At 48.5% G+C, this 123,755-nt stretch overlaps 6 protein-coding genes across 14 annotated transcripts in view; 4 read left to right on the top strand and 2 right to left on the bottom strand.

Annotated features, from left to right (window-relative positions):
* Nucleotides 1-27,122: 27,122 nt before the first annotated feature.
* Nucleotides 27,123-43,563, bottom strand: MFSD11 (major facilitator superfamily domain containing 11). Of its 2 annotated transcripts, none has more exons than XM_083874369.1 (14): nt 43,341-43,563; nt 42,963-43,139; nt 41,429-41,484; nt 40,355-40,462; nt 39,851-39,930; nt 39,657-39,753; nt 37,859-37,917; nt 35,676-35,817; nt 34,821-34,861; nt 33,984-34,049; nt 31,896-32,021; nt 30,849-31,023; nt 29,715-29,850; nt 27,123-29,199 (listed from the first exon to the last, which is right to left on the bottom strand). In XM_083874369.1, exons 2-14 carry the CDS (start codon nt 43,056-43,058, stop codon nt 29,032-29,034), a joined length of 1,350 nt encoding a protein of 449 aa, XP_083730495.1. In that variant the 5' UTR covers nt 43,059-43,139; nt 43,341-43,563; the 3' UTR covers nt 27,123-29,031. The 2 variants fall into 2 exon arrangements, with proteins under 2 accessions (XP_083730495.1, XP_083730496.1); XM_083874370.1 differs by having other exon boundaries at nt 42,963-43,136.
* Nucleotides 43,564-45,390: 1,827 nt separating this feature from the next.
* SRSF2 (serine and arginine rich splicing factor 2) lies at nt 45,391-50,931 on the top strand. 5 transcript variants are annotated; one of them, XM_083874624.1, is made up of 4 exons: nt 45,391-47,382; nt 47,518-47,926; nt 48,451-48,761; nt 49,116-50,931. In XM_083874624.1, the coding sequence occupies exons 2-3, from the start codon at nt 47,565-47,567 to the stop codon at nt 48,752-48,754; spliced, it is 666 nt and encodes a 221-aa protein (XP_083730750.1). In that variant the 5' UTR covers nt 45,391-47,382; nt 47,518-47,564; the 3' UTR covers nt 48,755-48,761; nt 49,116-50,931. The 5 variants fall into 5 exon arrangements, 3 of the variants coding, with proteins under 3 accessions (XP_083730750.1, XP_083730751.1, XP_083730749.1); XR_014591355.1 differs by having other exon boundaries at nt 45,396-47,382; nt 48,451-49,219; nt 49,875-50,931; XR_014591356.1 differs by having other exon boundaries at nt 45,396-47,382; nt 48,451-49,984; nt 50,505-50,931.
* Nucleotides 48,869-53,735, bottom strand: METTL23 (methyltransferase 23, arginine). Of its 4 annotated transcripts, none has more exons than XM_083874620.1 (5): nt 53,276-53,735; nt 53,092-53,196; nt 52,779-53,016; nt 52,359-52,509; nt 48,869-52,062 (listed from the first exon to the last, which is right to left on the bottom strand). In XM_083874620.1, the coding sequence occupies exons 1-5, from the start codon at nt 53,354-53,356 to the stop codon at nt 51,909-51,911; spliced, it is 729 nt and encodes a 242-aa protein (XP_083730746.1). In that variant the 5' UTR covers nt 53,357-53,735; the 3' UTR covers nt 48,869-51,908. The 4 variants fall into 4 exon arrangements, with proteins under 4 accessions (XP_083730746.1, XP_083730748.1, XP_083730747.1 ...); XM_083874622.1 differs by having other exon boundaries at nt 52,359-52,443; XM_083874621.1 differs by having other exon boundaries at nt 53,174-53,735.
* A 144-nt stretch (nt 53,736-53,879) lies between these two features.
* On the top strand, nt 53,880-68,090 carry JMJD6 (jumonji domain containing 6, arginine demethylase and lysine hydroxylase). The gene is made up of 7 exons (XM_083874905.1): nt 53,880-54,141; nt 54,889-55,277; nt 58,124-58,410; nt 59,673-59,808; nt 59,923-60,061; nt 60,697-60,824; nt 62,437-68,090. Exons 1-7 carry the CDS (start codon nt 54,013-54,015, stop codon nt 62,471-62,473), a joined length of 1,245 nt encoding a protein of 414 aa, XP_083731031.1. The 5' UTR covers nt 53,880-54,012; the 3' UTR covers nt 62,474-68,090.
* A 6,244-nt stretch (nt 68,091-74,334) lies between these two features.
* On the top strand, nt 74,335-102,333 carry MXRA7 (matrix remodeling associated 7). Its single transcript, XM_083874368.1, has 6 exons — nt 74,335-74,836; nt 74,921-74,950; nt 81,750-81,845; nt 83,630-83,690; nt 87,489-87,588; nt 101,269-102,333. The coding sequence occupies exons 1-6, from the start codon at nt 74,357-74,359 to the stop codon at nt 101,381-101,383; spliced, it is 882 nt and encodes a 293-aa protein (XP_083730494.1). The 5' UTR covers nt 74,335-74,356; the 3' UTR covers nt 101,384-102,333.
* Nucleotides 102,334-119,568: 17,235 nt separating this feature from the next.
* ST6GALNAC1 (ST6 N-acetylgalactosaminide alpha-2,6-sialyltransferase 1) overlaps nt 119,569-123,755 on the top strand; it is an 11,343-nt gene continuing 7,156 nt past the window's right edge. Inside the window, exons 1-2 of the mRNA XM_083874880.1 lie at nt 119,569-119,852; nt 123,413-123,755. The exon at nt 123,413-123,755 is cut by the window's right edge and continues 243 nt beyond it. Coding sequence (XP_083731006.1) covers nt 119,722-119,852; nt 123,413-123,755 — 474 coding nt within the window. The 5' untranslated portion in view covers nt 119,569-119,721. The remainder of the gene's footprint in view (nt 119,853-123,412) is intronic.

Genomic DNA, 123,755 nt, shown 5'->3' with positions numbered 1-123,755 from the left:
ATTCGGGCACGGGGGTAGGGCAGACAGGGCTGCGGCAGCCCCCCGAGCGGAGGGGAGGGCGGGTTTGGGGGGAGGATGGCCGCGTTGGGGCCGCATCGCCGCGCGGGTGACACAGCAGGTGACAGCAGGTGACAGCAGTGACAGACAGACCCCGGCGTGGGGAGCTCGGGAGGCAGGGATGGCCCCACTCACACCAGAAATGACACCGTGCCCGGGTGCTGTTTGAATTTTGGGGGGATTAGGAGCAGGGCAATCCTCCGTTCTGGGGAAAGGCGGGTCCGGAGTCTCTGGCAGCCCCAGCTGCAGCTCCGCGGCCCCGTCAGTGTTTTCTCTCTGGGGGAACAGTCACGGCCCATGATGTGGCTCCCCGGGTATTCCAGGGAGCTGCCAAAAGGAGCAGGGCAGTGTCCTTGGGAAGACAAAGAAAGGCCGTGAGAGCTGAGGCGGGAGAAGCAGTGCTGAGCTCAGCAGAGGTGGTTCCTGGCTCTCCTGTGAAAGGTGACAAGCACAAAAAGCCTCCCAAAAGTTGGGGCTTGAAGGAGCCAAGTGTGCACAGAGCCCAGAGATGCCCCATTTCCAGCCCCAGGCAGGATGGGTGCACCCCACTGGGGTGAGGGAAGGGGTGCAGCACCCGGGGTGAGCACAGAGTGGCTGGAAGGACAGTGCTGTCCCCCGTGTGCACTCCTGGCCAGGCTACAGGACAGGGCCAGGCTGTGGTTTGGGGACTGTGGTGCCACCAGGGCCCCCTCATGCCACTCTGGCCCTGTGGCTGGCACTGGATACCACCAGGGGTGCCACAAAGCACAGGGTGACACTGGGGGACAGCTTTGCCTTCCCCACAGTGGGATGCTCTCCCCTCATGGTCTCCCCCAGCCTTTCTCCATCCCATTTTCCTCCAGAGAGAGAAACCTCCCTCCAGCCCTTCCTGCCTGGCCTGGCTCAGTGATCTGCTGAGCACTAGATCTGCTAGAGCTGATCCTAGATCTGCTCCTTGAGCAATTCCAGCCCTCTCCCAGCACCAGGCACTCGCTCCTCTACACACTGACCTTGGCTGTGCACAATCCCAGGGTTTTCCTGTGGGGCTGATGAGGAGGAAATGCTGCTGGGATAGTGCATTTCCACAGGCATCCCAGGTGCTCACACTGCTTCCTTCTCCCCAGAGGAGACCAGTGATGCTGTTTTACACTGCAACAACATAGACTTTGAGATTTAGAAGGTTGAAAATTACTTTTTTATTTTTGGGATGTGTCTCCCTTTTATACTATTTTACACAGACCAATTTGATTGGTGAAACAAAGGCAAGCTTTTTCAATCACATTGGTCAGAGCAGAGGGACATCAAGAAAAAGTCCCTCGTAGGAAAAGAAATGAATAACAAAGGTACAGTTACAAAAATACTTCTCTTGTTTACAGAAAATTCTCTGGAAAAAGAATTTCAGAAAACTAAAACACCTCAGGCACAGAATTAAAACTACAGACCAGGGGTGGCCTTGGTCAGCAAAGTTCCAGGGAGCACAAGCTGCAACAGCACCAGTGAGCTCAGGGACAGCAGCTGGAAATTTACCCTAAACCAGAATTTTTCCTCATCAAACCCAAGCAGAAGTGAGAAAGCAAAACCGTATTCTCCATTACTTCTTAAATGCAGAAGTATTTTTGTGTTCATCCACACTTTTCATGGGCAGGGGACAGGGAAGGGGTTCCACCCCAGGTCGGGGGAGGATCACAGCAGGATGTAGATGGATGAGGATTTGCAGGAAGCGTGGCTCAGTCAAGCCAAACTCTCAGGTCACCTTGGCAAGGACACCCTTCTCTGAATCCCATCCTGGTGGGGACCTTATGGACACAACCAGGCAGCCACAGTGTGTGGACCGACCCCAGACACCAGCTGGGTGCCCAGTCCATGGTATTTTAGGTGCATCTGGCCTCCTCTGGAAAAACCACCTGGTGTTCTTCACCTGGGCAAGGAGGGGAGCAGCAGCTGAGTGAAGGTGCTGTGGGGATCCTGCTACCCCTGATTTCCTGCCTGCTCACTCCATTCCAGCTCCTGCTGCTCCAACAGGAATCCTGAGTTTTCACCTGAGCTATAAAACCACCTCAAAATCTGGTGCTGCCCTCCAGAGCCCGGCCCCAGCCGGCAGCAGGAGGCAGAGCCCTTCATTCCAAGGACTTCTTTCCAAGATCAGCTCAGCTCCATGGGGCTGGAAACCTTCCTAATGCACATAAACACTGCATGGGGTGGGTGGTGGAGCAGCCAAGCCACTGTCTGGTGTGTGCCAGGATCCAGCTGTGCCTTCCTGAGAGCCTGGCAGGGACAGGGAACATCTCACCCAGAGCAGGAGGGAGCAGAGCTCCAGTGAGGGGTCAGTTCTGTGGGATGAGACCCTCTGACCTCCATAAAGACAATACCAAGGTCCTCCTGTGCATCCCACAAGCTCTGGATCATCCCAGTCCAGCTCTTCCCTGAGGCCACTGGCAGCAGGAAAACTCTGGGCTGTGGTGAGGCACCACACATTAATTATTTAAGAATTAGGGGTAACATTGAGGGGAGAAAGAACCTCTCCGAGGAGGAGATGGTGTCCTCCCATTCCTCCTTCCAGAGCTGATCCTGGGCTGGAAAACACCCTCAAAGGGTTTGGCTTTTTCTTGGGCAGGCAGAAGGCAGCTCAGCCACCTTGGCTTCCTCCAGGTGCCTCCTGCAGCACTGACCAGGAAATTAAAATAAAAATAAAATTTAAAAAACTGAAATGAAGTTAAGTGAATAAAATAAAATAAAATAAAATAAAATAAAAATAGAAATCTGCACTTGCCAATATCCATGCATGTCCTGGGTGCTGGGGTCAGCAGGGAGCAACAGTAAGAGTTACTTCTGCTGCTCTCAATTCTCCTCAGGATCAGCTGTGCAGGATCCATCCCCCCAGGGATGGGAATGAGGCATTGCCCACCCCCCCAGGGCCCTCATCCCTGAGGAGAAGTGCTGCAGCAGCCAGTCCTTTCCCTGTGCTGCTGCTTGAAACAAAAGCTTAATTAACTACCAGCTCACTGTCTGTTTAGAGGGATAAATCTAAAATCCAAGGATGGTAATAAAGCAGTGAATTATCTTCTTCGGCAGCTGAGAAGCAATAGCCCCAAAAATCAATATGCTGGAGTTGTACTGCACACACACCACACACACACACGTTTGTTTGTTATTCTGAATTCAGCAGCAGCAGGGAATGGGGAGGATGAACTCAGCAGGCAGCTGGACCAAAAGAAACCAGTTTGGCACCAGTTAGAGCCCCTGCCCACCCAGAGGGAGACATGGAGCATCTCCAGTGCAGGCTCCAGGCTGCCCCTCCACAGCTCTGCCTGTAACTGGGGCAGGGCCAGAGTCCAGCTCTAACACCAGAGTATCCCCTGGGAGATGGGCTCACCCTGCACTGCTGGTCCAGGGTCCTGGTTTAGGCCAAATTTGGGAGGAGACTCTGAATGGGGTCCTTCTAGAAAGGAAATTCAAGTGGCCTCTCCCTCCACCTGTTCAGGAGACATGAACCTTCTTTGAGAGAAGTGTAAAAAACCTGTTTATTTAATAAGCAAAGTACTCACAACCATAGAAAATGAATAATATGAAACAAGAAAACCTCTCGCTGTTCTGAAGAGATGGCAAATTCAGAGAGTCCTTGCTGTGGGTGTAGCTGGGCTCACTCAGTCTCTTATCAGCCCCTCCTATGCTGGGAAATGCTGCCCTGGTGGGCCACAGGTGTGAGCTCCTGGTGCTCCTCTGGGGTTTCAGTCCAGAGCAGGGACAATCAGTTCCAAGAAAAAGAAAAGCCACAGTCCAGGGAACTTCTCTGCCTCAGCCAGCTAAAACCAACTAAAGTCACAGGAGATCTCTGTCCCACTGTCTGTCTGTCTGTCCATGCTGCAGACAGCACAGTCCAGGAGCAGAATGTGGAGGAGTGAGTGCAGCTTCTGCAAACAAACCCTGCACTTCTTTCCACCCCCTTGCTCTCAGAACCAGTCTTAGACCTGCAGAACTTAATATCCAGCATAAACAGAGCAGACAGTAGGGGATATGAGCATCATAAAGTCACCCCAGGACACCCAGCAAAAGACCTTGGGAATTGTCAACTGATCCCTGGTAACTGTGCAACCCAAGTCCCAGAGCTCCCTAACCAGCCATGCCTGCACAGAACATCATGGTTTGGGTCACCACAGCTGCAGGAAAGGGGTTATAAATGCAGAGGGGCTGTAACCCATGAGAAATGAAGCTTAAAATACTTTCCTGCAAAGGTCACTGACCTCATACACTCATCACTGCTCAGCTGGAGGCACCTCCAGACAAGCCACAGTGACAGGATTTATCTGGGCCTTTGGTGAGCAGTGCCCAAAGGATCTGCTGGGGATCCAAAAGCACCCCAGGACCCTCCAGAGACTCCCCACTCCAGCCCAGGACTCTCCTTCAGTGCTTTCCAAAGCCTGGGGGTTGGATCTGCCCATGTTTCATCCTGGAGCCTCCTCTCAAGCCTCAAGCTACTGGGTCTTCATGGAAAAATAATGATCCCAGAGGGGGAGAATCCCAGCACACAGTGGAGCTGTAATGTGCTATGACAAGCCACTTCCTTAAGTTCTCCCTTAGCACAGTCTTGCCCTTGAGATAAGAGAGATAATTTGATTGCAGGAGCTGCAATGTCCAAATGCTTTGGGCATTAGGATCACTTAGTCACCGTCACTTCTCTGTCCCCCCCCCCCACCCCAGGCGACATTGCTGGGGACAGGGAGCTCTTTTATTGACATGAAACAACTCTGCTCCACCACTGGCTCAGCCTCAATTGCTGCATTCACAGCTCTGCCTATCTCTGTAGCAACGAGGCAGAAAGGCTCCTGTGCCACTGAGCGTCACCAGCCAGGGGCAGCTAAAAAACCTGAATTTGCTCCTCTGTTGGTGTTTGGAGAGAGCACTGGGCAAAGAGCAGGGAGGGGGTGGCAGTGTCCTAAAGCCACCTTGGCATCCCCACACACGGGATGCTCAGGAGCTCCCTGAGGCTGCTGAAAGGGACCAAGAGGAGCCAGCAAAGATCCAGGGCAAGGGTGGCCTTGCTGCTGCCAGAGCAGTAAATGTTGGTGCTGGATTCATCCACCAGCTTAAAGGCCCTGTGACTGCAGCCTGCAGAAGATGCAACATTTCCCTTCAACCCTTGAAATCCAGAAACACTGCTCGGCCAACAGACAGCGATGAGAGGGCACCTGGCACTGCCCTGGGGGATTTACCAATCATGAGGGTCCCAGAATTTGTTCTCTGGCCCATGAGGCTGCTCTCTGTTCCCCAGGGCTGTTCTCTGGGGGGAGTTCTTCAGTTCACAGGGCTGTTCTCTGACCCCTGGAGCTGTTCTGTGGTCCCTGGAGCTGTTCTCGATGTTTTCTGGTCCCTGAGGATGTTCTCTGGTCCCCAGAGCTGTTCTCTGGAGCTGTTCTCTGGTCCCTGGAGCTGTTCTTGATGTTTTCTGGTCCCTGAGGATGTTCTCTGGTCCCCAGAGCTGTTCTCTGGAGCTGTTATCTGGTCCCTGGAGCTGTTTTCTGAAGCTGTTCTCTGGTTCCTGGAGCTGTTCTCTGTTCCCTGGAGCTGTTTTCTGGAGCTGTTCCCTGGATCTATCTGCATGGCTGAGGTCTCAGTGGGGTGCAAGGTCCCACCAGGCAGACACTGATCTCTGTCCCCTCCCACCCTGGGGCAGCAGCTGGGAGCCCAGTGGTGACGTTCAGCACTTCTGAAGTGCCTGGAGGCAGAGCCAGCAGCACCCCCGGGGGCAGACCCGGCAGGGTTGGAGCTGCTGGAGCCCTCAGCAGTCAGGACAGGCTCTGTCAGCCCCCTGGGGAGCAGGAGGAGCATTCCAGCCCTTGGATCCCCAGATATGCTGCAGCCCTGAGCAGTCAGGACAGGCTCTCTCTCCCACTGGGGAGCAGGAGGACCATTCCAGCCCCTGGATTGCAGGGATGCTGCAGCCCTGAGCACTCAGGACAGGCTCTGTCAGCCCACTGGGGAGCAGGAGCACCATTCCAGCCCCCGGATCCCCAGGGATGCTGCAGCCCTGAGCACTCAGGACAGGCTCTCTCAGCCCACTGGGGAGCAGGAGGAGCATTCCAGCCCCTGGATGGATCCCCAGGGATGCTGCAGCCCCCAGCGCTGGCAGCACAGCCCAGGACATGTCCTGTGCTCAGGCACTGCTGGAGGTGCACAGCCGGGTAAAACAAGGGATTCTCCAGCTCTCGCCAGCACAGGGCTGGCAGCGCTGCCTTGCAGGGGGAATCTGGGAAGCTCCTGCTCTTCCAGCCTGTCAGCACTGCGAATCCTTCACTTCCATTTGCTGCTAATTCACTAATTCAGCACAGGAAAATAATCGACGTACGGATCACTCCTCAGCTCCCAATAGGATTATCTGTTCTGAGAGCAGCGGGGAGGCTGAATTTCCCTTTCTCTCCCTGCTTAAATAAACTCATGCATTTTCCTTACTATGTTAATTAAACCCAGCAACGACCCCGGCTTCACCGAGAAGCAAACACAAAAGGTGAAAGGAAAACCCGCAGCAGCTTTATCGGTCAGGAAAGGCTCCCGGCTCCCGGGCTGCAAAGAGAGATGCTCAGAGGAAACACGAGCAGCAATTAAAAATTAAAGAGGGAGGAGAAGATGTGTGCAGCAGAGAAGGGAGGTGCATTCGGATGGCTGCAGTGCATTAAGGGGCAGCTCCTGAGCCCCTCAGGGAGCACTAATCCCTCCCTGGGCAGCTCTGCCCAGCTCCATCCAGGCAGGGAAGAGGCAACAAAGAAAGGACCGAGCCCAGGGTAAAGAAGAGCAGCAGGGCAGGGTGGGAAATGCTGAACCGCTGCTCCTTCCTCCCTCTGGGTGAGGTTATTTGAGGCTAAACGCCCCAGAGAGCCCTCACCGGGAAAGGGAGCAGGAAAAAAGTCAAGGAGAGAGTCAGGCCCGAGGGCTGGATGTGTCCCTTTGCCGGGCAGAGTTCTCAGAGCTGCCAGCTCAGGTTTGCCTTCCCCCGTGCCTGTCACACTCAGCTGAGCACATTTCCCAGCCCGGCGCGGTCCCGGGAGGACAATACATTGCTCAGCCATTGGATCAGCATCGAAAGGACAAGGAACATCCTCTGGAGGAGCCTCCCAGGCTTGTTAGCAGGTTATCCTGAGCTCCTGTGCTGCCTCCCCGGCCCGGGAGGGTCCAGGAGCTCCCCTGGCCATCCCAGAGGATGAGGATGGATTTTATCCCTGTGGAACAAGCCCATTGACCTGGTGGCACCACCATGCACAGGGTGGAGATGAGTCTGAGCTCAAGGTGAAAAGTGCTTCACACAGGGCTGGGAAGAACAGAGAGCTTAAACCACCCCAACCAGGCTCCTGCATCCCCCAGGGCTGACCCAGTGACCCCATCAACACCCCAAAACGAGCCCAGCAGGACACCCACACCCCCTGCAAGGGGCTGGGCAGTGCCAGAGCTGGGAGTCACTGCAGTGAGCAGCGGGGTGCTGGAGCAGGAGGAAGGTTTAGCCAAATTAAGAAAGACAAGATGTATCAAGCTTCAGCTGTAATTAAAGAAAATCAAGTCAGGGGTGAGAAGAGCGAGAGCTCTCCAGCCTTTTAATGACTGTGGGAGAGTCAATGGCTCTGCACAGCGCTCACAGCCCTTCCTGGCAGGGTTTGTGAGGAGTTTGTGTCTCTGCCCCACGGGCAGGGTGTCCCTGAGCCCCCAAAGGGGAGATGAGGGTCGCCCACCTCATCCCTTGGGGCCATCAGAGGGGACAGAAGTGCTGTTGTTGCAGTTCCCCCCAAGTGCTGGTGCCCCCCAGGCAAAGCTCTGCTCCTGTGGTGCCCAAGTCCAGCCCTGCAGGTGGGTGGGGGAATCCCCCTGAGATGGGAACCGTGCCTTTCCATCTCCCCTCTGTGAAAAACAGAGTTCACTCTCTTGGTAAATTTTAAGAAATAGGTTTAATAATAAAAAATAAGACAATTAGGAAACAAAAAGGCCAAGTATGGCCAAGCTGGGTGAGTTGGCATTGAGCCAAGTTCACAACCTGCTATTTCAGAGGCCTCTTTAAACACCCTTTCTATTGTATCAGTCTTGTTGAATATTCCCATTTTTCCACAAACTAGTTTCCATATTCCAGGAACTGTTTACCACAGCCTCTCCATGGGTCTGCCTTTTTAGAGCCTGTGTGTTTCTGGGCTGTGTCTTCATTATCACCTCCAGCTCGGGCCTTGGTCCAGACTTTCTTCAGATGGGAGATGCTGATAGTTGGTGTATCAATAGCAGGGTCTTCTTTACATGTTCACTGGGTATTATCCTGACCAAACACACAGTTTAAACATACTATATTAATGCAACATAATTTTCTGATATAACATATATACAGTGTTATATTGTGTTATATTGTAACACTGTAATATACAGTATTTATTTTAATATTTGCGAAAAGCCAACCATAGAATATATTTATAATACCTCCCACAAACCAAATCCTCTCCTCACTTACTGCACTTCTAACAAAGCTCCAGCCCTCCACCAGCTGCCCCAGCTGCCACATCCCAGGCAGGCAGAGGGGATGCAGCACTGGGACCTCCCAAGGTTCTGCTTGTCCCCCAGTGGGAGGGTTTAGAGCCAGGGCCACCACAGCTGGGGAGGGGATGTGGCCCCAGGATCTGCTCATTGCCTTGGGTCATGCTCTGGACACTGCCCAGCCCAGCTGCTGGAGCAGACACAGGACCTGGACACAGGAGGCTTTTGTTGCCAAGATCCTGGGAACCTCCAGCACCTCCCTCACCCTGTCAGCCCCTTTCAGAAGGTGATGGCAGCTCCAGGCACAGCCCCAGCTGGTGGTGCTGGGCTTTAGTTGAGGATGGAGCTCCTGGGGGCTGAGGAGGCACCAACACACAGAGCTCTCCAGCTCAAGGCAATTCCCTTGGGTACCTGCCAGCCCCATCTCTGCCAAAAGACTTCAAAATTAATCCAGGAAATCCTAAACTGTCCTGAATTATTCAAATTCATGATGAAACAAATGGAAAGCCCTCAGCTATGGGCTGGGACTGTGCAATTAGGCTGTTAGAAAATAAACCTTTGAAACCCTCAGACATTCAAACCTGAGAGACTACATGAAGAAAAATGTTCGCTTTTCACATACAACGAGTGGAAATAATTTTAGATTTTTATTATTATTATTACTATTATTTTAGAAAGGAAATAAGCATATTTCAATCCAGTCAAGAGTGAAATTGACTTTAACAACAAAGCAATTTCTATTAGTGGAGACAGAGGGGGGAAAATATGGATGAATAAGAAACTCACAAAAAATGTGCCAGACAATGGTGGAATTAGGAATTAAGAGACTTTGCTTTACTGCTGATAATATAAGCACATAATGATCTACCTCATCCCTAATGTGCTCCCTTCCTGTAACAGCACTGTAAAATCACCACGGTGGAAAAGATTGGGGTTTAATTCTGCCTTCCATCCAGCAGGGGAGGGAAAGGGGGGCTGTGCTTTGTGACCCCCATCAGGGCTGGTCCCTTTCTCCTAAAAAGCACCTCCTTTTCCCATCCCATTCCTCCTCACCTTCTCCACTCACTGCTGATGCCTTTGGGGACAGGCATCATCCAGCTGTCCCCTGTCCCTCCTGAAGGTCCCATCCCACAGGTTCCCTCCCAAGGTGTCACTGCTCCTCATCTTGAATCATCTCCATTGCCAAAGATCCAGGCCCTTTGGTTAAAAATTTAAAGTTTGAATAGTCTTAAGCATCAAATCTTAAAGCAATTACACTGCCCTAAATCTTTATTGGCTTTAAAGATTAACTTCTCATCTCCAGCAAGGCAGCTCCACTTGTTTCTGCTCAGCAGGATCACAATTTGAATATGGAGACAAAGGAATATTGATCACGCTCTATTATTGCTAAATGGAATTTTTTTGTACCTCTTTCCTTCATTTTTCTTTCTGTTCCATAGTTCTTCTCCCCCAGACAAGCCAGTGGAGGTGAACTGCTGCAGGAGCTGAGGCTGGAGCTGCCAGGTGCTCTGTCACAGAGGCAGGGAGGAATGCAAAACTCAATTTCCAGCAGGTCCTGTTCCCTTTGAAATCAATTAGGCGGCTCCCGAAGCCTGGGTTGAAAAGAGACGGACGGAGGCAATCAAGGGGAGCAGCACTTGAGTAAAAGATCAGTAAAAGCGCAGAGCAGTTCCCTAAAATGCTGCTGATCCATCAGCTAAGAGGGTCTGTGAAGGATTGGAGCAGCTGGTTTGGTACCAAGGCTCCTGCCCAGGGCATGGCTGGGACACAGCCCCTGCTGGGTTTTCCCTGGGCTTGGACCCAGAGGTGTCCATTAGGGACAAGATCTCAGTCCCCAAGGGCATTTGGCCCCATCATGGGGGGTTCCACTCCTTCAGGCCCAGCATCCAGAAAGTGGCACCACAAGCAGCACAAGGTGGCATTTGTGTGACCCAGAGGGGCCCTGGCAGGGGGAAAAGCTAACAGAGGACAGCCAGTTCCTCAGGGAAGAGTGGTTTGAGGTTTTCCTTCTCCATTTCCTTGCTCAGGAGAGAAGAGCACACCGCTGGCAGAGCTTGTTCCCACATTCACCCACAGCAAAGCTCTCTCAGAGCCTCTATCGTCTGAATTTCCAAAAGGAAGAGGAGAAAATCGAGATCAGGGCTATTGGAGCTGCACTTGGTCTTAAAGAGGATTGATAAGTCTCCTCCACAGCAGTAAATAACCAGACTTTCCTCCTTGCCCAGAGGTGGGAGCAGCCCCTCTCCAAACACCTGCAATAAGACACTTGCAATTACTGCTTTGTCTCCTGGAAACTAGTAAATAATTCAAACAACCCTGCTTTTTTCTTTTTCTCCCTTTTGTTTTTCATTTTAATTAATCCACATAGAATTTTGTCCTCCAAACACAATCACAGCAGCCCAGGAACAGCCAGCAGAGGATCTCATTACGCAGCTTCCCAGCCAGATCCTGCAGCCATTATTAATAGAGACTTCACCGAGCCAGGAATTAATAAACCCTGATGGCAAGGGGGGAGGGAAACACTCCTAAAGCACATCAGCTTCTCCACCTCGTCCCTGGGATGGCTGGTTAGAGGTGCCAGGGGGCTGCCATGCCTTAGGGACAGCCAAATCCTGCCTCCTGCAGCCCAGTGCCACCGGCCCAGCAGGAGATGCCGGGTTCAAACCAAGTCAGGGAGTCAGGAAAGCTGGCTCAGCACACACAGGTCACTGCACAGCCTGGTGTGCAGCCACTGGCAGAGCCCAAGGGTGTGTTTTCACAGAGCTGTGCTGATCCTGCCTCTCTCTGCTCGCACCAGGAGCAGCCGCGTGCCCGGAGCGCTGCCGCACACCAGGAACTGCTCTCACCCGGGGGTGGCTTTGTGGGGTGCAGACACACAGGCCCCTCCAAGTCCCTCCCTGTGAGGAGGGAGCAGGGTTGTGCCCCCCAGCACCCCAATGTGGGGTAAAACCCTGTGTGCAGCTGATTTGGGGGGTTTGGATCCTGCCTAAATGCTCCAATCCACAGGGTTCCTGTGCTCATGAGTGTCCTGTGGTCAGCATCCATCCATCCATCCATCCATCCACCCGTCCGTCCAGGATCTGCTCTGGTTGACCCCTCAGGAAGAAGAAAACCCCTCCTCCTTGGAGAACCCCCTGTTCCAATGGAGTTTTCCTGACACAAGGCGGTCTGGATGGGAGAACACTGACTGCAGGCAGGGACACAAGGGACACCCTTCTCCTCTAGGAAAACGCCACCATTACCTGGAGTACCTTGCACAGGGACCAGGCGCAGCCACAGCAGGCTGGCCCCACACCCTCGTTGTGCCCTGCCTTTCCCTGTCTGGGTTTTTCTCTCCTTGTCCCCCAGCCCCGGGCAGCAGCTGCTGGCTGTGCAGGCTGCAGGAGGGTGTGATTGGCTTCAGCTCCACAGCTCCTCTGCCTTCATCAGCTGCACTTAGATAAACAGCAGTACATCAATAAGCAGCTCTAATTAGAGGTGTTAATAGCGCTGGGAGCTGGGGGAAAGCACAGGGAGGCAGGAGAGAAAGCAGTTGGCAATCTGAGGAGAGCAAGGGGAGGGGCTGGGATGCTCAGGACTTTCCCTTTCTGCCCTGGGGGGAGCTTGGTACACACCCTGCAGGTGGGACAATCAAGCTCCAGGAGCCCCCATGAAATTGTCAGGGAAATATCCCCCATCCTGATTATCTTGAATAATTAATGCAGATGCTTTCATGCATTCATATTTTATGGAAGTCTTGCAAAGCCGTGGATATTGGCAACAATTCACTCCCTTCTAGAAAACTCTGTCAGTGAGGGGTGCTGGGAGCTGGGGTGGAAATGACCCCTCAGGGACCTCAGCTCCCCATGGCACTGGGGACAGGGCACGGAGCTGATCAGGGCAGCTGCATTCCCAAGGTTGGGAATGTGCCCCTCCATCCCAGCATCCATCCCCCAGTTCCTCCTGGGGACAGCCACCCCAGGGCAGAGGGGACAGGGGACACTGGCACAGCAGCACTGCTCCCACCACCACAGCACAGCCCTCCCCAGCCCTGATTCCCCAGAGCAAAGAGGCTCTGTGGCCCCATGGAGGGACTTTGGAAAGTGCCAGTTCCCACAGCACCATCCCCGTGCCCAGGAAACTGCCCCACAGTGATGCTGAGCAGGACAAATGGGCAGGAGCTGCTCCCAGGGGTCCCTCTGTCCCCTGCTGGGTGGGATACAGACCCCAGTTTCCTTTGGGCTGCCAGCACCTGATGTTGGGCTGGGCATTCCTGGCAGCTCCAGCACTTCCAGTGCTTTCCCAGCAGCTGTCTCCCTGGAAACTGGAAGCAGGAAAGGGCATCACTTCCCTCTAGGAAAGGTGGGTGGACAAGCTGTGCAGAAATTCCTTCCAAGAAGAGGGATGGATGGAAGGCTGTGGCTCCTCTGCTGCCCAGCTCCAGGTGTGTCAGGCAGGATCTTTCCTTCCCAAGGATCCTCCAGGCTGTGGAGGGGCACAAGCCATTCCCACATCCCCCAGTGCTCCACATCTCCATCAGGAGATCAGGATCAGTGCCTGGAGTCAAGGCATGAAGGGCTGACAGACACTGCAGGAAAAGCAAAGGACTTTTGGAGAGCCAACAGAGCAGGAGGAAGAAGGAGCAGGTGGTGGATAGGGAGGAGGAGAGCAGATGGGAATAAGGGGAAAATTTGAGGAAACCAAGACAAAATGCTCAGAGCATGCTGGAGGAGGATGTGGCCTCAGGGGAGCCTGCCAGGACCCAGCAGAGCAGAAAGTCAATGATACTAAAGCAAAGACTCTGGATATTTTCATTCCCTGCAGCTCCTGCTCCTCAGAGGAGAGTGAGGATGTCTGAAACACAGGCAGAAAATCAACCAGAGGCACTTCAGTCTGCTTGTTCAGCCTGTAAAACATTGGGGAGCAGAGCAGGGACATGGCTCAGAGGGGGCAGAAAGGACTGGCACATGTCCCCAGCCAGCCCCTGTGTCACACACACCCCCACACTCTGGTTCTGCTCTTTGCTTTCCCTTCAGGGACACCCCAGGAATCCTTTGCTCAAGCCCAGCTGCCTCTGCCTGCAGCAACTCCCATCTATCTCAATTAGTGAACCCTCTCAAAAACGGAGCAGAGGCCTCAGCTCCTGTGGGCAGAGCAGGGGGACACAGACAAACAGCCCCTGCCAGGCTCAGGGCAGCTCTGAGCCTCATCCATCACACTCTGACCACGGGCACGTCCAGCTCCCCACACTGCAGGGCACCAGCAGCACCCCAGCACCAACAGCTGGACCAGGTTTGAATTTACCAGCAGCAGCTCCCAGGCCAGGGAAGGAGCAGGCTCTGGATCCAAAGGCAGGCAGGACCCTGGGGCTCACCCTGAGCCCAGTTTCCTCCAGGAGCTCACATCAAGCTCAGTTAGGGCACTGGTGATTTATTAGGAGAGCTACTCCTGGGAGCAGCTGTGAGGCTGCAGAACAGGCATCTGCTGCACCAGGGAGATTCTGGGGGCGAAAGCTGCTGGTTTAGCTCTGGGTGTTCAGCACAGGGTCACCCTCAGGATTTGTAGCAGGAGGCTACAAGCCCTGCTGGCAGCAAGTTGAGAAACAGGAGGTGAGGAGACCACAGCTCAGCTCCAAAGCCACAAATGAGCCTCTCTTTTTAATCTTTTCCAGGGAAATGGTTCCTCCTGTTTTTGTCTGGAACAGCCAATCAAACCCAAGGAGTTGCATCCAACTGTGAGGGGAAAAAAGAAATTCAGGTCTATTAAAAATTATGAAAGACACCTTGACGGTGTCCCTTTAATGTAATTAAAAACCTATTTAAAGGCATGCCAAATGTTTACTAATTAAACAACCACTTCATTCTGTAGCCATAATGAAAAAAGTAATTGGGATACTATGAACAAATCCCAGGTTTTTAAAGAAATAATTACTTTATAGAAAATTAGTTACTAAATTAAACCATGCTATACCTGCTGTTACTTTGGCTCTTTCTCTCATTTTTGTGCAGTTGAATCCTGAAATTACCTGGGACAGATTTTTATCCTGGATAATGAACATTTCAAAAGACACAGAAAAAAAAAGAGGAAAAGTAGGAAATGCTAGCAGGTGCCCAAATGTTAACATGGGGCTGGTGGACAAAGCACAGCTCAGTTGGCACAGACTGAAATGTGCCCTCATGGCTGCCCTGGTGCTCTGCTGGCAGATCTCCATCCACCTCCCCTCTGCTGCCCTAGCACTGCCACAAGGGCAAACCAGGGCCACCAGCTCAGGTACAAACGTGGGCCAAACCCCTGAGCCCGACTGCTGTGCTGTGCAGGGAGTGAACTCATCCCCTGAGGGGACACAGGGGGTGTTTGCCATCCTTGGGGATGTCTAAAATCCAACTGGAACGTCCTGGGGCACCTGTGGGTGGTGGCCTGGCTTGAGCAGGGGGTTGGACCAGGCAGCACCCAGAGGTCCTTCCCAACCTCAGCCCCTCTGGGGTTCTGTGATGTTGTCTTGGGTTCAATACAAGACGTATTCTATTCCCATTTGCTGAAACCAGTTGGGGAGGTGTTGTTTTTTTTTTTTTTTCTTTATCTCTTCTATGACCCATTTCTCATTACTCTGGTGTTGCACTATTGGACACACAAAGGATGAGGAAGACAGTAGAAGGTCAGGTGGGAAAATTCTATTTTAATTTTTTTTACTCCATTTATATACAATTTTACAGAAGGCAGAAGATTGGCTACACAGGTTTCCACCTCTTTGACTTTATAGGTGAACATCATCATCAATCACATTTCTCCTCCCAGAGGAGAAATATATAAACAAAGTAGATAATTCTAAATACATACGTAGCTTACATGAAGCTGCATGAGAATCCTTACTATAAAATTGCAAACACTCACAAGGCAAGAAAATTTAGGGCGACACTCTGGGGGCAGGTGTCTTCTGTCAATGGGCAGCTGTTCAAACCAGCTGGGGCAGTGTTTCTTATCCCTTCCAGGCCCCATCCTCCCTCCAGGGGATCTCTGCTGTCCATGGGCCATCCAGGCTCACTGCAGGGCTGAGACAATTCCATCAGCCCATGGGGAGATGCTCCACCCAGGGGGAGGAGCCCAGCATTCCCACCTGGATCAAACCTGGCATTGAGAACAGCAGCACAGCCTGTTTGCACTGGATTCCCAGAGGGAGACCAGACCCATCTCAGCACCACTGGACCCTTCTACAGGATCATCTCTGCTCCAACAGAACCGCATCTGTCACTGCAGGAGGATTTAATTTCACTGCACCCAACACCCTGAACCAACAGGGTGTCAGGTCATGTTCTGACTCTGTCAGTGTTGGGGTGTTTTTTTTGTTGTTTGTTTGTTTGTGTTTTTGTTGTTGTTGTTGTTCATTTCCTTTTCTGTACCACTACATTTTTAATATTCCTAGTAAAGAACTGTTATTCCTATTCCCACATCTTTGTCTGAGAGCCCCTCAATTTCAAAATTACAATAATTCAGAGGGAGGGGGGTTACATTCTCCATTCCAAGGGAAGCTCTGTTTTTTTCCCTGGCAGACACCTGTCTTTCCAAGCTAACAGATATCCAGCCTGAGGAGCAGGAGAAATGTTGTAGGACCACACCACATCCCTGCCTGCAAACCTGGGCTCCACACTCAGGTGCCATCAGGTCACATCTTTGTGCCCTCCCTGCACAGAAGGGTCCCCAGCTTAGATCACAGATCCCTCCAAGGCAGGACTGTCCCCTTGATGACCACCTACAGACCTGACACACATCCTGACGCTTCCCAGGGCTCCACTGTGAACAGGCCTGAGGTTAATCAGCGTCCAAGGACAGATTGGATGGGGCCCTGCACAGCCTGGACTGGTGGAATTGCCCCTGCCCACGGCAGGAATGAGGTGATCTTTAAGGTGCCTTCCAACCCAAATCATTCTGTGATTCAGAGGCAGGGGGAGGAAAACTAAGCACTCCCACCTGTGTCCTGAATAAACCTCCATCACAAGAGGTTCTTTCTGTCTCCTCCTCCTCCTGCAGACTCTCTCCAATGCTAATCCTGGCCAAGACAAGGCCCCCATTTGCACACTGGAACACACAGCACTAAATTTAGCGTGGCTCCATGAACCACCCAGCTCCTGTTTTCCAGCCAAGGTGTGCTGGCCTCAGCCTGTCAGCTTTACCTGGCTCCTCCTGAGGGCAGGCACAGGCTCTGAGCACCAGCCCACTAATCTGAGGTGACACCAGGCTGAATCCAGAGAGAGGCACACAGTGACCAAACATCTGTGCAGGAGGCAGCAGGGGCTGGCTCCCAGTTGTGGGGCTGCAGGAGCCTGGGATAGCAGATGGAGAGTCTGATTGCATTTGCTGATTATGGATTAGGAGGCTTTTCTTGGATCTCCACTTTCTCCTGGTTAGCCAGTTCCTTGAGGGGCTCTGCAGGGAGGTGTTACAAGAGATTTATTAACAAGATGAAGTGCAATGCCAGGAAAAGCTACTCCTGCAAAATGCACTTTCCCTCTTGTGTAAACCCACCCCATGTGAAAGCACTCAGCATCCTTCTTCTTCCAGCAGATCCTCTCCTTCCCTCTCAGCTGTTGTTTCACCCAGGCAATGGGAAAATGCTGCTGTCCTTCCTCAGCCACCCAACAGCCTCCAAAATGTCCTTTTGTGCCAACAACAGCAAATATAAGCATCTTAAAAGGAAGGAAAAAGAACCTGTGGGGAGGTGCAGCTCCTCCCCGGCATCCCCAGCACTGTCACAGCCTTTCCCCAGGGCCAAACTCCCCTTGGCTGCTCTGGCAACAGTGCACAGGCTCCCAGCCCTTCACGGGGCTGGAGAAGAGACAGCAGCTCCCAAGGTGTCTGTGTAAGGGGAAAATATTGGGTTTAACACCCCCAGGGACGTGTTGGGGAGATGGCTCTGATGGCAGGCCAGCCTTTGGCACAGCTGGAGAGGAACTGGATGCTCCTCACTAACCTGACAGCCCCCAAAAGTAACTGAGAGCTTCCAGCAGCATCTCCTGCTCCCAGCTGTCCTTCAGGGCACAGACACACAGTCCCCTCCTGGGTGCAAAGCAGATTATTTGGGCTGCCTGAAGCCAGGGGTCACATCTGGAAGCCCTGCCTGGCCCTCAGTGTATCCATCTGCAGCCTAAAGCTGGGCTGTTCCTGCAGGGATTGCTCCTAGCCCAGGGAAGGTGCTGAAACTGAAGGTACACGTTGCTGGCCAGCAAGTCTGACTAATCCATTTTTACCTGTTTTTCCTTGAACCTTTTTACCTGTTTTCCCTTGAACCTTTTTACCTGTTTTCCCTTGAACCCTCCAAGCACTGATCCACCCCATGCTGCCCCAGACATAGGCTGTTTTACCAACAATCCCACCCTGCAGGCGAGGAAGCCAAAACTTGTCCTAAGGCATATAAGGCCAGCAAAGGAACCAGGATTAGAAACCCAAAGCTCAGCTCACCAGACTGACTCACCTGGACCACACATGGACACAGCCACGACAAGGTGACACTGCTGAGCCTTTGAGACAGAGGTGACCACAGCTCCCTGCAAAGCAGGAGCTACAGGGTGAGGAAAAAAGAGATAAAATGTATGGGGAGGCAGACAAGAAGCAAGGAAAATAAAGGGGAGAGAGAGAGAGAACAAAGCAGGTGAGCACAGGGGTACAGGAACAGAAGCCTCCTGGTGCATGGTGAAATAAATTAGCTTTTTCTGAGAGGAAGGATACAGAGCACACCATCACCATGAGTGGGAGCCTGACAGCACCTCAGAAATCATGTTCAGGGAGAGCTGAGAGATTCACCAAGTGCTAGGTCAGATCAGAGCTGCTGTGCTGCCTTTTAGCAGCTCCCTGAGAATTAACCCCCTGTCTTGTAACCTTATCTCCCTGAGGAGTGGTGTCAGGTCCCAGAATGCCACTGCAGAACCCCGGCACAGGTGAATCCCCAGGGACAGAGCCCAACAAGCCCTGGATCTCCATCAGCTCGTGGGGTATCTGAACAAATGATGCTGCAGATGGAGGAGTCTCACCAGGCTGCACAGGAGCTCTTCCTGTGTCTGCTGTCAGACACAAGGATGAAAAATGAATTCAACAACTAAGCCACAATTCATCTGAGCTGGCTGAGAGATGCCTCTGCAGCCCAGATCCAGGCACAGGCACCACGGAGCCTGGCCAATTTCCTGTGCTGATGCTTCACCCCAGACCCCGGCAGGACAGAGCCATTAATTACAGAGGCTGGAATTGTCTTTCCTGTAGATAAGGGGGAACCAAATGCAGGTCAGGAGCTGCATGTGCCCAACAGGGGAATGAGCTCTGCCAGCAAGTGCTGCTGAAGCCAGCACTGCTGTGTGCTCAGCCAGCCCAGCCACGGGCCTGGCTTGGGTGGAACACAATGCCTTGGGGAGCAGAGATGCTGCCATGCTCAGGATTTAATTGCCAGGAGCAGCCAGGGAGAAGAGGCTTCCCTGCTCTCCCCAGGCTCTTTGGAGCTGCTGATCCCCACCCACTCAGCTGCAGGTGCTTTGCTAAGGAGGTCAGGAGCTCCCAGGAGCTCTGTGCCCACGGTCGGACAGCAGCCACAGGGACAGGACAGACTGCCACAGGGACAGGACAGACTGCCACCGTGCAGCTGTGACATCCCCAAGCAGGGCAGGGAGCTGGGACCTCACCTCCTGCATCCAAGGCCCAGCAGGGCCCCTGGAACTCCCCTGCTCCTGGGCTGGCTGTGCCATCACACTGGGAGGGTTGAAGAGATACAGAGGTCACACACATAACCCCAGCCAGGCTTCTGATGATTCACTTAAATACAAAAATAGCACAAAGTGCCTCCTGTTCCACCCAATAGCCTCAGAGGTTAATGCTTAAGAGACTCACCTTCCTGAACCAGCAGCATGAAGCTGCCACACCACAAAGAGAGGAATTTTCCAGGATGAGCCTCATCCTCAAATGCCCAATCAGACCAGTATCGTGCCCACCAAGCCCCTTCCAGCAAAGCCACAACATCTCCCCATCCTTTTCTGTGTTTTCCTTTCACTTTCCCTCCACAGCTGGGAGGATTTGCTCCAAAATCCAGTCCTTCCCAGAAGAGAGCAGGTCAGTCCCACAGCTCTTCCAGCTCCTCCCTTGGTTTTCCACCCAAGCTGACCCCAAGCCCAGGACCTGCAGTCTCCAGCACCACTCAGACAGGGACAGCAGCTCCTGCTGGCTCTGAGCTGGAGAAAGGAGTTCCCTTCACACACCTGGGTGCTGCTGCAGCTGCATTTGCTGCTCACAGGGGCTCCAGCTTCTCTCCCAGCCCAGCAGCAATTCCTGGTCTGTGCCCAGAATGGGACTGCTCACACTCAGTGCCTAAAGCAAACAACATCACTTGGTTCCTTTCCTTCTACAAAACACCCCACAGAGGACTCAATTATAAACCAAACCCATCTTCCATCTCTGCTGTGCCACACCAAACAACTTATAATGAAAAACAATTATAATTATTGACACAGAGGTAACTTCAGAAACACCACCAGAGCAGCTCCAATTTGGGAGCCACAAATCATCCCATTCTGGGCATTTCAGGAGGGTGCAAGACACCCTTTGCACACACACACAGGACCTGCCTTCACTCAAGCCTCTTCCTGGTTTCCAGGACTGAGGAATTGGCTCACATCCCTCAGCACAAGGTCTAAGAGCCCTTCTGCTATTTCTGTGGTCATTAATTATGACAACTGGGTCTCTATCAGGGTTTTACAAGCTGGAAGGTACAACAGGTAATTAACATTGTGCTCTTGGTCCCCACAACCTCTCAGCTGAGCCACAGCTCTGCTGAAAAGACTTGCTGGAGAGAGGGAAGGAGGAGACAGGAAAAAATATTAAGAAAGATAGAAAATCATGTTGGCTCCCAGCCCAAACGTTTCTCTTTTTAAGATGCATTTCAAGAATCTGCTGGCTGGTAACCTCCCCGAGTTACAAGGGAGGCGGCTTGTCAAGAGCTGACCTGAGCTGGATTTAATTGGGAGCCAGTTGGAACGAGATCCAAAGGGCACCTTGGGAAGGCAGAGGATGGGAACAGCCACCACACGAGCACAGAGCACCCTCTGCAGCCACAGCCCGAGCCTGGACCTGCACTGGGCTCTGGGTTTGGGCTGGAGAGCCCCGGGCTGTTCACAGCTCCAGGCAGCTCCCAGGACAGGCAGCTGCTGACTGGGGATTTACAAACTGCATTAGCTGGGAGCAACCAGCTGCTAATCCCAGCTCCTTCTCTGTCTGTTGCCTTAGGCACAACCACTGCCTTTCTGCTTCAAAATTCTCCTGTTCTGCAATATTTATTTCCTGCATGAAGTTTTGGTTGTTTTTTTTTTTTTTTTTTGGGGGGGGAAGGAATGTATTAATAGAGGAAAAACAAATCAAATATTCTCCAGCAGTACTTTCCAGTAGAAAATATTGACCAGTTTCCACGTCTAAGTATTATCAATATCCCAAGCCTTTAATTCCACCAGAAACAAAACAAGTCTATTTGAGAGTTTCAGTCAATGACTTGGGAACATTATCATTCCTGCTAAATGTAGCCCCTCAGGAAAATATTGACCATCAAACTGCACTTTCAGCTGTTTAAAACTACCCAGGGCATTCTCACTCCTTTATTCCACAGCCTGAGCACCTGCCACCTCACGGCTTCATCACCAGCTGAAAAGGAGTTTAATTTTTAATGGAGCAACAAGACCTTTCTTTCCCCTCCAAACGAAGTGACACATGTTCACACAGAGGAAAACCAAACCACACCACGACACGCTGTGAGTTCAAAAAGCAGTGAAGACACAGAGAGCTCATTCTGTGCTCTGCACAGGGCTGGCTCACAGGCTCATCCTCACAGACAAGCTTTGCTGATCCCTCAGTGTTGCCACCTATCAACACATCATCATTTCAGAACTCCTGGTTGCCTGAATATGAAAAATAATCCTCTTGTTTTCCTCCTACATATTTTAGCACTCCCCTCTGTGTCCTGCCTGGCTCATTACCAACCTCTCCTGACCACATGTTGTTACAGCCTTTGGCTCCCTCACAAACTGAAATCTCTGGCTTTGATCCTGCACTGAATCCAGACCCACAGTGGGGGTGAGCTGGTGTTGGAAAGCCAAGTCAGACCATGTATATATTTTTCCCCCCACAGTTCAGACTGGGGTGTGTAAAAGTGCCCAGTTTATGCCCTCAGAACCCTTTCACCAGCCCAGTCACTAATGCCAAGCAAAACTTCCCCTGCCTGGTTAAAGTAAAAACTCATAGCGGGTAAAAAAAAGGATCTGGTTGTCCATTGCCTTGTGTCAGCCCCAGGAATGCATCCATCAGCCTGGAGTTCCACCCACAGCAGACCCACTGGGCTCCCCGAGCACTCCTGGTCACCAAGGCAGGTTGAGCTGCCCAACAGCTGAGGCTGTGCCACCCCCAGCCAGGGCGCAGGCCCAGGGGACCCAAACCCAAACAAGCCCCTTCACCAACAGCATCACAAACTCACCAGGATGTCCCTCAGCACAAAGGTGTTTTATCCAGGAAAGAAGTCTTGACCATGAACTTTTCAGCTTTGATGCGTTTCAAGCCATCCTCCCCTGTCAATCCCCGCCACCGGTGGTTTATTTGTTTGCTGCACCATATCACAAACATCTCTACCAGCCAGCAAACTTAAAATTCAATTGCTTTCTGCACGAAGTGAAGCCCAGTGTGCACAATGCCCTCTCCTTCCCCTGGAGTCACTTTCCCTGCCGTGTCTGTGGGGTTGGGAGCGTGGGCAGGCGCCGACCCCGCTGAACACCCGCAGGTGCTCAGCCCCGGGGCCGAGGGCAGCGCTTCGTGTCTCACTGACACGCCTGAGAACCTGCAGAATTAAGCTCTTGTGAAGTGAAATTATTATAATTATCCATAAATGCCATCAAGATGTTCCTGTGATCGCTGCTCTCTCTCACTTTGCAGCGGGGTGAGGGTGGCAGATGAACACAAGTGCTGGAACACTCATTTTTCAGGCTCAGTCGTGTCCTATTTTCTCCAGAACTCCCAATTACAGCACAGGTGTCTGTTGAATCCCAGCCCTGCAGGGAGGAAGAGAAGTCACTTCCATGGCTGGGTCACCTACACACAGAGGGACCATTGAAATGGCAGCACCAGCTGAACGTGGTGGGTTTGCCCCGTGTGGAGCTGAGCACAGGAACACACCACAGCAGTCACTTGTATCCTTTACAGATATTTCATAGGAAAAGGTATAATGGGAAGAAAGGCAGTTTAAGAAGTTTAGCCTGCAAATTTTGGATGAGCATTTGGAGAAATTCCAGTGGAGGAAAAGGCTGAGCACTCCCTGCTGTCCTCCAGCTGGGCTTTCCTCCATCAGTCACACACTGGGAACAGAGCAGGGACACTCCAGCAGCTTCTGATTCTCTCCACTCCTCTGCTTTCAGCCCCCCAACACACAGCTCAGAGGTATTTCCAACTGAGGAAATACCTCCTCAGCTCTGGAGCTGTGAAGCAAATGCTCTGCCATTCACAATTCTGTGAGCACAAAACAAATAATGATATATGGTGGCAAAGCTCCTTTCAGCAGATTACACAGATAATAACCTGTTTGGTTTAGATGTTTTAGGGTTTTTTTACACAGATTAAGAATCATAAACTCAGCAGGTCAGACATTATCATAAGATGAGTGGCTCTGACAAAAAGCACTGCACTTAGAAAGGATGCTTAATTGAAGCTAATTTCACTAAGTGACCTTAAATAGCAATTTCCTTTTCATATGACAGAATGACTAATTTTTTTTTTTTTTTCATTTAAGGCACAAACCTTCTATTTTTTTTCCTCCCTTCATGATTAACTTTGAAGTGCAAACTCCTGAATGTCCTTTTATCCAAGACTCAAAGGACTGTGCACAGCAAAAGTTAACCTGGAAGGTTCTTTTCTGTTTGTTCACATAAAGGATTGTACAGTCACACATTGAAGACGGATTCTTTCCCTCAAAAATCAGAATGCCAAGGGCCATCCAAAGATCACACTGGTGAAACCACAGTGGATTTTAGCCCATCTGCAAATTACTGAATCTCGAGGGAAAACTGCAGCAGGCAGAATTCATCTGTACTGGCCCCCTCCTTGTTACCCTGAGCATCTTCACCTCTGCAATTGAATTATTTCATGTATTATCCAGCCAAATGAGAGGCAGCAGAGCTGTTCCCTGCTGCTCCCTCCATTCCCCTCAGTTGCAGATGGAGCCTGCACTGAATCCTGACTTTGAGCCTGGACAAAGCCCTCCACATTTAAATTTAGATAAAGAGGACACAAGCACTCTGCGATTCTGATTGATTTTCTGGAGTCTTTCAGACAAGACCACTTGAGTTAAAAGGAAAGTAACTGAAATCATGGAGAAGGCTACTGGAAAAGGAAACAAATAAACAAACAAAAAAGCCCCAAACCAACATTAGACACTTCTCCCAACAGCAGCATCCATTTCCTTAAGAAGGGCTCTCAAACAGGACAAGGGAACAGGCTAAGGCTGAGGCAGCCAGAGACACTTCACTGGTGTGTGTCTAAAGACACACAGAATGAAGCATTTCCAAAGGACTACTCAGCCCTAAACCAAACACTTCCATTTCCCCAAGGCTCTTACACAGCACTTCCGAGTCCCATCGGTTCTGACTGTGTCTCCCTCTCCTCAAACAGTGACAAGAGCAATCCCGACAGCTTAACGAGCCTAATTAACAAAAACCGATGTCTGTAATTCGCTTTTATTTGCATGGCTGTGACCACGACAGGAAGAGTCGGTACAGTCACTTGAAATCAGCGTTTTCATTAGGGATAATCATTGTGTGAACCTGCTCTCAATTATCACCAGTTCCAAACCAAGAACACCTTTTAAAGGTAAAATATTTCCATCCTTTGGACTTCTCCAGAGTGCCAAAATGTAAATAAAAGAGAAAGGAGAGCTTGGAGGAAGATTCTCAACAGCTGAGATAACCAACTTAACAGAGGCAGTATGAACTAAACAGAAACCTCAATTTCCAATGCACAAACTCAACTGAACAAACCACTCCCTTCATGTGCCCACCAAGACTAATTCTCACTCCCAGATTTGCTCTTTATTGCATTTGAAGGATGTTTTCCCCACTCTTATTGGTGCTTCCCTGTGGTACCAACATAACCTCTGAAAATAAATTTATCAAGGCACAATTCTGAATTTATCCATGAAAATCACAACAGTCTCAATCTTGCTTTTGAACCAACATGGTCATATCAGAAGGGCAAGGTCCTTGTAAAGCAGAAAACTTCCAGCTCAGCTCCATCTCTAAATTATCCCATCTTTTATTTTTTCTGCCTGCATGTTAGACAGGGATCAAGGAAAACATGGTATTAACTGCTGCTGCCATTCAATTAACATTTGTGGGTCTACAAGGAAAATAGAGGTGTGGATAAAGCCTTCAAAGACACATTTCACCAGGAAAATGAATGGTTGTGATTGTAAGGTGGTGCCTTGACTAAACCACTTGCACAGTTTGGGTCCAAGGTGGGTGTTGTGGCTCCTGGCACGACGCTGAACATTGCATTTCCTATTTATACTGACAGCAAACAACTCATGTTTGCCCTAAAATACAGAATTGAGTGCTCTGTTTGCACACCCCTCTGTGCATTAATTACTGGCACTCAGGTTGGAGTCCAGAGAACCACATTCCTCAGCTGATGAAAACTTGTGGAATTCCAAGAAAGTCCAGAGGAACTTTGTCTGCTTAACTGACACGTGACCCTGAACTTATGGCCTTGTACACTGAAATGACTTTTCCATAAAGTCACAGCGAACCCCACTAGGAAGTTCTCTCCCCAGTGTATTTTAAAATGCTCACAAACATTCTAAGAACTTACCAGCACAAGATTTCTTGTTTTTCCTAACACTGCCACAGGAGGGTTTCTGCTAAGACAGGGACCTTGGTTAAGGATTTTTGGGGGTTCTGGTTGTTTGGATTTATTTCTTTTTTAATATCCCTTAAGAGTTTAGAGGTACCTGCAGAAAATTTGAATTATTTTTAAAAAATGGTTTTATAAATGGTTCTCTTCCTTATCCCAACTTGCCAACATAGATCGTACTTAATTAAACTAATAAACAGAAGTAAAACCAACCACATAATTAATTAGGAAGGAAGTCCACAGTTGTAGAAATTCTCAGTCCATGCATCCATGTATCAAAATGAAAACCAACTGGCAAGACAAAATACAGATATGTTTATATGAGATTCATTAAAGACTAATTTGTAGCAGCTTATTTGGCACTCAGTTGACAAGAAAAGCAGTTTTCATTTCCTGTTTAGCATTTCTTTGAAAAACTTGAGGATGTGATATGTCAAGATATCAAACTTCAGTAACCTCCTGAAAGAGTGAGAGGAAAAAAAATGAAAGAGGACTTTTTAATAAACCAAAGCAACTTCACGTATAATTTTGCTTATAAAGATGAAATCTCTAATATAAACCAAACCCAAAGATAAAGCAAAAGCCTTTTTTTTTTTTCCAAATCCCTCTTAATTTAACAGTGAGCTCCCAATTCAGATTACATGAAATTGTTCAAAGGTCACTGAGATGGAATGAAGGGGATGCAGCCGCATGGTTGGGAAATGTTGATTAACAGATTAAGAGATGGAACCATAAATGAATATAAGTGTTACTGTTCTTTATATTGCTACACCAAAAATTTCAACCAAATGAACAACTGTGTACACTGGAGAGGATTTTTCACCTCTTGGCAAATCAAAGAAATATGAATAAGTGAAAAGCAATCATATGTCATCAGCAGCCTGAATAACTCAGGCCTCTCTCTTCAGATCAAATGTCAAAAGCAATACTTACATAGTTAATAGTAAAAAAGAATAGCTATCCATGATGCAGCCTGGAGAATGTCATAATCTCTTGCAAAATTTGTCACAGCACAGTAATACTTCCCTTTAATGACCCTATAAATAGTTCTGAGCACCCTTCTAAGATTATCTGACACTGAGTCAGACCAGAACAGAAAAAAAGAAAAACAAGAGTAAAGTATCAGATTCACAGAGGTATTGAAAACCCACAAGTCCTTGTTCATTAGTATCCCTTTGAGTTGGTTTCAAAATGCTTTTTGAAGCTACATGAACTTAGCACTTTTAATTTCTAATAAAATAGTTCATATAATTCTTACATGGCAAATGTACATCACAAAAGTGCATCATTAAAAGGGATCAATTTAAAAAGCTACCTCATGAGAGCCATAACCTACTTACAATTAAATTACATTGTTTAAGAAGCACTTACAAGTTATTCATCACCACAAGACCCAAGAATCATTTTTTCCCCCAAATACACTGTAAGAAAAAAACTGCTTCTTGTGAACTTTCAAGTCTTTCTGCTCTCATTAATGTGATGGGGAAAAACAGAGCCCCAAAAGGGTTTGGAAGGAAAAAAAATCAGTAATTCCCTATCTGGAAAAAAAAAAAAAAAAAGAGCTTTTTATCCCTTTTGGTACTCTGGAGAAAATGTAGCAACAAGAGAATTTTAATCACTGGCAACGTCCTTTAATCCACACCTTTGTAGTGCTCAGTATATAAAAATCATATGCTTCAAATTGCAGGATAACAGGAGTGGGTGAGAGAGGCTTTGCAGCACTGCTGGTCCCATTAATCACATATTGATTGAACACTGAATGCTTTTTCAGGCTGCCTGACAAATTGGAATGGCTCTGGTAACCCCTCACTCAAATACATGTTCTGCCTCATTCTCTTTTACATCATTCATTAAATCTCCTGGGAATACACACAAGCCTCTCTCTCCTGGTTGTCCTCACAGATTTTTTTCAGCTTGCTGGATGTTCAGGTGCCCTCTAATCCCCCCTATTAACACCTTGCTGATCTCCCAGCAAAAACCTGCCTTGAATTTAAAAATCCCTTTCTCTATCCCTGTAAAAAGATCCCCCTCGGGCTCTTTGGCTGTGCACAATGAGGGATGTGCTCCAGGGGAGTTGTGACAGTGCTGCTGGAGAGCAAAAGTGACAGCAAATGTCACAGGAGATGCCACCCTCGCTCCCCAGGGCAAACCTCGGGAGTTCCTACACGGTTACAACAGGTGGGAGCTACTGACACACAACCAGTCAAGTCTTTTTAAACTTGTCTTTAAAGACAAGACATTAACATTCTGACTGGTTGGTGAACAGTAGTTTTCTAAAAACAGCTCCACAGAGTATCTAAAAACACCTTATCAGTGTTCCCTGCCTGCTCTCTGCCCACCAGACAAACACAACTGCAAGTGCTTCAGAGTTTTATGTAGGCAGATAAAGGTGAGCTGCAATCAGTGCCTGTTACATCATCTGTAACAGTTCTGGATTAAAATTTAGTTACTGTGCCAGTAATAGTAACTAAATATGCTTTCCTATTTGGTGAAGTAAAATTACAGTTAATTTTTTCCCAAAACAGACTGAGTAAAACAACTTAGGACAAGTGTTTCAGATTACGCAGTAGAATAAACTCTGCAATATTATTCTAACAGTTCACATTCTGAGACTATTTGTATTTTTAAAAGTTGTCTTAGTGCTCCCATCACAGATTTTCATCATTTTATGACGAAAATCCCGTTGAATTCAGAAGAACTATTTGGGATTCTGGGAGGGAAGCCATGGATTATGGTCCTTCATAAAGCACTACCCTGAGGAAGGGTCAGCACCTTTCCCAACACACACTCCAGCTCTGAGATGCTGAGCCAGAAGCTGTTTTGCACCATCAATATTTCACAGGCCTTGGGATCCCATCTTTAAGATGGCCAAGGGTGATTTCTTCAAATTCTTGTAAAATCTATCATGTCACACAATAACCTGACTTCCTTACAAAAAAGATTAAAAACTCCAAACCCAAAAAAGCCCAAAAACAGAAAAAAAACCCGAACCAAACAAAAAAACCGCATGGATCTGACAACTCAAGCACATGAAATAGATTAAAAAACAAAGAGTTGGGAAACAAGGAGCTGAGGGATACAGAATAAGGCAACATTTCTCCCAGAAGTACTTCCTCACTTCTCATTGTTGAAAAATTCAATGCCAAATTGATTTCTCAGCTGTGCAGACACGATCTGCAATATAATCTACCTTATAAAAATATCACTCATTCAATACAGGAATTCAAATGTCTGCAGAACTAGAATATAGGAAAAATAATTTAAGGGACAAAAACCCCAAAGTAATTCTGTAGTGCATGGTAGAGTGAAATTAGGCAATTACATTCTGAAAGGGACATCTCAGAAGAGAATTGTTCAATACATGGGTCCCTACATTTCCTTCCATTTCCAATACCAGATTTTTAACAACACAACACCACGCTCAGATGACTAAAGCAAGGAAAAAAAGCCTCTAAAAGTGGCTCTTTTTTTTCCTCTTGTTTCACATTCAGTCGGACTGAAGTAGCAGCTTCCTCCACCTCAACCTCTGCAGTGACTCGACCTCTTTCACCTTTTCACACTTCCAAAAGCAGTGTCTGTGCTGTTCCTCCTGGCAGAGCAGGGCTGGCACGGGGATCAGATGCTGCTGTAGTCTGAGCCACGGGCAGCAAGGGCTGCTGCTGCTCCCCACTCCACAGTGAAGAAGGTGATTGTCCCAAAGAAGCCCACGAGCACCATGATCAGCAGCTGCCACTGCAGCAGGAAGTAGTTGCTGTAGAAATAGGCGACTGCAGCACAGATGGACTGGCAGGAAAAACAAAGTGAGAAGATTATCAGTGGAGATTTCCAGGCTGGTGCTGCTGCTGCTACAGAAGGATTATCAAACTGACATAGGCACAGTTTAATATGAAGCTCTCAGAATGCTTTTGTAGTAGACAGAGAATCTTGAGGCTTCATTATACCTCAACATATGTCCTGGCGTGTCCCACAACAGATTTAGTTTTTACTTGTTATTTACACAGTGTTCAACTGTAGAAAATGAACACCAAACTCCAAAGTGTTTGTAGCACTGCAAGCTGTGTATTTCAAACTGGTAAAATCACTACAAAATCTCTGATATTTCAACCCACTTTGTCTAGAAACAAAGCTTTAAGATCATAGCCTAGGAAACCGTGTCCAGCTTCACAAAACTACTTTACAGCAAAATCCAGGATAAAATAATTTGCAAGAATATTTTTCTCAGCTCATTAAAAAGAGCAACCCAGTATTTCAGTAATATCCCAACAATCCTACTTCCAAAAGGCTGTGTTAGGCAATACCTGAACAAACTTAAAGATGGCAAAGGCAGGAGCACTGTCCTCTGAATACAGAAATCCCAGAATACTGAGGAGCTGGGTGTTGAAGCAGCTGTCCCCCAGCCCCAGCAGGAAGCTGCAGAGCATGGCCACCTCTTTGCTGAAGGAGAAAGCAATTCCAGTTTAAAAGCCATTCATTCAAACAGCTCACACATCTATAAACTGTTTCTGGCAGACTTATTTGGAAACTGCGAGTGGAGGAAAGCTATCACACTTTTAATTTCCCTAGAACAGAACTGGGAATGCCTGACTTGGCAAAAGGAGTCATTTCATCAGCTTAAATTTCTTGAATGCCAAGACTTCTGTTCCTGTTACCTGCAGTCAATTCTACACTGAATTAGAATCACTAAAATAACTCATTTTAGTGCTTGGAGCCACGAAACCCACACAGCAGTGATTAAAAGCTGAGACACATGGTGAGTTCACAAAATCTGCAGGAATGTTAGAGAAATACCAACTCATTTGACAGAAAAAAATACTCCAGCTAAGACCAGTCACCTGCACAGGCACAAATGCTTAGAATTGCAAGTTAGCAGCTGGGTCTGCAAAACTGACAGTACAAGATTTTCACACAAATTGGTAAAAATACAGCCCAAAAGGAAGTTGCAATGATGAGATAAGAAAGCTTTCAATGTTCTTCCCCCAAACACTGAGTGCTGGAAGGGACAGGCTGCAGTCAGACCAAGTGGAATTTGACAAATAGCACTGGAAAACCAGTGCAACAGGGCAAGGTGTAAAAACTGATGTAAAACTGAGCCCAAGACTGTTTTAAAATAAACTGAATTCTTAACACCTACCACAATAGGTGCTGGTCTTGCTATTGTGCTACACGTCAGAAACATCACTTGTCAAGTGACACAACTGCTATTATTCATCCCCAGGCTTTTTATTCTTATGCCATTCAAGTTCCTAAATTGGGTGCACACTGGTGGAATATCTACCTCTAACAAAAACAGAATGCCTGAAAGCTTTTTCTAGGGAGTTAGTCACTACACAGAAAAAAAAAAACTTCAAGAATTTTTCTGTAGAGAAACAAGCTGTTTATGCACACCCTGAGTTACAGCAGCCAAAGGCAAAAAAAAAAAAAATCCCACATACCTTGGAACCATATAAGCAACTTGATCTGTTCCTTCCATAGGAGCAATGGGGGCATCATTTGGCATGTTGAAAAAAATCAAATAAAAGGCTATGAAGTGGACAAGGATGCCCAGCATCACCACTGGGTTCCTGCCAGAACGACTCTTCTTGCTCAGCAAGCCAAAGACTCCCCCTCCTGCAGGAGCAGAAAAAGAGGAGAGAATTGAAGATTTAAATACTGACAATTTAAATTATAAATGTTCCCACGTTGGATAACAAAGACTGACTGAAAGCCCCAAGGAGTTTGCCAGGGAAATGGGGCAGGAGATTGATCAGATGGTTGCTGATGAACATATTTCACCTTTTGGCAAGTATTTAACGAGCAGCCAGTTTCCTTCAGTATTGCAACAGCACTAAGTGAAAATAGACAGGCTTGTGCTCAGCTTTTAATTGCCAAAACTTGCAACTCAATGGATCTGAGCTGCTAATGAACAGTGGTATTTTGTTAAACACCTCGGTACTTGAGTCTACAGAAAAAAAAAAAATATTTACCTAATGAATATTACGTGTATCCAAATTAATTCAAGTATCACATCTCATTTAACACAAGCAAACTTTTTAAAGAAAGAAATCCTTAGTGTAAGCATTTATTCAAAAAATTTAAAATTATATCACTCAAGAAGTAATAAAAATGCAAACATAATACTATTTCAAAAGAGCATTTAAAACAGCAAAATGGTGTAAATTCCCTAATAATACTGCAGCCCACTGCTTCTCACATTTAAAATCTGTGTATTCCTCCACATTAATCCACATATTAATCCAAAGAGAATGCAGAGTATTAGAATTGCTCTACATCCACTCCACACAGTGTAAGGTATAATTCACAGTGTAGAAAGGAACAATAGTGCCAATTACATTGCTATTTCATTTTGTGTTCACATAATTATTGCTGGAAGCTCAAACCACACTATTGGGCTAAGCACAGAAAAAAAAACCCAAAACATTTTGAATTACTCCATCACCCTAATCCTTTTTGTTGTCAAAAGGCAGCGAATTTAGACTCACCCAAGATTTCTCCAACACCAATAAAAATACCAGAGAGACCAATCAGGCTTTTCTCTTCACTGCCAAACCTATTCACGGCACCGATGCACGTTCCATACACTCCAGAAAAGAATGTTAACACCAAACCTTGGAAGGAAACCAAAACAGAACTGATAGATGCACTCTCATAAAAGTCATGAGAAAAATCTGTATGTCTAAAGATTCTTTTCCCCTCAGGTATGTTTCAAATCATAAATTTAAATGAGATATGGGTAATAAAAGCAAAGAGGGATTTTTCAACTATGTAATTATTATATTCTTCTATACCAGTTCCCAAAAACCACATTAGAAAAGTGTTACTAATTGGTGTCACAGGCACTCAGGCTCAGTGCTGCTACTCTTGACCCAACACCTATATACAGTTTATATTTCTACTTCTCAAGAACTCTGGAATTTTATCAAATGAAAAATGCCACGTGAAATAACACGAAGTAACTGAAGAAATAAAGCACAATTTCATTTAAGGATTCCCCCCTGCTTCAAGTTATGGCATTCCTAAAAGTCCCTGCAGCCCCAAATACCAATAAGGGGCTAAGAATACTAAAATGAACTTTTTTAGTTCATACATTCATACATTTAGTCCATACATTCATTTTAATTCACACATTAAATTCATTATGAATTTAAACTGAGAAAGAACAATGGCTATTTGTTTTAAATCCTCTTTCTTCCTATTGCCATTAGTGTGAGGAAAGGAGACACCACTGACTCAGATAATGTGACCATTTAGTATAAAAATACCAACTCAATAAAAAAGTGTATTTAAAAAAAACACAAAAAGTTATCCCTAAGCAGAGAAAAACAGCTTAAAATAAAACTTTCTAATTTATGTCTTTTGCTTTTTAGCTACAGCCAAACGCTGGAACAGCACACCCTGCCCTGTCTGGGTGAACTGCATGGCTTCAGAAACAGGGGTGCACTTGGAGTATCTTAACCTGACCAGTAATTTTGGAATAAAAACCCTTCTTGGCCTCAGGGAATTTTCTGTTTTCCTTCAGAAAGCAGCAACACCACCCACATCCAGAAGATGGCAGCAGATATTTTTTCCTAGTCTGGACTGATTTTTTTTTTTTTAATGCCACCTGTAAACCCATATTTCAGGATATTCAGGCAAAACCTGACTGACTCCCTTTCCTTGTTATCTCCACATTCCCATCCCCAGAGGAATTCATGTGAGTTAATCTGAGTTAACAAAACACTGGAGATGCTGTGAAGGCATTTGTAACTCAGATTAGTGGCTGGAGCAACCCAACTCCACAGTTACTCCTGCTATTTATTTCTCCTCCAGGAGCTGCTGTAAACTGCAATGTTTATATTTTGTTCACATCTAAGTTTTTCTTTTCACAGAACAATAATTTTTCCTAACAGTGACTCAGACCTTAGGTTCTGAAAGTGCATCTGCTTTATAAAAAACCTAATTTGATCATCAACAAAACTATATCTGAAGGCAAATAAGGAGCAAGAAACCCACCAAAAACAACTCAGGGATTTTATAACTTTTTTTGGTGGAAGAATCACTTATACGGCAAAAAAAAATTATTTTACAACTCATACATTGGTTCAAGGATGGCAGACCAAGTTTAACTAAAAGTTGCTAAAAAGAGTGAGAACTGTTGCCACAGCAAACCCTATTGATAAAAGCAATTGAAAATTACTGAGCTGGTTCCCAATAGAACTAAGACTAAAATAAAGAGCATCAGGAATCTCCCATGCCTTACTGAAGGTGTGATGCACAAACATTCTTTTAATTCAAATGCAATACAACTGCATTAAACAATCTCCAAACTATTGATGGTGCAATATCAAATCCCATAAAAGCCACCTCTGTAAATTTTGCCTCTCACTTTGGGACCCAGAACTCTACTGAACCAGCACCTGCAGATTTGGATGCACCCCTCCTCCTGTACAGAAACACTCCCCAGGACACAGAAACATCACAAGTAACCCAAAATTAATTAAAATAGCCAAATAATGTTTGCAGGGATATGGGTTAAAATTCCCAACAATGCACTGCCACTGCTCAATGGTGGAACTCTGCTGGCTTCATACCTGTGTAGGCTGTGGTAACACTGAGGAGCAGCATCTCTTTGGTGAAGCTCAGTGTAATAGATTTCTCTGTAAAGAAATAATAGAGAAAATTAATAAAACTTTTGAGAGTACTAAGGTAATCTACACTTACTTTCGTTCCTTGCTTAAAGCAAAAATTGGTTATTATACAAACTGTGGATTAAAGTTTCATTCATTGTTTATTACAGCATAGTGCTAAATAAACCAAGCCCGACCTGCCCCCTAGAAGAAATGTGCCATCCAAAAATTATATTTTGTAAGAAATGCAGTGGGGGAAATAGAAAAGAGGAGATACACAGTTTTCAATTATCAGACAATTTTCTGCTCGTTGTATTTTTGTAGTCTTAATTCATGGCAACTGTCTCCTGAAAGGATAAATAGATTTTTAAAGGATAAATAGTGAAGATCCCCACATCCTCACAACAAACTTAACAGGCTCAGGCAGAACATATCAAGCTTCAAAGGGAACTGCAGATGCTTCAGTTCTAAATTGTTAACTGGTATCAACTGGTGACAGAATCAAACAACCTGTGACTTCTTTTTATCTTCTTTATGTTTGTTGTTTTTTATTTCTCTCACTGCCTTTCCCAAGGAGTAACCTGCTCCTTTTGTGCTCATCTGTACAAGGACAGATGCTGTTGTAAAGCAGTTTGGATCTGAAATCACATCAAAGGAGGAACACACCAACTCTCTCCTGGACTGCTCAACGATGTGATTGAAGTGGTTTGTACATGATCACATCATCAGCACAAAACACAGAGAGGTGGCAAGGAGATGCCAGGTTTTGCTGAAGCAACTCTTATGAGAAATTGTACTTACTGAAGGCAGCCACTGCTCTCATCATTTTGTTTCGTGCAGACCTGGGTAAACAAATGACTTGGTCAAAATGGAAGAGAATAACCACACTTATTGCTGTGCTGGAAGGCATCTTCATTATTTAAACCTTCTGTACATTTTTGAGCCCTGTACTATATACTGAAATATGCCAATGCCTTTTTTAAAGTTTCTGAGATCTAAAGTAACCACAAAATCTATTTGCTGCCTGCACTACTGAATGCTTGCTTAACAGAATCTTTCTTTTGAACATTTTTAGCTTTCAGTATCTTTCCACAGGCATGCTCACTGATGTTTTTCTAATATTTTCATTGTTCTTTAAATAAAGCAAAAACATTCAAGCTGATGCCTCAGGCAAAACTTCACTGAATCTGTGTAACTGTGCATTTCTAATGTATTTATCAGGGTGGCATATATATTTAGAGAAGATAGGAAAAACATGTTCCAGTTTGTAAAGCAGCCTATAAAAAAGGAGTATTTTCTGTTTATTCCAGAGTTTCAAATGGGCTGTTGAGGGCAAGATAAAACATAAAAGTGTTTCATAATAATCAGGGGAGAAGAGGAGAAGGGTATCTTTTGCAAGGCACTTGCTTTCCAAAGGGAAAGCTTCACATGCAGTACTGAACTTCACCCTTGAGAATATGCCATATCAGGAACATTATTTCTCATATATTTTCATTGTCAAAATACAGACACTTCTCTGTTAAATCTGTGAATCCTCCAGGTTGTTGATAACATTGATGTTTTAGCACTGAGGAGAAGTGAATGTGCAATGTTCCTCTGCGGAGCAGGAGCACAAACAAGGAGATGTGACAATATCTTATTGCCACCAACACTTACGAGCTCTCCCCCAGGATTTCATTAGTGGAATCATCATCCCCTGGAGCTTTCGTGTCCTCTTGTTTCCTAATCAGAAAGAACAGAACTGTGCCCACAAGACTGATAACAGTCAGAGCAATGAAGACAGTTCTGCGATCGCTCTCTGTGGAAAAACAAACAAGAGCCGTAACCAGATGTGCAGAAGATATTCAAACCAATCCAGCTACCTTCAAACAACTAACACAGACATGCTACAGTGGTTAACACACACTAATTTTCTAGCTTACCTTCCACATGGAGCTGCTGGCAAACTCCTGTCTCAGTTTTATGGTGCTAACAAAATATCGGCAAATTAAAGAGGTCCCTCGCATTCTCTGCCATGCAAAGGCTATGACCAAGGAGCAGCCAATTAAAGGAAGTGCATAAATTATTAGCAGGAGAAATTACAACCTTGAAGACTTACATAATTCAGAGTGGACATAAACTGCCCCAAACCCCTTTAGATTTCTAAGAGAATCTCTTGACCAGCATCAGAAGCACAAGCACCATGACATCATAAACTGTAGGCTGGGAAACTACAGAGGCATTGAAGCCACCAAAACCTCAGTAAGTGCTACAGCAGCCGGAAACTCTGCTAAACAATTTGGTTACTACAGCAGAGCACAGACACATCTAATAAAAAGCCACTCCCATTTACCACTATCAAGCAGGGGAAAAAGCCAGTAACAGCAAACACTTGTGACTGAACTAATGCATGACACTGAAGATACTACCTATGCTTGTATTTACTTCCCCCTCAGCTCAACAGCAAATGCAAACTTGTCCTAAAAATAACTTGTGTATGATCACAGAACCAAAAAGAGGAGGTGTGCTTTACAGCTTGAAATGCCTCTGCTATTTTTATATAGGTAGTAAAATAAGATTTGATTTTTAAATGCTGTTAGGGTTTGATATAAAATTTTCTAATAAAGAGGAATTTCAAGACATTTAAAATGGAGGCAAATGTAAGAGCAGAACTGCCTCATAGTTAATTGCTCTATTCTGTGTTTAGCAGAGCAGTGAAGTTTGGAATGCACAGAATTTGAGACCCCCACCAGGTTCAAAGTGTCTCCAGTATTGCCAACACTTAAACCTTTGTGTTACAGGTGAGGGAATGAAGAAAATGACCTTAAAATTTAGCCAGTGTTTCATTACCAAGCCTGTATCTGTGGAGAACCTGAAAAGGTGGAGCTAACAGAAACAAGAAGTGAACTGTTCTTTCTGTTCTGTTATTTCTGAAGACTGATAATTATAATTTAAAAGTCAACATCTTATTCCTGATTGACTAGAGCAGAACTAAATCATCTGTTAAAGTGAAAAGAATTGACCATTCTAGTAGATATTCAACATTAGGACTAAATAAGGAAAATTATCAGTAATTATAGAACAGGAAAATCAAACTTATCTGTTTACAGAGCACTGATTTCCCAGCAGCATTCATTTTTGGCTATTAAAATCTATTTTCACCACTTTTCTTAGTGAATCCCCACCCCCCCACTTTGCCTGGCTTAAACAGTTGACAGAAATCTTTGCTTTAGAAACAGAATCTCGACCACTGTCTAGCTCAAGAACATCAATAAAGTCTACTGTTCTCCAGCTCCTGCTCTTTTCCAGTCTAGCACAACATAAAATGGAAAAAAAAAAATACAGCATTACTTACAACCCATCAGGAAGTTCATAAACTCATGCCAAGAAAGGAAGAGATTTCTTTCTCCACTCTCCCAGCAGTGCTGCCCCATCCCACCCTCTGCCTCCTACTCTGCTTTATGCCAGCACAACCAGTGCAGACATAAAGTAAACTGGGATGGTTTTCCTTTATTTTCCTTTATTTCAGCTTTATCAATCTCCAATATGATTTAGAAGAGCACTCCACACCAGGAGCTTACTTTGGAATGGGACATAGTGTATATAATATTACACATACGGCCAGAACACCTTCCACTCCAAATAGGTGTATTTTGGCACAAATGTGTATGCACAGGGAAAATCCCAGTGGCTATTGAGGAAAATCCCCAAGAAGAGAATATCTACAATAAATTGGAAGGGGAAAAAACCCCAAAAGTCTGCTTTTGTATAAGCTTCCTGATATTTTGGAGTTCATTGTTCCATCTGTTAATTCATGCTACTGTATTTAAAGGTTGGCCATATAAACAAGCAGTGCTCACCTGATATATGAGTTTTTCCTTGCCAAGCAAAGTATATATACAGATTTCCAAAAATCAAGCTGCAAACAAAAAGAACAAAGGTCAACAATACATTCTATGAAAAAATGAGGGTTGTAGCACCACAATAGTACAATTCTATTAAAAAAAAAAAATCCCAAGGCTGTGCAATTGTGAAAGAAATAAAGACATGAGTAACTCTCTGTGTCAGCATCTTCTATATAAAACTCAAACAAATTTTTGAGGATTCTGCCCCAAAATGCTGGCTATTCATTTTAATCAATCAAGACACAAGGTGGTGGGAAAAAAAACGAGGAAATCTGCATCTAAGTTGCTTCTAATTTTGGAAGGGTATAGGTTAGAAAGCTGACGTATTTCTGGAGGTGATTGTGTAATACTTCCTTTGCAGGGTCATGCGTCTAGTCTGAAGTATTGCTTCAGCTCAAGGAAATTCTGTGTCCCTAACTACCATTTCCCAAAATACAGTCATTCTGAATGAATGATTTAAAGCAGTTTTAGAGCCAATTTTCCTCTTATTAACCCATGTTTTTTACTCACTGTGAAACACACAATCAGCTGGGTTTGTGGAAATTGCTACTCTGCTAACATACTGAGGGGTTAATTTTGGAACTGAAAACTTTACAAACATAAACATTCCCCTGCTGTAGGCTCTCCCAGCCCAGGATCCCATCCCCATAACAGCATCAGCAAAGCAGGCTCAGCACCCTAAACACTTCTGCAATTCACTCCCCTGGTTATCTCCCAGATTCATATTTTGGGAGAATATTCACACTTGCTGCATTAGAGATGGTTCTCTTCAGGAAGCATTTGTGCACCTGTCGCTCACGAATTTGTTTGATTCCTTTTCAATCCTGCTCACACCATCCAACTCTACAGACTGCCATGACTGCAGGCTCCAAAGGTTTAAGCACCCACTGCACAAAGCACTTTCTGTGTTTCAAACCAGCCCTCCTTACTCCTCATGAAGGGACCCCAGCTCCAGCACAGCAGCTTTTGGCGAGCAACAGTTCTACACTCAGCTCCCCTGCTGCCCTCATTTTGGGGAACACTTTGGTATAACCTTCCTCAGCTGCTGTTCCTCCACAGGAAAGAGTCCCACCCAACCTTTTCAGTCTCTCTTCAAGCCATCAGCTCTGTCTTCTTGCATATTTTCATCATTTTCCTCTATAACCTAATTGCCTTAATCTCTCATGAGAGGCATTAACTACCTCTCCACAAAACACTTAATGGCCACAACACAGCATTCATTGCCTTGTTCTCACTTGCCTCTCTTGATGCTGAGCCTTTTGTTGATTAATTTTTCAGCTGAGTAGCACTCAAAGTTTAATATCAGAGAACCATCAAAAATAAGATTTCTTTTCTGGCTTCTCACTGCCAGGTCCAACTTCAGTGTTTTCACCTCGGCAGCAAGAACCAGTTTCTCCCTCAATAAAGGACACAAATTGCCACAGCCCTCTACAACCAACAAGATTGCTGTTACATCCCTCAAATGCTCCCCTAACAGAAATATGTATTTTTTAGCAGCTCAAGAGCTGAGATTGCAATATTCAACTTTCTTTTATTCCCTGTTCTGTAATGCACAACACCAATAAAAAGGTTGCTTCCATCTCTTCTTCCAACTGACTGCAAGGCCCCAGGAGAGAATTTTTCAATGCAGTCTCCCACTTGTATAAAGATGTAAAAAGCAGAATGTGTACACAACCAAAAAATCCTCCCAAAAATCAAAATAATTAAAAATTAATCAACATATTGAATTATTTAATTTAAAATTAAAACTTACCTGCACTGTAGAAGTGCCCAAAATATTCCACTGTTCCTTCCAATGGTGTTTTCATCAGAATTTTCAGTCAAGCAATTTCCCTGGGCTGTCCAGAGGACTGAAACAGACAGAATTTATTGCTCAGGAAATAAAAATATTTCAAAGGTAAATTCAAATCTCATAAAAATAGTCAGCAGAGTAAGAACAATGCTTACCAGCAGCTGCAATGCCAATAAGCACAGAGGCAGTGTAGAAAGCCCATGTAGTTGGTTGGATAAAGACTGCAATGTACAGGCTAGAACAGAACACATAAGTTCATTGAATACCAACGCAAAGTGGACAATGCTCTTTAACAATCAGATACCTCACTTAGGTGCTTCTAAATCAGCTACTGTCTCCTAAGGGATGTTGAAAAACAGGTTGTATGTGAAAAATCTTTTTACCCTTCTAAGCACATAGAATTTTTTTTTTTTTATATATATAGTTATTAATCTGAGACCATAAATTCAATTCCACAGTCAGCTAAGACTGGGAATGCTATGGAAAAAATGTGTTGTTTCCAGCAGGCTGAAGTACTCTGCAGTTACACACCTGCAGTATCTCTGTGAGAGGCTTTTCTCAGCCAGTCCAATTTCATGTATGGCACAGAAGCCTTAGATGTGAAAAAATTAAAGAAATATTTCTAAGGAAGCAGGCAAAACCTCAACATTAATACTTACCTATAAAACACACCACTAACAACCATGGAGAATTGAGGTCCCACTACTGCAACCAGTGAAGGTGATATAAGATTTGAGGCAGACAATACTCCATAAATAATGGACATGCTACAAAAACAAAAAGCCAAATATGATTAAACACTTAAAATAAAATATAGGCTATCACTGCAACTGATTTAAGAGTGATCAGTGGATTTCAAAATATCCAGTTCAGTACAAACATAACCTAACAAACATTTCCCTGCCTTCCTCTGTTTCCATGGCACTCCACGTGGGAATACAGGAGTGTCCAGCATTCCCTGGATTGCTGAGTAGAGTCCCAAACTATTGCAGGCAATGACAACTTGTAATTTAGAGCATGCATTTGTCAAACTGCCTGAACAGCAGTTTTTCTATGTTGCACCCTGTACATCTAGAGGAGAATGTTCTAGAACCTCATTTATCTGTCAGTGAGGTTTTCATCTTCTGCCAAATACACCACAGAAATTTTATGAACATGTTTTGTGCCAGCAGCATTTTTGGTTTAAATGAAGACAGTAGACCCTTCAAAGGAGCAACCAGGTTTTCCTACATGACAGATTAATTTGGCATGCAAAAGGTCCCTGATCATGTCTGGCGAGTTTGACTCTGCCAGTGCAACCAACAGAATGGTTTTCTGTGGATTTGCTTGTCTTTCTGACTGCTCCTTTCACATTTATGTTTTATTTCCTGAGAGCTGATCCACACCTGTCCTACACAAACACAGTGTACAAAGGCAAACAACCAAGGCCTGAGTTAGCAGTTTTATTTATTTTTAAACTTCCACCTTCTTTGCCTCCTAAGGTAAAATGCTGAGAATGTGATGATGGGGGTTTTTCTCCCTATAAAGAAAACATGCAAACCAGACATGTAGCTCAACTGGAAATATTTCAGAGCAGAACTGTGAGAAGCCTGTTTTAAACTGCTTTAAGTGTGTCAATAAATTGTGAAGTCAGCAGAACACTGCAATCTCTTGAGAGTGTCTCTCTACTGGATGAAACTGTAACTAAGTTCACCCTGCAAGGAGCAAAGTAAGAAGAAAATCCATGTAATTACCTCGTGTAGCCACTGCCATGGAAGTCTGTGTTGTTTAAATTCGTGATAACAGTTTGCTGTGGGGGGAAGATCATACATTGTAATATGTTAGAATCTATCTTGCATTTTGAGAACACCTGGATTAGTTTGAAGTCAGTATCAAACATTAGAATTATTCATTAATAGACACCACAAAGTACTTAAAAGAATTTAAAATGTTAATTACAACTCACACCACCTCCACAACAAAGATGCAGGAGATACTTGGCAAGGAAACAACTATGTTTGAAGAAGAAATTAGTACTTTATTATTAAACCATGATTTCATAAGAGACCTAAAATACTTCACAAAACTTTTGTTTCACTTAAGACCCCTCTTACCTAGATAGGTATGACTATCTCAATTTTAAAAGTGGGGAAAAAAGGAGAAGTTTCAGAATAATCTTAACTTGACTTAACTAGGAATGTCTGATAAGAGTTTCCACTCTTTTCAGCTTCCTGTTACTTCCCCGTTCCTTTTTTCCCCCTTGAATCAGCTTTAGTGATCATGAGATCATGTAGTTAGCTGGACTGGCAGGCAGACCAGACTGAAAGTCATTTGTAAAGACTTTTATGACAATCAATTACATGATCACAAAGGATTACATGATCACAAAGTCCAATTCAGTGAGGTGCTGAATTCACTGCAGAATTTTTGAGATCGTTGGGCTGCACTTAAGAGCTCACAAAAAGTATCACACTACACTAGGACTTACAAAAACTACCCCAAGCAGTTATTTCTATAATGCAGTGAAGGATATTTATCTGTCTGAACCCAGCAAGGGTTGCATGCAAGAAAAGAGCTGTAAGACCTGTGGGCTCAAGAGGGATGTTGAAATCTAACTGCCCTGGAGGAACAGAACTAATAGTACTGAAAGCAGCTCAGGAAGTTAAAGGGCTAAACCTGGCTGTAGCAGGAGTCTAAACATCTAAATAGTAACAGTAAATTTGGATTGTGCTGTGCTCAGTTTTTGCTGTGCAAAGAGATGCTGAATAGCAGCAAATAACTCCTTCAGCTGAAAGGTGACTTGGCAGTTTAGCAATTCTAGAAATCTATTTGTCAGGTGTTATATCCTCATACTCCCCCTCAATATTTAGTTTGTTAGATTATGAAAATCTAGTTCATAATAGCATGGTTAATAATAACTTAGGTAAATATTTTGAAAGGGACTATACAGAATATAGACAATGCAAGGTTTAGTGTAATTCAATTGTCCAACATCACAAGTGTCAAAGCAGACAGTATTTTAAAGTTCAAGCATTTTATAAAATTGATTTTCTACTTTCTAAGCAATCAGGCTCAGTTTTAGATGTGGCTATGTTATCTTAAAGAAATAATCTACTGAATTATTTGGTTAAACACACTAATCTACTTAAAACTAAATCAAAAGCAGGTAAATGTCCAAGTATCTTGACTTAGGAAATCCCAAATAAAACAACATTAGAGCAGACAAAAAAATAAGCCAAGATAAATAATTGAGATAGAAATGTGGCACGTTGTGAAAGTCACACCTACCGCGATATTTCCACAGGATTGGAAAGCAGTGAATATAAACATAAACGAGACTCCCAAAATAATGATGTTGAAAAGCTTTTTTCCTTCCGAAGACATTTTGTGTATTCTTCCCAAGTCCTTAGCTTCAGTCTGGAAAAACTCTTCTTTTCTTTTAAAAGTTTCCTCTTAACCTCTCTGCTAAAAAAAACAAAAAGGCAAAAAGAATAAAAGAAAGCAAGCTTTGAAAATAATGATTACTTAGGGCTACTTATCAACTGCCAGAAAATATCAATTAATCAAGAGTGCTGGTAACCTTTTTAAAAATAATGTGCAACAAAATCGGTAGCTTGAAAAAAAATATGGAATGAGACAAAAGGTAAAGCCTAAGATTCCCTCTACCTGTTCATATGAAGTTAGCAGGGCTGACTGCAGTGTGCTACTTCATGACATCCCTTTCTCCCAGAGGAGCAGCTTTCCCAACAGCGAGCAGGTTAATCCTCTCAGCTTCTCGTCATTGTGGAAGTCAGAGCTGTGGTCCCCGGCCTGTCAGTCACCTGACGAGGAGAAGATGAGCCACCCGCACATTTCCATGTCCTGCACAGGAAATCAGGAACATCTCAGAGCCTCGATCAGCTGACCCAGCCTCGGCAGCCCCTGTGCACTCTGGGAAATGGAGTTTTTATCAAGGCAACAGCTTCCTGTTTAAAGCGGTGAAAACCTCCCAGTTCTTAAAATAAAGTTATTTGTATCTGGTTTTGAGGACTGTAATTTCTAGCCACTAAATAACCTGGCAAGATTTAAAATCACAACAACAACAACAAAACCACCACACACACAGAGAAAAACCCCCTCACCAACCAAACCAAAAAATAAAACGCTCACACAACTACAGACTCATGGAATCACAGAATGGTTTTGATTGAAAGGGACCTTAAGCCCATCTCATCTCCCCTCTGCCATGGGCAGAGACGTTTCCCACCAGACCAGGTTCCTCCAAGCTCCTTCCAAGCCTGGCCTCGAACACATCCAGGGATAGAAGTGATACCATTAATCAGTATTTCTAAATAATAAATTTAAGATCAATTATCTTCGAGTCATGAAGATCTCTGTTAAAACATCAGCAAAACTGAGAGAGGATCAGATATTCACCAAATGGTGGCTTTTTCCTATTATCATCCTTTGTCTGTTCTGTTGGGCCTCTGGGACTGGAGAATTCAACTAAACCAGTTCTACTTTAATGTTGGCCAAAAGGACAGAGAAGGAAATGCAGAACTGATTGAAGTAAATTACAAATCACCACATTTTACCTCTGCTGTTTACAGTAAAGGGTTTAAAGAACCAGGAGTCTCAAAGGGAAAAAAAGGATATTAGCCCAGGAGTTCAAAGGGCTGGTTGAGAGAGTTTAAACTAAATCTGAAGTGGGATAAGGTTTGCTTGACAAATGTGATCACCTTCTACAGTGAAACAGCTGCATGGATGGATGAGGGGAGGGCAGTGGATATTGTCCATCTTGACTCCAGCAAGGTTTTCTACACTGTGTTCCACAACACCCTCCTGGGGAAACTCAGGATGTGCAGGTGGGACAAGTGGGCAGTGAGGTGATTGAGAACTGGCTGAATGGAAAATCATCCCAGTCATAATTAGTGATAGTGGTTTGGAGGCCTCTAACCGGTGTCCCCCAGGGTTGTTTAACTTCCTCATCAAAGACTTGGATAAGGGGTTGATGCCTCCTCAGCAAGTTCACCGATGGCACAAAGCTGGGAGGAGTGGCCGAGAGCCCAGAGCGCTGTGAGCCCTTCAGATGGACCTGGGCAGGCTGGGGAAAAGGGCAGAGAGGGCTGAGGTTGACCAAAGACAAGTGCAGGGTCCTTCCCCTGCACAGGAACGACCCCAGGCACCAGCACAGGCTGGGACAGCCCAGCTGGAAAAGCAGCTCTGTGGGGAAGGGCTGGGGGTCCTGGGGGACACTGAGCTGTCCGTGACCAGCGCTGTGCCCGAGGGGACGAGAAGGGCTCTGGTGTCCCGGGGTGCCTTGGGAAGAGCATTTCCAGCAGGTCAGGAGTGATGCTGCCCCTCTGCCCAGCCCTGGCCAGGCCTCCACTGGAGCAGTGTCCAGTTCTGGGCTCCTCGGGACGGGAGAGACACGGAGCTCCTGGGGCGGGTCCTGTGGAGGGACACAAAGATGATCTGGGGACGGGACCATCTCTGTCCTGGGGAAAGGCTGAGGGTGCTGGGGCTGAGAGGGACCCGAGTCCCTTCTGTCCCATCTGCAGGGAAGGGGCAGAGCAGGGCTCAGGCTCTGCTCCAGGGGCCCAGCAATGGCACCAGAGGCCACAGACATGAAGTGATGCCCAGGAAATTCCACCTGGACACGAGGCAGAACTTTTTTCCCTTCGCAGTGACCAAACCCTGAACAGATTGTCCAGAGAGGGTGTGGAGTGTCCCTTCACTGGAGATGTCCCAGAGCCCTCTGGACACAACCATGTCCCATGTGCTCTCTGGGATGACCCTGCTGGAGCAGGGAGGTGGGACCAGATAACCCCACTGTGGTCCCTTTCAACCTGACCCACCCTGTAGTTCTGTGAAATAAAATCTGCACTCCAGCTATAATTACATATACTTAATACATGTATTAAGGGTTTTCAATTTTTTTTTTAATTCCCAATTTGTATTTTTTTTTAATGTCAGTGTTTTTCAAAACAGCATGCCATTTTTACTTCTGGAGCAAAGTCAGTGTGATTGTTCAGAGGCTGCTTTACAAAGATGCAATTAAAATATCAAGGTGAGGGATCTTAACACAAGAAAAGCTCTCTTCTTCCTTTTTAATATTATTAATTTGTAGTAGCAGAATTTTAAGATCCTCTAGGAATAGTGTCCCACTCACATCTTTTCTCCCTTGTGCCAGTACAAGCTTCCATCCTGCTGCAGAGCAAACTGGGCTGGAACAATTCCTTTGGCAACAGCAGCAACAAGTGTTGAAGTGACTGGAACTGGGAGGAAGGGGCTTAGGAAACCTCCTCTGTCATTTTAGGGAAATCACTGTAAAGATAAACTTCAAATTTCCCCTTTGAAAAAAGGTTTCAGCAGATGAAACATTGAATTTTTTAAATCAAAATTCTCTGATTAAAAAATAGAACAAACATGAAGCAATACAAAATGTCAAAACAGTACCAGTTTGTTTGATTTCTGAAGTTATTTGTAGGAGGAAACAAACTGTTGCTTCTAGATTTGTATCCATGCTTATCTTTATACTTCTTCAGTGAAAAAAAAAAAAAAAAGTTAAACACAATTATAATAAAACTAAGCATTTAAATTCTAATACCGAAATAATTGTTCATATTAATACTGCCATTGGATTAAACATATCAGTAGAAAATAGCCTAATTTCTCTTCTTTTTTTAACACAGTGTCATGGGATACACAGAAACTTTTAACATTGTTTTAAGATTAGAACCACGTATTCTGGAGTTTGGGCATTTTATTTTAAGTGCCTGAGGCGACAGAGCAACAACTTTTGGCGTCCCTTGCACTCTGAGAAGTTGCTTGTCACCCTTACACAAGGGCTGTGCGAATCCTCTCCCACGTGCAGAGCGGGCCGGTGTGAGGATGATTTAATAATTCCCCGCTCGGCTCTCAGAGTCGCCGAGGAGCCGGCGGGACCCGCCTGGGCAGCGGCGCGGACCCATCGCGGCACATCCAGAGCCGGCGGGGCCGAGGAGCCTTCCCCGGGCACCGCTGCCCGCAGCGATGGAGAGCCCACTGCGGGCTGCCCGGCTCCTTACAGCCGCCACAGGCACACAGCGGAGCGTGGGCAGGAAAGGCACCGAGCTCTCTGCTCCGGGAGAGCCGCTCTGGCAGAACCCGGGCCGAGCGCCTGCTCCCTCACGGCCCCGCTCCCCTCACGGCTCCCCCCTCCCCGTCCGCCATTTTAAACCGTGCCCGCCCGCCCGCGCCACAAGCGCTTCACTTCACCATCGCTTTTTTTTTCCTGCTTTTTTTTTTTTCCCTCTTCCTCCCCCACACAAATTGCTCTGCTCTCATTTCTTTTTTTTTAATTGTTATTGCTAATGTTTGGGATTTTTTTACGGTTTCCAACACACATTGTTCAAAAATTTCCCCGCCTCCACCGAGCCCTTCCGGGTCACGGCGGCAACGTTTTAACAGCCACTTTCCAACCGCGGGGCGAATTATTAATTTAGAGGGGGTTTCCCCGCGCTCCCTGCGGCACCACTCGGGGGAAGAGTAGGAAAAGGGGCTCGGGGGTCGTTCCCGCGGCTCCGCGGGCGGGGCGGTGCCTCATTCCCTTCCGGGGCGCCGGCGGCCATTTTGTGGCGTTAAGCCGCGCGCGCGGGCGGTTCCCCCTCATTTCCTCGTCGCGGCGGGACGGGGCGGCCGCTCCTGGCGCTTTGCTCCGGCCTCGGGCCGCCCCTCGGACCCTGAGGTGGGTGCTGCTCCCTGCGGACCCCGCGGCTTTCCCCTATGCGCTCTAGCTCTCCTTCTTTTTGGACTCGCCCCGCGGTGTGAGGCGCGTCGCCCTCAGGGCCGCGCCGGCTGCTGACTGCCTTCAACCCCTCAGGTTTATTCTCTTCGGCCGCCGCCGCCCCTCAGGGGCTCCTGCCCACCATGAGCTACGGCCGCCCGCCGCCCGACGTGGAGGGCATGACGTCCCTCAAGGTGGACAACCTGACCTACCGCACCTCCCCGGACACCCTCCGGAGGGTCTTTGAGAAGTACGGCCGCGTGGGCGACGTCTACATCCCCCGGGACCGCTACACCAAGGAGAGCCGCGGCTTCGCCTTCGTGCGCTTCCACGACAAGCGGGACGCGGAGGACGCGATGGACGCGATGGACGGGGCGGTGCTGGACGGCCGGGAGCTCCGCGTGCAGATGGCCCGCTACGGCCGCCCGCCCGACTCGCACCACAGCCGCCGCGGGCCGCCGCCCCGCCGGTACAGCAGCAGCGGATACGGCCGCCGCAGCCGCAGGTGAGCGCCGCGGAACGGGCAGCGGAGTTCGGGCGGTAAATGAGGCGAACCTGAGCTGCGCGCCTGTGCAGTGGGACCCGTTTGTTTTCATGCTGGTTGCCTAGAGAGATAGTGAGGTGTCCGTCACTGAACAGAGTTGAGCCGTGTGTTCTAGGCCTGCCCTGCTTAAGCAGGGAGGTTGGACTGGATGGCTTGACTGTTGTCCCTTCCAACCGGACCGATTTTGGCATTCTGTGTTCTTTTCCCAGTGAGTTTCGCGGCGGAGCTGGGAAGAGGGAAGGGGGGAGGTCTGCTAGAGGTTTACTTGCAAAGGCACATGGGTTCCCCTCGGAGTTGGAAGGGTTTCGCCCTGTAGTAAATTTAGCCCCCGGCCACTCACTCTGAACAATGGCGCCCTCGTAACGCTCGTTTTCTTGCCCACGTGCGTCCTGTTCCGCCTTCCCTGTCCCGCAGCACTCGCTCCAGTCCGTGCGTCACCCGGGAGCAAGTTTTAACGCGCCATTTTTTTTCCCCTCCTGTTTTAGCCCTAGAAGACGCCGTCGCAGCCGGTCTAGAAGCAGGAGCCGCTCTAGGTCCCGCAGTCGGTCCCGCTACAGTCGATCCAAATCCCGGTCTCGCACACGCTCTCGGTCCCGCTCCACCTCCAAGTCCAGGTCTGCCAGGAGATCCAAGTCAAAGTCCTCATCTGTCTCCAGATCCCGGTCCAGGTCAAGATCCCGGTCTAGATCTAGAAGCCCTCCCCCTGCCTCAAAGAGAGAATCCAACTCTAGATCCAGGTCTAAGAGCCCTCCCAAGTCTCCGGAAGAAGAAGGAGCTGTATCCTCTTAGGAACATGGTAATGTACCTCGGGATCAGCACAGGATGCATGTTACTTTATTAGAGCACTTAGGTGGGGTTTGGGTAGTTCTTGGAACATTAATAGCCTGAACCAAGTGAATCCTAGTGGGGCACATTGTTAGTTGTTGGTTTTGGTTTTTTTTTTTCTTGAGCAGTGGTTTTTTTGGTTATTGATTTAGGGAAATAATTACTGAAGGGTTTTCTACGGAGAATTTTTTTTTAAAACAGAAAAAATGTTTTATTGCAAGATTAATGCCTTGGTTTTAATAAAATATTGTATGAGACGCAACCTATGATGAAAATGACTATTTCTTACTGTATTTATCCAACATCTGCATTTTCCCCTTTAAAGCTGCGGTCTCCTGTTTGCTAAAAGAATATTGGCCAGTATTGCAGATTTTAACTGATTTGGCTGATCCTCCAGGGACCAGTTTCTGTGGGCGTGTGTTGGAGCAGGTTTGTCTTACACTGTTAAAGATACACTATCCTTTTAGAACGGAAGATCGGTTCAGTGGCCGTTGTACTGACTTGGAGGTAATAACTGTCCTAGAAAAGGTGGCAAATTCCTTGCAACGAGAAAACCACGGAAACTAGTTTTTCCTCAAGTGGACATCTTGAAGAGGCATCTAAGGATACACCGGGTGGGGAAAGGATAGTGTGTCTTTAACCCTTCAAACTGTTTGGTCCTATTTTTTAAAAGGAAAGGGCCTGAGCTAGCTCTGGAGTTAGATAATTGTAGCAAAATTAGTCACATTTTCGGTTTTGAATGCTAATTAGAGCTTAGTTAAGTCTTTATGAAAAAGTGTTAGTTTTGTAACTTTATAGAACTCTGAATAATTGAGTGGTGAACAGGCTGAATTGAAGTTAATGGTGGCTTGATCTACAGCCTGGTGCTTCTTCTCCATTGTAACTAAATATTTTGACCGAACCTTACATTTGGCCTCTGAAGTAAAGCAACACACAGGGGGGAGGTGGAACACTGTGGAAATTCCTAAAACTTAATTAAATAGGCAAAGCCAGTTGAAACACAACTAGAAGTATCACTGAAGTCATCCACACTCAAAATAGACAAGGTAGAAACCTGGCTGAATTTTTCTCTCTTCAAACCTAGATGCTTCAGCTAAATGAGAACCCAGATAAAGGACGCCTTTGGGGGGAAAAGATCGCTTGAGTCTTCAGCCCGTTGGAGAGACCCTGGCCCTGCAACCAGCTGTTGAAAAGGTTATTTTGTAACATTTTGTCTAACTTTTTACTTGTTTAAGTTGCGCCTCAAGTGGCAGATTTTACATTTTATGTGCCATTTTGTTGCTGTTATTCAAATTTCTTGTAATTTAGTGAAGTGAACGACTACCGATTTCATTATTGGCTTGGATATTTGAGGTAAAACTTCATTTTTGTTTATATAGTGCTGACTTCTATTGGAAATTAAAATCGATGGTAACTTGCTGCCTCCAGTTTCATACTGAGGAATCATGCAGCCATTATATGCTGATAGCTAACTGTCAAAAAAGTTCTCTCAATTTTATCTTGATTCCTTAAATAAGATTCCACAAAACTTCAACTTGAAACTTACTGTAAATGCTTTTTTTTTTTTTTTGAAAAGAAAAGAATAACTTTGACTTAAAATAGCATCTTCAAATTCAAATTGGTAGAAATCTTTTCAGGTGACAGTTGATATTTGCAAGGATTGTTTTACCAGACTCAATTCTAATCTCTTCTCTTATGTATTTTTGTGCACTAGGCGCAGTTGTGTAGCAGTTGAGTAATGCTGGTTAGCTGTTAAGGTGGCGTGTTGCAGTGCAGAGTGCTTGGCTGTTTCCTGTTGTCTCCTGATTGCTCCTGTGTAACGATGCCTTGTCGTGCAGAAACAAATGGCTGTCCAGTTAATTAAAATGCCTGACAACTGCACTTCCAGTCACCCGGGCCTTGCGTTAAAAAAATGGAGCATACAGTGAGCACATCTAGCTGATGATATACACACCTTATTTTTTCCAGAATGGTAAAACTTACCAACCTACATATATGAACTTACATATGAGAATTGTAATGTTAAGCAAAGAAATGGTTCATTCCTTTGTAAGTACTGATTGGTGTATCTTTTGCTTAAGACATTCTGTACTATACCCACTGTCTCTGTAGTTCATATTAAACATTTTTTTCTGTGTTAACTTTTCTCAACTTAATGTCTTGGGTCAGCTTATTTTTAGCTTGAAAAGATTTCTGCAATTATATTGTCAATGTTTAACTTCTATATAGTAACTGAATGCATTCTACTGCTTATAAATTTTATCCACTGGGGTTGCTTTTAAATTACTGTGGGCAAACTTTAATTAGCATTGTTACTAACCCAGTGTTGTGTGGCAAGTGGTAACACAGCAAGCCACAAACACAGAACCAGCCAGGGCCTGGGATGGTGTTGTGGGAGGTCCAAAGTGAGCAGTACTAATAATTGCATTGCTGTGTGCTTGCCCTGGCTCGCCAGGCTGCTGCTTGACAGGGGCTGATCTTGACAGTGATGATTTCTCTTGATTTGGTACCAAATGACTTGTAACTGCAAACATCCTGTGTCAAGGGTTATTGTAATGCCTTGTTTTATCTTATGCATGTATGTTAAATGGGAATGGAAACATCTGAACACTGGCAGTATGGCTTTGTTGAGGATTAAAAGTACTTTTCTACAAACTGAGGAGTTTGTATGTTCCAGGTTAGCACAGTCTCCATACACTCGTGTACCAACAGGGTGGCTTTTGTATGTGGATCTTTGGGAAGGATTCTCAGTCCTGGGAAAGGGATCTTAATGGGGATGGTTTTTTATTTTAAGAGTGCAGTTACCTTTTCATAGCTGAAGTTGTGGATTTAGGTTGGATTTCCAGGTTAAACTGTTGTGTAGTGGCTCATGTGATGGAATTGAGGCTCTGAACTATTTCACGGACTTGGGGGAGGAACACAAATTTCTCAAAAGCCATAGCTGGAAAACCAAACAGCTTTATTTTTACAGTGCATGTTTTAAGAATTGCTGCTTCCCCAAAATATCCATGAGGTTTGATGTAACCAGGACTGTTCTCTGCAGCTCTGTGCTACAGAGAACAGCTGAATATCACCTTGTACTGAAATATAAAGTGGAATAAACTGAAGTGCCCTCTGACTATGCTAGTGAGATGATCATCATTTCAATTGTGTGTCTTCCTGGCAGGGAGGAGCTGGCCAAGTGCTCTTTGTCTGCACCAAAGGAATGCAAGGGAATGTGGATGCTCTTCAGGTTCCATTTGTAGAGCAGAGCCTCGATAGACCAGTCAGCACTGAGGGGAGGAAAGGAGAGAAAACCTAACCCCGAGTTATCACTGCTACAGTAACTCAAGCAGGCTGTCACCAAACTAGTACAGCTGGGTTTGTAACAGTCTTCTACTTAACGGCAAACTGGTGCTGCTTGGATTATTTTCAGATTTTGTTACCTCCAGGGTTTACTGGGCAAATAGTACCTTGACTCACAATTAGAGCTTTTCTGAGTCAGAGTGGTGGTGCCACAGAGGAGTTAATGCTCGTTCACAGCTGAGACAGGAGCTAAGATATGAGTTTTAAATATGTAAAAAATTACCTTCGGACTTGGTAAGTTGTCCAGAATTGAGCCTGTGGGTTCTTCTCCAACAAGAAGTAAATTGTAGTTAAAATATCTTCGAAGTCTGTGTAGTTTGAGGAGACAAAGCAGTCTGGGTTAGTCTCTGGATTGCAGGTGCGGATAAATCTGCCTGGTTTTATGAAATGGTAATTACAAATCAATGCAAGTACAGTGTATCTTATGAGAGACCCAAGCATGGTATGAAGGGAGTTAGTTATTTACTTCCTGTTCTATTCCCACACCCTCAGCCGCATTTATGACAGCTCTAAACTAGAATTAGCCCAGAGTAACAAGGTCAGTAGCACAGTGTCACCTGACCCATTGACACTGTTCCCGGCACTACTGGGACACAATCTCCTTGCAGTCACAAACCAAAGATAGCTGAGAGCATTAACGTACCTTTGGGGTCAAAAAAAACATCTGAGCCTAAAATTATGTCTATGGGAGCAAGAGAGAGCAGCTCCGGTGACAGGCGGCCCCAGGTGAGGCCGAGGACGGGCACGTGGGGCAGGCGGTTCATGAGGCAGCTGCTGCGGCACCGCTGCAGGCACTGGGGCAGCTCCTCGCTGTCCGACAGGATCACCTGGGCACCGCACTTGGCGGCCACCACGCCGGGGAGACTCACACCGGCACCGATCTGAAATCACACCGTGTTCATGGAGACCGCGGGCGGAGCCTGACCCGCAGGTAACGGGCAGGGAGCGGGCGGTACCTCCAGCACTCGCTTGCCGGGCAGGCTCCGCCGGTGCGCCCACAGGTACTGGGCCAGGACCACGGCGCAGGGCCACACGTACATGCCATACTGCGAGTCCAGCACCTGCAAGACACGGGCCGGGGCGCTGTGCCGGGGTCCGGGGCGCTCCCGCGGTTCCCCGTGTCCCGGCCGCCCCTGGTACCTCGGGCACGCGCACGGCCAGCGCCGCCGGACCATCCTCGAACCGGTACCGCCGCGCGCGCTCCCGCCGCGGCTCCGCCATGGGCCAATCGCGGGCGGACACGTGTTGGCGCTAGGCCGCGCCGGCCAATCGGCGCCTCCTCCCCGACTGACGTCACGCAGAGCGCCGCCGCGGGCGCTGATGGCGATGAGCCGCTCGCCCAGCCGCCGCCTCCCCCGGGGGCCGCGGTTAAACCGGGCCGCTCCCACCCACGCCGCTGCCCCGGCGGGGCGGGGCGGACGCCTCCGCGGGCCGCTTCCCGGAGAAGGGAGGAAACTGGGTGACACGCGGTCGGCCGGCCACTGTCAGGAGAGCAGCAGGCACGGAGCGCGGACCCGCGGCGGGAAGGACAGCGGCGGCGGTGGGTTCCCGGGGCGGCCGCGGGACTGCGCGGCCAACGGCGCCCGGCGCCCGTGCTGCCTCCGTGCCGCCCGCGCTGCCCTTCCTCAACATGGCGGTGCGGGGGCGCCGCTTCCCCAGACTCCGCCAATCAGCACCGAGGCGTGGCGGAAGCCGGCGCGCAGCCGGCCAATGGGAGGGCGGCGGGGGCGGGGCCGCCGCGACAGCGGCGGCACGGGCTGAAATTTCTGGAAGGTGCGGCCGGAGCGGGGCCGGGATCGGGATCAGGACCGGGATCAGGGTCAGGGTCAGGGTCAGGCCGGGGCCAGCGGGAGGTGACGGCCCCCAGCGCCGCGACCATGAATCATAAGAGCAAGAAGCGGATCCGTGAGGCGAAGCGCAGCGCCCGGCCCGAGCTGAAGGACTCACTGGACTGGACCCGTCACAACTACTGCGAGACCTTCCCCCTCAGCCCCACCGCCTGCAAGGTGCGTCGGGCGGAGGGGAAAGAGGGGCGTGAAGAATGAAAGGATGGGAATGGGGAATGAGGGGGAGAAAATTGGGAATGGAGGGAGGCGCGACTGAGCGAGTCCTGCGGGGAACAGGAAAGAGACCTGAGGGGAACGGGGCGGGGGCCTGAGGGAAGTGGGGTGGGGACACGACTGGGGGGATTGGGGAGTCCTGAGGGGACAGGGGTGGAAGGGGTGACTGAGGGGATTGGGAATGTCTGAGGTGGAGCGGGAGCTGCGGGACGCCTGATGGGAAGCGGGAAGGGGCCCTTTCCTGATGCTGGGGTGGCCTCAGAGCTGGCGGGAGGGAGAGGTCTGGTGAGGGACTTTCTTCTCTCCACGTGGCCACGCGTGTGGGAAGGTCGGGGCCCGCCGGGTTGGAACCGGCACCCGCATAATTCCCAGGAACACTTCCCGCTGTCCTGAGGGGGCGAAACGCTGCAGGGATGTGTCAGCCGAAAGGGCAGGGTGGCCTCTCCTCCCGGGGAGCCGCCTCGGTGCGGAGCAGTGCCAAAGGCTTCGGGCGGCGGTGTCACTGATGTGTGCAGGGAGCGGGCCAGAGAAATGGGGCTGCAGCCTCCAGGAGCTTAAAAACACAGAGGCAGCTCCGTACCCTCGTGGTGTGTGGAGCAGAGAATATGTGCGAAGCTCCCCCACAGGCAAGCACAGTCCTAGGACGTCAGTCTGTCCTAATACCTGCCCTGCTTTCGTCCCTTGGTTCCACAGGATAATGTGGAGAGGGCAGATGCACTCCAGTTAACGGTGGAGGAGTTTGTGGAGCGTTATGAAAAGCCTTACAAGCCCGTGGTGTTGCTGAACGCTCAGGTGGGCTGGTCTGCCCAGGAGAAGTGGACACTGGAGCGCCTGAAACGCAAGTACAGGAACCAGAAGTTCAAATGCGGGGAGGACAATGATGGTTACTCCGTGAAGATGAAGATGAAATATTACATAGAGTACATGGAAACCACACGCGATGACAGCCCCCTCTACATCTTTGACAGCAGCTATGGAGAGCATCCCAAGAGAAGGAAACTCCTGGAGGACTACAAGGTCCCCAAATTCTTCACTGATGATCTCTTTCAGTATGCAGGGGAGAAACGACGGCCACCCTACAGGTAGAGTGACAGCAAGACAAAACTGGGTATTTTCCAGCTCATTGATTGTTCCTAAATCCCTGGATTGTCTCACATGAAAAAGGGATATTTTTACATCATCTCTGAAATGAGTGTACATCTGTAATCCTGTGAGAGAGAAGATTTGTATCATAGTTTCTCCTTCTGCCAGCAGTGTTGCTATAGGTTTATGGTGTAGGGTTGTTTTTTTCTTTTAATTTAGTTTCCATCACTTCTTAGATGTTTCAAAAATTACGTAGTTACTGAGAGCTATACAGATCAGTTTCTTGCTGTGTGTGCCTTCTGGTGTTCAGATTTTAAATACCTCAGGAACAGCTCCTGGGTTTTGCACCAGTGGCTTATGTACAGTGTGGAATTTTGTTTAATTATGAGCCACTCCTTTTAAGGTAAAGATCTTAAGCTAGATTAGGATCTAATGTAGGCACTAGTTCTTAGCTCCCCTTCAGATGGTTTTGAGAGAGAACACTATTTCATATCTACGTGGTCTTTTCAACTTTTTTTTTCTTGCTTCAGCTTGGAAGAGGGTGAAATGACATTTCATTCATAAATTCAAATCCAGCAGCCTTGTATTTGGGCTTCTAGATAAAAAAACCATTTTTATCTATGTTACTATGGCACTTCAGAGCAGTATGAGCTTAAGTTGAACCCTCCCAAGTAATTAAAGCCTTTATAGTGACATTATAATTGTCAGACAATGCCTGTTGCCCTTTGAGTGACATGAGGCTGTGATGTGGTTTATTTAAATGAAATTGAGCAAGAGCTCATGAGTAATTACACTTCCCTCTGCACTCTCACATGTGTCTGTAGCCCAGTTGTGCTTTTGCAGGAGTGAAGCAAGAACCTGATTCCATCTGAGATCACTGAAGGAGGAATTTTTACAGTGCTTTTCATAATTCTCTTCTAAGAACATAAAACGCTGTGGTCAAACACAAAACCATACCAGGTGTAGTAGAAACTGAATAGATTTAATGAACTAGAGATCATGTACCCAAGTTAGAGGTAAATGAGAGAATCTGGTTGTGACTCATTTATTTTGCTGTGTCCCCTCCCCACCTACAGGCACATGCTGAGCTCTTGGTATCCAACTTCTTGTGTTTTGTTCTGGGAAATGTGGGTATTTTTCAGGCTGTTGAGGTTTTTTGAGAGCTGAGTGATGCACGAGGGCACAGTAATGTCTCCTGGAGTTGGAGGGTTCATCTCAGTACAGAAATGAGTGTGCAGTAGCTCTAGAGCATAATTGAAAATCTGATAGGAAGTGGTGCTGGTCGTATGAGGAGGATACAACCTGTACAGGTTGACCTCTGGACTGAGAGAGGTGTGGTAGTGTGTAGACCTTAGAAGAAGAATTGGATCTGTTTAGGACATTTTTTTTTTGCATTGTTCCTCTTTAAAATAAAGACAGTAATTTTTGGAAGCCATTTACTGAAGCAGCTGTTTTAATCTGAGGAGGTGAGCTGGGGTTTGCTTTCAGATTAAATTTAGGAGTTGTGAAGTTTTTAATGGTGAATTTGATGTCTTGGGGCAGACTGTGTTTTGTTCCTTGGAAGTTAAATATTTGAAGGAAGGTTGTGGTAAATGACAGTGTTGCTAAATAAGGATTTTAAAATCTTCTGTGTGTGTGTAGATTCAGGTTATTATCAGAAAAGGGATATTGAACAGTGCCTCTGTCTGTGCCAGACAGACCTTCACGTGTATAATTTCTTCTGATTTCTTTATGAAAGCCTTGATTGTTCTACCTGTAGATGAACCAGCTTCCTAAGGCTAATATGAATCTAAAGATTGAATTGTCACTAGAAATGACAAACACCTGCTTATTTACAGCTCCTTTATGAAGCAGCGAAAAACCAGCTTGATAATCAAACTTTACTGTCCTACAATTGATGCTGGAAAATGATCCTTCAAAACCAGCTTGATTTACACCTGAACTGGAAAGGGGAGATAGAGAACTTGCTGTATTTTCTGAACCTTTGCACTCCTCCTTCTGGGCATCTCATGCCTGTCACTACACCATGGAGGGATTTTGTTGGTGCTTTAGTTTCTGCACTCTCTGCTGCCAGTTAAACAATTACTGCCATTTTTTCCTCTTGATGCCTGGTATGAAGTCACCTCACAGTGCTTTTTCTGGAGTGGTTTGGTATTAGTTCTCTGTTCCAGGGGAAATGAGCAGTTGAAGGTGTTGCTGCAGTTAAACACGTACCGTAGATAAAGTTCTCCACTGGGAGAAATAAACCTTGTAAATGGGCAGTGGGAATATAAACCTCAAATCCTGAATGGTCACTGGAGAATAAGCTCCATGTAGTTAAGTGTTGGAATGAAAAGCCTCTTGTGAATGAACAGAAGGAGCAGAGAGAGGCCAGGGTTGCATAACTTGCTCTCTTCCTTGTTGTTGCCTTTTGTTCCTCATTGTTCTGCAGTTCTGAGCTGTTTGAGCAGCACATTTTAGAAAACCATAGGAGAATCCCCCTGCCTAGGAAGAATCCCAACGCAGGCTGTTGGGATTTAATCATGCTCATAAACCTTGAAATCACCTTTTTATTGAAGAACTGTTTATAGCAAAATATAGCTATGACATATAAAAAGTCATCCTCACTTACTTATCCCACAGTCATTCCTGTCCCAGTTCATATTGGTTTTTAGGTTAAACTCCTGTTACATTCTTTTGCTGTAGTGTGAGCTTAAGAAAATCAAGAATTTAAATGAAGGAACTGTAGTTACTTTAATTTCTAACTGAATGTGCAATGAACTGCTGTAATTGTCTGTCTAACATGAGGAAAGGGAGCTACCTGCCTGCTCTGTGACTAAAGCTCTTTCCTTTCCCCTCCATGCAGATGGTTTGTGATGGGCCCACCTCGTTCTGGAACAGGAATTCACATTGATCCCTTGGGAACTAGTGCCTGGAATGCCTTAGTCCAGGGACACAAGCGTTGGTGCCTGTTCCCAACCAGCACTCCCAGAGAGCTGATCAAGGTGACACGGGAAGAGGGAGGGAACCAGCAGGACGAGGCCATCACCTGGTTCAATGTCATCTACCCTCGGACACAGCTTCCCACCTGGCCCCCCGAGTTCAAACCCCTGGAAGTCTTACAGAAACCGGGAGAGACAGTCTTTGTGCCAGGTATGTGCAAATCTCTGCAGGAAGGGAATCTGGGACAAAACCCCCCATATTTGTAACGTTCCTGTGTAATACAGATGAAGGGAACATTTCAGCTTTCTTATATGGCCCATTTCTTACCAAACAAACTGAGCTCATTTTGAGACTCTGCAGTTACTTCCTGAATGTCACAAAATGTGTGTGACCTGTGGCACAGGATTGCATGTGATACAGATGGCAAAACAAGTGGGATTTAAATTGTGGGATCACAGGAACATAATCTGAATTAAATTACAGTAATGGAAAGCTGTCAGGGCATAAAATAATGGCGTAAAATAATAGAGATGTTTGAGCCCCAGTGACTCTTAGACAAAAACGTTGGAGTTTATACACGCTGGAGCAAATTCATGGCTGAATTTTGCATATGAATTTTTCTTAGCTGTGGGAAACGAACTACTTAAAGGCACTGACACCTTCCACCCACTGCTCTGTGGTTGTGCTTCATCTTGCATTTGAAATCAAAAGCTAAATAAAGCTTTGCTAAAGATGCCATTCCCTCTGAGTGGCTGCACACTGTGTGCCCATTTTAAGTGAGGGGTGAGGTGAGTTCAGTACCAGATTTTAACCTCTGAATCTTGCATCATTTATGTGCAGCACAGCCCATAGTTTCTGTCCACATTGCTTGTCTCTAACATCCAGCTGACTTGTTGTGTGAGGGGTGCCTTGTGATTGTCTTGGCACTTATTAGTGACTCCTGAGTGTACCTTCTGTTAAGAGTTTGTAGCTGTCGGGTTCCATTAAACCGTTCCCTCAGTATTTTCTGAGCCTCTAAGTGGGTTGTAAGAACTCCACTACTTTTATCCTGTGTGGAGAAACAATTTTGCATCTATTTTTAAATGAAAGGTTAGTCTGTAGTCATAAGAACCTTGCAAAATCAGCGTGGCAAGTCCTCTCCAGCTGAACAGAAAGGGCTCTGTGCTGTCTGGGTTACAGTGGCTGCTGCTGTTCAATAAACCATCAGCAGCCAGCGTGGTGCTGTCAGGTCACGTCTTCAGTCCCATGTGTGAGCTGGGTAATCTGCTCATGGAGCTGCCTTCTGTAACAAGAACCTGTCAGGCACCGGGCTGAAAGCTGAAATAAGAGAGGAAAGGTGATGTGTTGGAAACTCATCTGGGTTTGGGAGATAAGGTGCAGCCCCACCTGCACTGTGGGAAAGGTGTCCTTGGCTGTTCTTGAACTTGCTCTCTGCCCTGCAGCCCCCAACAGTCACTGGTGTTGTGTTTTAGGTGGCTGGTGGCACGTAGTCCTCAATCTTGACACCACTATTGCCATCACACAAAACTTCGCCAGCTGTACCAACTTCCCAGTGGTGTGGCACAAGACAGTAAGAGGGAGACCTAAATTGTCACGGAAATGGTACAGGTAAGAGATTTAGTAGCTTTCTTTGTATATTCTCCATTGAAAACAAAACCTAAAAATCATTCACGTACAGTGTTACAATTTAAAGGCTAACCCTGAAATTTCAACTGTATTTAGGATCCTAAAGCAGGAACATCCTGAACTGGCAGCCTTGGCTGATTCAGTTGACCTGCAGGAATCTACTGGTATTGCTTCTGACAGTTCTAGTGATTCTTCCAGCTCCTCAAGTTCCAGCTCCTCAGACTCCGATTCAGAGGTAAGGCTTTTTCCTGCAATGGTGATCCATATTCTGCAATTACATTGTTTTTCCATACCTGATCATGTGCTTTCATCCTTATATTCATGCCCTGTGGAATAAATGGAAAGCAGCTAAACCAATCTACATGGTGGAGGGGCCTGTGATTTTAGCAGGTTCTGTTTGCTGAAGCCTCTCTTCACATTGCTAAATGGATTGTTCTGTTTGATCCATCTCTGTGCTATATAGGAATATGTCACTCATTTAGCTTGTGGAAAATGGCTTCCAAATGAATGTTCTAAAAATTTGGAGAGGGGAAAAAAAATCCAAAATAGGTCAATTACAACATGGGACTCTTCCTGACACCTAAATCCTTCAGAAGCCAAAGTCTTCTCTTGGAAGATGAGGTCCTTTTAAAGACCAAAAGAAACACATTTATTGTCTTGCCTTAAGTCAGCTTTAGCCGGTGATGAAATCCAAGAATGTTTCTGTTCCTGATTTTTAAATGCTTAATTTAACATTTCCTTGACATGTCCAGTCCAGAACAGCACGTTCTTTGAGCTTAGGGTTGGTGAGTACCTCTTGTGGTGAGTTGCACAGCACAAGGCAGTTCAGGAGGTTCCTCTAAACTGTGGTTTCACCTTTCCATCCTTCAGTGTGACTCCGGCTCGGAGACAGAGGGGATGTTGCACCGCAGGAAAAAGCGGAGGACGTGCGGGATGATGGGGAACGGGGACACGACTTCGCAGGACGACTGCGTGAGCAAAGAGCGCAGCTCCTCCAGGTGACCCCGGGCAGCCCTTGGCTTTAAACTGGCACAGGACAATGCAGAGCTGGCACACTTCACACAGGGGATTCCTCAGGAGACAGGGCTGCAGGGAAAGGGATTCCTTACAGGACATAAAGCAGTTGACTAGTGGTATCTTCTCTCCACTAATTATTTTAATTGTTCCAAACAGAAAACTAAGATTATTGATGTTTTTTTTTTTAATCAGGGGTTTTATTTAATAAACAGTCTAATTACTTTTCCTAGTTGTCTCTTTTAATAGATGAAAAGATTTGATTTTATCTTTGTTTAATGGGAGAAGTGGGATGTTTTAACTGCTCTTCAGAGAGCACAAATGAATAATGAACAGTTAAAAATGAGGCATGATCAGGCAGCTCTCAGTCTTGTTCAAACAGAAAATTTCCAAGTAGTTGTATGGTTTCTCTTACTGTTGCCTGGACTACTTCAATTTGTTCCACTACTTTATCTGTTAAAGGCAAAAGTCATCCTAAATTCCAAATGTCTGTGTTTACATTTAAAATAAATAAATAAATACCTAAATATCAAGCAAGTTTCAGTCACTGTGGAAGGAGGCAACATTATATTGCAAAATCAAGGATAGATATGCTTAGGGTAAAGTTGCTGAGGAAAGCAGTTCTCTGGACAGGCCAGGTTAAAAACAGTGGAACACTGGGAATCTGGGAGTATACTGCAGGGAAGAACTTAAACATTCTTTGCTAAATGAAGCATTTTTCTCATATAGCAGAGGCTTGCCAAAATTCTTAAGCAAATTCCTTGCAGCTTGGTTAACCAGTGCTGCTGGATTGGCTGCCTGCCTGCATTACAGTGCTGGCCAGCTCTGGAGCTCTTGGATGCTCTTGGCATGGATGCAAATCCTGTGGTGGCTTGTGTGTGGCTTGCTAAAGGTGTGCAGCAGTAATTTACCTGAGGAAGTCCATATTCCAGCATGATTCCAGCCTGACTTGCAGTGTGGAGACTGCCTGAAAACCTGTGTGCTTCTGTAGATTGCTTTCTTGTTTCCAGCAGTTGCTCATAACTGAATACAATCGAATTACAAGTACAGAGCATCATTAAGAGTTGGGGAGAACTGTAGTGACTGCTTATTTTGCCCTGGAAGTTTCCACAATTTGCTTGTTATGACATTGTCAAATCTCATTTTGGCAGCCAGTGTGACTTCAGGCAGGGAATGAACAGCAGGGAAGAACAAACTTTAACGCAGACCCTGGTTTAAAAAGAAAGCTGTAAAAATGCAGATCACGATGCAGATCTGTTTTTCTGAAAAGCCCATACATTTTTAAATCATTTGCCATTCAAATTTTGAAATGAATACCCTAAATATTAAAAATTTGCACTTTGCCTTTCACATTTGCTTTCTGGGTTTCCCTGTTGTTCCTCCTGTGTATTGATTGTTTCACTCTGTGAGGGCGGGTGGGCGTTCTGTTCCAGCCGTGTGATGGTTTAGCTGCTAGAAACGCTTCCAAAGATGAAATGTTAACCCTGTTTGTACAATGCTGGAGGAAGAGTAAGCCTGAGATTTAATCTGCATGCTGGGATCTCGTGGCCTGATACAAGGGGAATGCTCAAAGGCAGTTGTACCTTTTTTTGACAGGATTAGGGAATCTTGTGGAGGCCGCAGCTATCCCTGAGGGATAACACCACCTGCCCAGAGGCAGCTGCCCATCGAAGCTCCGTTAGCAGCCAGCCAGCTCTGTGCTACCCCCTTCTGCTTCTATTTCTCACACTCCTTGAGTTTTTGTCACTCTTCCTCGATGCAGACATCTTTGTTACGTGCTGTCCCAAGACTGGCTCCTGAATTCCCTGCAGGGGAATGCCCCAGCTGTGTCCTTTGTGCAATGCTTTGTCCCCTCTGCGCCCCGGGTGAGTGCACTATAACCCAGCTCTGGGGAAGGACATGCCAAGTATTTCATGGGTCATGGAACTGGCAAGGAAGACAATGGTCAGTTTTTAAAGAACTTTTTTTAAAACCAGCAGGTAAATGTAAAAACCTGCCCTGGCTTTGACACTGTCATATGTTTACATGTTGTCCTGTACACTTGAGGAAAGGAACACCAGCCCTTCTGGCCTATGGGAACGTCCGGTGGATCTCACACCAGAATTTCGGGAAGAACAAGGAAGAAATGAGCCTCTGCAAGAACTGAGCTGTGGGAAATGAGTCCTTGGATCTTACCCTGCTGCAGGAGAACATTGCTGTCAGGGCTGGCGCTTCCAATTGTGCGTCTCATAAAATCCTGGAATACGGGCACTTGGAAAGAACCCACCAGGATCATCGAGTTCAGCTCCTTGCCCTGCACAGAAACCAAGAGCATTGTCCAAACACTTCATGAACTCAGACAGGCTCAGTGCTGTGACCATTGCCCTGGGGAGCTTGTTCCAGTGCCCAATCACCCTCTGGGTGAAAAACATTTTCATGATATCCAACCTAAACCTGCCCTCACTCAGCTCCAGCCATTTCCTTGAGTCCTGTCACTGGTCACAAGAGTGAAGAGATCAGTACCTGCTTCTCTGCTGTCCCTTATGAGGATGCTGAAGACCCAAATAAGGTGTGATCTCAGTCTCCTCCAGGCTGAACAGGCCAGGTGACCTCAGCCACTCCTGATACAGCTTCCCCTCCAGACCCTTCACCATCCTCTTGGCCTCCTTTGGACACTCTCCCATGGCTTAATGTCTGTTAGATGTTGTGATTCCCAAAACTGCCCCCAGCACTGAAGGTGAGGCCACCTCAGTGCAGAGCAGAGCAGGATAATCCCCTCCCTTGCCTGGCTGGTGATGCTGGGCCTGATGCCCCAGGATATGGTTTGCCCTCTGGCCTCCAGGGCACTGACTTAGATCCAACTTGCCACCAACCACAGCCCCCAGGTCCCTTTCCACAGCTCTGCTCTCCATCCTCTCGTTCCCCAGTCTGTCCACACAACCAGGAGTGCCCAGACCCCAGTGCAGAATCCAGCCTTGCCCTTTAGTTAAACTCCACACGGGGTGTATTGTCCAACTCTCTTAATTTGTTGAGCCCTCTCTACCCTTGAGGGAGTTGACAGCTCCTTCCAATTTAGTGTTGTGGGCAAACTTAATATTCCTTCCAGTCATGCATCCAGGTCGTTAATGAGGATGTTGAAGAGCACAGGGATGTGGATGGAGCCGTGCAGAATCCCACTAGTGACCAGTGCCAGCCTGATGTCACCCCAGTCACTGTCACCCTTGGTGTCCAACCTGTGAGCCAGTTGCTCACCCATCCGTGTAACACAGTTAACCAGCTGTGGGCAGGACAGATTGTCCAGAAGGTCACTGGGAGAGACAACATCCAAAGCTTTGCTGAAGTCCAAAAGGTGACATCTGCTGGCTTTCCTAGATCAGCCAGGTGGGTCACCCTCCAGGAGGAGATCAGATTCAACAAGCAGGACTTTCCCTTCATGAAGCTGTGCTGCCTGTGGCTGATGCCTGCATTGTTCTCCAGGTGTTTTTAAGTACTCCCAGAATCATCTCTTCCATGATTTGGCCGGGCACTGAAGTGAGACTGACAAGCCTGTGGTTTCCAGAGTCCCCCTTCTTGTTCTTTTAAATTGGGACATTTGTCAGCTTCAGTCAGCTGGAACTCCTCCAGATTCCCAAGATTGCTCAAAAATCATTGAGAGGTTTTGCAGTGACGTCAGCAGCATCCTGAGGATTCTCAGCTGAATCCCATGAGGCCCCATGGACTTGTAGGCATCCATCTGGAGCAGCAGATCCTGCAGTTTGGGGGTCAACTGGGAATTGAATGTTCTCACAGTTACAGTCCTTCAGCTCGGGGCATTGAGACCCCCTGGTCCATCATCTGTGCTGAAGACAGAGGCAAAGAATCATTAAACACCTCTGCCATGTCCATGTCCCTGTTTGTGAGGTGGCCATCCTCATCCTGGAGTGAGCCAGTGTTATTTCTAATTTGCCTTTTGCCATTAATATATTTGAAAAAACTCTTTTTTTATTTCCCCCACGGTTCTGGCTAGTTTGATCTCCACTTGAGCTTTGGCCACATGGATTTTCTCCCTACAGTGGCAGCAGCATTTCTGTATTCTTCCCACATCACCTACCTTGCTTCTGCTGGGCAAACACCTTCCTTTTTCGTCTTATTTCTGAGAGAACATCCCTGTTCAGCCAAGGATGGGAAGGTGATGTGAATGCACCAAGCACTGAAGTAACTTCAGCAGAGGTGACCACCAACCTGAAGCATCTCTTGTGGTCTGAATCTGCGTGCTCCATGCACACACCTGAGGTGCAACACCTGAACCAGCAACAGTCCATCTGCTTCCACTCTGTGTCTGTCATGGTGACAGGTAACAAAGCTGCACTAACACCTTGTGATGGGAAGCTCGATAGAGCAGGAGAATCCTGGAGTTTCTTACACAGCAAAAACTGGAGGGGAAAAAGTCAGCATTTGCCTGTAATGCAAATCCTTGAGGTGCAGGTGTGATGTTTAACACAAGGCAACTGCTGACAAAGTCTGACTCTGGCATGGTCACATTTGCTGGGCTTGAAACACCAAAACAGTTCTGGGGCCACAGGCTTGCTCAGGCCAGTGCAGTTGACATCCCAAAATGGCTTTCCTTTGAGGTTGTGCATTCAGACCTTTCTGAAAGTTGCAGTGCCAATTTTAAAGACTGAGGAGGGGGGCGTGTTGTTGTTTTATGCTTTTTAAAAATGCCATGTGTTGCTTAAGTCTGTGTAGATGCATTTGTATTATGCCAGGTAAAGCTCTTGTCCCTAAGGGATCTTCTGGAGCTGCTGGTTTGTTACATTAGCAGGGGCTTGTGCTGGTGGTGTCTCTGTGTGGCTGAAGGTGCTGCCAGGAAATCTGAACTTCCCATGGGCTGCTTCAGTGGGTGCTTTTCTGAGCCCCAGGAGGTGGGTATAGAACTCACTTCAGCCGTTCTTTGGGAGAGGAAACTTGACAGCAGAAGTGCTGTACATGTAGTAAACACACAGCAATGCCCAGCACTGATGAAAGAGCAAATTAAAGAGAGATTAAAGCCTCAACTGTGACTTTCTTAGACGTGTTGGGTTTGGCGGAACCTGGAGTGTGGCTTTTCCGGGTTCTCTGATCCATTTTTAACCTTGTCTCTTCCTTATTATTTATCCTGGGCCATATCCTTTTGTACAAAGGAATCCTAAATATGTTTGTTGGGAATCTCTGTTTTTGACTCTTGTGTGCCAGTCGTTTTGTGTAAGAGCAGTGTGGTGGTGGGGAAATGGAGAGAGGGAAGGTTTATTGATACATCTTTTAGCTGTCCAGACACTCAAATTTCCTATGATAAATAGCCAGCCATAAGCAAGTACACTTGCTCTGTAGCCACTGCAGATTCTTCCACTTTAAAAATCCTCCAATTTCTCCAACTCCTGGCATTTCTGGCCAAGCTGAACAGCCTGGGAGCCTGCACAGTCTGTGTGTGTCCTGTCAGAGCAGCTGCTGCCTTTTGGAAGAATGTGGGGCTTGGAGAGGCAAAGGCTCACAAGACTCAGCTCTGTCACGGTGAGGGGAGTCCTTGGAGAGCTGTCCCTGCCCTCTCTGGTGGCTGGGCAGCTCCTCAGTGAGATGCAGCTGCATTTGGCACATGTGGTTCTGTTTGCACAGTCTTAAAATCTCATGTGAAAGCCTGATTTCTGTGCTGGGAAAGCCACACCTCTGCCCCAGAAGTACAGTGGGAAGATCCAGTGTGCAGAGCATTCTTCCACGCCTGTGAACTCTTCCATGGTGTGAAAGAAAGGAATTCCAGGTGAAGCCTGTGTTGGTATGACACCCCTCACAGAAAAGCAGCATGTTTACAACAGACTGCAGATATCATGATACCAGCAACCCTCTCCTGACTGCTCCACAGGGCACTTCCTGCTGTGAAACAGTGTCTGTGCAGGCTGCCTGGCAGTCAGGACTCTGGGATCTCCAGTTCTTCCACTTCTGGCTTTTGTCTCAGCCACTTTGGTGAGTCTTAGAGCCGCGAGGAAAATCCCTACCTTGCAGGGCTGTTGTGAGGCTGAACTGTAATTGCTCTGTAAGATGCTTTGAAGCCATCCACCCACAAAAAGTGTTTCATTCATCCTGAGCAACCTGAGACTTCTGAGCCTGGTGGGAGGTTTTTGTAGCAGAAAACACTGGGGATGTTGTTCAACACTCTTGGCCACCTGGTGTTCTGTGGTGGCCCTTCCAGAATTGCTGTGTGGTACATAAATTGTAGCAGAACAAGACTTTCTGTTTTCACCAGGGTTGAACTGTTGCTGTTCCGTGGCCTGCTCTAAACAGGAGGTCCTGCTAGAGCAGGATCTGTTTTTAAATAGGACTAGATGCAATTCTTTCACCAGGGAGTCAGCTTCATTTGTCTCACAGGAGTCAAGGGAGCTGGTGCTTCCCAGGCCCTCATTTCAGGCTGGGTGAGTGAGGATCAGTTAAAAACTGTGCTGCTCCTTTTGTTCCTCACTCTGTGCTTGAGGGAAGCTGGCTGGGGAGAGTGGGCTCTGTGCTCTCATTTCTCCAGGCTTGTGCTGGTCCAGCCCCCTGTGGGCCCCTTGAGCCCCAGAGCAGCAGCACAGCTTTGCCTCACCTCTTTGGAGCTTTGGGGCTGCCCTGTGTCCCCAGGGATGGGCAGGGAGCCCCAGACTGGGTGTCATTGTCACAATCCTGCCTCCTCTGGGAAAGGTGATGGGATTTGGGAGCTCTGGCTGTGCTTTAGAGCCTGGTGATGGACAGAGGCTGTGAGAGTTCAGGAGGAAATGACCCAACACTCCATCAGAACTACAAATGTGAACAAGGGGCACCAGTCCCAGCACCTGTTCTCTGCACAAGTGCTGTGGGAGCAGGTGACACTGAGGAGCCTCTGACAGACCTTCGTCCCCTTTCCAGCTCCTGTGTGCTGGCTCCAGTTTGTCTCCTCAGTTGCATCAAACCTCTCTAAATGATTCAAGGAAAGACAGCACCCTCTTTGATAGTTAACTTCTCCTCTCCTCCCTGAGTGCCCAGCCATGGTGGGCTGGGGAGCCAGACTTGGCTGAATCCAGTCTGAAATGCCTGTGTGGGCACATTGTAACAGGAGGTTTTCAGCATCCCCCTTGCGAAGGGGGGAAGGAAAGTGTTACCCTTTGTGTGACAGTCCCACTGTCAGCTCCAAGCCCTGCCACTGCCCTTAGCTGCTTTTATCACTGATCCAGCAGAGCTGGGATACTTGTCTTGTTCGGATGATTGTGGTTTTGCTTTTTATTTTAAATAAAGTCAATTATTTTGCATTATCCTGTCACTTTTTTTTCACACTGTGATCTGAAAAAACCTTACAGGTGTGCACCTCTGTTTCCCAAAGTGCTAAAATGTGTCGGGAACAACTCTGGGGGTGCTTGAGGGTTTGCCCATCTGTGCTGGCGTGTGGTTTGGAAGCTGCTGGTATTGCACTGGCTCTGGGAGGTGAGTTTTGTTTGGTAGGTTTGTTACCAGAGTGCCCCAGCTGCTCTTTGGCCCTCCCCAGTCTGTCACAAGAGGTTTTTGTGTTGTGTTTCTGGTGCCTCACACTGGCAAGAGGGCGGTTCATCTTCCAGCTGTCATGGGCTGCTTTGGGAGAGCCACCGTGGTAATCAGAGGCATGGAGCATTTCTCCCATGAGGAAAGGCTGAGAGGAATGGGATTGTTCAGCCTGGAGAAGAGAAGCCTCCAGGGTGATCTAATTGTAGCCTTCTGCTCCCTGGAGGGAACCTACTAGAAAAACAGACATTTTACAAGGGCCTGGAGTGACAGGACAAGGAGGAATGGCTTCAAACTGACAGGGAGTAGGTTTAGCTGGGATATTGGGATGAAATTCTTCCCTGTGAGGGTGGGAAGGCCCTAGCACAGGGTGTCCAGAGAAGCTGTGACTGCTCCTGGATCCCTGGAACTGTTCAAAGCCAGGCTGGATGGGGCTTAGAGCAGCCTGGGATCATAAAGTTGTCCCTGTCCATGGCAGGGTTGGAACAAAACGAGCTTTAAAGTCCCTTCCAACCCAGCCCATTCTGTGATTCCATGAGTCTGAATAAGCTTCACAGTGCTGAGGGGCTCTGTGGAAGGGCTGCACTCCAAACAGAGGAATTGGGGGCAGAGCTGCCTCGAGGAGCCTGGCTATGAGGTGAAACAAGGACTGGGAAGGTTGAAAAACTTGTATATTTTGTCAGTGAGGATTGTTGAAACCAGTAACTGTAGGTAAATAAGCTGGAACAGAGTGTGGGACAGCAGCCTGGAGGCTTTTGAAATATTGATAGAAATATATTGTAAAATGAAACACTTGGAAGAGTAAATGGCTTTGTGGCAGCAGACAGGCAATTCACTCATTTCCACATAAACCTCTGTCCTCCCCTTCCCAGACATTGCTGGAAACATTCTTCTTCTTTAGTGTCACCTATAAAGCCGTTTCTTTTTCTCCTTTCCAGTTACCCTTCAGCAGCTCTCCCGTGCCCAGCTCACCTCCTCTGCTCGATGCACAATTAGCAAACGAGCCCCTCCTCTCCTTGCGGATGATCCGGGTGTGTCTGTGCCTGGCACTTAACAAGCCCCAATTCCAGAAAATGCTGTGAGTTAATGGTGTTTGAAAACTGTTTACAGCCACTGTGGAAATGCTTTTATAACTGCTCTCTCTTGCTTTTCAGTCTGGAGAGACAATTTAGATGCTTCAAGACAACCTCACCATTCTTCCTCCTTTGCAGGTATTGCTGGTACCTCCTGCAGTCTCTCTGTAGCCCTTGCAGTGAGGCCTTGATTTATTTTTATTCCTCTTGATTTATTTACACATCTTCCTTTTTGTTACAGTTACAATTTCATTTCAACAAGGAGGATGACACACTGATACTTTAATTTCTGCTGGGGAGCCTGTGCTGCACCTTTGCCATTGTTCCTGCTCCTTTCCTCCAGTCTGATGCAGAAGCAAATAACTCCTGCTTTTTCTTTCGTGGCCCTTGGAAAGCAAGTCATGGAGCAGGGCTGTGTCCCTCCTGCAGTGCCAGGCATGGCACTGAGCAGCTGCATGTTTTAAGACTGGTTTGGGGGTTGAATGAACAGGCTTGCAGCACATTTTTTCCTTCAAGGCACATAAAGACTCCTCTGTGGGGCTTCACCTCCTCTGGTTCTGGAGAAGTGTGGATCAAGGCAGGCAGAGCTGGTGGGGAATGTGTTCAGAGGGAAATAATCATTCCATGTCCCTTGTGGTGTGAGACCTGGTGGCTCCACCTGTGTGTGATGCCTGTGCCCTATGTCCTGTCCTTCAGCAGAGGGGCTGGAACTGGGGGCTGCCTCTGGACAAACCCCTGCAGCCTGCCCAGAGCAGGAGGAGGGGCAGGGCAGCTGGAGCAGCAGCATGTCCTGCCTGTCCCAGCTGTGCTGACAGGGAGAGGTGGACTGGGGCTGCAGGGGAATTCCAGATTTGCTGTTCTACTGCAGCACTGCCTTGTTTAGACCCAAGGCTGTGTCATTTCTCAGCTGTTCATTGCAGCTGGGGCTGGAATGGCTGCCAGTATCCAGGAGCTTTTGGAATATCAGCTTGTATCGGTGTGCTGTCAAGGGCAAGGCCCGTTGTACTGGTTTAAGTCTTCAAAGACCTTCAACAGCAACTCACAGCCTGCCCTGGGTCAGGGATTAGATTGTAAAATTAATTAAGTTGTTGGAAGAGCTGTATGGGTGAGAGCAGACGCCTCACAAGCAGAGGGGGTAGCGACAGGAGCTTAGGGAGAAGGTCTAGAAACAAATACTTCCAGGAGAGCTCTTGGGTTGGATCATTTCTTTTGGTGGGAGCAAGGTACAGCCATCCCCACCCCTGGGCTGAGCTCTGCCCTTTGTGGATTGAACCCAAATATCCCTGAGCCAGCACACAGCCAGATGTCAAGGCAAATAAGAAGCCAGCCAGGTAGGGGAATGACCTCTGAGCCTGAAGAACAGCGAGTACAGGGGCGTTTCTTGGGATAGTTTCTCATTTCTGGCATCAAGGTGGGGAGGGCTGTGTTATTTGCAAGGAAAAAGAGGCATCCATGACTAGGAGCATGACTGGGGCTTGCAGAAGTAATCTGAGTTTGGAGCAGTTACAAGACTGGTCTGTGCCCAGACTTTATGTGAGAGGAAAATGGATTCTAGGAGGATGTGGGAACATAAGATCGTGTCTTTTCCCCTTGGAAACCAGCATGTATCTGCACACCTCACTGCACAGGGGCTTGTGGAGCCACACTTGGGTTATGGCTGGGATGCAGAGGCGGGTGTTGGAGCTCAGTGGCCTCCTTGCTTTGGGTGGGAGGGAAGCAGAGAACCTTGGCACAGCACCTGCCTGTAGAGCTCACCGGCTGCCGGACACTGAGAACGTGTGGTGTGTTAGATCAGAATTCTTTGTGCCTGTAGAAGGCTCTCCCGATGGTCCCACACCCCATTCCTGCACCCTGGGAGCGCTGCCACCCGCCCTGCCCGGGCAGCAGGGGCCAGCCCGGCTCTGTCCCTCCCGCAGGCAGATTTGCAGCGCAGCATTTTCCGTGCCGGAGCTCTTTCCCGGAGCAGTTGTCACCGCGGCTGTCCTGAATCCCCCTTTGTTGGCAAAGCTCTTCAGCTGCTGCCGCCCTTGGCTCCCCCGCCGCGGCCCGGGGCTGGCGGCCGTGTGAAAGCGGCTTCTGTGCGGGGCCGGGGCTCTGGGGACCCTACCCAGCCAGGAACACCCGCCCGGGGCTCCTGGGGACCATTCCCTGCCTGCCCGCAGCTCTCGGGGACTGTTCCCGGCCATCCCTTGACCCGTCCCGGGATCCTGGGGCTTTAACGCTGCTCTGCCGGGGCTCTCGGGGACAGTCCCCAGCCATCCTCGGCTCTCCCGGGCGCTGCAGGGCGGTTCTCCTCCCGAGAGAGGGCAGCGCTCTGCAGCTGCTGCTGCTGCCCCGCTCCGGGCTCGGCCCAAGCCTGGGCTGGGCCGGGGGTGCCGTGCCCAAGTGAACCCCTCCCCGAGCCCCCTCCCCGACCCCCCGCAGACTCCGAGCTCGTCTCTCCCGGGGCTGGGGGCGGTCCCAGGGCGGAGATCCCTGGCTGGGAGCCTGCCTGGCTGACCCGGTGTGTGAATCCATCCCCTCCCGTCCCGCAGCGTGCGTGATGAAGCCGGAGGCATCAATCGTGCCTTGTAAGTTGATAAGGGAGCCCCAGAGATACCTCTGTGCCTCCCAGCAGGAGCTCTGGCCAGGGACCAGGCCGTTCTGCCTGAGGGATCATCCCCGTGAGATCACATTCTGCAGGAACTCTCACCCCAAGTCTGGACATGGGGAGCTGAGCTCAGTTGCTGATCCTGTCACCTCGTTACTGCAGGAGTTTGGCTCAGTCAGAGTGGCTCCTCTGGCAGATGTGTCCTTTTGCTGCTCCTGGCTGTTGCTCTCAAGACAGGAGGGTTGTTTTTCACAGAAATCCAAACCCTGCAGCTCTCACAACTCCTGTGAGTGCCGCAGGTTCCAGCAACCTGAGAGGGAATCACTGAGCAGAGCCAGGAGCTGCTGCTACTGAGCATCTCTGAAACTCCTGTTGATTCCCTTGTCAGGGATTCCAACCTCAGGAGAAGCTGTCAGGACCAGCTTCTCTTATTTTAAGGCAGTGATAAATCCTGCTTGGGAGGGTGCTGGCTGAAGAGCTCTGTCTCCATGCTGGGTTAATGCAAGCCACATGCTGCTGCATTCCTGAGCGGGCAAACACCCTCCAACACACTTCCAACCAAGAGCCGTGGAAATTTTGTACTGCCAGGGAGAAAGAGCAGGAGGTGTCCTCGGTGTTGGCAGTAATCAGGAGCACTGTGACAGCTGGAAATGTGTAACACCAAAACACCCCATGTCATGTCACCCTATTAGCAGCTCCCAGTGGCCAGTTTCTCTCAGTCTCACTCAGAATTCCTCTTTGTGCCCAGAACTGACAGTCCACAGGAGCAAGGACCCAGACCTGGAACTTTTCCACCCCGGTTCTGTCTCTGGCCATGGGCAATTTCCAGGGCTCAGAGGAGGCCGCCTAAAGTTAGTGATGCACTGGACTCGGGATGGTGCCTTCATGGCTACAGAGATTAGGGCAAGTAGGGGGAAGAAGGGACCAAATACACATCGAAAAAGCTGCTGAACCAAAGAGCTCTGTGACGCTGCCAATCTCCGGGTGATTTGGCTGAGCTCTAGAGCAGCTCTGACGATCGGGACGCAGGAAATGCAAATCTCTCCGGGAGAAGGGGAGATAAGTACCGTGGTTGATTGTTGCTAAGAATACAATTATCCATACGCTAACGATTGCCTGCCTGATAGGATTACCAATAATGACAAACGCAGTGAGGATCATGGCTTCACTTCCTTCCTCCCACCCGGGGATTTAATCCCATCTTTCTTTGAGTTTTGTTTTTGGTCAGTCAATAAAAAAACTTCTGCTCCTGGTGGTATCTCAGGAGCCTTTTCCCTGGAAGAAACTTTCCGGGGTGCATTCCCTTGTCTGCTCCCCTCGCATGCATCCTGCTCCGTGCTGCTTTCACCCTGCCAGTTTAGGCCTTCTAATTTCAGCCTGCTTTGTGAAAGGTTGGCCAATCCTCCCAGCAGTCCCGAGAGGCAGGAAATCCTCAGTGGCAGAGTCTGGAGGGACCTGACAACTCCTTGGCCACTCTGCTTGAGAGTTTGTGATGGCTTTTGGACACATCCTGGATTTTGAGTCTCCTGTTTTTCAGACCTCCCAGCAGCAAAACGCTCGGGGGGAGGCTCTGGCAGCGCAGCACCAGCTTTATCTGGTGGGTATAACAGCAGTTTGTGCACTGATATCCCCTGCAGCTCCTGGGGAAGGTGGAGTGATGCTCTGGAGCTTGGCATGGATGTGCTGCCAGATGCTGCTCACGCAGGGGAGTCAGGACAACCTTCCTGGCCCTGCCAAGGGCTAACAAGGAGCAAACGCCCATTTAACACTGCCCGGAGGCAGCCGACAGCCCAGCGTGCCAGAGCTCACCGAGCCCTGGGTGCCTGTGCAGGGACACTGACACCTGCCCCTTGTTCCAATGGGACAAGAGGAAATGCCCTCAACTTGCACCAGGGGAGGTTTAGCTCGGGTATTAAGGACAATTTCTTCACTGAAAGATCATATAAGATCTTAGAAGTCTTTTCCAATGTAAATGACTCTAGGATTTGACGGCGCAAGCCACTGCCGAGCAGCCTGGGAATGACTGTGGATATAGAGCGGTGTCTAATGAAAGATGCCGTTGTCCCGAGCTGGGCTCTCGCATCAAACAGAGCTCTCAGCCCAATCCTTCCTCTCCCGGTCACCCCTTCCCCAGTCCCCCCCCGGGTGCGGTGGGTGCGGGGGCTCACCCCGGCGGGCGGGAGCGGGGCCTGGCTGTGGCTGCCGCCTGGCAGGGGGAGGTGGGTGCGGGCCGGGGGGGCCGGGGCGGTGGGCAGGGCCGGCGGATGACGCCGGGTAAAGCCGGCCGAGAGCCGGCCCAGCCCCGCCGCCGGCCCAGCGCTGCCCGCGCACCCCCCGCGGCCGCGCACTCGGCTCGGGCGGGCTCCGGCGGCAGGGCGGGATGGACCTGCCCGTGGACTTGTACCTGGCCGTCCCGCTGCTCTTCACCGTCCTGGCCCTCGTCCTCGCCTCCGTCTTCCTGAGGCTGCGGGGCGGCGGCGAGCGGGCGGCGGAGGGGCCCCGGGAGCCCGCGGCGGAGCCGGCCCGGGAGGGCGGCCCCGGGGGAGAAGCGGCGGCCGCGGGGCCGGAGGACGAGGGGAGCCGGGTGTCGGTAGAGGAGGTCGGAGTGGGAGACGATGAGAAGGGCACGGTCGCCGAGCAGCGGGACGCGGCGACGGAGCCGGGCCCCGGGGCCGAGCCCAGCCCCGCGGCGGCCGAGAGCATCCCCAGGCAGCCGCCCGAGGAGCCCCGGCAGATCCCTGCGGAACCCCGGCAGATCCCCGAGCAGCCCCGGCAGATCCCCGAGCAGCCCCGGCAGATCCCCGAGCAGCCCCGGCAGGTCCCTGCGGAACCCCGGCAGGTCCCTGAGGAGCCCCGGCAGGTCCCCGAGGAGCCCCGGCAGGTCCCTGAGGAGCCCCGGCAGGTCCCTGAGGAGCCCCGGCAGGTCCCCGAGGAGCCCCGACAGCCCGGGCACCGGGAGGATGCGGAGAGCAAGGTAAGGCCGGCTCCCCGAGGAGCCTCAGCCGGCACCGCCGGGATCCCCTCAGCGTCCCCCCCGTGTCCCTTCTCCATCCCTCGGTCCCTGCGGGTGGCGGGGAGGGAGCAGCGCTCAGGGTTTCCCCTGAAATAAGAGAGGTCCCGGCAAACCGCGTGTTTTGTCTTGGGGTGGGAACAAGCCCGTTGTCCCTGGGGAAGGCAGCGGTTTGGGGAGTGTTTCTGGCTCCTTCCCTTCCCCGTTCCCCAAAGGAATGCTCCTAAAAATAATCGAGAAAGTGAAGATTTAAGAGAAGAGACGCGCGTGTCAGTGTGAGCCTCTCTGTGTGCACATCTCACCCCTGGGAGTGTTCTCCTTTCCCCAGAGCCTACCCAGGTGCTGGGGTTTGTGCGTGTGTTTATTCTTCCCGTCCGCATCCCTTTTCTGTGGGTCACAGAAACTGTCCCTGTGCCGGCGCGGGTTCCCTGCGCTGTCCCTGCCTGCCCCACTCCTCCCCAGCCCCAGCAGGGCGCTGGCCCCAAGCTCTGACCCCGGGCTGAACTGGGGGGGCTGGGGGCGGCAGTGATGTCTATAAACATCACATCTATAAACGCCCGGTAAATCCTCCTCCTCCTCCTCCGGATCTTGTTTAAAAATAAAAAGGTGGCTCAGTGTCCATGGGAAGATCTTGTTCTGCTCTTGCCCAGCCTGGACGGGACCCGGTGACAACCTGAGGCACCTGAACTCCCTGTGTTGGTGGTTTTCTCCCATGTGGCCCCGTGTCCAAAGGCCGGGAGGGGAGCACTGGGGTGGCTCGGGAATGCGGGAGTGTCCCCGTGTGCCGGCAGCGTGTTCGGGCCGGGGCGGGCAGGGCTGGGGCCCAGTCACCTCCTGCCTATTCTTAGCAGCATTTGTAATCCTCAGCAACTGTCTCCAGGCTGCCGGGCAGTGCGTTGACAGCCCTCGCCTTGGAAAGCATCTCCAGTGACTCACCGGATAGCCTTGGGCAGGTCCCGGGGGCTTGCACACCCTGCTCTGTGCCGTGATGCTCTGCAGCACCCAGGGGTGACCTGCACTCCCTGTGCTCCTCAGCACGTCCCTTGGTGGTTTTTGAGCCTCGGAGCTCTCCCTCTCCCCTTCCTGGTGCCCCTTGCCCGTGGATACAGCTCCCGAGCAGCCTTGTCCCTTGTCCCAGCGTCCTGGAAACCACATCTGCTTCTCTGCCCTGTGATTTATTGATGCCTGTGAGGACCAGGATCTCTGAAGAGCTCCTGGGCCACCGTTAGCCAGCTGGGTCCTGCCTGGGCCAGCTCAGCACCAAAGTACTCAGCAGCACCCATTGGGACACATGGCTGGATCCAGGGCTGCCCGAGCCCACAGGTTCTTCTGCTGCCAGCTCACATCTTGGGAATGTTTTCCTCCCCTCTGGCTGCTCTTCAGCCCTGACTTCTTTGAGCTGGCACTGCTGCAATGCTTGTTGCCTTCAGAGAAAGGCTCAGCTCTGTTATCCCCACTGGGCACAGGTGCAGTAACAGGGTTTTGTGTGCCTGGAATGAGTTCTTGCTCAAGAAACGGGGAGTTCTGTGTCCTCCAGAAGCCTGGGTGGGCTCTATGGGGCTGGGGCTCCTCAATGCCCTCAGCCCCTCTTACAGCAGAGGAAGCACTGGAGCTGTGTAGGTTCCCTCCTGGGAAACTGTTCCCCCAGTGTGTGAGCAAGGCAGAACAAGTCACCCTGGGCCCGAGCAGCATCCCTTTGGGAAGGACAGGGACCAGAGACGTGTGATTTGGGTGGTGGGGGGGCACAGTGGGAGGAGGAGTGATGCCTCTCACTGCTGAGTGTGTGTTTGGGAGCTGTGGCCCCATGATCCCGCAGCTGCCAGCGCTGCCCGGCCGGCCCCGGGGCTGGGTGGCACAGCCCAGGCACCACGAGGGACTACGTGCACTTCCAGCAGGCACCACACACGTGTGGCAGTGCCCAGCCTGCTGATCCAAGGGTTGGTGCTGTGGGCAGAGTGGGAGAGACCATCCACAGCTCTGCAGCACCTCCCTGGTTTTGCTCCCTGTGAACATCCTCAGAGCTGCTTCATCCTTCCCCTCCTCCAGCACCGCTCAGACCCAAGCCCAGCAGATACCACAGGCAGGGGTGGGACGGGCCCTGGGCAGAGCAGTGAGTGCTTTGCGGGTGGCTGATGGAATCGTTCTCTTTCCAGCCTGTCTTGGCTCGGCCGAGGGCTGCGGTCCCCTGGTGTGACTCAGCAGAGGAGGCTCCAGCCCCTGTCCGGCTCCTGCAGCCTCAGGGCTTCTCAGTACATCAGCAGGCAGAGGACTGTGCTTGGCACTCAGACAGCTTTCTCTCCTTATTTATTTTCTCTCCTTATTTATTTTCTCTCCTTATTTATTTTCTCTCCTTATTTATTTTCTTTCCCTCCTGTTTGCTTAGCACGCACAGTGCCAGGCTGGCTCGCATTGCCCGCAGCCATTAACCACTCGACCAAAATGCTGATGGATGAACCCGCCCAGGGAGAGCAGCCTGGGTGTGTTAATGACGGGCTGGAGCCCTGCATCCCGCTGCCTTCTCCTTCCCTGCTCCCTGCCTGTGCAAACTGGGATCTGCTGGGGCAGCTGCATGTCTCAGCCTCCCTCCTGTTTCCATCTCCTGCAAGGCTGGTAAAATCACTGAAATTGAAGCCTCCCTTCCCTTCTCTGCAGTGACCAGTTCATTGCAGCATCGTGCTCAGGGCTACAAAAGGAACCAGTGGCAGAGCAGGGAAAGGAGACCAGGAGTCCTTGTTTCCCTTAACTGCTGGTAGTTCCCCTTGTCTCTGCTGGCTCCCATCACTGAAAAAAAAAAAAAAAGCTTAATTAGTCTGTCGTTGTCTGTTCTCATCCCCATCCCCAGCTCGTTAATGGATGAGGCAGTGCTGTCAAAGCAATCCCCTAATGAAAAGCTGCTGGGTGGGAACGGCAGCGACGCTGGGGCTGTGGAGCGTGGTTCTTGTGAGAAACGGTCAGAAACTTCAATTCCCTAATGAGCCCTTCTGTCCTGGAAGTGGCAGGTGGCAGGGACCGGGCAGGGTTTTCAGTGTTGGACCAGAGCCACGGCCGAGATGCCTCCCTGGCCAAAACGTTCTGGAGATGGGGAGGGTGAGTGGGCAGTGCCAGGGCACAGCAGCCTGGCCGGTTTGCCAAGGGTTAATTGCAGCTGAGGGCTTCAAACAGAGCAGGGGCAAGTGGGTGACAGTGGGGAGAGGGGACAGGCAAACCCTGCCTGAGCAGGGCAGCCTGTGGGGCTGTCACCTGCATAGCAGAGACACAAAGGCTTCATCTGTCTCTTCTGCCAAGCTCCTGGTGCTTTTTCCCTGTTCCCCCACCCCAATCTGTGCCCCCTGTGGGCTCCCTGTGCCTCTGGACACACCAGCAGCACAAAGCACCCAGCTCCCACCAGGAGCCCTCTTTATGTTTAAAAAGTCATCATTTCCCCCTCTAATACCTCCTGCTCGCCCTCCCTGTGCTGGAGGGGAGAGAGTGTCTAATTAAGTCTGGCTGTAATTGGCAGCTGTTCAGGCTGTGTCTGCACAGACAGCGGGCTGGGACAGGAGCTCCAGTGTCCCACGGTGCACTGGGGAGGGATGTGGTGATGTGCTACCCCCGTCACAGCCTTGGCAGCAGCACTGCCAGGGAATGCAGGGCTCCCCACCCAGATCCCTGACTGCTCAGATGTGCCCAGCTCTCACCCGGAGCAGTCTGTGCCAGGGACAAATGCATCATCTCTTGCAGTGGCTGGAAAGTGGGAAGTGAGACAGGACGTGTGTCACCCCCCAGGGAGCCTGTGCATGTGTTGTGCCTGCCCTGAATCCAACCATGGGGCTGGTGCTGGCATCTGGTGTGGGGCACTGAGGCACTGGGGTCTGTGTTGTGTTTCCTACACGGGCTGAGGAGGTTGGGCTGCTGCCCAGGCCCCTGTGGGCTGGGTAAAGCCTTGGGAGCTGTGCCAGAGCCAGAAAACTGCTGGAGCAGAGGCCACGAGGACTCTGTGCCTCCTGAAGTGTCCACCTGTGTGAAGGGCTGCCAGGAGAGGACCAGCTTTGGGTGCCACTGCTCCCAAGGATGGCATCCAGCTCACCTGGGCAGCAAGGGGTGTCCTGGTGTGGTGTTGGCATTCCAGAGGCTGTAGCAGAAAGGAACGAGACAGCTGATGTGACCCTGGAGGAGCCACACTGGGGTGTGATGGTGCCTGTAGGGATGGGGGCTGCTGAGCTCTGGGACACACCAGTGTTCTCATCACCAGCCCTGGCACTGCCTGACCCTCATTAAAGGCTGGATGGTCCTGGAGCTTCAGAAATGCTCTGCCCACTCTGTGGCTTGTCCTTGCCCATAGCAGTGAGAGGGGAAGTGGCAGGAACAGATGCTCCCACACTTTGGGGGGCTCAGACCTGCAAAACGCCATCTCCACATGAGGGACATCCTCTCCTGGCACACCAGAGCTGGCAGGACCATCCCAGGGCTGGAAAACTACTCTTGTTGTGCAGCTGCTTCTCTGGCCAGCGGGAAGATGGAGAGCTCCGGCAGTGGGTGAAGGGGAGCTGCTGACAGAGCAGCTGCTTTGCTCTGCTAAACTCTGCCCAACATTATTATTATTATTATTTAGTCTTTTTTCAAAGGTTTCTCCCTTCCCCTTTTCTCCTGGCTTTTTCTCTTTCTGGCTGGCTCTCTCTGTCTGCTTTCTTTCCTTCTTGCAATGTCTTGCATCAGGCTTGGAGCAGAAAGTGCAGCCATAAATGGCAACACACAGGGCCCAGGGGTTTAATCCAAGATAATTTTCTCCTCTTGCTTTGCAGCCTGAGATCTACTCTTTTCCTGAAGCTGAAGCAGGACACTTATTTGTCCCCACCCTGCCCATAAATGCCAGGGCCGTCCATGAAGAAAGGATGAGGGACACATCGCCCCCAAAATCTCCTCTTTTCCTTTCTGAGAAAAAAACACATTGCTCCGAGGGGTTTGCCCCGGGGCTGGAGGAAGTGGGGAGGAAATGGCCAGAAATGAGCTGAAAACCAGATGATGCTGCAGTGGGAAGCCTGGCTCCCATCTCCCATCGGCTGGGGAGGGTTCAGGGGTGGCAGAGCCTTGAGGGGGCATTTTGGGGTCACGATGCCAAGCTCCTCTCTCTGAGCCATCCTCCCCTGGAGACGCAGGGTTGTCACAGTGCTGGCTGTGTCCAAAATGCCCCTGCAGCCTTGTCCTCGCCCTGCTTTGGTCCAAACCCCGGTGGCAGAGCCAGCGCGGGCGCCCCGCTCGTGGCCATGGAGCTGAAGGGCAGCAGCACGTTTGTGATGATCCAACAAACGCTCCGGCTCGGCGGGCAGAGCTGCCAAGCGCCAGGCAGATGGATCGCTGCCTTGTTATTGAACGTGGATGACTTGCTGGATTTTTAACCCTGGCCTTTCCGGAGCCCCGGGCAAGCTGTGCCCAGGTGTGATTCAGACGTACCGGGGCAGGCCGGGCTGGCTCCGTCCGGGCAGGGAGCGTTCCCAGCCCTGCGGTGCCCGGGGCCAGGCAGCTGCCGCTCACCGCGTCCCCCCGGCTCGGCAATGAGATCTTTGTTTGCCGCAGCAGCTGGTCGGAGCGGCCCGTGTCAAGTCTCCTCCAGATGCTCCCGGATAATGACATGCACGGCTCCCTGCAGTGCTGCTTCTCGCTTTTTTTTTTTTTTTTTTTTTTTTTTTTTTTCTTCTCCCTGCGGGGAGGTTTTCGTGGCCAGTGTGCACCGGAGAGATGCTGATTTGTGGGCTGCTGGACACAGCACTCAGGTCCTTTCTTCTCCAGTTGTTCCTTCCTCACTCACAGCTGCTCAAAACTCTCTCTGCATTTCCCCGGGCTGTGCTTCCTACAGAAGAGCAGTGCCAAGGGTGCCGTGGTGTCCTCTTTGCTGTCCAAGTCTCCCAGTGTTGTCCCAAGGCCTTCCCTCTCCCTGCTTTGGCTGCAGGATGCCAGGACAGCAGCACCCACTGGCCATGGCAGGGCTGAGAGCTCTGAAATTCGGGGCTGCTCAGGCAGAGAGGGCTCTCCCCTCCTCTCTGGCTCACAGGGGCTGCAGGCACAGCCAGGCTCCAGGTGGGGCTTTGTCATTGCTGGCATTTGCAGCCAGCCCAGGCTCTGGTATTTCACTGCAAGGCCAAGGGACACGGTGTCCCTGCCCACACATATCCTCCTCCACAGCCCTCCAGGCAGAGCAGGGAAAGCTTCATCTGTGAAGGTTTTGGCCAGGGAAATCTGGCTCTGAACGGGGCCCGAGGCCATCCACAGCTGCTGTGGGGCTGAGAGGGCTGGGAAGGCCCAGCCCCAGGACTGCAGGATGGGATAGGGAGGTTTCCAAGGGGTATTTGCCTGTGATGGAGAAGGCAGCTGGCAGAGCATTAACAAACTGAGCATGTCCTCTCCCTCCCTGCTCCTCCTGAGCTGCTGCATCAGCATCCCGGGGAGCTGCCTGAGCCCTGCCAGGACACACGAGAGCCCAGCCTGGTGCTGGCAGAGCCTGTTCCCCTCACTGATGGCTCCTTGCTCTGGTCCCATCCCAGGGGCTGGGGCTGCCACAGAGAGCAGCTGGTGAGCTCCAAACCCTGGCTGCAGGGCTGGGCCTGGAGGTCCCTGGTGTTCCTCACTCCACAGCCATGTCATGGATCAGAGGCAGCACAGGCTCAGGGCAGGGTGGGCTCCTGGCCACTCTGGATTTGTCCCTGTGTGCTGAAGCTGTCAGGGCAGGTTGGTTGAGCACAGGGAGGGCCCAGGGGTGTTTGTGCTCAAAGCTTTTTCCCTTTTCCAGATACCACCACTGGGTGCCTCACCTGGATCCAGCCTTGGGCACACAGGACAAGCAGAGGACATGAGTGGCCACGCAGCACTTTCCAGCCATGAAGAGGTGTGTGGGAGGGAGGGTGGCATGGCACACAGTGTGCCAGTGTCCCTGAATGGGTGGCACATTGTCCTGGGGTGGCAGTGGCCATGGGGAGGGGGGCAAAGCTTGCCTGTTCTCCCCTGATGGGGTTGGGTGGCCTCTTAATAACTCAGCCTATTTAAAAAAGAAAAAAAAATGTGTCCCAGCCTGGCATCCCTGCCTGTTCCCTCTCTGCTCCCATCAAGTCTCTCTTCCTCTGTGTTGGAGCAGATCTATTTTCCTTCCTTGGAGGTTTGCCACCCAAATTTTCTGCTTGTTCTCATTGTTAAATGCTCAGTCCTTCATGCCCAGGCAAGGAAGAGGCTAAAATCTCCTTCCTTGGAGGGAAGGAGCTTCTGGAGGGCTGGGTCTCCCAGGGGATGTCCCAGCTCACAGGGAGAGATGGATGTGATGGAGAACTGCTGCCCTGGCTTGTGGCTGAGTCACCAGAGCTGTATCCCTTCCCTGAGGCCACTCCTTTGGGTGCCTCCCCAGCCATCCTCAGGGGAAGTCCGAGTGTCCAGTGGGAAGTGCCCATGTTTGGAAGTGTGGCCCAAAATAGCCATGGCTGCAGCAGGTGGGGGTCTGGGCGGCATCTCCTTCTGGGGAACAGAGTGGCCAGAGGAAGCCAAGGGGCTGTGAATAATGCACATTCCTCCCCAGTGACAAACCAACTCAGTTCTCTGCTCCAAAGCTCTGCACTGCACAGCCAGCACTCGACTCTGTGCATGGCCCTTCTTGGCTCAATACCATTCCCCTTGGATCTCCTTCACCCCAGCTTTTCCCATGTGTCCCTTGATAATGAGAGCCTTGGCAACCTCCCTCCCTGCTCCTCCCCTCTCTGCCAGGTTTGCCCTTTTGCCAGCCCATGGGATGCCCGGGGCCAGGAGGCTGCAGGAGGACACCCCAGGGTGCTGGTGACTCCTGGGTTTGGCTCACAGGGGTTTGCAGCAGGAGCACAGGGCTGTGCAGGAGGGAATCACTCATACAGGGGCTCTGCCCTGTGTCCTTGTCTTATCTGCAGAGCTGGAGTGCTCCCTTCTCTCTCTGCTTGGAGTTTCTGCACAGGATAAGGAATCTGGGCTTTATGAAGTTTGTTGTACTTTGTAGAAAGGAACCCCAAAACTTCCAAAATTGCTTTCCCTTTAAAAAAAACCCTAAAACCTGTTGTTACTGCTCCCACCTGTGCTCCAGACACCAGCTCTGGATGGCTCCTGGAGGGGTCCCAGTACAACCCCCCAGTGCTGCCTTCAGCCCCTGGGCCCAACTGGTGAATGCCCCTGTGTTTCAGAGCAGCTGCTTGGCCCGTGGCTGCAAGGTGGCTTTGGCTGGGGATCCACCTTTTCCTACTGCCAGGACAGTGTCCAAGCCTGGCCTGGGGGCACACAGAAGTCCCTGAGGCTCTTGGCTCAGTCCCCTGCCTGTCCCTGGGCAGGAGAGGTGGCAGGAGTGCAGATGGGAGGAAGGTGCTCAGGCACAAGGCTCTTATTAAAAACCTTAATATCTCTTCAATTATGGGGAGGCACTTGCATTTCACGGCCTTTGGGTGGGCCAGATCACTGTGACTGACTAGTGAGAGGAAAGCAGACTAATAAACCTCACTCATTAGTGAGCATCCTTTTGTCCTGTTCCTTGGAGGAAGTAGGGAAGGGGTGCCCAGCCCTCTCACTGGATCTCTGGGCTCTGCATCCCAGCCCTGCCCCAGCCAAACATGGGTTATTCAGCACAGCACCTTCTCCTCATGGCTGTTCTGTTTTTAACTCCTCCAGGAGGAAGAGGTGGACTCAGAAAATGAGAAGCTGGTGGTGAGAGAGCCGGAGGATGAGGATGGTGAGTGCCAAGCAAGCCAGAACTCTGCAGGGTCTGGACAGGTCTGGAGCCCTGAGTGCTTGGGGATTGTCTCCTTCCTCCAGGAAATTCCTACCCCTTCCCCAGATGCCCTTGGGCTGTTTGCCATGGGGTAGCTTTGTGATGCAGCTGCTTCAAAAGCTCCTTGCTGCATCCAGGACAATCTCCAGGAGCTTTAGTCAGAGCCACATTTAACTGATTAGCCAATTAGTTGATTGGAAAATGATTAATTGACTAATTGGGGTGACAACTGCTGCACTCCTAAGAAAATGAAACAGATGGTGCTGTGTGGAATGCGTGTCTGAAGGGGACCCTGCTCTCCTGAGCAGCCCTGGAGGGGCTGGGATGGACCAGAAGTCCTGGCTTGGGTGGCTGGAGCAGCAGGAGGCCTCGGGGTGTTCTCCCTTCCCTGCCCCACTTTCTGCCTGCCTGTTTGAAGGTGCTGTGTGGCAATCCCCCAGCTCAGGAGGATTATGCCTAATGCCACAGAGAATCAAATTTTAATCCCAGTGCCATTCCTGCAGGGCGGGGGAAGCGCCTCTGGAGACGGGGTTCCCAAAATACACCCGTTCCACCCCTTAGGATTCCTCACAGCACTGGTGGCTGGGGATGTCACCATGGGGGCTGTGGGAGGTCTGGTTTGAGGACTGATGGGTGTATCCTGCCAAATAGATGCTCTGCCAGTGTGCTTCTGTGGGCTCAGCTCTGTGTTCAGGGCTGCCCTGGCACTGCAAGGCATTGCTCCAGAGGGACTGGGAGAAGGTGATGGCCCCTGGCTGTGAGTCCACTGTGTCCTCCCTAAGCACCTCCTGCAGGCAGCCCCTAGCTCCTCTCCTGAATTATTCACATAATTTCTGAAGTATTTTATAGTAGGGCTGGGCAAAGTGATGGCCCAGGCTGATGAGGAGACAGTGAAACACAGCTGGGAACACCAGCAGTGCCCTGGGATCAGCCCTGCTCCTCCTGCACTGTCTCCTGCATGTCCTGGCCCCACTCAACCCATGAGCAGAGATTCCCCATGGGCATGTGGGGACCCTGCAGGCATCTGTCACCAGCCTGGGATGCTGCCCTGTGACCAAAACCATCACTTTGGGCAGGGAGCTGGCAGGGATACCATGTGGATCACGCCAGAGCAAGCATGTTCAGAGGCGAGGTGCTCTCTTGGGGCTGCTCTCACTCTGCCAGCTCAGGGTCACAGCACTGGCAATGCAAGGACAGAGAGATGAAAGACAAATGTTTTCTTTAATATGAACTCATGGAGGCTCTCAGTAAGTAGGTCACCTCCTATTCCTGAAGTGTTTTCCCTGTCTACATGAAAACCCAGCCTCCCATTTTCTGTGTGTTTCCTGAAGTTTGTTTTCAATCTGCAAAGAAAGTTCCTGAGCTCAAAAACAGCCAGAGGTTTCCAAAGCCACACACTGTCTCCTTTTTTTAATCACACCGTGTAGGAACGGAGATGGGGACCCTCCTTGCCTCCCTCCTCCCTTATTATTTTCTGGTGAGGTGGCAACTAAACTGCTCTTTTTTGGGCCAATCTAAATCCCAAATCTCACTTGATTTGGCAGAAAACCACTTGAGGGAAACAATCTTAATTGTCCTTGAAATCAGTCGAGCTTTACAAAGGTAATGAACAGCTACTGCTCTGCACCAGCATAAGGAACAGGATGTTACACCCTCTTTTTAATTTTTTTTTTCTTTCTCCTAATATCTCCCAAAGCAGCAGGCAGCTGAATTTTCTTTCCATGCACTTTTATGGTCACCCAAAGTGCTGATAAGCTGCAGCATTACCACTTGTTTCCAGCTGGCCAGGTTTGTTTGTTTGTTTGCCCCTGGGGAGGATTTCCCACCAAGGGAAGTGGAGTCTGGCCAAGCTGAATGTTTGGGGCTGCAGACCAGAGCTTTGGGCTGCTTGTGTTCAGACATTTGTGATGAAGATGGATAAAGGGTTTGCGTCTCCTGGGAGCCCCAACGGCATTTAGGGATAAGAGAAACACTCCAGAGCAGTAATTGAGCAGTAACCCACCAGGACTTCCCAGGGAAACTTCTCAAGATCAGGAACCTGGAGATGTAAAGAAGTGAGGAAATGTGAGTATGAGCAGGGGGGAGTTCTCTGTGAAATTCCCATCCCACTCCCATTGTTCCAGGCATGGTGACTCCAGTGAAGCCTTGCTGTGCTTGTTTCTGACATCTCTGGTTTCCCCACTGACAAAATCAGGCTCTGACTTGCCTTTTACAATGGGGTCCCCAAGGTCTGGCAGCAGCTGAATGTGGACACGAGCTTGGGGTTGGAGAAATTCCAAAATCCAGGTATTGGACACAAGGAGAAAAATCCTTAAGGGCAGTATTGATTGGAAAACAGAGGGAAGCTGGTGCTGAATCCTGCATTTGAGGAAGGGAGGGGAGGGGCTGTGAGGGTTTTTTCATTTGGGCAGGTGGAGGAGGAGAGACAATCAGGAATATGGCCACAGTAGCAGTGGAGAGTATGGGAAGGGGCTTCCTGTGCTCCTGGGGACAGAGGATGTGTCCATGTGCTGTGTACAAGTTGGGGCTTTCTCTCCTACCATGGGAGTTTCACCCCTTTAGGGGTCCTGCTGCTGCTGGTTGGTGTCATCCTGGGTACTGCTTTGTGGATAATGGGCAATTTTTCAGGGCCATGCAGAAAATCAACGAACATTTTCCTTTTGTGCACCCCTTGGAGGCATCCCCAGGGCTCTGAGGGTCGGGGGAAGCAGCAGACGTTTCTGGGAGTGTGGAAACCACAGTGCTGGATGGCTGGACGTGAAGCAGCCAAGTCCTGCAGTCCTTGGGAGATAAAGGCTCTCAGATAAGCAGCCCATGGATAACCCACAAGGAAGCAGATCCTCCTGGGCTGCCTTTTGGATTGACCTCCCCTCCTGTTGTTTTCTCCCATCTGTAGGAAGATAAAGCACAAGAGAGGTTTTTAAAAGCAAATAGTGCTCGAACAAAATCCGATTGGAAAAGGATCGGCTTTGGCTCAGACTCTGAGCTTTGGTGCTCTAATTAGCACAGGGCTGAGGCTGGTGAGCCGGGTGGGAGAGCACCCAGGAGAAGGAGACCTTGGTTTCCTCCTCAGGGCTGGTGACAGAGGGACTGTGTTGGTGCTCCTGAGGCTGCCTTGGCTCAGTGCTGTTTGCAGCCCTGGGATTTGTGATGGGGCATCTTCTTTTCACAAGCTTTGTCAAGGGCTGCAGGAGAGCTGCAGGCCTGTGTGGCCTGGGACAGCTCTGCTTGTGGCAGCATCCATGAGCCCCAAGCTTGGGAAAGGGCCCCTGGACTAGGGGAGGGAGGGAGAGAAGGAATGCAAGTCTGGAGAGGGGAAGTGGAAAATGCTGTGAGTTAATCAGGGCAGGATTAGCATGTCTTGATAAGCCAAGATGGGTCTGCAAAGCTTTGAATCCAGGGAGAACAATGGCATATGGTTCCTGTGCTGTGGGATTTACTTGGATCTGCTTCCAGCAGGCTGCTCCCTCACTGCAGTCCTCTCTGCTTCCAGTGCTGGCTGTGGCCAGGCTCCTGCCATCCTCTGGCCAGCAGCACCTGGGCCCTCCTCTGAGATCCACACTGCCTCCCTGACAGTGCCCAGCCTTTCTGGAGACTGCAGCTGACTCAGGAAATGTGCTGGGGTGGCCAGAACATTTGGGGTGCAGGAGCAGAGGTCAGAGAGCACCCCAAGGGAACAGCCCCACTGCTGTGGGTTGTGCCTCTCGAGAGGTCTCTGGTTCACAGATCTCTTGCTCTTTTTTTGTCTCCCCTCTCCAGCTGCAGATGAGACGTTTTCTTTCAAATACAGTCCTGGAAAGCTAAGGGGAAACCAGTACAAGTCAATGATGTCCAAAGAAGAACTAGAGGAAGAACAAAGGTAAGTTGAGCTTTCTTTTTCTTTTTGCCCAAGCCCACCTGGCTGACATGCCCTTGGAGCAAGCTGGGTGTGCTCAGACCTCTCTCTCCCCACACTGCCCTCATTGCTCTGGAGTTCCAGGCCTCTCCCACCCAGGAAGACATGAGAACAAATAAAGTCACACTGATTTAGGGGATGGAGGCACTGTGCCCCTAAATACCTTTGGAGATCCTCTGGATGTTTAGACCAAATTTTCCAGCTGATGCAGCTGGTGTATTTGCCCTGATCCCATTAGTTCTGTGCTGATGTGTATCTGTTGAGGGCCTGATCTTTGGCTACTTCCCCACCCTTGGCCCTGTGGATGGTGTCCCAACGAAGGGCATGGGCAGAGCTCAGAAACACTGGGGCCGGGTGAGGGAGTGAGAGGTTCTAGAGCTCGCTGAGATGGGGCTGACACTGAAGTGTCCTTCCCCAGGGCCGTCTCCTCAGCTGGACGTGGTGGGGTTTTGCCAAGCAGTGGGCCTGGTGGAGATGGAGAATTGCCCATCTTGCACTTCTTGCTGAGGTATCCCCCTGAGCCCTGCATGAAGAAAGGTCAAACCTGTCCTGTCACTTAAAACAAGTTAGATTCCCCAGCCTACACAAGGAATAACCCCACAGCTGAGGGCTCTGCTGCAGGCTGCTCCCTTACACGTGTCTGCAGCTCACACCCCTTCCCTGAGGGTGAGTTCCAAGGAACCGATTTCCCAGTGGTGGCTCAACAAGCCTGGGGGATGGTATTCTCTCCACTGCTGTCCCAAGAGCTGTAGGACCCAGTTCTCCACCCAGAGGTTTGCAGAGAGTGATTTAGGGGCATTTGTCATGCCTTGCCTGTCAAATCACGGTCTAAGTACCACCACAGCTGGCCTAGTGTAGGGAACCAAGCAGAAACTTGAGTGCAGGAAGGAAGGCAGGGATGGGGGGACCACACCTGACCCCTGGCTCAGGCATCTCCTGCTGGCAAACCTTGCCTTGAGGCTCTTGGGCAGCATCTTTGTGATGCCACCAGCTGGGCTGGCTGAGGTTTATCTGTGTGAGGTGAGCAGGGCACTGTGGTAGGCAGAGTAAATCCAGAGACCTGCCCTGCTCTGGGGTCAGCAACAAAAATGAGCTCTGGTTTCCTCTGGCACGGGCTTGATTCTGCATTGGTGGCGTCAGGAAAAAATGTTTGCTTTCTTCTTTTCCATGTATCCTTTCTGGGCCTGAAGCCCCCACCTTGTAAACTGCTGACAGGGCTGTGAGTGTCACTGTATTTTTCACTTGGGGAGGGTGGAGGGGGATGAACCAAGTGAATGTCAGGGACACCCCTGGGGCTAGATGGGATTTGCTCTTCAGGGTCCTGCTAAACACCAATGCAAAAATCTACCTGCAGCTGGCAAATTCAAACCCTTTGCACCAGCAGCTCCATCTAAATCAGCTGAGCAATCACTGCTTGGGTTTTCAGGGACAGGAGTCCTTCAGGGCCTTGGGCTGGTTCCTGTGTGGCAAAAAATGCCCTTGTCATCACCTGGGGACTCTGAGGGGACATTGCCCAGGGAGAGCAGTGGGATGGGGGTTTTGTACTCAGGACTGTAGAACAGGCTCCAGGGGGTGATGGACCTGCCTGGGCACATGGCACCGCTCAGGCACCGCTGCTCTTGTCTGTCTGGGGCAGTCCCAGGGCAGGACAGTGCACTCAGAACTGATGGACAGTGCCTGGGCTTCGTGTCCCTCTCAGCAGCTTTCCCCACTGAGGGCCACTGGCGGACGTGTTTTTCCTACTGCTCCTTTATTTTCTTCTCTTCCGTATTTGTGTTGTTCATTTCTTTAAGGCAGCTTTGTGAATTTTTTTTTTTTTTTTTTGTCTTGCTTTGTTGCTGGCTTACTTTTCCCCCCCTCAAATCTTCACTGCGGCATCAGCAGCTTTTCATTGCAGGCCTCGCAGGTGGTGCAAGGGGGCAGGGCTGCTGCCAGGTAAGCTGGGAGAGCTGAGCACAGGCTGCCTCAGCCTTGTCCTGCATCCTTCTCCTCGCCCTTCCACCCCTCTCCCCCTTTCCATGAGCCCCGAGCGTGCTGCTGACCTGCTGTGACCCGGGTTTGCCACCTTTATGTTGCAGGATTGAGCTGACCTCTGATCTCACATCTCTGTAGCGAGTACCTTAGGTCCTCGGCCACAAACATTCTTGCAAATCTTTTTGGTAAGGACACGCTGTTGCTTAGAGGTAGCGGTACCACTGATAACACCTGCTCGTGTCTTGGGTTATTTTGTTTTTGGGTTGTTTTGAGCTGCAGTTGGTTGCCTGTCCCACCTCCCTCCCCACCTGCCTCCCCTTCCCTCCTCATAACAGATTAATGAGTCCACTCCCCTCTGCCTCCATCTCACCGTCCATGAGCACCACAGGGCAAGTGGGGCCTCTCACATTTGGATGCTCACCTCTTCCATCTTGGATGCCTGAAGCTGGACATCCTACAGCCACTTCTTTGCACTGATTTGGAAAACTGGGGCTGCTGCAGAGTGGGTGGTTAGTCCTGACGTGTGTTACCAAAACTGAGACAGGTTTAGTTTAGTGACTTTTAGCCCTGTGACTCCTCCAGCTTTCCCATGGACCAACAGGTTCCCATGTGAAGCAGCTGGTAAGAAACATCCCAAAAATGCAAGTTGGTCCTCAGAGGCTATTTGTTGTGTAGCTCATAAGTTTGAATTTTGGGACTCTGTGATTTTGGAGATGCCATTGAAAATATTTCTTGCCTGTTCCAGGAGGATCTGAAGGACTTCAGATGGGAGAGTACAGGCATGCAATAGATTTGGTTATTTAAGCAAAAAAACCCACTTCTGTTCTAACCTGCATCCCTGCAGAAGCTGTGGTTGTCCTGCCTACAATTCACTAGAGTCTTGTGGCTTCCAACTGATGCTAAATCTGGACTAAAGAGGGAAGGAATGTGACCTTCACTGAGTGATGCAACTTCCTGCTTCTGGTGAATTCAGCCTTAAAAATTAGAGTTCTCAGTGAGGGAGGAGGACAGTAAATCCTGTTGGCAGATACATCTGCTGGGGTGGTGGCTGTGTTTGATCACACCTGGTGGGTCACCAGTCCTGGAACAGAAGCACGCAGCCTTTGACCCCCCTGGGGGAGAAAAAACAGTCTGGGCAGGAAGGGGAAGAGTGCAGGGGAAGGATGCAGCCCTTGGTCCAGTCAGCACAGCTTATTCCCAAATCCTTGTCTTCTGCACCTGAGGCTTTTGGCCATCTGTTGCTACGGTGCAAAGCTGTAGCTCAGGAAACGTGAGTGGTGGTGATGCAGCTGCCCCTGCTCAGACAGGGCTGAGGTGTGTGGGTGTGGGACACGGCCAGGCTGCCTGAGAGGTGTTGTTGTCCTGGCTGGGCAGCTCCTGTGGAGGAGGGAGGAAGAGCTCCCCAGTGTGCCTGCACTCGTGGATGGCTTGGGTTGGTCTCTGCCAGATGCTCTTCAAACCTCCCTTAAGGTTGAAAGAAGTTAGTGGGGATTTTTTTCTGTTAGAAATTACTATGCTCGGGACTCTGCTGAGTGTTGACAGCTGCAGCAAGGTTCCACTCCTAATAAAAGAGAATACCATAGGAGAAATGGCTCTCCTGGGGCTCTGCTTTCAGTTCTCTCTTTCCATGAGGCAAAACAGGTCCCAGCCAAGCCTTGGTTGGCCTCAGTGCTGTCAAGGGGTTGAGCTGTCTGTGCTCTCTCCTTGTCACTCTTGGCTAGGTGTGTTGGTGGGAGAAAGGAGACCAGATCCCATCTGACAGGCTCTAGAAAGGTCTCTCCTCTCTGTTCTCTCTCTGGGATTGAGGAAGAGGTGGGGCTGAAGAGGCAGATGCTGTCCCATGGCAGACCCATAGATCAGGGTCTGATGAATGGCACCAAACTGCTCTTGGCAGGGGCCCTCCTGGATGGAGCAGGAGATCCCCCAGACCACTGTCAGCCTCTCAAAGAGTGCAGCAAAAATAGCATAGCTGTCCAGTTTCCCTGGCTAATGGGCTCAGTTCCCACAGCCAGGTGACCCTTTCAAGGAGCAAACTCTCCTCCTTGCCTCTCAACCCTCTCCTCTCACCTCCTGGCCAGCCACGGATGGGTTGAGGTGACACTGTTTGAATACAGACTGTGTTTAAGCCTAGGGCTCAACGGCAACTTGGAGTTCATGCAAGGGGAATTGGATGGTTGTAAATATCAAGCTCAACCCTTTTCTTAGTGGTAATTTAGCAATGGAAACCTGCCTCCTTTCCAGCTGGGTTCAGAGTGCCTCTTGGTTATGGGACACTGAAATAAACTGGGCTTGGACCCTGGAATTTCAGCAAGGCAAGGTAGACCTTGGTTCTAGGGAATGTCAGAGAGCAGAGACTTTCCCCTGCTCTACAAGGCATCCTGAATGAAAGTGGGATGCAGCTGTGGCTTGAGGGACAGCCATGCTGAAGACTGAATTTTAAATGAGACAATGCTGGTGATGACAGCTCTGGAGCACACAAGGGCAGCAAGCAGCTGCAGAGGTTTAATGACTGTGTTGACAGACCTTGACCTATTTCAAACATCTCCACTAGTAGCCATCCAAAAATAGGTGGGTGGACAGGGCTAGGGGAGGTTGCATTTTGGAAGAGCTGTCCATTGGCATCTGTCCCTGTCCACCCCCTGCATTGCCATCACATAACCCTGGCCTGCCTGCTCGCTCCCCTCCCTGTACAGCATGGAAACTCCCTCTCTTCTGCTAACCTTCCCCCACCCAGTGGCTTTGCTGTCCTGTCCTGTCCTGTCCTGTCCTGTCCTGTCCTGTCCTGTCCTGTCCTGTCCAGCATGGTGCTTCTTTTGGATGAGGGAAGCTGGTAAGTTTGGGATTTGGCTGGGGGAGGTTATTGTTTGTTTGCTTCTCATCTTCTGCAGCACGATAGTCATCCTGGGCTGAGGGAGGAGGAGTAGCAGCAAGGGCTGCAGAGCCCAGGGCCATGGCACTCTGCAGGGCAGGGTGGCCACTGCTTTACTGCAGCCACCAGCCACGGGGATGGCACCAGCCATGGGCAAGGTTGCTTCCAGCTGCCAAACTCCCAGGGCATGAGGTGTGTTTGCTTCCCACCTGCCTCTTGTAGTAAAGGGCACTTTATGTTTGGGGATCCCTGCTGAGCTTCCCCTCATGCTCACTCTGTAGGTGCCCAACTCCACTCAGATGAGGAGGAAGTCTGCTGGTGGCCTGGTGCTGTTCCCTGCCTCCATATCTCCGGGGAAAACGTCCTCTGACCTATGAGATGTCAGTGGACTGGAGCCCTGGCCCTATTTATAGTCATGATTGAGTCACGAATCCCCAAAAGCTTTAAAAACAGAGAATCTCAGGATGCCTCCCTCAGAAAGCCAGGGAAGGGGAGGCCAGGAAGCCCCTTCCCAACTCCTCCTCTCCCATCCCAGAGAGGAAACCCTTGCAAACTCCCCCGTAGCCTTTGCAGGGTGTGAGTTTCTGACCCTGCTTTGGCATGAGATTTTAGTTGAGACAGCAACTCTGCTTGAGCCCCTGGGGATTTTTTTTGGCTCAGGTCCTGAATTGTCCTGGCTTGTGGCTGCTTCTCTGTGTCTCCCTCACCCAGCGCTCATGATTTGTCTTCATCTGCTTCTGCTTAACCTTGCGCAGCATGGGCAGCTGGCTGTTCTCTGCCTGCTAACTCCCTGGGAGCCCTGCTCTGCCTGTCCTGGGCTCCCCTGCAGCTGGGAGAGACCCAGGGATCCAGGGAATTGGGGCATCTCACCAGGCTGGGAGCAAACTAGTGTTCAGTGAGCTGGAGAACAAACATTGAGTGATGGAGGAAAGCACAGCCCAGCCTGTCTGTGGCTTTTCCCACTGCTGTGGTGTTGGCTGGGGTGGCCAGGAGTGTTGCAAGGGAATGGGCATACGACTGATGGATGAGCTGGTCAGGAGCCCAAGCCACTTTCCTGGCTGTGCTCTGGCCTTTTCAGCTGTTCCTGCTCTGGCTGGAAAATGTGGGAATCTTCTGCCTCAAAACAGTTGTGGTCAAAGTCTGCTGGGGGTGATACAGCCCCTGATCCCACTGACTCCTCACCAGCCCCTGTCCTAAAGCCAATGAGACTTGTGCTCCCTGGTCACACTGCTTCTGGCAGCCTCGAGGCACAGTAGGTATTTCCCAAAGCCCAGTGCACCTTTCAACTTCTCTGTCCCAGTGGAGGAATTTCAGATTTGTATTGATGAAGCTCCTTTTGGTGCCTTTCACTCAATCCCTTTTCTCTTTTGTAAGCACTGTCTCCCTGTTCTGCATTTAAGTCCTCTATGTGTTTTGCTGATTGGCTGAAGCAACTGACTCACACTTTTGGGATCACCACGAAGTCTTAGATTTAGTGTGTCATTCCTCATATTCTTCCTGCAATACCTCAAGAGTGGGTTATATTCACCACCAGAAATGAGGTGTTAGCTGTCCCCATGGTAAAGGAACAGGGTAGTGGTGATGGGACCATCTCCAGCAGTGAGATGGGAGGGAACTTCTTGGGGAGATCTCGACCACCTATTGCCAGGTCTGCCCAGCATTAAAGGCTTTTATTCCCTGCTCTTCATCCTCAAGGGTCAATACTAGTTTGGACTGAGAAGAGTCTGGAGCCAGGTTGTTGTCCACCTTCCTTGCCAGAATTTCAGAACAGAGGACTGATGGTCCTGACAAGGTCCTGAGCCAGGGAAAGGAGCTGGGAATGCTCTGTGCTCCTGAAAATTATCTTTTTGAGTGAAACTATTCCTGAAAACAGCACAAGTAGTAACAGTAACAGTAGGATGCTCTGGGCTCTCCTTAGAATAAGTCAGGACTCCTCTGGAAAGCTGAAAGTCTTTGAATGGGCCACAGATTTCCTGACTTGCTGTGGATTTTTGCACACATGAGAGACAGATGCACATGGGAATGCCACCAGTAACCCCTGGTTTTCAGAGCTGAGGTGTTGTCTTCTCTCAAAAGTAAAAAGCCTTGGATCAGTGCTGTGGGTGAGCTGGAGCAAAGGGAATGCTCCTGAGACCACCAGAAGGACATGTAGTCTCCATGCTTCTTTAAGACCTTCAGTCCCTGAGCTGCCCTCATATTCCAGGACCTGCTTTTGTCTGGGCTCTTTGTTCTCCAGCTTTTCCTTGCACAGAACCATGTCCAGCTGACAAATCACACAATTCAGTGACTTGGCCATTGGCTTGGGCAAGAACAGAGATATCTGGATAATCTTTATCTGAAGAAAGGATACAGCTTCTGGCAAAGGATGACCCTAACCTGGTACGATTGATGAGCTGCTGGGGGCAAACATGCTGATCCAAGGAGAGTGGAGAGGGGGGAAAAGTCAAGGATAAGAAATGCCTCAAATCTCTGGGCCTCCAATTCAAGCTAATTAAGACTTTCAGGTTCCATGGCTGAAATGCCAGAGCTTCTCAGCCTGGGGGGTTATATGGCCCCAGCGTCCCAGAGAGGGACTGCCTCATGCTCTTTAGTCCAATTCCCCTCACAGCTTGCTCTAGGACCAGAAAAGGGTATCCCTGTTGTGCAGATGGGAATTTCTGGCTCTGATGTACATCCTCCATTAGAGTCATGCTGGTTTTGAGATCTTCCCACCCCAGCTGTCAGCCTGGCCCTGTGGAGATGAATATCCTTGTGAGGGACTCATCCACCCCCTCTGACATCCCACATCCCTCCCCACTCCAACCGCAGCACGCTGGAGGGGGCCTCCCCTCTTGGGCCCCCATGGCAACGAGCTTATGCCCTCACACGTGAAATCTGATTATGCTTGTGTGACTTGAGTGGGATGATCCGCTCCTCAGCACCGTGAATCCCGCAGAACGATTATCCACTCCGGAAAATTTCCTTTCTTTGTCCTGATGGGACAGCCACTGAGCCTCAGCAGTGTTGCTCCAGTAACTCCAGTCCCATGTGATGCTTCCCCCAGCATCTCCCATCCGGGATCCGGGTCACCAGCTGCTGCTGGACAAGGCAAGGTTTTGCAGAAGAGCGAGGAAGAAATGAGGCTGTTTCTCACCCTCACGCCACGGCTGGCAGGAGTAGGGGATATCCAAATGTGGCTCAGATGTTATGGACTGTGAACCTTATTGAATCCAGGAGGAATGAGGCTGGGCTGTGTCTGTATGTGTTTTTAGGGTAGATGATGAGTGTTTTGTAGCTTCCCTCTGCCCCAGTGCAGGTCTCTGTGTCCATGGGCAGCTGTCGAGCCTCTGCTGGGTGTTTCCTGATGTGGATGGTTCACCCTGGAGAGATGCTGGGGCAGTAAGGGCAGAATGTCTGGAAGATTTCAGCTGAGAACAAGGGGCCATATTTTTTTAGACCTGGCTCTGCTAACAAGATGTGGAGGGAGTGCCTGGATGTCCCCACACATTAAACACACCTCAGCCTCCTTCCCTGGGACACTGGGAGAACTTCCCATCAGAAGGAAGTGACCTGCAGCGAGTCTGGGGATTTTACCTCCTTCCCTTGAACAGAATCTGTAGAAAGACTGCAAAAGGTCAAGCAGTTCAGGCACACTACCCTGTGAAATCAGCACTTGTTCCTGGCTCATCAGGCTGCAGGTGGGAAGAGGAATCTGGGCTGGTCAAGGGTGCCAGCAGCCCTAGGAGGCTCTGCACAGGACAGTGAGGCAGTAAACCCCGGAGTTAATTAGTTTGGTTTCTCCAGTTCTTATCAGTAGCTCAGAAGGGTTGTAACTTAGCTCAGTGCCAGACAAGAGGATTTGCACTTCCGATTGGGTTTTGACCATCCTGCTGCAGTTGATGAAGCAAAGTCCTTCTTACAGGCATGAGGTTTGCAAGCAGCAGCTTGTCCTGCCCTGAGGGGGAAGCTGCCTTGCCTTCCTCCAGCACACACACACACCGAGGGCTCTCCCTGCTCGTTTATGTGAATAATAATGAACCAGCCTGAGGGGTGAAATGACTGAAATGATTTCTCTCCCTGTTTCTCTTTGCAGACCTGAAGACTATATGAAGTTGTCCCTAGCCTCCTCCTAAAGGCATCCCTTGGCATCATTAAAGGCTTGAGAGAAATACCAAAACCAACCAAACACACCCATAAGAGAAATCCATAAACCCTCAAAACTTGGGATCCCCTCTTGGTCTGAAGTTGAGTTCTTCAAAAACTCCACTCAAGTTTGAGGATATCCTGTTGTGTGGCTCCACAGATGGGGGCTGGGCCCAAGCAGTGATTTGAGTTGTGTTTGGGGGACTGGGAAGAACCTTCCTCCCTCTCCCCCAAACAAAACCCAAAGTGAACACTAAATATGCAACAAATCTATTAGTTGTGTTTGCTACATATATTAGGCCATGAAATCCATGTTGTTCCTTTCCTGGGGTGAGCAAACCATAGCTCTGCTCTCAGACCAGCTGGGACCTTGTACCAGAATCTCAAGTTGTTTTGTCCTGGGGCCAAACTCCTCTTTATTGCTGGGAGGTGGTAACTGCCTGTGATTTGCAATGTTGTCCAAAGCTGCTTCACTCTGAGGGATGGAGGAATAAAGTGGGGTCCATGTGAGGGATGGCAGACAATGGCTGGGCTGACTCAAATCTTGCTTCTGTAGTTATTTTAGCAGAGAGCTGATTCTTTAGGTAGACAGGAGACTCAAGAAGTGACAAAGTTTTATAGTTTAGCTGTTCCACTTGTAGTGAAGAGACCACACTTTGGCTACTGTTATTATCTGCATCCTCACATTTCCCTACTCCAGTTCCCAAGAGGAGAGACCCAAGGAGGCAGCTATGGCATCAGGGGTTCCCTCTGGCTCAGGATGAGACAGTGGAGGTCCTGGGAGAGGCACACTCCCCGTTCCTCTGCCTGCTTGCTGTTCCAGTGGCCTCTTCTCTTGCTGGTCCATGGGAGCCAGAGCTCAGCGTTGCCCCTCAGCTCTGTCACACAGAGCAGATGAATTTGGCTGGTCACATACTTGGTTTTAAATCAAACCCAGCTCGTTTTTGAGAGAGAGAAGAGGGTCCAAGTCCTTTAGTGATGTAGAAACACCAGGCTGGGTGGGGATGTGCCCTCCAAAGCTTCTCTGTCACTGCCTCTTGGCTAACACTGCAAACATATCAGGAACCCAACAGGCTGCTTTTTTTTTTTTTTCCTTTTTAATTCCTATGCAGACAATACTTGAAACCTTGTACACAGTTGTCCTTTCCAGCGCCTGGGGTTGGCAAATTTTTCATAAACTGGCTCGTTTTAAGAACAGCAGGAGGCTTCAGCTTTAGAAGAGGCTGGGCTGCCCCTTCCCAGCCGACAACTGCAAGCGTGTTCAGTGGTTTGCATATGAATTTAGGCACATCTGGACCCTCTGCTTCAACATCCCGCTGGCACAGCCGCTGTCTCCCCTCGGTGCTGGCTGGCTGACTGTGTCCCAAGCACCCAACTATGCAAAGAATGCCTTATATCCGTTGTGTTTTAAGTTACATGGCAATATGTACATCCAGCAAAGTCGGTAGTTAAGTCCAGATTTTTTGCTAGTGGCAGCAAGTCAAACTCTTTCTTCAACTCAAATGGCTGTCTGGGTATTTTTTACTTTTGTTTGTTTTTGTTTGTTTTGTATCTGATGGTGGCTCTTATACAAAGGACTATAATTCTAGTGGCTTGAATCTGTAAAAATTGCCTTTGTTTGGTCCAATAAACCTTTGAATAGTTTATTTGGTTTGTGCTTGTTCTCCCTACCTCCAGCAGCTTGTAACTTCTTCCTCAAGAGATTTGTGTTGAAAATCTGGATTTTAGGTTAGAGGTACATTCTGCCCTCCTATGACTTTTATCCCATAAATGATTATATTCCCATAAACGATCAGAGGGAAAATCAGGGATATTCCCCTGTTTCTGCTGAAGCAATGCAGTGTTGCAGCAGGATCCTGGTCTTGTTTGGCTGCAGAGCAATTAACAACATTCCCAATGCAGAGCTCTGCCCAGGATTTCAGCTGCTGTGGACACTCGTGGTGCTTAGCAGTTCCTAAACCCCAGATCTCTAACATACCTGTGGCTCACTGCCCCAAACCTCCAGCCAACTGTAAAAGTCCTGGACTGAAATGTCTAAAAAGAGCCTAAGAGAGCTAAGTATGCAAATATAATTGCCTGTGAAGAAGAATTAGGCTGCTTTGAAAATCCTTAATTAATCTATTTTGTTAGCAATAAGTAAAATTCTGTTTGACCTCCTGAACCCAAGTAATCTTGAGGACAGCATTTATGAGGAGAGAATGGTTTTATTTGTGAATGGAGTATGTTTGATCTCAACTCATCAAAAAAAAAAAAACCAAACTAAACCAAGCTGAAGCACTACAAGGTTGTTTGGCATGGTCCCCTCTGATAGGAGAAGCTCCTCTTCAAAGACTGTTTCATGTTTGTGGTGCCTTATTCTTCCTTCCCAGGCTCTTTTCTCTCTTTATCTTTGTTTTGGTGTCCCTTTGTAGTAGATTATGTAGTGCAAAGAAGTAACAGCAGTAACAGCTCATTTTTCTATTTTCCAAATGCACAGTCATGATATTTAAAGTTGAGGGGAGAGCCAAAATGCATTGATGTTGTGTTTCAAAAAAAGAGAGTGAATATGGTCTGTGATCCTGATTTTGGAGACAAGGAAATGAGCCTTTGGAGAGGTTTCAGCAGTGCTGATGTCTGTGAAATAAGGAGTGAGGGATGCAGACCTGTGTGAGCACTCCCAGCTGGTATACACTTTAGACACAGGAGGCCAAACTGTGTATTGAATTTCTCCACACCAGACTGGCAACATGCCCTCTGGTGCCCAGCAGTGATCTAAAATAAAATATTGATCACTCATGACCCTGCTTCCCTCCCTCTTGTCTGGAAAGGGCAGCTGGATGCTCTTCCTGTGAGCACAAAACATTACAGAAGAAAAAGACAAATCCAGCCTTCCATAAGTGAAAGATCATTATCAGGGTATGTTTGGCTGTAGGACCATTTTAATTGCATTTTAATTGCAATAGAAAAGAACTGGCAAATGAGCTTGCTTTAGTCAGGATCTGCTTTTTTTCCTGCCCTGTTTACTTCAGCAGTGCTGAAAGGACAGGCTGCTGTTCCTGCTTCTGCTGGGGCTTAGCCCAGGAGAGGGGAAAATGCAGAGCAGAAGCTCAGGAGCAGGGGAAGAAGGTTCCTCTGCTCATTCCTGGCTGTCTTCCTCTGATCTTGTTTGTGGTGTGGTGGCTGCTGGTGTGTTGATGATCTCCTTTCTTTCAAGCAAAGATTGTGCCCTGGTTTTGCCTGTCAATAGTTATTACTACTCCTCCTGTTACTGGAACAGCTGATAGCTCATCCACACAGGCCTTGCAGGAAGACTACCCCAGGTTATCCAGTGGCGTGCATTTAAATGGATTAATTGAATGGTTTAAAGTCCTGTGTGGGAAGCTGGTTGTGGCAGGGAAAAGGACTCTTGACAGCGTGACCATGTGGGAGTAAAAGCCAGATTCTGTGTTTTAACCCACGGGAGGTCTAAGGGTGCTGAACAAGTGGGAGGAGCTGGGATTGTGTCAGGTCTGTGCTCTGAGCTGTCACTGAGTTCTGGCCTCACATTCATGCAGGGACAAAATGAGCCCTGAAATAACAGGAACTACATCTGCCTTGTTAGAGCCACAAAGCACCACATCCCCATTAGTTCTTTTCATCTCCCACAGGAGAGTCAGGAATGAGATGTGCTAGGCAATAGAGCAGCCTGATCCCAATCAGGTAGGAGTCTGGCAGTGGGAACATTCCATCCCCCAGCCAGCCCTGCCTGGAGCCACATGCACATTCATCTTGCCCCAAAAGGGAATTTTGTAGAGTTACATTAGTTCATGAGCTGCCTGCAAACAAATGGCACTCCTGTGCTGCCCAGCCTCCTGTATCCCTGAGCAGTATAAGTCCATCCCTGAGCAGTGATGAGCAGTATAAGTCCTCCTATAAATAAAGCCCTCTCACAGATACCAGTTTCACGGGATATACAATGATTCAGGGTACACAAAAATCAAGATATCTTCTGTTAGGGGGAGAAGGGTGTTAATCATCTACTATGGGAGTGCCTTGGGGTTAAAAATCTGAGCTAAGTGGGCCACTGGTCAGCCTCTGACCACCTCTGACCACCTCACTGCTGGACTGGCTACCTGAGTCCATCTCACCACTGGACCGTGGCAGACAAACTCAAATCAAGGCAAACTCCTATCTGTGATCTTATCTTCCAATGGCTGATTAAAGTCATGTCCACACTGGGAGGTAGTCTCCTCTCCAGTTTTAAGTTAGGATATACATTTAAAATTTAATAGCTATTCCTGAATTACTCTGTATCTACATCCTCTCACGACAGAAGGAAAGCACACTGGGCTGTTGGATCTTAATCCAGGTTCAATATGGAGTCTGCTAAACTGGGACATGTTTGTCTTATAAAATTCCACATGCCAAGTTATCTTGAAAGTTTGAGCATAGATAAGCCCTAAGGAGCTCCAAAGCCAGTGTTAAAGCAGGCTGGTTTATCTCCACATTTGGGAGCTGCAGAGAGACGTGCAGGATGATGGGATAGATGGGAAGGGGGAGGAAGGAGAACCAGAGGCTATCTCCGCCTTATCTCACACGGACAGATTTCCTGCAGCCAGTAAGGTTTGTACTGTGGCCTGCCTTTGGCTCTGTGTTTCATTTGACAGTGGTGTTCTCGCTCCTGGACTGGCTATTCCTACTTCTCCTTTTCTTCTCAACAGGGTTCAGAGAGAGCAGCTGGCTGCCATCTTCAGACTGATGAAGGAAAAAAGTGACACGTTTGGAGAGATGTCTGAAGGAGACATGAAGGAGCAGCTCAGACTGTACGATATATAACCCTGCAGCCAGGGGAGGCTGTGCCCAAAAGCCATCTTGGCCCTTGTTCTGCAGGACACTGGAGGCTCTAGTGCTTTAAAAGTGTCTCAGTAGTTATTTTGCAGTTCCAGTTTGTTTTGCAAACACATATAGGCCTATGATATGTATTTCAAAAGACTTGTAATTCCTCAGCCTTTTAATCATTTTTCTTTGCAGAGCTATCATCTCATACAGTGATTTTTACTTCTTTCTGGCTGGGTCATTTGTCTCAGTCCTACAAAGCAGGTAAACTCACAACTTTTCTTCTGGCCATGCTTTATGCAAATGAACTTTCAAGCCTAGTTTCTCTCAATGTGACACCTGAAGAAAGCCAAAGATGTTAGGTGTAAAATGGATGAAAATAATAGAATAACTCAGGTTGAAGGGTCCTGTAGTCCAACCTCCTGCTAAAAGCAGCATCCGTTGTGAGACCAAGGTGGATTACTCAGGGTAATTACTCCTGTTGGGTCTTGAAAAGCTCCAAAGATGGAGATTGCACAGCCTCTCTTGGCAGGGAAGCTTCCAGTCCTACAGTTAGACAACAAACAGCCAAAAGCAAGGCACCAGTGCTCTGATCTGGGGCATGCTGCCCCTCATCTCCCTGGAAGGAACACTTCATCCTCCTTCGTGCTGGCTTTTGAAACCAATCCAGATTGGTTCTGGCTGACCTCACTGAGATCATCCTCACGCCTGAGGGAGCAGCAGCAAACTCCAACCTGGAAACACAAACATCTCCTTGCCTCCTGACACTGGTGAAAGACCACGGAAAGGCTGCTGGGTTTATCACAAGGATGGTTGTGTCCACCTCAGATCCTGCTCTTCTCATGCAAAATTATGTGGGAAACTACATATTTAGGAAATCTCTGTGATTTTAACAAGTATTTTGAACAGTCTTGATCAACCCTTGGTGGTTTGAATAGAGTAAATCAATGTGCATTCCTAATTATAACTAAATGTCTTCTGGTGTGCTTATATCTCCTATGAAATCCTGTTAAATATTTTCTTATCAGGAAGGAGTTTCTTGCTTTTAGTAACTGCTCACAAAGGGAGGCAACATTTTCTGACCCCGTTTTAGGAGATGATTGCTTAAAAAATTAGTTTTGCTTTATTTTGTGTAATCCTCTTCAGTCTGAGAAACCTATCTCATTATCTGGTCACTGTCTCTCAGTACAGTGTGTTCTGTAACATCAGACACTTAGACTTTTAACAATAATTTTATCTTCTAATTGTTTTCACTTAGGTCAAGGCATATTTATAATGAGATCAAGCTGGTTTTACTACCAATCATTACTTAATTTAAATTTAATGTCTGAAAATTACCTCTTCTAATTCAGCATGAATGAATTAAGTAAAAAAAGTAGTCCCATAATGTGAAACATCACTAGAAAGGAAAAGGAAACTAGCTTGTTTCCTTTGTCAAGCAGTGCAAAGGGAGAAATGTAGAAATTTATATATGAGGCTTGTCCCTATCTCAAAACTCTTCATGAAAGCAAGCAAAGGAGAGATAAGGTGTAGTTGATTTTTAGTCTTTGTCTTGCAGACTTCACAGTTCATTTCCAAAATATTTTTATATTTCTTATGTTATGGTTGTGTTTTCTCTGAATAGGAACATTTGTGGGGCAGGAAAAAAAAATCCTCAAACCCTTCAAATTCACATTATGCCAGCAATGATAACACTGTACAAAGGACAGCAGCTGGAATTAAACCTGTCCTGTCCAGACCATCTCCAAGCATCATCACCAAAATCTTCAGACACTGCTGCTGACAACAGGACAATGGTGAAAAGCCTGCTATTTACTAGGCTCAAATTTAAGAAAGAGATTAAGATAAATCAAAAAGCCTCTGCCCAAGACATGAAACAAAGGGGTGTCAAGATGTAAAACCCATGGGTTTTGAGTGGTGCATTCCTCCATGTGCATTGGCAAGGCTGTAATGAAGAACATCCCACTGGACACATCCTTGTGGGTCTGTGGATGCGGTGGGGAGGGACCTGCAGCCATGGGGGATGTCCCAGTTTGGCTGGGCAGATCCTGAGGCACTTCTCCTGCTGGATTCATCAATATTTATACAGGAAATTTCACCAGCTTCTGCTGCAGTAGCATCTCCCCTTCTGGGTATTGTCCTCTAATCAACTGCAGAATCACAGAATCCATCACAGACTCATTTGTGCTGAAGTGACCTTAGAGGTCACCTAGTTCCACCACAAAACGGGATGGTGGCACTGGGGGATCCTTGTCAGGGGCAAAAGCACTGGGGGTCCCATGAGGGGACAATGGCAATGAGGGGACAGCCACACTGGGGGTTCCATGAGGGGACAATGGCAATGAGGGGACAGCCACACTGGGGTCCCCATGACAGGACAGTGGCAATGAGGGGACAGCCACACTGGGGGTCCCATGAGGGGACAATGGCAATGAGGGGACAGCCACACTGGGAGTTCCTATGAGGGGACAATGGCAATGAGGGGACAGCCACACTGGGAGTTCCCATGAGGGGACAATGGCAATGAGGGGACAGCCACACTGGGGTCCCCATGAGGGGACAATGGCAATGAGGGATCCCCATGAGGGGACAGCCACACTGGGGTCCCCATGAGGGGACAATGACAATGAGGGATCCCCATGAGGGGACAGCCACACTGGGGGTTCCATGAGGGGACAATGGCAATGAGGGGACAGCCACACTGGGGGTCCCATGAGGGGACAATGGCAATGAGGGGACAGCCACACTGGGGTCCCCATGACAGGACAGTGGCAATGAGGGGACAGCCACACTGGGGGTCCCATGAGGGGACAATGGCAATGAGGGGACAGCCACACTGGGGGTCCCATGAGGGGACAATGACAATGAGGGATCCCCATGAGGGGACAGCCACACTGGGGGTCCCCACGATGCACTCAGGGTCCCCATGAGGGGATGGCACTATTGTTACCAAAACTGTGGGAAAAATAAAAACCTTCCAACAGCATTTTTAAAGTTAGAGAGTCAAGGCATTACATTATTATCTGGCCAGAATGTTGTTTTGGCCAGGATGTACCACAGAAATCACCTCATTCACACACAGGCCGGGTGTGCAGAGAGTGTCATTCCATGACACACGGATTTTACTAAAATTTCAGATCTTTTATACAGTCAAAACTGATAGAAACTAATTGAGTCAGTGTTCATTGGTTAGTTCTTAGTATTTGGTCTCCTGTTGGATCCGAATTTCTTCACTTCGGATGTGAATTAGATCTTCATTGTTTGATTTTCTTATCACTCTTTTCCGAGGAGATTTTCAGATGTCTCCACCTCTTCCAGAGGCACAGTCTGGGGTGGATGTTCGTGGATGGCCACTGATATTCCATTAATGCCCTTTATCTTTCGGCTACTCGCAGTCTGTTGGTGTGTTGAGTTCCTCAGGCCCCACCTGGTGGAACAATGCCCTGGAAAGAAATTTAAAATTCCTTTTTTTCCCAGGGTAAAGGCAAACAAAACCCCTTGACTAAAGCTATACAAAAATTTTTAAACGGGGTATGTTTTCCAGCAGTACCGGGGGTCCCCTTGACGGGATAACGGCACTGAGGGGTCCCCGTGAGGGGACAGCGGCACTGGAGGCTCCCCACGGCCACGGGCCCGCGCTGCCATGGCAACCAATGACGATCGCCATTGGAGTGACATGTCCCCCTTGGGCTCCCGTACAGCAACGCGGAACGGGCCTGGATTGTCCCTGTGCGCCCCCCGTACCCCGCCTCGTGAAGGCGGGGCTGGCTGGAGATGCGCCGTGCGACCGTTACGGGTAGTGCGCGTGCGCGACGCTGACGTCACGCGCTGCGCATGACGTCATACAACGACTGCCTGAGGGGAGGTGGGTTCCGCCCTCACCGCGATGGCGGCGCTGGGCGCGCTCTGGGGGTTGTGAGGGCTCCCCGAGGGCTCCCTAAGGGCTCCCCGAGGGCTCCGAGCCGTCTGATCACGGACACAGAGTCTGCCTGAGAAAGGACACATCGTTTATTGTGCGCAGAGCGCACGGGGGAGGCTTCCGCAAGCCAAACCGCCCAGCGGGTGAAAAGTTACCTCTTTTATATAGTAAAATTCACATGAAGTCGCCTGTGTCGATCGTGGGACACGGAAGTTCTTTTGGTCATTTGGCAACTTCCGTTGTAGGAGTTGTTTGATGACATCAGTTAGATTTACAAAAAGTGGGAAAATTCAGCCCGGGGATGGATAATCCAACTTGAAGATACGAAGGAGATTCAGTTTATTGTGCACAGAGTGTGAGGTGGAGCTCTCCACAAACAGAGCACACCAAAGGGCAAAAAGTTACCTCTTCTATGCAATAAAATTCATGTGAACCCGCCTATGTAATTCATATTCACTGCCTGCCTAATGCATGTTTATTTGGGTGATGTGATTTTACTCAATGCTCGCTTCCTTTGGGTGAATTGTAGAGGACAAGAAGCAAAAGTTTGCCTTTTGTTCATAGAGCATCTACTGTTGTAGAAGTTATAAGAACTTACCTGACGACATCAGTTATGTTCTCACAAAAGGTGAGAAAATTCAGCCTGGGGACAGATAATTCAACTTAAAGAACATCATCCACATCCATCAGAGATCCAGGTTAAAAAAAATAAAATCTGGAGTGATTTGATAAAGGAACTTTAATAGATGAGGAAGGTGAAGGCAGGGGAAGAGAAGAATGAGCAGAATTCCCTTCTGGCTGTGCAGGCAGCTTTGATAGGGATCTCAGATCTCTTTACAGATTGTTTAAGTGAGCTTTTTACATGGGTTGCTTCTGGAATTGGTGAACCTTGTGCCCTGTGATGTGACTGCAGGTGTTTCCCCCTCTCGAGCTGGTGTCAGCTCAGGGAGTTGGGCTTGTCCCAGCACATCCCTGCTGTTAAAGTCTATCCAAAAGAAGTGGGTTTGCACTGTTCTTTTCTTGGAAAAAAACAAGAATAGTTATAGATGGGAAAGTGTGACCCCCCACACACCATGAACCCTCTGCTTTTTGCATCCACAAGGTTATTTACCACCTTGTGTTGCCTCCTCTGCTGCTCAGGGGCATTCTGGGATTTTTTCCAAGCTATGTCAAATATTTTGAATAAATTCCTCAGGGATATTTCTGAGAAGGAACCAAAGGCAAAATTCTTTACTAATACCTGCCAGAGGAGAGCAAGCAAGAGTTTCCAGACCAGGTTTGGAGTTAGAACACTAAAAAACACCCCACTGCTTCCTTCCTGCCTCACCCTTCCAGTCCCTCCTGTCTCTTAATCATTGTTGCCAGAGAGGGAATTAATTTAAAATAGTCAGGATTTATCCTGGTAAGAACAAAGGAACAAAGTTCAAAAACCATGTGGGTAACAATCCATTTTAGATTATATAATTTCCCCTGGAAGGTGAAATAACTCGTTCTGAAAGTTTTTGTGCCTATGGGGAATTTGGGCAGTGATCGAGCAGTGAGTGTGGGGCACAATCAGTTCCTATTTTAAGAAAGCAGCTTCACCTTTACTGCCTTTATTTTGTTGGTGAATCACATTTTGATATAAGGACTGTATAAAAAGTAACCCCTTCAGCACTGAAACCTTTTCTGCCTGCATTTCTCTGGAAGTTTCCTGACCAACATAACCTCAGAGCCAGTGAAAAATGTACAGTCATGTCTTCTGCCTTATGGTTGTGGCAGCTGAGTGGTAGTTTGGTTTTTTAGTTCTTTCTCCATAATATGAAGTTTTTTTCTCACAAAAGTGAGTGTTCATAGGGATTTTGACATGTCCTAGGAATCATCTTTCTTGTGAGGCCTGTCTAAATTTGAAATGAAGCAGCAGAGGTTACGAATTCTGGAAGCAGCAGCAGATGATAAGAATTCCTAAAGATGGGGACAGAGTGCCAGGGGAGATGGGGATGGAGTGCCAGTGGCATGGGCTTGAATCGGACTTTGTGCTAGGACAGGGATAGGGCAAAACATGTGGTTTGTTTTGTTGTTTCTTTTTTTTTTTTTTTTTTTTTAACTTTGAATAGATCCTATTCCGCTCATGCAGTCACTGGAGCCCAGCCAACACTTCTGGAATAGCTGTAACACTTTTTTTTTTTTTTTTTTTTCTTTTTTTTTTTTTTTTTTTCTTTTTTTGACCTAAAGGGGAAATTCTCCTGTCTGAAATACTTTTCTTAATTCCCAAAGTAGGTCAGGAATGCAGCCATTGAGGTTTGCGCTGTCGTGAGTCACGGTGTGCTCAGCTGTTGGGAATGCTCCCGTTTGTCAACTGCTAAATTGCACTGGGAACAATAAACACAAAGTGGAAGTATTTCATAGTTTGTTTCATCTTAATTTGTCTCGAGGGAGGGGGGTAATTGATTTCGTTTTCCATGGGAAGCTGGCGCCAAACCTGCTGCGGGGATTGTGACTTTCCAGGCGTTGGAGCGAGTTGTTGGGGCTGCTGCTGCAGGGGGAGAGGAGCCAGGCAGGCGACATCGCCCCGGGGGAGCACAAACAGCCTCAGCACATCTCCAAAATCGGCATCGGACCGGGCCAGGCTGCGAGCCTGCTCCCCTGGGGACTCACCGCCCCGCCGCCGGCTGCGCCTGCGATAAATCAAAGTGAAGGATGATGAGTCCGCACAGTGCCCTCAGTTTTTCCTCCTCTGCGCTGGAGCCCTGCAGGAAGGAACACTTGGAGAGAGCCGGTGCTGCCTGGCAGGGGAAAGCGAAGCTCTTTCTGGAGTTCCTTATTTCTGCCCTCCTGCAATGGCTCACGGTTGCTTACCCAAGGGTAACTGGAACGCAGCCCTGCAGTGCTCCAAGGGTTGGAATAAAGCTCATATCCTGCAAATGTGGGCAAAGGGAGCGTGGTGGGAGAGGCAGAGCTGGCGGTGTTTATCCTCTGGATGGTGCTGTTGTGTTGTACAAACAGCAGAGAGGGCCCGCAGAGCTCCGACTGAACGTTTCAGGTGCTGTTTGCTCCGGGGAGGGTTAGGGATGTGCTCAGTCCTTTTCTATTCGCAAATCTCTCACAAATACCGTGTGTTATGATCCACCTGTTCTCCAGCATTCCTGAGACTGGCTAAACTTAGCTAATGACTACTGATGAGAAAACTCGTATTTTCTGAGCAATTCCTCCTGGTCAGGACCAGGAAGTTTTTTTCAGCATCTTATTTAAAACTTCCCTCGATCCTCCGTCTTCCGAGGGTTAAGGTCTGTTTCACCCGTTGGGATGAATATTTGTTGGCTCCAGAAGTGCACTGAGCTGGCCTGGAGTCACAGGGGGGGAAAAAAAAAGCTTGTTTTCAGTCTTGATTAAACTTCACTGTGGGAGAAGAGAAGGCACACGCCTCTGAGGAAGCCGGCGTTCCACAGGCCAGGACTCTGGAACTTGAATGTTGTTTGTCTTCATTGCTCCAGATAAGATCTGAAATAAGTATTTCCTACTGTAATGTGTATGACCTTTTTTCTAATGGTCTTGGAACTTTATTGTTTTGTTTTATAACTCTGTCATAAAGATATAACTGCAATCCTTACAGGAGGAGAGGACATTGTGGATCATTGCCTCCGTCATTTGTCTTTCTTGTCAACGCTGTTATAACCCTTTTATCAGAGAGAAAACCAGCGGCCTCTGTTGTGTGAGATACTGTTTTGTGACTGCCTGTGACTCAGTTCTACTCCTGATAATTGATGGAGGTAGAAATTAACACAAAATGCTTTTAATATGGAAATGAGAGAGTGGTAAAGGAGTGGTGGAAGTGTTTAGCTTGTAGTAAGCAAGGAAAGTCTCACTGGCTCAGTAACTGTCCTGGAAGGTGGTGCTTTGACTTCATAGTGCTTTCCAGCATCAGAGAACTGGCTGGTAGCTTATTTCTTTGCAGATCCCCCAAACTGTGGTAGCAGAGCATTGCAGAGAAAGCTGCAGTCTGCTGGCAGTCGCTGTTTCTGATGTGCACTGCAAGCCCATGGGGTACAGGTAGAACCCCCTTGTGACAGCTCAGAGCTGTGTGTGGTGTCCCTGCAGCAGCTGTGGTGAGCTCAGCAAGAGCTGGTGTCCAGGATGTGTGCAGGGTGTGCCTAAACCAGAGCCTGGCTGCTCCCACCCAGCGTGGGGGAAAGCAGAGGTCAGCAGAGGGAGTGTCTGACTCTGAGATGCCAGTGGTTCATACATGCAGCAAGTCCTGACTTCAGATGAATAACGGCATCAGATTCGTGCTTTAAATCCTCATCTTACTGTTACCTGTTTGAACACAGTAGTGGTTCCCCACTGAGGCACAGGATCTTTTTAACTGCTCCTGTCACCCTGAATTCCCTTCAGCTGCCACCCTGTTTATGTGGAGCATGTCCTTTCATGTCAGCAAGGACCACTGAAAAATCCAGCTGTTCAGCTTTGGAGGAGAAACAGCCCAGCAGCCAATGGAGAGGACTGTGACCTGTGGTGGGAAGAGACAGTGAAGATGGGACTGGAGGGATAAACCAGACTGCCTGGGGAAACAGATTTTCAAGGAGATGCAATGACTGACTGCTCAGGCTTGTCCCAACAAGACTCTTTACTAAAAGTTAGAGCTAAAATTGAAGAGTTATAGTTTCTGGATACTTCCAAAATGTGGTCAGAATAGTAGGGAGGGAGACTCACACCTGCTGATTTTTGAACTTTCTATTTGTTTTGGCTTTTTGTCAGAAGCTCTGCTCTCTGTGTGCTAATGTACTTCAGTTTTGAAGGGTCTGACAAGATAATGTTTGTTCCTCTTCCATGCTCTTCATTCTGTTTGTTTTTCCACTGTGATGTGAAGCCCGTGGATCAGTTACAAAGGGTGTTATCTGCATGGCAGCAGTAGAAGCACCACCGGAAACCAAATGGAGAAAATAGAAACCCCAGCTTTCCTCTGTAAAAACTACACTGAAATTTTCACACCCACACACTTAAATCAACTTTATAGTGGTGAAGTTTGATTTTTTGGCATGAGCAAGAAAAGTTCTATTTCAGGCAGCATGACATAAAAATTTTAGGTTGGGTTTGCCAATTCTTTCTCCTCTGTGGGCTGTGTTTTTGTCCCGCAGTAAAGGATTCCTGTGCCTCATCTGCTGTCCTTGTGGCAGGAAAGAACTGTATGACCTTAGTGAAGAAGGGAAGTGCCATTGTGTCTGAACCCAGTGACCTTGAGATAGGAGCAGAGGCATTCTGAAAACTTGTTTTTAGGGGGAAGGTTATCTTCTACCTATTTTCAAGCTGCCCATGAACAGCCAAGACTCTTGGGCCTCATTCTGTGTGCAGACCATGACAGTTCCAATAGCCCTACAGTGGCACTGTTAAATTGGCAGTGCTGTGAGTGGGTTGATGGGATGGTTCCCTGAATTTCCTGAGGAAGTGTCACTCTGTCCCACACATCTCCTTTACTTTTTAAACTCTGCTGGCAGCACAGCTGAGGTGGGAAGTGGCTCCTCAGGGAAGTGGTCACAGCCCCATGGCTGACAGAGCTCAAGCAGTGTTTGGACAATGATTTCAGGCACAGGGTGGGATTTCTGGAGCTGCCCTGTGCAAGGCCAGGAGTTACACTTGATGATCCTTGTGGGTTGTACTGGGTTTGCATGACCAGGTTTTGGTAGCAGGTGGCTACAGGAGTGGCTTCTGTGAGAAGCTGCCAGAAGTTTCTTTCATGTCTGTAGCCCTGGTTCCATGCCTGAGGTGTTTTGGTTTTCTGAAATTCTTTTCCCTGGGAATTTTCTGTAAACAAGAGAAGTGCTTTTGTAGCTGTACCTTTGTTATTCATTCCTTTTCCTAGGAGGGACTTCTTGATGTCCCTCTGCTCTGACCAATGTGAGTGAAGACGTTTACCTTTGTTTCACCAATCAAACCAGTTCTGTGTAAAATAGTATAAAAGAGAGACACATCCCAAAAATAAAGAAGTAATTTTCAGTCTTCTAAATCTCAGAGTCTGTGTCATTGTGGTGTAAAACAGTGTCACCTGTCCAGCAGAGCCAACACCATCTGCTCCAGGGTGGATCTGCCACTGTCCACTGCCAGCTGATCAGTGATGGCAGTAACACCTCTGTGATAACGTATTTGAGAAAGAATAAAAAGTTATTGCACAGAGGTAATTGCACTCGGAGAAGAGAGGGACCAGAATATGTGAGAGAAACAAGCCTGCAGACTGCAAGGCCAGTGGAGAAGGAGGAGGACATGCTCCAGGCACTGGAGTGAGGGTCCCCTGCAGCCTGTGGTGCAGAGTGTGGTGAAGCAGCTGTGTCCCTGCAGCCCATGGAGGTTCATGTGGCTGCAGAGATCCACCTGCAGCTCCTGCAGGAGTCCTGGAACAGGGGGATGCCTGAAAGAAGGCTCTCAGCTCCTGGGAAGCCTGAGCTGGGACCTGTAGTGAGAGGAGCCCATGCTGGAGCATATGGCCTTGTGGGGGATCCACACCAGAGCAGCCTGTTGGTACAATGTTTTAGTCCCCAGGCAAAGAAGATGTTGGACCTGCATCCAGTACCTGTTTCTTTATGTAGGTGTCCAGGTGCAGTGCTGTCTTGGATGGCCCCTCCATTCCCTGGCTGCTTCATAACAAAAGTCTGTCTCTGCCAGCCAGCTCCTCCTGTGGCCTTTTGAGGCAAATGGTTTCTTCCTAAAGGGTGGATTATCCTTGTTTGTACATGGATATACTGCGCCCAGGAGTGATCTCCATCATGCATGGCAGTTTGGTGATATTTGTACTGACAAGCCTGTGATGGTGGGGCTGATGTCCCTGCTCACCTTTCTGCAACAAGAAGAGGCAGAGAGCCTCAAAATGGTGTGAGCTTTATCCTGCTTTCTGCACTCATAGCAGCTGACTCAGCTGAGGAAAAGTGATTGTTGCAATGTCTTTGTGGGCACAGACATGCAGACCTTTGGGGTTGGGATCTGGGAGCCCAGGACTCAGCCTCTGTGATGTTGTGAGGTAGGAGAGCATGTGGTGATGGTAAGGGCAGGGTTCTGTCCCAGCAACCTTGGGGTCATCAGCAGGTGGCATTGTCCAAGCCCCTTGTACAAATAAACAAACCTACCAGAGGACAGGAGATCTTTTTTTCTTTCTTTGTGAGTGCAAAGTAGGACAAAACTATCCATATGTACCTACTTTTGGAGAAAAAGTTGGCTGGAGTGCTGAGTGTCCACAGTCACTTACCATGGTTATTTACAGTCATGTTTAGGTGCCTGTAGGAAGGGATGGTGTAAGGGTGATCTGCTCATCTCCTCCAGGTATGAATTCCACTTGCCGGTTGCAGTGTTGAAACACAATTTGATCACCTTGGCTCTGCTCCAAGCCAAACCAGGTTAATAAAACTGGTGACCAAGTGTCTGCAGGCATGAGTTGTGTCTCAGTTTGGCCTGCAGGAAGCCCTGGCAGTGTTGGTGACCATCAAGTCCTTTTTAATGAAGCATGCACTGATAAATGGAACTACAGGCTTCTGCTTTACTTGAAGTTGTAAGGCCAGACCTTTCAAATTTTGGTATTAATAGAAGCACAAGGCTGGCTTGAATACAGTATTGTACAGGGAACAGTAAACAACTTAAGGAAGTGGTATTCTAGGAAAAGTGACCTTCAATTCAGCTGTGTTCCCTAAACAAGAAATTGTTTCACAGGAGAACACAAAACCCAAAGACTAACCACCAGACAAGACAGGAAGTTTTTATACCTGGATAGATTAGATAGCAAATCACATGAAATTCCACAATAAGATGCCACCTATTTATCTTCAAGGAGGAAGAGACAAATTTTGTATTTTGTAGATATGTGGTAAAGCTAATTCTCAAATCAAACTGTATATCAACTTCCACCAATCAAACAGTGCAGTTATTTTAATGTGTTTGTAGGGTACTTGACATATCAATGTGTTTTTATTAGATTGGTCTCCTGAACAATGTGGAAATATTTTGGCAGTGGCAAAATACATAACCCACCTTTGACTTGTGGGCTGCAGGAGCCTGGTGGCTTCAGCCATCAGGGCTCCAAGGATGTTGTGGTGGAGCCACAAAAGATAAAAGCTGACAGATAAAGCTGAAAGCGAAAAGAGATCTGTGTAGTTTTGGGCAAAAGCAGAACTGTTGGCACCATCCTGGTTAAATTCTGATGTGATTAACTGTCTTTACTGCTCTGTCTCCTTTCTGTTTATTTCAGAGATGTTCTGTCTGGAAAAGTGTGGGGTGCTGTAGGATGGCTCCTCATCCTTCTGGCAGCCAGGACTGCCTTTCAACATCAGCTGAAGGACCCACAGTAAGATAATTTGTAAGTGCTTTAGGGTAAATTACACAAAGTTTGTCAACCCAAGGGCTTGTTATTTCTCGGTGAATCTCAGAGCACTTTACCATATGGTTGCACATACAGCACAGTTAAACACACAGTTAAACTACCAGCAGAATAACTTTTCATAGTTCTCATTTTAATACATAGCAATGTATCTTCTTGCTCGTGACTGTTTTGTGCATTTAAGATGTTACTTTAGTTAACTGAGCTTGTGTTTACTTATGGTTACAATGTGAAGGGGTAAATATCAGAGCTGCCATGTGGGGTGGGGCAAAGGGGATCAGCAGAGGGTGATGCAGTGGGTGGAAGTTGCTTGGGGAGAGAGAGGCAAAGCTCAGGCACTGAAAGACAAGACCCAGCTGACATCTGCTTGGAATCACGGGGTTGGCAATGGCAGGTTAACAGAGTTACACAAGGGCTGGACAGCACCCACATTTCACATGGTGTGTAACAACACTCTTTCTGTTGTAGGCCTGATCATTCTCAGCTGATGACTGAAAATGGGGACCCAAGGCTTGAGGTGCAAGCTGCAGAGCTGGAAAAAACCACACTCAGTGTATGTGCCTGACTTCTCCATGACACATGTTTTGGAAGTGCAGCTCATGGAGGAGATGATGAATGTCATTGCACGTCATTAGTAGAAACAGGCTGGCTCATCCTGTTGGCTCTGGCTGAGACTGTGACAGAAGTGTCCTTCCTGGAATCTTTGAGACAAACCTGGATTGAACAGATACTGAAGAGCTCCCAGGGAATCAGGAGAGAATGTGTGGCCCCTTCTGAACACCAGGATCTCACGTTTCCACTACAGTAGCACAGTGCTGCTCTCCTGCCCAGCAATTACTTTGCCTGGGGATTTCCAGGTATGAGGTTGAGAGGTGGTGTGTATCTGCTATTGCAAAGGTTTCCCTTTCCTCCATGGCTGACAAAAGGCTCTGTCAAGTTAACAGGAGAAGGATGGAGATAAGTAGCACCAGATATGTATCTAAATAAAGCAGGAGAAGAACTGTGACAGAGAAGTCAAAACACAAAAAGGAGAGAAGGGAAGAGAAGCATCTGATTTTCAGCAGCTCCTCACAGGACCCTGTGGCTGTCCCACTCTTGCAGCTAAAAATGTGACTGCACTTCTCTGATGCTCCTGTCAGTCAGAAACAGAGAGGAAAGCACTATGAGGCCACGTTTTCCCAAGTGTAAGACAGGAACAGGATGATTTATACCACTCAAGAAGCAGGCTTACGTCTTGCATTCCCTGCAGCACTTTTCACCCCAAAGGATGCCAAATGGCATATTTGTCCTGCCAGAGATGTCAAGAGCAATGGTTTCTGATGTTAAGGCAGTGGAAAGAGTATGGGGAAGACCTTTATCCAGAAATATTTCACTTCTGGCTCTAAAATTAGTGGATTCCCATGGAGATGTGATTCTGTAATTCATATCTGTGCAGGGCCTGAGTTTTGCTGCCAGATGTGATGTGCTGAGATAATAGGCCTACTTTTTGTTGTTGTTGTTGTTGCCAGGGGTATGGAGAGGAATTTGGGCCTTGTGATTCCTGTATTTCTTTCTCTGGGGCAGTGCAGAGTCCTTCAATACTCCTGTTCCTGGAAGCTATCTGAGACAGAAGCTGGAGAAGCTGCTTTTCTGATGGGAGGCCAACTAGCCATGAGTTTAATAAATTACCTCTTCACCTGTCTGTAGTGCTGCCCTGGTCTTTGGAGGACCAGCTCTCTGAGAGATTCCCAATCAAGGAACAGAACTTTTTCTTCCTTTCCATCAGACAGATTTCAAAAGCAGGGAAAAAACTCTACAACCCATCTTAGGCGTGAAGTGGTGTCAGTTTGTCTCTCTGTCTGTCAGCTCTGGGGTGATGTGCTAGGCTTCCTGCTGGGATGGCACAGACAAAAGGCTGCTGAGGGAGGCATTTGGATAAAGGACTCCTGCTTCTTTCCACCCTGTGTAACTCCAGATGATGTTTCCAGCCATTGTTGCTGGGAGTGTATTTTTCTGTGGTTTTTTTAAAATTCTCACAAATGAAGAGGCTCATCAGCCTTCTCAGCATTGTGTGTCTGAGGAAGGAATGCTGGGAGCAGAGCATTGCAGTGGGATGGGGTGAATGTGAAGAGCTCAAGGAGCAGAAAGGCTTTGTGATGTCAGACTTGGTCTGCTCCACTCTGTTCAGGGAGGTTAATTATCACCCAGAGCTGTGGCCATAGGGAATAGCTCAAAAGCTGAGTCCTCGCTGTGCTTACAGAAAGAACTAAAATAAGTTCCAGCAACCAGAGCCTGCAAGAGGGCCAGATTCAGAGCACTTGCCCCCCATCTCCCAGTGACTGCTCCAGGCAAGGACATTCCATGGTGTGTGGCCACTGGCTGGAGGAACTTGCCTGCCCATGGTCCCACTACTAAGTGGGAGAGGGGAAATATTCTAGGTTGGACCCATGTCATCTGCTGTCCCTACACAGATCCAAGGCAGTTTCTTTACTGGGGGGGCATGAGCTGGCTGGGGCTGGACACCAGACACACAAATCAGCACTAATGAAAACCTGACAGGGATTGCAATCTGTGCAGCTCTGCTCTGTGGACACTGGTGTGAAAAACGAGGTTCACTTTTTAGTAAATTTTAAGGAATATGTTTAATAAAATAATTAAGACAATTAGGAGATAAGAAAAAACCAAAAACGGCCGGCCGGGTGACTTGGCACTCAGCCAAGTCCACACCTTGCTTTCTCAGAGACACTTGTTAAATACCCTTCTCGTTATATCGATATATGAAATTCCATAAACTAGTTTCCATATTCCAGGGACTGCCCTGCCTGGCCCCTCCCTGGGTCCGCCTTTTTAGAGCATGCGTGTTTCGTGGCTGTGTCCTTTCTATCGCGTCCAGCTTGGGCCTTGGTCCGTGCCTTCTGCGGGTGGTAGATGCTGATAGTTGGTGTTATCAGTAGCAGAGTCTTCTTTACATGTTCACTGGATGTTATCCCAACCAAACAAACAGTTTAAGCAGCTGCTACATCAACTACTCCCTTTATATCTAGTCTTACCAATAGCAGAAATAAACTTATACCTTTATATCTTTACTATGTTATTAATCATATAGCATACATCTTGCGAAAAGCCAATTTTATAATACACACATATAACACTGGGCAGCCACTTGCTCATTCTATCATCAAAACCACTGTGTCTTTCCCTCCTGGAGCATTTTAACCCGTGGAGAACACAGACCAGCTGGCTCACTAAGCTGTTCCCTCACTACTGGCACAGTTTATTGGGGCTTTGCTCTGTGACAGAACTCTGGGTATTCTTGAAAGTGCCACTGTGTAAGATGTGAGGGGTTTGCTTCAACAAATGCTGTTGTGTCCGGGTGTTTGTTTAGTTTTTGAGAGAAGGTTTGGTGCAGAAGGGAATGAACTAGCTGGAAAATGGGTAGAGAGTGTGGAATTATGGCAAGCTTGGGAGTTTCTGGGCTATCAGTTTCATTTGGTGAAAGCAACACAAGCAGCTGTGCAGAATTTGCTCTTGTAATTTCTTCCCCTCCAGATTCCCAGCCTGAAAGCATTTGTTTCTAAAGATGACTGCTGAACAGGGAGGGAAAAACAAGAACCTAAGGTCGCCAAGCCAAGCCTTTGCTTGCCCCAAGGCATGACCACTGAGCAGTTACATGCTGCAGACAATGTCATTCTTTTTGCTCCCCCATTTATAACTCAGTTCTTATATCATCAAATAATACTGTGAACATGTCCAAACACCCCCAGCTTCTTTAGCAGCTTTATTCCACTGGCTTCCAGTCAAGCACTGGTTTTGGTAGGTTGTGTAGACATCACTGAAAGACAAGTTTGTCCTGCAGCAAAGAGGGATCGATCTGTAGAACAGCTCTGTTCTTAGAGCACATCTTGTGATGTTCTGTTCTGTAAACCAGAGACATGGGAGAGTGGAAAGCACACAAGGCACAGGCAAGTAAACAAGATTTGATACACAGCTCTGTGAAGAACGTGCACACAGATAAGTTTATGGCATGGTCCAAATGCCAGCTGGCACCCTCAAAAACACACAGTGTAAGATCTAACGACAATCAAGTTCGTTTATGAATTTACCCCCCCCTCCCCCCCCCACTAAAAAAAACCCCAACAAAACAAAACTAAGCAAATCTGCCCTTTATATGACCAGGATGTAATTAAGGATGTAATGAGGTGGATGTGGAATTTAATGGACTATTAGAGATCAAAAAGGGCTGACAGAAAACCATCTTCACTCCATGATCTCAGGTGCAGTTTGCTTAAATAAAAAAGTTCTCTTGTTTTTACAGTACTGAAGAATAGAAGAATTTCTGCTGTAGGCATTGCTGCTGAGACTGGACACGCCAGCAGTGCTGGGCTTGAAGTCTCTACACCATAAAAGAAGCAGCATCTCCTGGGATTGCAGGTGGAATTCCAGGTAGGACTGCAGAGAAACATGAATTTGGAAAAGGATGCTGTGACCTTTGAGAGGCCAAGCCCTGTGCATTGTGCAGTCTTTGCTTTGTTTCTTCCTGCCTGTGGGCTGGGAGCCCTGTGTATCCTCAGAATCTTACTTCTTATAGAGCTGTTTAGAGACCAGCTCTGTTTTCGGTCTCAGTTTTTACCAGGTCATCCCTGCAGTGTTCCAATACATCCCCATTTCCCAATCTGACCTCATGTTTGAGCAAACCAGCCTGGTGCCTCAGTTCTGACAGACTGATCTCAGCAGTGGGGGTGGATTCTGAGGAATTGATGCTCCGAGGAAGTGGAAGTCCATACTCTGACAGGGGGTTAGGTTTCCTTTTCTTACACCAAGAAGGTGAAAAGTCCTGTTTTGCATATAACAAGCCTGGTGTTGGCTAATGTGTTTGCCAAAGACCTGGATATTCCCCCAAGCACAATCCCTCCTGAACTGAGAGCACTACTGACAAGTTCACAATCATCAGCACACATCCTTAAAAGCAAAGAAATCCATATTTTTCTGCTTGTAGGAATTTTTCTATCCCTTGTGGTTCTTGGTTTCGCAGTAATGTTACACGGAGGAGATTAAAGGAAAACATTTCCTGGCTCCAGAATTTCCCTTTGGGACCCCTATTAACAAAAAAAGTCTTGTCTTGTAGTTGTAAAACCTGTTGACTGGTTTTGCTGTGACATAAAACAGGCACTTTCAGTTCTCTGAGTATTCAGTAACAGTGTGAGTGTTTCTGAGATTTCAGATGCTGTCAGCAAAAGCTTTTTTTATATCTGAGCTTCATTGTTTTATAAGAGCTGTGCAAAAGCAATTGCATAAGAAGCAATATGGCCATCTCCCCTTGAACTTTCAGGCTTAATGTTTAACACTATAAAAAGTTACAATAGCCCTTTGCTGTAAAGCTGCATCCCTGGTAGAAATAAACATTTCTCTGGCTGTGGTGTCAACCTTTGCAAATCTTTCCCTCTGCTGGTGGGGTGACGTACTGTGGACTGCCAAAGATTGATTTCACACTGACTGGGGATTTTCATAACACAAACTCCTCTTTCTGTGGTGGATTTTCACCAATCTTACTTTAATTTGTTTCAAACCAGCCACAAGGTAAAATGGATGTGTATCTAGCCATCATCATGGGGGGCAGGTATTGCTTCTGGATTGGAGCTGCAAGCAATTAGTACATGAAGAATATGTTTATGTTTATGTCTAAAACCTTGGGCAAGGTGGTGTTATGAAAGCTTCCTGGACTGTAACTTTCAACACTTCCGTAGTTTACATGTGTTCTCAGTAATGCTTCCTCCAGATTAGAAATAAAGGGTTTCCATTTTAGGACAGACCAACATCATTAAGAAAAATACAGGAAACTTCCATTGTTTGCAGTAAAAATTGTTCCATTCCCTGCTCTTTGTTAAATAAGTTTCTGGTGATAGACGGGAACAGTACAAAACTGATATCTTGCCTGAAAAACTGGATCTGTGTGCAGAGAGTCTGGGAATGCTGGGAGACAGGGTGTGCACGTTGTTATAGGGAGATCCAGAGGGAAGACCAGCCCAGTCCTTCCCCACGCCTTGGTGAGGCAGAGCCTGGCGAGCACCTCTGGGCAGCAGCGCCTCTGACACTCACGGGTGTCTCACCATGCGCTGCTCCAGGACAAGGCTCACGAAAATTGCCATAGCCCTGATTTGCCTCACTGTTGTAACACAGTTCTGCCTCTTCATGGTCAATTCCAGCTCCTTGTTTGGCTTGACAAAGATAAAGATTTTCAGGTAAGGGTCTTGTTCCTTTGTGGCATGCACTGTCTGGTGTGGGTGCTTGTGCTCGCTTTCTGTCTGTCTGTCTGTCTGTCTGTCTGTCTGTCTGTCTTTTTTACCCTGCAACTTGCACTTCTGATCTGAGTTAGGTGACAACTTTACTTTAGCAGAACATGGTGTTGGAAGATCCAGTCAAAAACCTGCTTCTCTTGGCTCACTATTTTCCAGGGCTTCCTTTTTAGCTGTCTAAAGCAGCTTTTGCTTCACTAATCCTACCTGCTTTCATGCATAGTATTTGCTTTTCCTGTTGGCTCCCAGAAGGAACTTATTCAGCCCTTATCCAGATTGCATTGCTGGACAGTGAATTTGATGGGATGGCTTTGAATTTATGGCAAGTTCAGCAGGTGATTCCTAACACAAAATATGCTGCATACTGGGACACCAGTGTCATGTAGAGATGATATCTTGGTATCTATTTTATATAAATGGTCAAGTAAGTCCTACAGGAATGGATGTGGAGGGAAATACAGTGAAATGTCTTCAGCAGCACTGGCTGGGAGCACTGCTCCTTGCATGAGCCCTTGCAGACACCTGAGCCTTTGCAGACACCAGGAATGGCTTGTGGATGTGTTGGTGCTGTGTATAGGAAGCACCACTCCCCAGCCTCCCCATCACCCTCACCTGGTCCCAGCTCTCCCAGTGAGCTCATCTTGGTTTGGTTCTCAGCTGAATGTCTGGACTGGTGCTGTGGGGGCAGCAGGAGGAGTGAGGTTGGGAACATCTGCAGCTCCTCTGGAGGTGACTTGAGTTCAGCTCAGCTCTAGCAGCTTGAGACCATGCTTTGAGGACAGCTGTCAATTTGGAGAGGTTGGAATCTGCACAAGGGAGGTGAGAGGGAAAGGAGGGAAGGAGGAGGTGTAGAGAAGTGAAGTGAGTTGTCCGTGATCCCAGAGCCCATCAGTGGCAGAGCTGGAACAAGAAGTGGCTCTCTATGTTCAGCTGCTTGAAGCCATTTCCTTCTGCTGTAGTTTCAGAGAATGGAAATGCCTGTATTTATACAACTTAAGTAAAACACATCAAGGTATGAGCTGTGTGTGGTTGTCTGTGTGGCAGTTCTATTTCTGTACCTTGTATGTCACGTAGAATACACAAAGCAGCATTTTCATGGCTTTATCCTCTATTTGTCCTTGGGCTTTGTAAAAGGGGAGGAAAATGACAGTAAATGTCATTGAGCTTCTGCAGTTGTTTGCCAGCTGGACTCTAGAGCCCAAAATTCACGGAGCTGCTTTGACCATTTGTCTGGATTTAAAATGCTGGTCAGGAGAGCAGGGTCCTGTGTAAGCAGGAGTGCCTGGCCATGTGGGACTGACTGCAGGGAGCAAGGTTTGGGATGGGAAGAGCCCTTGGTTTTACATGTTGGTCTCTGGTACAGCATTTGAAGTTAAAGTGTAATAGACTGAGGTGGAATCTGCCCTGCAAGACAGCACATAGGGAAAGCCTGGAGTGGGGGATGGTTTCTCATACTAAAACTCCTGTTTCATTTTGTTATAAATGTATATTATAAAGTTGGCTTTTCACAAGATGTGTGCTATATCATTAATAACATTGTGGGAAGGATATAAGTTTTTTATTTCTGCTATTAGTAAAGAAAATCAGGCATAGTGGTAGTAGTTGATATAGTGTGCTTAAACTGTCTGTTTGGTCAAAATAACAACCAGTGAACATGTAAAGAAGACTCTGCTATTGAAACACCAACTATCAGCATCTCCCATCTGAAGAAAGTCTGGACCAAGGCCCAAACTAAAGGTAATAATGAAGACACAGCCAAGAAACACACAGGCTCTAAAAAGGCAGACCCAAGGAGGGACCATGCAAAACAATTCCTGGAATATAGAAACTAGTTCATGGAAAAATACAAATATTCAACGGATTGATACAATAGAAAGGGTATTTAAAGAATATCTCTGATATAGCAGGGGGTGGACTTGGCTGAATGCCGAGTCACCCGGCTGTACTTTGCTTTTTTTCTATCTCCTAATTGTCTTATTTTCTATTAAACCTATTTCTTAAAACTTACATAGAAAGTGAACCTTGTTTTTCACACATTTGTTCTCTGCACTTTATTTTAAAGTTTTAAACACCATCTTAAAAATACAACAGAATTTCACCAAGGGTTTTAAGATCTTCCTGAGCTACCTTACCAAATTTCTTTTTATTTAGAGTGTCCATATAAAATCTTTCCTCCTGTTGGGCAGTGAACAGTAACAGTAAGTTTATACATGAAGCACTATGATAGAAAGCACATGCTGCACACTTGGTTGAACGTGGCTAATGATTATGAGAGAGGCAGAGCTGATAGGCCATTTGCTCCAACCTCTCCCTTTTAGCCTTGCAAAGGTTCACATATTTATCTGATACGAAATGATTTTTAAAAGCCTCCTTAGTTGCTAATTTCCTGAGCACTTTCAGAGTGGTATGACATCCATCAAATTTTAGTAGCAACTGAGCTGCTATCTGCAGCCTGTTATCTGCAGAAGTGCTTTTCCTCCCATTATCACTTCTGAAGCAATCCACAACGTTCCGAAACGAGTGTGTCATGCAAAGGCTGAACATGAGTGTGGAGTCAGACTGGCACAACCACGCTGCTTTACCCTGAAAAGCTTTGCTGTACATAAAAGCTCAGCTGCAGACATTGTTCACCTTCTTTTTTCCTGTTCTACCCTCCAGCCGTGTGCAGAGAAGAGGGAGTGTTTAGGACAAAACCCCACCACTTCTGCCTTGATTTTTTTTTTCCCTATGTTTCAGCACAGTCTTGTTGCAGGTGGCTCTTCTGCTGTGGGCAGATGTGTCCTCCTGTGATAACCTCGTACCTGCCTGTGCCTCTGAATCAGGCAACAGGGCAGCTGCAATATTAGAGGCAAGTGCTAAAAATGTAGAGATTTTGCATTTTAATAGCTTCACAGTGTCTGCCTTCAGACACATGTGCCTGGTGAGTGCTGTGTGATGCCCTTGTATTACCTGACCAAGGTGAAAGAGGAGAGAGAAGTGCCCTGTGGCCCCAAAAGCTAAGGAGGTGATGTAGGGTAAAGAAGTGAGTTTCACTTGTTCTTCTTAGATTTCCCTTCCTGAATTCTGGGAGATGTTCATGCTCTGTTGGTGAAGCACAGGGCTGTGCTGGCAGAGGAGAGAGGCAGATGGCTGCCTCCATGGTGTGTGCTGTGTCCTGAGCCCAGGATCTCCAAACCAACCCCGCAGTGCTCTGGGGACATTGCCAGGGGCCTGCCCAGTGCGTGGCAAAGCTGAGCTGTACTGCTTGGCTGTTACTGCCAGTGTGAATGCTTCATGTGCCAAGTGCTGAGGAGAGAATGTGTGCTTCTGGGATTTGCCTAGTGGGGAGATAAGCAATATTCAGGCTAGAATGGCGTAGGAAGTTGAATAACATTTTGGCAAAGTTTAAAATGAAATTGCTCTAAAGCACAGAGAGAGGCTCAGAGTCAAGAGCATTAGAAATGGGCTGGAGGGTGTTCAGTGTTAAGTGTGTGTGATTTATCTGCTTTTCCTTTGATTGCATTCAGGAAATTGAACATTTTCCAACATGCCCCAGAGACACAAGTGGACACCCAAGAGCAACAGGGTTTAACCTGTTCTGATAATGGGAACTCCAGGAGCATTTTAAAGGTGACTTTGGGAGGACACATTACAAGACCCAAAGATGTGGAGGAGAATACACCAAGATGGAAAGCAAAGGAGGAGCAGAAGGAAACAGTGAAACCAGTTATGAGTGTTAAGGAAGCCAAGGAGAACATGGCTGTGAAACCACCACCCCAGTTGGAGGGAATCAAGAAGACAGCAGTGAAAACAACCCCTATAATGCAGGAAAACAAGAGGAGAACAATGGTGAGGCCAGCTCCATGGGTG

The sequence above is a fragment of the Zosterops lateralis genome, assembly GCF_965231275.1.
Source record: "Zosterops lateralis genome assembly, chromosome: 18".
Taxonomy (NCBI): Eukaryota; Metazoa; Chordata; class Aves; order Passeriformes; family Zosteropidae; genus Zosterops; species Zosterops lateralis.
This window is presented reverse-complemented; position numbering and strand designations above follow the sequence as displayed.

Bases quoted from the DNA above. Each gene is read 5' to 3' on its own strand.
- MXRA7 (XM_083874368.1), top strand. From the start codon at position 74,357: ATGGACCTGCCCGTGGACTTGTACCTGGCCGTCCCGCTGCTCTTCACC. The intron at 74,951-81,749 runs GTAAGGCCGGCT...TCCCTTTTCCAG, and splicing joins GGGAGGATGCGGAGAGCAAG to ATACCACCACTGGGTGCCTC. The intron at 83,691-87,488 runs GTGAGTGCCAAG...TCCCCTCTCCAG, and splicing joins AGAGCCGGAGGATGAGGATG to CTGCAGATGAGACGTTTTCT.
- SRSF2 (XM_083874624.1), top strand. From the start codon at position 47,565: ATGAGCTACGGCCGCCCGCCGCCCGACGTGGAGGGCATGACGTCCCTC. The intron at 47,927-48,450 runs GTGAGCGCCGCG...CTCCTGTTTTAG, and splicing joins TACGGCCGCCGCAGCCGCAG to CCCTAGAAGACGCCGTCGCA.
- JMJD6 (XM_083874905.1), top strand. From the start codon at position 54,013: ATGAATCATAAGAGCAAGAAGCGGATCCGTGAGGCGAAGCGCAGCGCC. The intron at 58,411-59,672 runs GTATGTGCAAAT...GTTGTGTTTTAG, and splicing joins AGAGACAGTCTTTGTGCCAG to GTGGCTGGTGGCACGTAGTC. The intron at 60,062-60,696 runs GTAAGGCTTTTT...TCCATCCTTCAG, and splicing joins CCTCAGACTCCGATTCAGAG to TGTGACTCCGGCTCGGAGAC.
- METTL23 (XM_083874619.1), bottom strand. From the start codon at position 53,310: ATGGTCCGGCGGCGCTGGCCGTGCGCGTGCCCGAGGTACCAGGGGCGG. The intron at 53,017-53,091 runs GTACCGCCCGCT...GTGTGATTTCAG, and splicing joins CCGGCAAGCGAGTGCTGGAG to ATCGGTGCCGGTGTGAGTCT. The intron at 52,510-52,778 runs GTACGTTAATGC...TCATAAAACCAG, and splicing joins TGTTTTTTTTGACCCCAAAG to GCAGATTTATCCGCACCTGC.
- MFSD11 (XM_083874369.1), bottom strand. From the start codon at position 43,058: ATGTCTTCGGAAGGAAAAAAGCTTTTCAACATCATTATTTTGGGAGTC. The intron at 29,851-30,848 runs GTATGTGGGATT...TTTCTCCTTCAG, and splicing joins GTTGCTTATATGGTTCCAAG to CAAAGAGGTGGCCATGCTCT. The intron at 29,200-29,714 runs GTATTGCCTAAC...TTTTCCTGCCAG, and splicing joins CCATCTTTAAGTTTGTTCAG to TCCATCTGTGCTGCAGTCGC.